The 144,179-nt window shown below is 36.8% G+C and overlaps 1 protein-coding gene, 1 long non-coding RNA gene and 1 pseudogene across 5 annotated transcripts; 1 reads left to right on the forward strand and 2 right to left on the reverse strand.

The window, feature by feature from the left end:
• Positions 1 to 6,660: 6,660 nt before the first annotated feature.
• Positions 6,661 to 27,116, reverse strand: LOC141490968 (peroxisomal trans-2-enoyl-CoA reductase-like). 3 transcript variants are annotated; one of them, XM_074191422.1, is made up of 8 exons: positions 26,889 to 27,116; positions 23,936 to 24,069; positions 21,940 to 22,105; positions 20,632 to 20,713; positions 18,717 to 18,813; positions 18,036 to 18,143; positions 16,470 to 16,544; positions 6,661 to 13,254 (listed from the first exon to the last, which is right to left on the reverse strand). In XM_074191422.1, the coding sequence occupies exons 1-8, from the start codon at positions 27,010 to 27,012 to the stop codon at positions 13,201 to 13,203; spliced, it is 840 nt and encodes a 279-aa protein (XP_074047523.1). In that variant the 5' UTR covers positions 27,013 to 27,116; the 3' UTR covers positions 6,661 to 13,200. The 3 variants fall into 3 exon arrangements, with proteins under 3 accessions (XP_074047523.1, XP_074047522.1, XP_074047521.1); XM_074191421.1 differs by lacking the exon at positions 26,889 to 27,116 and adding an exon at positions 26,213 to 26,625 and having other exon boundaries at positions 6,673 to 13,254; positions 16,470 to 16,581; XM_074191420.1 differs by having other exon boundaries at positions 6,676 to 13,254; positions 16,470 to 16,581; positions 26,889 to 27,115.
• On the forward strand, positions 26,823 to 70,800 carry LOC141490969 (uncharacterized). 2 transcript variants are annotated; one of them, XR_012469410.1, is made up of 9 exons: positions 26,823 to 27,285; positions 44,920 to 44,991; positions 45,411 to 45,491; positions 46,695 to 46,800; positions 50,748 to 50,822; positions 53,757 to 54,018; positions 54,292 to 54,359; positions 65,741 to 65,796; positions 67,844 to 70,800. It is a non-coding gene; the product is annotated as an uncharacterized LOC141490969 (long non-coding RNA). The 2 variants fall into 2 exon arrangements; XR_012469409.1 differs by lacking the exon at positions 45,411 to 45,491.
• A 10,681-nt stretch (positions 70,801 to 81,481) lies between these two features.
• Positions 81,482 to 87,458, reverse strand: LOC141492141 (BRCA2 and CDKN1A-interacting protein pseudogene; annotated as a pseudogene).
• Between the last annotated feature and the right edge of the window lie 56,721 nt (positions 87,459 to 144,179).

Here is a 144,179-nt window from a genome sequence, read left to right on the forward strand (position 1 = left end):
ATAAGCACACACACACACACACACACACACACACACACACACACACACACACACACAGCAACTCAAGCACTTTGAAGGAGGGAAGCAAGTTTAGTGAGGCAATACAAAGTTTGAATGCAATGTAAATATTCTAATTCTCTTTGAATTTTGACTTCTATTTGGTACTTTCTTAAGCTATAGCAAATATGTCTTAATTGGAACAGTCTGAAAATCTTTCCTGGAATTTAATTTTTTGAAAAAAATAGAAATTTTGGCACTATCCACAGTACACTAAAAGTTATATTTTAAAAGAAATTATTTCTATTTAAAGTGATATATATATATTCCTCAAGTGACAGATCACAATGGTAGGAAAAACAAGCATCTTACACAGCATCTTCTTGCCAACATTTTAAAGGAGAATTAACATCATCACAACTGATCACTCTCTGACATGAAATACAGTGGAAAACATTCAGTACTATTTACAAAGAACCATAACCTAAAAGCAATATACAAGTGTTAGCTACTATAATTATCATAATTATAACAAGGATACCCATGTGAGAGAGGATTTCATGGTGTTTCTCAGTGGTAGCTTCCCTGGTATCTCCCTGGGTGTCTCAGAGATACACATAGTCATGAGACCCACAGTGTTTTATCAAGTCTAGAAAATCACAGAGGCTTCCCACAATGGTTTCTTTATAAGTTTAAATTACTCCTCCCCTATATGAATTGATGCTAAATGAAGTCAGCAGAACTAGAACATAGTGCATGGTAACTACAATTTTGAAACAGTGATCAACTGTGAAAAACTTAACTACTCGGATTAATACAATGATTCAAAAAAATTCGAGGTGTGTGTTGAAGATGGCAACAAGAAAGGATCGAGTCTTAGGCACTCTCTGATAAAACTTGAAACTAAGGACTCTAACTAAACTTTCGAGAGACAGAACCCACAGAGGGACCCATTGAGGCAGTTCTCCTACTCAAGGTAACCTGGAAGAGAGCAGAAAGGCTCTGCTCCCTGCATTGGAGAAGTGGCCCGCCAGAGGGGTGGCCCGCCAGAGCGAAAGAACTCCAGCCTCCAGGAGGCAGCCCCAGGATGCTGGGTGCCGTGGTTCACAGCAGCGGGGGAGTCTCCTGAGTTACACCCCGAGGAGCACCAGGCACAAAGTGGGGGAACAGCGGGGGACCTCTGCCCAGCCCTCAGGGCACACAGCCAGTAGGATGGTCTTTCCCCAGCCCAGATCTGGAAACAGAAGCAGGCGGAGCCCATAAGCAGGAGCCCCCAGGGCATGAGCCCATTGAGCTGAGGGAGGGGAGTGAAGAGAGACTGCAGAGCTTCTGCCTCTGGAACAGGACTCTGGGGCTCTGACCACATTCAGATCCTGATCCCAGTCTAGGCCCCCATTGAACAGCAGCCCCCCCCCCCCCCACCTCGGCCCTGTGGCAGAGGGGAGCACATATGGTTATTCACAGACCAGGAGGGAGGACAGAGCCTCACACACTGAGACCCCTGTGGGAGTGCCCCAAAAGCTCAGGAAGCACCCCAAACCAGGCCCAGGCTGGGAAAATGAGCAAGCAGAGAAATAAGAGGAACACCATTGAGAAATATTTTGCAAATGAGCCCAAGAAGGATCAAAATACTCAGTCTGAAGATGAGGAAGCACAAGCTCCTGCATCTAAAGACTCCAAGAAAAACAGAAATTGGGCTCAGGCTATGACAGAACTCAAAAAAAGACTTTGAAAATCAAATGAGGGAGTTAGAAGAAAAACTGGGAAAAGAAAGGAGAGAGATGCAGGAAAAACATGAAAATGAGGTCAGCAGCTTAGTCAAGGAAATCCAAAAAAATGCTGAAGAAAATAGCATGCTAAAAACCAGCTTAGGTCAAATGGATAAAACAGTTCAAAAAGTTATTGAGGAGAAGAATGCTTTAAAAAGCAAAATTGGCCAGATGGAAAAAGAAATAAGAAAACTCTCTGAGGAGAACAAATCCTTCAGACAAAGAATAGAATTCAGAGAGATTGATGAATTTACCAGAAATCAGGAATCAATACTTCAAAACCAAAAAAAAGAAAAATTAGAAGAAAATATGAAATATCTCATTGAAAAAAAACAACTGATAAGGAAAATAGACTAAGGAAAAATAATTTAAAAATTATTGGAATACCTGAAAGTCATGATCAGGAAAAGAGCCTTGACATCATTTTCAAAGAATTACTACAGGAAAATTGCCCTGATATCCTAGAAGCAGAGGGCAAAATAGAAATGGAGAGAATCCACCAGTCCCCCCCGAGAAAGAGATCCCCAAAAACCAACCCCTAGGAATATTATAGCCAAGTTCCAGAACTCCCAAGTCAAAGAGAAAATATTACAAGCAGCCAGAAGGACACAGTTCAGATATCGTGGAGCTGCAGTCAGGATCACACAGGACTTAGCAGCAACTACATTGGAAGCTCATAGGGCTTGGAATATAATATACCGGAAGGCAAAAGAGCTTAGAATGCAACCAAGAATCAACTACCCAGCAAGGCTGAATGTCCTCTTCCAGGGAAAAAGATGGACTTTCAATGAACCAAGGGAATTTCAAATGTTCCTGTTGGAATGGCCAGAGCTGAACAGAAGGTTTGATCTTCAGATACAGGACTCAGGTGAAGCATGGAGATTGGAGGAGAGGGGGGAAATATGAGGCACTTAATGAGGATGAACTGCATGTATTCCTGCATAGAAAAATGACACCGATAATACTCATATGAACCTTCTCAGTTAATAGAGCAGGTAGAGGGAGCTTTTATAGTTGAAGCACAGGGGAAAGTTGAATTAGAAGATAAAATATGGTGTAAAAATGGAGTCAATAGAAAAAAGGGAAATGTAATGGGAGAAAGAACAAGGAGAGGGGGAATAGGCCAAGATATTTCATATAATAAGATTTTTCTTTATTACAATGAGCTATTGCAATGATATGGAAGGGGGATGGCATGGGGGAATGAGGGAAACTTTGCTCTCATCAGAGGTGGCTAGGAGAGGAAACAGCATATATACTCAATGGGGTATAGGAATCTGGATTAAGAAGGAGGGGGGAGCAGGGGGAAGGGGTGGGGATGTGAATAAAGGAGGAGAGGATGGACCATGGGGGGGAGTGGTCAGATATAACACATTTTCTTTTTTACTTCTTGCAAGGGGCTGGGATTAGAAAGCCTGCCCAGTACCATAGGGCCAGGTGGATTCTAGGCCTAAGGGGTGGTATGGGGGCTCAGGGCTTCTTGGCCCCAGGACCAGGGATCTGTCTGCTGCACCACTCAGCGACCCTACAGCAGAGTCAGAGAGAAAGGAAAGAGAGAAAATATAGTACATGGTAGTAGAGAAATAAGAAAGGAGGGAGTTGCGATCAGCAATGGCAACGTTGGAAAAATATGGAAGTAACTTTTGCGATGGACTTACCATAAAGAACGTGATCCACCCATGACAGAGTTGTTGGTGTTGGAACAAAGACTGAAGCACATTTTTTATTATTATTATTTGTGGGGGGTGCAGGGCAAATGGGGCTGGGTGGCCTGCCTGGGGCCACATAGCAGGGTGATCTTTGGGTATCTGAGGCCGGATTTGGACCCGGGTGCTCCTGGCTCAAGGGCCAGTGCTCTGTATGCCACCCAGCCACCCCTACTATTATTACTATTTTATTTTATTTTGGGTCTTTTTTTTCCTTCTTTTTTGGTTTTTTGCACGGCAGTGGGGATCAGGTGGCTTGCATATCATACGGCTGGGTGATTGTTGCATCTATGGGGCTGGATGTGGGCTCGGGTGCTCGTGGCTCCAGGGCTGGTGCTTCGTCCATTGCGTCACCTGGCCATACCCACAATTATTACTATTTTTTTAATTTTATTTTTTTTTCTCTCCCCTTTACTTTATCGTTCAAGCAAGTCTATATTCATGGTGGGGAGGGGGGTATTTCATTTACTCTTAAACAAGAATATTTTATTAATGTAAAAAAAACATTTGTACAAAATGAGAATAAATAAAGAAAAAAAAAGAAAATTCCAAAGGATTCAAGCTGAAAACCTCTAGAGAGAGAACTGATGAACTCTGAATGCAGGTTGAAGCTTGATACCTCTTCACTCCCCCTGTAGTGCAACCTGGTTAATATAGAAGTACATTTTATATGACTTCACATATATAATGGGCAACATGTTGCTTGTCTTTTGAGTGACTGTGGGATGGCTGGAGTGAGAGGAAATTTGGAACTCAAATTTTTTTTAAAAAACTAATTGTTGGGGCTGCTAGGTGGTATAGTGGATAGAGAAAAGACACTGGAGTCAGGAGTACCTGAGTTCAAATTCAGCCTCAGACACTTAATAATTACCTAGCTGTGTGGCCTTGGGCAAGCCACTTAACCTCATTGCCTTGCAAAAAAAAAAAAACTCTAAAAGAAATAGAAACTAATTGTTAAAAAGAAATGTATATATATTTTTAAAAAGTCATGTAAAGGGGCGGCTAGGTGGTGTAGTGGATAAAGCACCGGCCTTGGAGTCAGGAGTACCTGGGTTCAAATCTGGTCTCAGACACTTAATAATTACCTAGCTGTGTGGCCTTGGGCAAGCCACTTAACCCCATTTGCCTTGCAAAAACCTAAAAAAAAAAAAAAAAGTCATGTAAATAAATAATTCATCCACAAACCAAACCTGGGCTAGCTACATTGTTTCAAGATTTGGGCTATTCTGACAAACTTCCTGGAAAACTTAATTACAACAAATGTCAAGCACATAGTATTAATACATAAAACTGCTCTATGACTTCTGGGGCACCTTGTATATTAGGGTCACTCAATAGATATGTCCTGAAGAAGCTCCATACTTGCTTTCTTCTACAGGGAATAACCTTATTCTTCATGAATATCTTTGTTAGCTTATAGAGAAAAGAGTCTTCTTCTTGTTGATTAACTCATTGATCTGCTTTTTCTAAAAAACTTTTTTTCCTGAAAATGAGGACCCCATTTGTTCATCTTACAGCACCTCCCATTCTTCATAAGTTGTCATTTTAACAGAAAAACAAATGTTTTATTTATGCTTTTTCTTTTATATGTCCCTGTCACTTCCCTAATATTCTTCCTACTTTTTGCCTTGCACCCTCCTATAAAATAATTTCAGCTGAGCAAAACGAATCAACATTTTTACAAATGTGATAGACTAAGTCATATTTAGTACACCATTTCCCAGGCAAGATGGGAGAAGTATGCTTCCTTGTCAGTCTTTGTCAATCTTCTGAATTCACAGAATCATAATAGCATAACATTTGAGATTTGAAAGGATCCTCAATAACTATACAATACAAATCATTTAAAAGAAGTACTTATAACATACTTGACAAGCTGTCAACTCTACAAAATGTAAAATGCTCCAAAGATGGGGCACCCACAGTTTCTTAAGGTAAGCCCAGCATCACCTATCTCTTACTGGTAGCTCTCTCTTCTAATGAAGCCCAAGGTTTCATTAATTTGTCCTGACTATTACATTTCACTACTGGACAGTAAAATATTGATCTCCAATCCACTAAAACCCCCAGATTTTTGTCAGGGCAATTGCTTTCTATCCATACTCTCCTTTGCTATATTTATGGAGGTGGCTTTTTGTATCCAAGTGTATGAATTTATTTACATTTATCCCTATTGAATAATGTTATAATAGAGTCAGTCCAATGCTCCAAGCCACCAGTATTCTTTCAGATACTGACTTTGTCATCCAGGATGTTATCTATCCTTCCTAGCTTTGTACCATCTCCAAATTTGATGAGCATATGCCCCAAAAAGTCTTTCTCATGCTTGCTTCTATAGGTTCATCAACTTCTGTAAAGAATTTTTCTGTACTGCTATCCCAACTGAGATTCTTTCCATTGATCATATAGCCAAAACTCATAGTCTCAATAAGGGGGGGGGTACAGCCATCTTTTTTTTCTTTCTGGGGGCATCCAAGTTAGGTTTACATTTCCCTTAGGTCCCAGGGCTCTAAGAAATGGACTTGGGATTGGTCTTGTTTGTCCTCTTCATTTTGTGAAGAAGGGAGTGGAGTCTCCAGATCCTGAAGCTGAAGCCAAGGTAACCCTAGATTCCAGCAGAGATGCTATTGTAACCCTGTAGTAAAACCCTGAGAAACCAGAGTACCTGGATTAAAGCCCTGAGTAGAGGATGCCTTTGGATTAGGAATGTGTTCAGACTAAATTCTAAATAGAAGCTGAGTTAAACTGTGAACCTAATTCCCCAGAGATTAAACAAATGTGGGGGGGGGGGAATTATATCTCCTGTGTTTGGAAGGATTATGCTGCTAAACTGTTGGAGAAAATAATCCTTTGTAAATATGTAGATCTGATTATTACATAGCTAAATGGAATTGGGATACTGAAATAATATTGGGTTGTCAGCTGGTTGAACACAATATGTTGGAGATTGAGTCAAAGGAAAAGACTAGACTCCCTTAAATTCCCTTAAAGCTATTAGAAAAGTTTGATAGAAAACAAATTAGATAATTTTGATTACATTAAATTAAAAAGCTTTTGCACAAACAAAACCACTTTAACCAAGATCAAAAGAAATGTAGTAAACTGGGAAACAATTTTTGCAACTAGTGTTTCTGACAAAGGATTCATTTCTAAAATATATAGAGAGAACTGAGTCAAATTTATTTAAAAAAAGAAAACATTCCCCAAAGGATATGCAAAGGCAATTTGCATACAATGAAATCAAATTTATCTATAGTCATATGAAAAATTGCTCTAAATCATTACTGATTAGAGAAATGCAAATTAAAGTATCTCTGAGGTAACACCTCATGTTGGCCAATATGACCAGAAAGGACAATGATAAATGTTGGAAGGGAAGTGGGAAATCTGGGACATTAATGCACTGTTGATAGAGCTGTGAACTGATCCAACCTTTCTGGAGAGCAATTTGGAATTATGCCCAAAGGACAATAAAAATGTGCATACCTTTTGATCCAAAAATACCATTACTGGGTCTATATCCTGAAAATATCATGAAAAAGAGTAAAAACCTCACTTGTACAAAAATATTCATAGCAGATCTGTTTTTAGTGGCAAAGATTTGGTGTTTGAGAGGATGTACATCAATTGGGGAATAGCTGAACAAATTGTGGTATATGTATGTGGTGGAACACTATTGTTCTAATTAGAAATCAGGAGGAATAGAATTTCAGAAAAGCCTGGAAAGATTTGCATGAACTGATGCTGGGTGGGATGAGCAGAACCAGAAGAACATTATATACCCTAACAGCAACATGAGGGTGATGATCAACTTTAATGGACTTGCTCATTCTATCAGTGCAATAACCAGGGACAATTTTAGGGTATCTGTGATGGAGAATACCGTCTGTATCCAGAGAAAGAATTGTGGAGTTTAAACAAAGACCAAAAATTATTATCTTCAATTTTTAAAAAAGTTGTTTTATGTACTATATAATTTTTCTATCTCTAATATTTTATTTCTTGCTCAAGGATATGTTTTTTCTCTCAACACATTCAGTTTTGATCAATGCATATCATAGAAACAATGTAAAGATGATCAGATTGCCTTCTATTGGGGAGGAGGGGAGGGAATTGTAAAATCCAAAATCTTACAAAAATGATTGGTAGAAACTACTATTGTATATAATTGGAAAACAAATAAAATATTCATATATTAAAAAAAGAAAGCTTTGATAGAACAATGAAATGTGACAAACCTAGTCTTTAAGCAGTGGGGACCAGAGTAATCATTTTTATAAAAATGCAGTGCACAAGAATTCAGATGATGAGCAATAGCATAGAGATAACAGATGACAAACATTAACACTCACAAAGAGAGGAGAAAAAAAGATGCCAACAAGGAACAGTCCTGATCTTTGATCCCCTTTGTTCTAGACAGCACACAGTGACTTCTGTATATGGAAGCATGTGACAGTTTTTCTATTCCTTTTGATGATCCAAAGGCCCACAGAATTAAAATTTATATAGTATTTTAGAAAAAAACAATTGCTGACACCAATAGGAGATTGTCCTGTCAGTCATAGTCAGGAATATAGTAAGGTTAGTGAAATAAGGTAATCTTCTAACCTATTAAATCAGAATTAAGGGATAGGGACACAAGAATATTAAAGCTAACCACATCATCAAGCAAAAAAAAAACTAGGGTAGTATGTAGGGTAATATGTAACATCTTGATTTATTAATCTTAGCATATCTTCATTTTGGGGGTTTGGGGGCTATATCAGTCAACTGATTCACATAAGATCAGGAGTGATGCATTGACCTGACTAAATAATCCATACATCAATCTTTGGGCAAAAAATGATGAAAGCAATATCACATACAAAAACAGGTAAAGTAACAGTGCTCTGAGCCAAAGAGAACTTAGCAGTTGTCCTGGAGCATCTTTTGATGATACATGATGTATGTAAATGAGGAATAAACATTTAAGTACGCTACATATGTCCCCTTGCATTATCAAAATGATAGGAACATGAAAGAGCCAGCTCTAAAAGGTTTGCAAGTGTAAGAGAGCAGATCTGCCTTGATTATGGCACACAAACACACTTGTATTCATTTATTATGGTTTTTAAGCTGATTGAGGAGTACTGAACAGAATGGATTCCCATACCCATCCTTGGGTTAGACGAGGCATTTTATATATAGAAACAGAACAAATAAGGCATGATGCCAGAGATGACTCATGGTCATGTGTAAGTTTTTCAATGGAATAGTTATGCTTTTGTTGTTTACATTCATTCAAGGTAGTTTAAAGCAACTGTGAAATCATACTCTCAAACTTTGGTTCCCACTTAAATCTAGAGTTCATTGTTAAATTTTCAATGTCATCATTTATACCTCAGAAATCACAATTGCTATAAATCAGGGCTTGACATTATTTTTGATTGTTCAGATTTAAAAGAATATTCAAAAAGTGCATATGCATTTTTTTAATGTAGAGCTCAGTTGTTAAACCTATATCAGCATGCCTTCATATTGCTCTATAAACATTGTTTGAACTAAGGAATACCATAAAAGGTTGGAGACCTAGTGATGGTAATAATTTAATAATAACTAGCTTTTACATGTAATTTAAGATTTATAAAATCGTTTAGATTCATTATTTCATCCCCTTTGAACCTTACGGCTACCCTGTAAATAGACTTGTCTCATAAGTTACAAAGACAGATATGCCTTGAATCAAGCCCATTCAGCTCCAGAAAAGACTGCAATTTCTGCTTTGAGAGGAGCAGAAAGGTCATGACTGGTCATTTCCTCCTTTCTCACTTGTCTCCAAAAGGGTACCCATTTAGATTTATATTTATCTAGTCCCTCAAATATTTGTAATTTTGTTTTTTTAATTATTCACTCATGACTGACTCTTTGTGACCCCAGGGACCAAAGCCTTTCTATCCTCCACCACCTCCTGAAATCTGTCCAAATATATGTTTATTGCTTCCATGATACTATTCATTTCATTTTCTGCAGTCCTTTTTATCCTTTTTGCTGTAAATCTTTACCAATAGCAAGGGTCTTTTTCAATGAATCCTGTCTTCTTATTATGTGGCTAAAAAATTTAAACTTCAGTTTCAAGTACTTGTCTTTCCAATAAATAGTCTGAATTAATTTCTTTAACTTCCACTAATTTAATCTCTTTGCTGCCAAAGGAACTCTCAGAGTCTTCTCTCACAATTTGAAAGCATCAATTCTACATCTATCAGCTTTGCTTATGGTCCTACTCTCACAGCCATAAAAACTGAGACATGTAAAAAACTTTAGCTTGAAAAGTCCAAGGCTCCCACTGCATCCAAGGTCATCTATAGTTATGTTGATCTATCTGGCCACTGGATCTAGAGGAGAAAGTTAGGCTGGCAAATTTGTACAACCCTCCCTCATTTAAATTCAGTTAAATTGCATGTCATGCCATTGCCTTCCTGAACTCATGATCCTCCCCAAGAACAAAGGACAACCAACAACAATAGCATTGGCCTTGGAAAAACTATAGCTCAGACTCTATGGACCATTATTAGCAAGGTGATTTCTCTGTTTTTTAGTATGCTGTCTGTCTATATTTGCCATAGCTTTTCTTCTAAGGAGAATCTTTTCATTTCATAGGGGGCAGTTGTTATCTGCAGTGATCGTTGATCCCAAGAATACCATATCTATTGCTGCTTCCACTTTTTTCTCCCTCAGTTGTCCAGGAAGTGATAGGATGAGTTGCCAAAATCTTAGTTTTGTATTTTTTAATGTTATGCTTTAAGCCAGTTTTGTACTCTCTTCATTCACCCTCATCCAGAGGCTTCTCAATTATTCTTCACTTTATGCCATCATAGTGGTCTTATCTGCATATCTGAGATTATTTATATTCAATCTCAATTCTAGATTTTGATTCATTCCAGTCTGGCGTTTTTCATGATGTACTCTGCATATAAGTTAAATAAATAAGGTGACAATATATAGCCTTGTTGTATTCCTTTCCCAATCTTAAAACAATCAGTTGTACCATATCTGACATAACTATTGCTTCTTAACCCACATACAAGTTCCTGAGGAAACAAATAATATGATCTGATACTCCTATCTCTTAGAGGACTTGCCTCATTTTGTTGTGATCAAAGGCTTTATTGTAGTCAATGAAGTAAGTGGATGTTTTTCTGGCATTTTCTTGCTTTTTCCATAATCTAGTGAATGTTGGCAATTTTGTCTCCTGTTCTTTTGCTTCTTTGAAAACTAGCCTGGGATGCGGCTAGGTGGCACAGTGGAGAGAGCACCGGCCCTGGAGTCAGGAGTACCTAAATTCAAATCTGGCCTCAGGCACCTAATAATTACCTAGCTGTGTGGCCTTGGGCAAGCCACTTAACCCCATTGCCTTGCAAAAACAAACAAACAAACAACAACAACCAAAAAAAAAAAACAAAGGAAAACTAGCCTGCACTTCAGATAATTCTCAGTTCACAAACTGCTTCATAACCTTGCTGGTGTGTGAAATGAACACAATAATTTGATAACTGAAACACCCTTTGGTATTGCCCTTCTTTACAGTTGAGACTAAACTAATTTTTGAGTGATATTTTTGATGATATTGATAACAATATCATCTTTTGAAATTTTAAATAGCTCAGATGGAATTCCATCACCTCCTCTAACCTTATTGTTAGCAATGCTTCCTGAGACTCACTTGACTTCATTCTCCAGGATGTATGGTTTGAGATCATACCAACATAGTTATCAATGACAAAATCTTTTGTGTATAGTTATTCTGATTGTTCTTGCCACTTCTTAATCTCTTCTACTTTGTTAAGTCCCTACCGTGTCTTTTATCACAATACATTGCAAAACTTTAATTAGAATATTAGGAATAAATAAGGTTAATAACAAAAAGGTGTTCTAGGTATTACCATTATTCTAAATAGTTTCATCCAACTATATGTTTAGCAAATTAGAACTAGTCAGCAGGAAACTTCTATTTCAAGTTATCATGTCCCAAGCCTCTTTGTTATAAAAAGGCAATGGGGTTAAGTCATTTGCCCTCCCTCGACTCTTCTAATTCTAGATTAGGTCAACTGAGCTTGCTATCATCTTCCTTCTCCCTTCCTCAACCTGAAATAGAGAAATATTTTCCACATGTTTCTAGTTAAACTTCCATTTCTAGTTTTTTATTCAATTGACAACACCTGACCCTTATTTCTGGTTATTGGGTACTAGTTATAATACTCCCTAAAGGCTTCATGGGAAAAGGAATCCAAGAAATAAATTTTAAAGTATGGATATTAAAATTGGCTTAGTAAATCCTCCGGATAGACTTTTTTTTTGAAGATTTTTTTTTCTGTGTGTTGTTTATTTGCTTTTGATGTTCCCTTCTTCTGACCCGAACTTCTGTTTCATTATTTATCTAAATAAATTCATCTACATTTGTAATAAAACTATGTAGCCTTATTTATTACTTTGCTTGGTTATATGCTTACATTTGGATATCTGTTGTATTGCTGTTCTGATTATGATTATGATATAGATAATAAAAAATTGATGAATATAAAATTACTGGAACCCTGGTATAAGACTTTAAAACTGAATGCCTTTGAAGGACTTTTGCTAATTTGAATGTTTTTTGGACCTGAGGACAATGATACAGAATATATCCTTCATGCCATTGTGAAGGGATTCTGTGACCAGTGCCTGATCTATTATAATAACGAGGACCAGATACTATCAATTTTTCATCCTCCACTTTTGGGATACACCATCCATTCTAAGCAAGAGTTAACCTCTATTTTGCAGAGAGCTGGCCATGTTGCTTTACTGATCCCCTCATACAGCATATTGTATAGAATTTAATCAAAACTAATGAGTAAGATAAGTGGCATCTATGCATCCAGGGCAGGTGTATTGCCTTCATTCTATATAATCCCCTTCAGATGAGGTAGAAGACCCCTGCACCACACCCAAACCAGGAAAATCAGTCCTTCAATCAGTTCCTCACATGGGGACCTGGTAAGGCATTTACCCAGGGTTTTCACTCATATTAGTTAGCTCAATCATTGCCTAGGCTATTGAGAAGTGATTCAGGACTTCAGAGAAATCCTGAGACAAAACAAATACCTTGGATAGGCTTTATCTGATGCTGATCTCAAATTCAGTAAGTACCATCTCTGCTCCTTTATTGCAGTACTATTCAGGCACATTACTTAAATTTGTATCTCTGCCCCTTTATCATTGGCAGAAGGTGGCAATTTCCCTCTAAAGGACATGAAAATTTGACAAATCTCATTTTGGGGCTATAAAAGGAATCTAAGAAGGAAAAGAGAACACAACCATACAACATTCTTGAGGTTTTATTTTTATTTGCTTCATTCAACTGATTTATTATAAATGAGCACATTTTATATCTTTTTCATTTAACAGGTAAGGATTAAGGCAAGAGAGGTGATCACTTGAGGTTTACAGTTTTTTAATTTCTTAGTCATCTGTATCAATATTTTAAAAACAATAAAAACATATGGATCAAGACATGTCTTTAAAGTCTTTGAAATCAGATGTTGTGCCAACAACATTATTATTATATATATATATAAAATTTATAATCTTTTTAAAAAGCAGTAAGTAATTTTCCATAAAAAAGTATAAATTCCCAGAAACAGCTGAAATTTAATCTTCAGTTTCTTGCTTTCCTTAGTTCAAGTGTTTGTCTTTAGCTTGAATATAAGCTTTCATTTTTTTGACTTTGGTAATATCCCCAATGCCATCAGGCCAGTTGTCGTGGTCTGTTAAGATTCAATGAGTGATGTAATCCATGAGTTATTATAGGCAAATGTGTGAATTTTTTCCTCTTTCCAGGAAATAAGCACATTCCTGAACCACTCCCCTGTCTAGAACTGTCTCTCCCCAAATTCCCTACAACTCCTGGAGGAAATTTCACCATCATCAGAACATTGGGCACATATACTAATTATGATTCAACTAACATTATCAAGATATTATGTGACATTGGTATGAAGAGTGATCTTACTGTTTAATTAAAATCTGGCCTGGAAAATCTATATACAATTGGGGTTTGGAGATTTTTTGTTTCTTTTTTTGTGACAGTATTTTTGAAAAGATCTCATTTTAGGGAAGTGACTCATATTTTTTTGTTTGTTTGTTTCAACAAATCTAGAAGCTTGACAATGCAGTACTACTTCCTATCCAGGTGCACAGTGGATAGCATACTGAACCTGGTGTCAGGAAGATCTGAGTTCAAATTTAGCCTAAAACATTGCCTAGCTATGTAACCCTGGGCAAGTCATTTAACTTCTCTCAGCCTCAGATTCCTCAACTTTAAAAACATAGATTATAATTATACCTACCCCCCACCCCAGGGTTGTGGGGATTAAAGTGGGATGTTTGTAAAGCACTTAGTCCATGAGAGTCAGGCATATAGAAGGCATTTAATTAACACTTTTTTTCTTTCCTTCCTTTCTACTTTCCTTCCCTCCTTCCTCCTTCCTTCCTAATTTCCAGATTACAAGACACCCACACTTTATGCTGTAGGATTTTTTTTTTTAGGTTTTTGCAAGGCAATGGGGTTAAGTGGCTTGCCCAAGGCCACACAGCTAGGTAATTATTAAGTGTCTGAGGCAGGATTTGAACTCAGGTACTCCTGACTCCAGGGCCAGTGTTCTATCCACTGCGCCACCTAGCTATCCCGATGCAGTAGGATTCTTGTCAAAATCATCTCAAATCTTTCAAAAATGATCTAGTTAAAACATTGCAGGACTTTCTCTTGATTAAGAGCTCTTAACCTGGGGGTCCAGGAACTTAAAAAAATATAATTGTACTTCTATAAAATTGATTTACCTGGAAATTCCATGTATCTTGTTTTATGTATATAAAAACATGACTCTGAGAAAATTGTTTTCACCGCACTGACAAAGGGACTCATGACACTAAATAATTGCTAAGAAACCCTCATCTAGTTCTTTTATCTTTCCATGCTTATAGTGTCACAGTAGTGTGATCTATCTGTCTTTATCACAAGAATTTCAGTTTAACTATTTATTATATGGGTATTTTTATATTATCTTGTATATTACTGTCATAATCAGTAAAATGCATAGATTCATATATATATATATGTGTATATATATATATATATGTAGTATGTGCAGATAGCTAGCTAACTACCTAGATAATCTATTTAAAAGCAAGTATATCTTTCCACTGCCCTCTCAATCAATCACTCAAATTTTGATTCTTAGGAGACTAAGGTAGTCTAGAATTTGTAGCCATCAATAAGAGAATATTAGTGATAAAAAAGATTTGTATGCTCGTTGAAAGCAGGACATAATTGTCTAAATTCAGTCTAGTTCACTTGTTTCTTCCTATTCAATCATATTCAAATCTAAATATGGATATATATTTATGTGTGTGTATGTGAACATTCAAAAGGAATTGTTGGATTAGAATGTTGGGAGGGGAATAATGTTCAAAAAGACTGGAAAGCTAGGTGGGGTCAAGTTGTGAAGGACTTTAAAAGAGAAGTAGAGGGAATTTTTAAATATTTTATAGAGCTGATTTGAGTAACAGAGTCATTGATTCAGTGCTTAAGGAAAACATATTTTGGCAGCAGTATATACGATGGAAAGGGGTGATGAGAGTCTTGAAACAGAAAGTGAAAAGGAGGGTTGCTGTAATAACCTCAGCTAGCAGTGATGACAGACTTAACTAAAGTGGTAAATGTATGAGTGGGGGGGAAGGGATCTGCTATAAAATATGGATCCCTGTGAAGGTAGAAATGTCTAGATCTTACAATGGAGGTAATGTGTAGGGTGAAGAAGAATGAGGAACTGAGAATAATACCAAGGTAAAGAACATAGGAGATTGGGAGGATGGGGGTACCTTCAACAGAAATAAGAAATTTAGAAGAGAGGAGAGTTGGGTGGGGAGGAGATAAGGAGATTAGTTAAAGGCCAGTCAAATTTGAAGTGTTTTCAGGACTTGCTATTTGAAATATCCAATAAACAACTGATGATGTGGGATTGAAGTGTCAAAGAAAGACTGGGATCGATTATATATCTGAGACTCATTCACGCAGAGATAATGTCAAGGGATTTTAAGATGAATAAAGGAATAAATTCATGATGAAAATAATTTGTCATAGAAATACAAATTATTTTTTAGTTGTTCCATTTTTGTTGGTTTGTTGTCTTTCCCCTCTTTGAATTCTCTCAAGATGTCTGACTTAGTTCTCTCATAAAATTTTTTCCAGTCTTGTTTCCCCTCTATTTCTCTGCATTGTTTTGTGAGATAAAATATTCATAATTTTCCACAACCCTCCTCTGTGACATTCTACTAAGCAATTTCTATCCTAAAACTGTATTATCCCTGGATGCTATAATCTCTCTGAGAAATATTTCATGTGTTGTTAACGACTTGCTGAGCTATTCTGGCTTTCTTGTTGTGATTTGTTTTACAATGACAATATCTTTGTGAACATTTTATGAAATGTTGATAATCAATATCAATATCTTTTCCTTTACACATATCCCAATTATCAGCACCAATAGCTTCTTTTATTAGGTTGAGATGGTGTTAACATTGCAGGCAATGTCTTCTCAACCTTTATCTTTCATTTTTACTTAGAATTGACTTGATCATTATTTCAATTAGTCAAACATTGACTACATACAGAATTATTTGAAAGGGCTACATTTCTACTCAGTCAACAAACATTTATTAAATGTTTACTGACTGACTGACCCAGTCCCCCCCCCAAAAAAAGAAAAATACTTTCCTATATTGTGAAATACTGCAGTTTATGTAAAAATGTAATTTCCTTTTCAAATTATTGATCATAGATTTTAAAATTTCCTTTCCTTTAGGGCTCTTTAAAAAGGAGATAGAAAGCTATATTATTACTCAAGGAATAATTTTGATAACTTTAAAATCCTATATTGCAAGTCACAAACTTATTGATCAGTCATTTTTCTTTAAGACTCACCTGGTATGTCCAATGATTTAGCATATAAACTATAACCACCATCCACAACCATTGTATGTCCAGTAATATATGAGGCTGCAGGAGATAACAAGAAACATGCAACAGAAGAGACCTAAGAAATGAAATATGCCTGTATTATATATGTGTATACAACTGTGTAGATATTTATTTGTGTTTTTCTATCTACACCTCCACACACACACACACACACACACACACACACACACACACACACACACATATATGTGTATATATATATATTCATCCATATATGTTATAAAATAACAATGCAGACAGATTCTGAGATATCATTTAGTACAATACGTACCTAAAATTGAATCCTTTCTATGGCATCAGTGAGTGAGTGATCATTTGAACTATTTTAACCAATAATTTTCTGAGCCAATTTTATTTTGAGGAAATCTTCCTTGTTGGGAAGTATTCCCTTTTGTTGAACAGAAATTTGATATGGCATCTAGCCAGTGAACCTAAATATGTATGTGCTTTTTCTTTTGGATATTTGTGAATACCATATCTTTTAGTATATCACCACTAAGCATCTCTTTGTTGATTTTCTTTGAACAGTTATGGAAATTACTAGATAAGAGCGTAAAAGTAGCAAAATGTAAAAGATGATATTTTTAACTTATATTGAATGAATTAAAGGTGAAATATAAGTAGAGATTAGAGATTGTGTGAATAAAATCCGGTTTAAGTATACATTTGATACACAAGAAGGAATCAATAAAATAAAATGTATTTTTATTTGTCATATATATGCACATACACACACATATCCTATGATTTCATATTACTACACATCTCACTATCAGATCTGAATATAGAGGGCTCATGTTTTCTCAGTGTGTCACTAGCATTTTAATCATTTTTTAGAATAAAGAATTTTGCTGTTTTTAAATTCACCTTAAATATAGTCTCTACAGGTATATCTGAAAGGTCTTTCTTTTATTTATTTGAGCAGACATCCTTAAAATTGCTGAATTCATTTTTATCAACATAATTAACTCAGGGAAGCTAGCTGATAGTTGGTATACATAATCAAATGATATGGATTCTGCCTTAGAGCTAATATGAAAGATTATATTAATTGAAAAATAGCAAATATACATTTTCCCAATATGAATGAATTGTGAAAGACATATGGTATTTATAGTTTTTCCCTACTTGCATCTGAAGGCACTAAAGACCAAATGCCTCTTTTCTGTCTATTCACAGAGCCTCAGAAAGATCTTCCCATTATTGATTTCTATCAATTGAGCACTTTGCATCCCAGATGAACTTTAGTAGAACCATTAACTATTTAAAGGGCTTTAAAAAACTGAATGGGATGGTGTTTCTTCAAATATTTTTCTTTGTCCTTTCTCCCAGTCGCAATGTTCTTTGAAGTTATAACATTATATGGCTATATGAAAAGAGAGAAGATATGGCTAGAAAGAGTAAAAGAAGATGAGAGAAGGGGGGGGGAAGAGGATGAGAGACACATATGAGGAGGGAGAGGTAAACAGAGCTAGAGGGACAGAGAAAGACAGTAGAGATTGAGATTACCTCCTCAGGAACACCAAATCTCTTTGCCAAGCAAAATTGATATAATCGTTCCAAGTTCTCTCCAGCTTTTTCATAGTTGCTAAAGGCAGATGGAGAATAAATTATTCCCTAGGTTTGAGGAAAAAAGGGTAAGTTAAAAAAAAGTAATTCAAGGAATAGCTCAGTAATGTCATTAACAGTACAATTATCCCTCCCTAAGTGAAGTACTTACTTACATAGAAATACACAACAATAGTAAGAGCAAACAAGGAAAAGTTTTATTTCTCAGTATCTTTTAGAGTATGTGCCTAAATAAAAAGATCCAATATCTAGAGAAGCTTCACATTGTGAAAGAGCTTTATGTCTGGATCTTTTATTATAATACATCAAATATTTCCCCATTTGTTTTCATCATGCTTTGCAGATTTATTACTCTTCCACCTTTTTTTTTTTACCATTTTGAATTGAAATACATTGTCTTCATTGTCTCTCACGGAGTTATAGCCAAACCAAAAAAAAAAAAAAAAGAAAAAGTGAATGCACTAGCAAAATTCCTTATGAATTTTGTAGCACAACAAAGAACACTTTGACAATAGATAGAATCTCTCTCTAACTTGTCTAAAGTCTAGTTCTTATTTTAGTTACTATTAATATAGAATTTACCTACAACTAATATAGAAAATATAACAAGTATACACTTACAGGGCTGATACAATTGATTCTTATTCCATGACAGGCCCATTCCACTGCCAAAGTTTTGGTCATATTCTCAACACCAGCTCTTGCTGCTCCACTGTGCCTTTTAAAGGGGAAAAAAAAAAGACTTTATTCAGCTTCCACCAGTCATTCAGATTTACATGAAAACTGATTATTAAGTCATAGAAGAAAGTTCAAAAATGAAGTCCTGTTTAGAAATCTTTGGGACTGCACCACTATTGGCTATCTTTTGGAAGATGAGGGAAAACAGTTAAGCATTTCAAACAAGTTCCATGAAGTTATACTAGAAACCAAATGATGTTAAAAGAAAATTCCTTATGTATCCACCTAAATTTATGGAAATTAAGTAGGGCAACCATTCTTTAAAAAAGCATTTTGAAACCTGGAAAGAATTCCATGAACTGATAACAAAGTAAAGTGAGCAGAACCAGAAGAACATGTTACCCAGTAACAACACCAATAATGAAGGACTATGAATGTCTTAATTATTCTCAGTAACACAATGATCCAAGGCAACCCCAAAAGACTCATGATAAAAAATGGCTAACTGTTCTATATAAAGAACTGATGCTGTTTGAATACAGAATGAAGTGCACCATAAGAAGTTCCTTCATTCCTTCTTTCTTTTTCCTGAGCACATATAACCTATATCAGATTGCTTACTGCCTTAGAGAGGGGGAAGGGAAGGTAGGGAGAAAAATAATTGGGAGTTCAAACTTAAAGTTAAGAATTGTTTTTTATAGGTAATTGGGGAAATATTTTTTTCAAGAAGATACTGTGTTAGGAACTGGGAAAACAGTCAAAAAACCATTTTGGTATTACATTTTAAGATGGTATAAATGTTAGGGCTGGATCTTGGAAATCTGGTTATATAAACTTTCCCTCCATATAGATAATACTGGTAAGAAATAAAGTTTGAAAGAAACATAACTTACTGAAAACAAAGAATTTAGAATTCAAACAGTTTAGCATTTCAAACAAATTCCATGTTATACTGGAAATCAAATGATGTTAAAAGAAAACTCCCTATATATTCACGTAAATTTATGGAAATAAGTGGGGTAACCTACTTATTAGAATTCATGTCCTAAAAACAATTACCACTTGCTTAAATTTCTAGTGATTTGTTCTGTCTCATTCTACCCAAAGATTCCAATTCAGCCTAGCACCAAAAAGATCAATACTGCTTTTGCTTTATCTGAAAGATTTCAAGACTAAAAAATCTCTTGTTAGACTATTTCACTAAATTGCTGTTTCAATAAGGAGAGACAAAGACTCTAGTTGGGAAAATAAAGATGAGAAGGTGTTCTTTAAAGAGGGATTAAACAATTAAGAGAGAGTTCTTAGAAAAGATTTCCCCTCCTCCTCCAAAAATTATTTGAAACATGAAAAGGAAGACACAGAAAACTGTCTTATGATGAATGACACATCTTCCAAATATTACCTAAGGATTTCATAGATAATTCAACCTGTCAAGAAAGGTCAATAGCCTGAAAAGTTCTGAAAAGCTGATTTTATCCTAGAATCCTGCACAGATAAATAAAGTAAAGCAGGTTCATGATGGAAGATTTGGACACTGCATCTATTTATGATAAGCACAAATGATCTAATTAATATCACCTATGGCATCCATGACCATTCAGCAGTCCTGTGTTTGAGGGGTAAGTATGTCAATGCTTTATATATCCTTGGGTTGCAGCATTTTACATCTAACCACAGAAACAATTCCAAAACAAAGATGGACTTAGCATTATGCCAAGTGCAAAGGAATACTTTACAAGTGTTTTCTTAAAGCCTCAAAGGAAAAAGAAAGTAGTTTGAAACCAACATTAGAGCCAACAAAACTTCATTTGAAAGAGTTTAAGCAGTATTCCAAGACAAAAGGATATAAAATTCTTACACAGCTCTAGGAAATCCAAGATTTAAGAGAACAATGATATTCACAATAGACCCTCCATGTTCCTTCATCCAGGAATTGTAAACTGTACAAAAGACAAAAGACAATAAAAATAATCATTTTCAGACCACATGGAATAGTAAGGAGTGACTGAAATCTGAACATCTCTATTCAAATCTCTGTTCTGATACATGCTACTCATGTGAATTTGTGCTGTTTACCCAAGGTTCCTTAGAAAACTACTACTCACCAATTATCTTTTCCTGGTTAAAGAATGTCATATCAGTTTATTCATTTCCATCTTTCCTGAGATAAAAATCTCATTTCTACATCAATATAGTTTTACTCTGGTGTCTGAGATGTCACAGTTAGGACCATCATCCCAACATGTAACATACTTAATCAGTGAAGAGACTGAACAGTTACCAGTGCCACAATGGTACGTAACTAGGAGTGTTTTATAAACTGTAGCTGTGGACCCGAAAGTTAGGGCATTACAGAACAATTGAAATGACTGAATACTAGATATAAATAATACAACTATTACTAAGTTCATTATAATAATAATCTAGTAGACCAACTAATAACTATTAATGTAATATTAGATTATTAGTCTATTGTGGTTATTTAGTTTCAGATATGTCCAACTCTTTAAGAGTTTATGGGTTTTTCCTGGCAAAGAAAGTAGAACAATTTTTCCATTTCCTTCTTCAGTCCATATTATAGATGAGGAAATTGAAGTAAAGAGGTTAAGTGACTTACCTAGGATTACACAGATGGTAAGTGTCTCAGATTTGAATTCCAGAGGATGAGTCTTCCTGATTCCCTTAGATTACTATCATATATTAATAAATGTCTTTGGAAGTTTCTCAAAATTCTTTATCAAAAGTATGATTTTCAAAATGAGGACAACATAGAAAAATATAGATATATCAGACACTAACAAAATTCCATCCATAAGTCATAGTCCATGCCATGGAGATAACTGAGATTTCAAAGGCTCTGCCCATAGAGAAAAAGTGTTATTTAGGAAAAAACTTAGTCCAAGTTTGGTTTGGAGAAGGCCTCTAGGTTTGTTGCCTAAGGACCAGCTTCATCCTGTTTGGAGATATTTACCACCAGACAGGTTGCAAGATGGTGAATATTTAACTCCTTATGAAGGTCACCTATTAAAATTACAGAGAGGCTGTAATAATATATTTTAGTGCAGGGAGTTTTCACATTTGCAAAGTCATGACTCCTTTAAGAATCAGGCATCTCAGTGAAAGAAAGATATCTTAGGAGGGTAGTTTTTCCGAGTATAAGCAATACCTGTTTTACAAAGGTTGAAGGTACCAGTCAGGTTGGTTTCAATCACAGCATTCCATCCTTTTGAAGAGATGTGTTCTGCAGAAGCCAAGAATTGACCTCCTCCATTGTTCACCAAGAAATTGATCTTCCCATGGATGTCCAATGTAGATTTAACCAAATTGTTAATCTAAAAACAAGCACAAGAAAATAAATTGGTTAGAGGGCCCCATCTGTTACTGGTGACTTAATAATGAAGATTAGAATGGCAGTAATCCCCCCACAACAGACTCATCTCCACAAAGGGAGCTGTGTCAGCAGTTCACAAAACTGTAATGAAAGATGTAATTATGGAAATCAATTGTGGCTAACCAGGTCTAATCATTCAAGAGATCATAAAGCCAAGGTCTCCCTTCTAGCCACTACATGTCAAGGACTCAGTCAATGTTTATTGATGAAAATGTTACGAACCAGTGGGAAAAGTGCTGAGTCTCAATGACCTTTATACTGTAGCCAATGATACTTAATCTAGAGGTAATGCAGAAAGAAATGTTAGATCTGAAGGAGTTGTTGTTTGTTGTTTTTGAACCATTCAGTCATGTTCAAATCTTTACAATCTCATGGTCCATGGAATGGTTTTCCATTTTCTTTTCCAAATCATTTTTTACAGATGAAGAACTGAGACAAACAGGGAAAAGTGACTGCCTAGAGTCATATAGCTAGAAAGTAACTGAAGGCAGATCTGAACTCATATCTTCTGATTCCAGGCTCCTCAACTCTATTGACTGCACCACTTATTTGCCCCCTTAAAAGCCATAATAGCAATAAAACCAATGCTACTAAAATAAGAAGGAAAATTTCTCAGTCCTTAGGCAACTGGTGGATGAAGTGCCTATCCTGGAATCAGGAATGTTGGGATTCAAATTTGGCCTCAGATACTTCCGGCTGTGTGACAAGTCACTTACTTTCTTTCCCCCTCTATTTTCCCATTTGTAAATTGATGGTGGTAATAATAACACCTACCTTGAAGAGTTGTTGCAAGAATCAAATGAAATAATATTTGTAAAGCACTCAGTCTAGTGTTTGGCAGACTATTATTTTTGACAAGACACTAGAGACTTTATCTGAGAATAAACTCAGAATTGGTTTATTTGTTGATGTGGATAACTCACTACCTTCAACACATTTAGTACTCAGTGACTTTATAGACTTGTTTTCCCTTTTCACTTTAGACTAACACTATTACTAAAACTCTTAGACACAATTTCTAACTATTGTTAAAAAAAACAAAGAAAATCACTAACAGCTAAATGAAGGGAGGAAGAGATTTGAGGCAAGAAGATCAATCAGAAAATTATTGAGCTAGTCTATATAAGAGGTAGAGGATCTGTACTAGGATGTTGATTTTGTGATTGGAGAGAAGATATACAGGAAAGAAAGAGATATAAGAAAAAGAGACTTGACAATGGAAGAGATATATAAGTTGAATGTGAAAGAGGATGACTTGGCAGGTAAGTATGATTGTTTCATTTTTGTCTTTTATCCTCCACACCTAACATAGTTGTATATACTACTCACTTAATATTTATTGGATTTACTTGTTTTGAATATACTATACTTTTTCCTTTTTTAAAACATTTAATTTATTTAAGGCAATGGGGTTAAGTGATTTGCCCAAGGTCACAGAGCTAAGTAATTATTATTAAGTGTCTGAGGCTGGATTTGAACTCAGGTACTCCTGACTCCAGGGATGGTGCTCTAACTACTGCACCACCTAGCTGCCCCTCTAAACTTTTTTTAAAAATCAAGAAAGTGTACATTTGAGAAAAATTTTCATCAGAGATTCAAAGGAAAAAGTGTTTATAGTTACATTGCTCTTAACTAGAAAAAAATTGATGAAAAGAAATAAAGAATTTCTCAAGTATTTTTATGAAGCAATAGTACATTAGGATGAGAAAAATACTCTCCACATCACTTTCATATCTTTTAGAGAAACAAAAATGAGAACATTTAGCTTTACCTCTTCTTCTTTTCGAATATTGCACTGAATAGGAGTAACTATGGCTGTGTTAGAGGGTTGGCGGGCAGCGTTCAACTCTTCTGCTGTAGATTTTAGTATATCTAATTTACGGGAAGCAATAACTACATTGCACTCTGGTAAGAAAACCAAAGAAAAAACACAAAAGTAACTTATTAGGGAATAAAATTGAAGGTACAAATAAATCAAATTTAAAATTTTTTATTAATTGTCAATTTTAGCAATATTCATATATTGTCAAGTGAATTCATAACCTAATAATGAATTTGAATATCCCATTAGCAGACCAAACAGATCAAAGCCCATTTAAAATTTGCATTCTTTTTCCATGCAATTTTGTTTGTTTTTCCATAAGCAGTTGCTATATAGAATCTACCCAACTATCAGCCCTCCTCTGAAGGATGGCCTGCATGAATTCAAAAAAGACATATCTCTAAATCACCAATGATAATGATCTCCCCCAAACCTACTAGGTTCCTGCTGAATGTATAAAACAAGATGTTCTATTCAGTTGGTAAATCTGAGGTATGCTTGACCATGAAGGACATATGTTTTATTTCATATTGCTGGATCCATAATACAGCTTGTTGAAATGTTCAATACGCCTTTATAGTAACAAAGTAGTTTATCTTTTTCTTGAGAATCCTCCTTTGGCAATTTGGTGAGGATTAGGTACCCTCTCAGACTGTCATTTTTAACACATACACAAATATAGGATTACAAATAAAATTAATTATATTAATATTATTTATCATTAATAAGGATATTCATTGTTAATTATATTAACATTCTGTTATCAAATTATATTAATATAAATTATGCTGATATTCATTTATCAAAATTAGTTGGTTTATTAGATTAATGTAATTAATATTTTGTTGTAGTTAATTATTATATTAATATTCACTTATCAAAATATTTAATAGACAAAAAGGACCCTTTGGGATCTGTTCACCTCAGGATAAGGACCCTTGCCATAAAAGAATTCCTTGGGAAGGCAGTCAGGTTTTTGTTTCTAACACTTAGAAGACTGGCCATCACAATGTAGGAGCTTATAAAACTTTATTATTTATTGATTGGTTTAAAATAAGAACATAGCACTTGATCTCACACTGTAGTTTTCAGTCCAAGAATACTCTCTTCTCCTTTTATTAAGTAACTTCTGTTTGTAAGTCAAAAGGAGTGTGTTGCAGTGGATAGAGGTTCAATTTTTGGAATCAGGGAAATAGAAATTGAGATCCCTTCTCTGATACCTTGTTGGCTTTGTGACCATGGGCATCATTTAACCCATCACTGCCACAGTCTACTTTCTGTTGCTCTAAGTTACAGAGGAATTCAATCTTCATTGGTAGAGGGAACTTCCACAACAGAATTTCCAAAACTGAAGAAATCACAGATGAGAGAAAAAAAATGTATAAGACTCTGGGTAACTAAATAAAATAAAAATAATACTTTCTGATTTCAAGGAGTTTGTATTCTAAAAAGAAGGGATATGATCTTTATACATATAATTAATATTACCTGTGATGGGGCAAAAAAAAATTCCAGAGAATGGTTTTTAAGGGATTTGAGGGTCATATCCCTTTCAGTTGAATTGGCTAAATGGAGGTAGTGGCACCTAGACTGACCTTTAAAGATGGGAATTTCAGCAGCTAGAGCTTTGGAGAAAATGCATATCCTATCTGGGAGATAATTTGCAAGAATGAATAAAGACAAGGGAGGCCATGACAAAATTGAGGAATAGCTGACTAACTAGGTTGGTACATAGAGTACCTAAAGGGAATAGAAATAAATAGATTGAAAAGGTAACTTGGGGACATAATACAGAGCTCCTTTATTGCAAGAACGTACATATGTGTGTGTATATATGTACATCTGGTCCCACATAGAAACCACAATCATTTTGCAACATTTTGATGAACAAATAGTATAAGGACACCCCAAGCCTCAATCATCTAGTGACCTAATAATAGAAAGCTGGCAACTGCAATTAAAGAAGAAACATGATATGATGAACACTTCAAGAACTCAGTCAAAGTTGAGAGTCTCTGAGCCACTTTTGTAGGAAATATTTAGGGTCCTTCCCAGCTGAAATCTAGTCCAAAAATGTTCCTCAACTCTGCAGTTGTGTTTAAAGGAGCCACTTTCACAGCTGTGAAATTATTTGGTCACCTCCCCTGGTCTCCTGTCCCTCCACAGGGCAAGTCTTCTCATTCTCAAAACTAGCTCCTTGGCAAAATATTCCCCCAGAAGCCTCACCTTTCGTCTCTTCACGATTGTCTCTTTCTCTACTGCTCTTTCTACTATGAAAGCTGTTACTCATTTATCCTAAATCGTGGGCAGAATGCCGCCCTTTGACTCTGGACTGTAGCCCTGAAATGTTTTTAAAAGCAAGTCTGAACAAGCTGGGAAGTGGATACTCTTCCTCAGCAGTTTTTCCACGGCTGGCTAAAAAATTTAGCTCCTTTCAGTGTGACCTCCTTTTCAGTGTGACATCACTGCCCCGCCCTACCGATGTGTTTCTCCCAGAGGTCCCATTCCTCTCCGTACGCAACATTCCCGACACCAGCCCCCAGGCTTCTCCCCCGTAGCCTCCGGGACCTGGCTCTTGTCTCCAGCTGCCCTTCAACTTGACCCTCTCCAAGCTTCCAGATTCCAGACTTCCTGCCTCTTTAGAGTCAACCCTAACCCTCTCCTCTTATTGACTCGCCGGCCCTAGTGACAGCAGCCCCCTCCCCTCCGCCTTGGCCCCACCAGTGCGTTGTTCTGCCAGGGCAGCCCCAGGTCCTTCTCTCCCCTCCCGTTAGCCCACTTGCTCCCGCCCCCCGGCCCCCCTGCTCTCCCCTTTCCCCCCAAGCGGCCCCGCTGTCTCTCCCCCTCCACCCGACCCCCCAACATCCCCCAGAGGCCTCCCTCCCCGGCCCCCCGGACACACCTAGGGACAGCAGCTCGGTGGCTATAGCCTTGCCAATGCCGGTGCCGCCGCCGGTGACGATCGCCACCTGGTCCCGTAACAAGCCTGGAGCCAGGCAGCTCCGGAGCCTCCCTAGAGACCCCATGCCCCCCTTGCCTCTGAGGATAGTCTGGCCTCCCCAGGGGAGCTTTTATCTAGACCTGGTCAGGATCCTCCACAGCCCCAACAGAAGTGAGCTGAAAACCCAGAAATAGCACCCATTCTCCGCCCTCAGGCCCGCCCACTTGTGCAACACGTGGTCGATCCCTCCACTCCCCTCCCACCCCACCCCAGTTCCTCAAACAGCACCCGGTTTTACAACACACCCTTCAGTTTTCCCGGGCACCCTTTGTTGGGTCTGTGACCCGTAGTAGAAAAGGTAAAGCTGTTTCCGCTATCCTTGCATCCTCTCCCCACATTCAGGGAAGATGCAGCCTCAGATGATAGTCTTAACTCCGTTTTGTTGCTGTTTTTCCTTTTTTTTTAAAAAAAGTTTGATGCCAAATTCGGGGGGGGGGGGGTGCGAAAGAAAAGAAAAAACTCAGGGCAAGAAATAGGCTGCTTGCGTCTAATAGGTTGCATTTTCTTTAGTTAAAAAAAGTGATTTGCATTTGTACTCTTGGAAAAAGATAATCCACACATCCTCTGTGCACGAACTGGGACTAAAATTTAATGGGTTTGGTCCATTTCTCATTCTTTCAATCGATTTCCTTGCTGGTCCTGTGGGCAGCAGAATAGGGGCAGGGGGCAAGATACAGACTGTGCCAAAGAGAGATGTGGCAGGAACAGAGGGCTAATTCCAGGGTCTTCCTTTAATGTACATATATACAAGACCCAAGGCTTGGTTAGATATCTTGATGTTTGTATCTGGATTGTAGTGGTAAAAACTATGAACAATCTTGGTTCTCTTAGATCAGTTTCTTTCTTAGCACCAACGGAAGAGAGGTGGAGGAAGATGGTGAATTTAGCAGCAGTTTCTGAGATGAGCCAGTTTCACCTCTGGCTGCTTTGGATTCTACTTAAAGGGAATCTTGTTGGAAAGTTTCCCTCTCAGCAAGTATGCGATATGGAGACAGAAAGAACTTCCTTAAATTTGTCTGGGTAGTGTAAGAGGGCTACACAAGACAGCAGCTATATTTTCCTGGGTGCTTTAGGTTGAATTGAGTGTTGGATTATTACTGATTCTTCTTATATTGTGTTCATCTGTCTTCATGTGTGTAGCACATTAGTGGTTTGCAAATGAATATGATCTAGTTTTTATGTGAATATTTGACAGGCCTGTGTGATGTGTCTAAGGGATATCCTTTCTCTATTTAGCCAGAAAAGAAAGGTCACTTGTTTTAAGATATGACTCTGAAAGGGGGATGAGTTTGGGAAGTAGAAAAAAGGAGGAAATACAAATGATGGAAAAAGGAAAGAAAGATATTACTACAGACATGTCTAAAGTGAAATTTTTAAAGAAGGCAACTCTCTTCAGGTAAGATAATTACACTTATAAAATTATTATAAAAATCATCCAAGCAAGCCACCCAAACTTTTTTGTTTTATTCTGCAGATGACCTCACAAACCTTTTTCCTATACATTACAGAGCATTATATGGGCTGTGGCAGTAGCTGCTGCAGATCTCCTGTTCTAGGTTCCCAGGGCCTCCTCTATTTGATTCTATAAATTCTTAAGTACTCTTCAGATTTTGCCAGCATGTCAGGATATGGGCCTTGGAGTCTCAAAGCATAAATGCAGCCACTGAAAAATTAAACCTAAAACATTTTAGCTCCTCCTGGTGAACAACTCACTTATATGAAGCAATATTATTTTTTGTTTTAGAAAGGATTATAAGAGGAAGAAAATGTAATTGGAAATGAACAGGAGGAGTGAAGGATAGACATTAATGAGGTCATTCTCCTGGTGACAGTGTTATAATACTAGACTTTGTTGTTAAAGGACACTGGATTAAGTTCTATTAGTTTATTATATCCTTCAATCTGCTGGGTTGCTTCTACTAGTGCTAGAAAGTAGGAGAATGAATTTTTAAATTCATAATCCACTTCTCTTAACCATAATTTCCCTTTGGCTAAAACAAAACAACAAAGTTAGTTTTATAAATGAAATTTAATTCTCTAGGATCTTACCAAAATCCATTGGTGGATGGCAACCTTGACCCAACATTTTGGGGAATTTTTATACAATTTAGATAATGAGCAGTAAAACTTTAGGTGGCCAACCAATGAGATTTCACATAGATGGCATGGTTTTAAAAAATATATTTCTCTCAAATCTTATAATATTTACTGAAAATTCTTATTGACAAGAATTCCGCTTATACTGAAGAGTAAATGTTTACAAACAACAATAGGATTTTCTCTCTGCTCATCCAAGATGTCTCATCTAAAAGTTTGTTGATCACGTACTAACTTTGTGATAACCAGATAGTATTGACACAGGTGTAGTCAACATTGAGGAGACAGGCCTTACATAGCAGACTGCATTTTATAACCTTTAGTTAAAGGTTATGAGACAAACTTCTATAATTGCTCAAGAAATATTAATTCCATCTTAAAGAATATCAGATTAGACAATTGTCATCAATCTTTAAGGCAATGACTTCACAATGGGATTTAAATATTTAATCAAGCAAGCCCCTAGACTTTACTACTTCTAGGAGCCAAGAAGTTTAGATCCCTTTTCTTCTTCTTCTCAAATAAGCACAGTCAATTTTATTTATTACCCTTTGATTTTTAGAGAGGCTTTAATTTTCACAAAAGAACAAATTCTTCAGAAATTTCGAGAACTTGAAGTACTAAGGTAAGGAATAGAACTCTCATGTGAATATAATTTGTCATGAGAACAAATGTACTGCATGCAGCCTATAGTGTTCTCCAGATTCTATTCACATCTGTCCAGGAAGCTTCCATTATAGAATAAGTGTGACTTGGATACACTTGAGATCAATCTTTCCTTGAGTATTTCTTTATTAAATAAAAACATTGAGCCAGGTGCTCTTTAAGGTCCCTTCCAGCCTCAGATCTGTGATCATATGGGTCTTCCCCATCATTAAAAGGGGGAAACTATTTCCAGAGTCTGAGAAAAGGATTGAGGATGGAGCCTTGGAGAATACTAATTGTAAGAGTAAGAAGAAGGGTCACTGGGGAAGACAAGAAAATATCTAAAGAAGAAGGAATATATTTATTCAGAAACACACAGAGAGAGAGAGATAGTCTGAATATATACAAATAACAACATTTCCAACCAAGGAATGATGCAACCTTTTTTGCAGCAAAACAGAATGTGACATATGACCTCAAAAAAGAACATTCTAGTCAACAGAAATATTCTCATCACATTAATGTATGCTCATCATCATAGAATTCTGTGTTTGAACCCACTTTTTCCCTATTGACCTTGGTATACTTATGGCAGAATATGTTCCAGAATTTTTTTGGGGGGGGCAATATTTATATGATCTGTTCTAACTATGCCACTTTAGTGAATGTTCTTTGCTAAAAGTTAATTGATATGTACTAGCTGATTGAAATGGGAAGCATACCAATGCAGGTTCATAAGCAATATCTAGAGAATCCTCAACCACTCAGGGTTGCCCCTGGATTACTAAAAGGAGTATTAAACAGACATCTTTTGGGAACTCTATCAAAACAAGTGGTTGATCAACTTTATCAAAACTAGAAAGGGTCCTGCTCTAAGTTTCAAAGAGTAGTGAGGACCCTGTCTCTGTTCTGTTGGATCATTGACATTCAGTCCTCTCTTCCCTTTCTGGTTCCCTTTTCTCTTTCTTACCTGGGCATTACTTACCATTTATGAAATTCTATCCATGCTTTTCTGAGAACTCTGTGATTTCCTTATACTCCAGATGGTAACATTCAAAAAAAAAGAAAATAAAGTTCTTTCTATGCCTACTTACTTAATTCCCATTGTTTCCTATAGTCATCGATTAACAACTTGGCATTCTGACCTACTTGAAAAATTTCAATTCCTTATATCTGAAAAATGTTGAAAATCTAATCTAAGAAACTGTGAAATGAAACTTTTTAGGATTTGATGGGAGAGGCCTACCTGACAGGTTGCCTTGGGCAGTCAGGCTACTCTCAGATTGAAAATTGATGGGAAAAATGTGTGGGGGCAGAATTTAGAGGCAAAGAATTGTCTGTGGTTTAGAGACAGCGGAAGTCAATCCTATTTCTGTATTACTGATTAGGAGTTACTATACCCCCAAATTCCAGAGTTACTGTCTTTGAAAAAATACATTGTGCCTTTGTTTTCTTTATGACTAAATAAAAACTCAAAGATGATTATCTCAGGAATAACTTCAAGTTCTGGAAAAATCTTACCACATCGGAATAGGAAGTTCAGAATGTCCAATTGTTCAAGCAGATTACATTGGAAGATGTACAGTTGTCACAAGAACCAGATAGCATTCAAACCATATAGCCTCTAGTTTATAGGGACATATCTAAGTTTTTTTCACTGTTAGAACATAGTGTCTAAATGAGGTATGAGATTAGCAAATAGCTTAAAGCTGGAATTATATGAAATACTATCACAAGGTTATATATGTGTTAAAAGTTAATTTGTATTCTAGAGAGATTTCATGAACTGAAGCAGAGTGAATTGATTTCACAATTAATACAAAAATACAACCTTATAAAAATAACTTTGAAAGTCAATAATTGAAGGAAGCCAAGGTCAAGTACAAGGTACACTATCATGGGACAGAAGGACCTTACCTTATCAGGTAAGGAGAGACCATTAGAATTACTTTGAAGTCCCAAATCACTTTTCAACAGCCTGGACAATGATTTAGAGAGGCTTTTTTAATTGAAGGGAAAAATTCTTGATAAATGCCTTGCTGGGTCCCCAGCAAGGAACTAAAGTGAGGGATTGAACTTCCTAGTTTAGGTATGGTTACTGGGGTCTGCTACCTCATATAAGAGGAATTATGTAGAATGAGGGCAGTACACTGCCACAGGATGCAGGGTACCAATTAACTTACTCATGCCTTATATTCTGTTTAAATCCTCTGCAATATGTTACATGAGGGGATCAGTAAAGCAATATAACCAGCTCTCTGAGAAATAGAGGTTGGAGCAGCTAGATGACACAGAGGACGGAACACTGACTCTGGAGTCAGGAGGATATGAGTTCAAATTTGGCTTCAGGCACTTGGTACTATGTCAAGTCAAAGAGAAAATATTACAAGAAGCCAAAAAGAAAGAACTCAAATATTGTGATGTGGCAATCAGGATTCTAACAGGACTTAGTAGAAACTACATTAAGGGCTTGTAGAGATTGGAATATGATATTCCAGATGTCAAAAGAGCTTGGATTATAACCAAGAATCAACTACCCAGCAAAACTAAACATCCTTTTCCAGGGGAAAAAGATGGAAAGTTAATGAAATAAGGGAATTTCACATTTTCCTATTGAAATGGTCAGAGCTGAGCAGAAAGTTTGATCTCCAAGTACAGGAGCCAGCAGAAGCATCAAGGGGGTTGGATAGGAAGGGCTAATTATGAGGAATTATTGATGTTGAATTACTTGGATTTCTGCATGGTAAGATGATACTGATAACTCTTATGAGCCCATCTCAATTAATGGAGCAGTTTAGAAGAAGCATATATAGACAAGGTACAGTAGAGAGCTGAATATGAAGGTATAATGTATTATAAAGATGGAGTCAATGGGTGAAAAAGGAATGTACTGTGAGAAAGGGAAAGGAGAAGTAGAATGGGCTAAGATATTTCATGTAAAAGAGTTAAGAAAAAACTTTTTCAATGGAGTGGAAGGGGGAAGGGGAAAGGGAAATGAGAGAGCCTTTATTCTCATCAGAAATGACTCAGAGAGGAAATAAAATATACACATAATAGGATATAGAAATCTTTTACCCTAGAGGAAAAAGGAGAGAAAGGGGATTGGAGAAAGGGGACAGGGGAAGAGGAGGGGGAGTATAGGTTATAGAGGAGAGGGAAGGTCATGGGACAGGATAGTCAGATACAAAACGCTTTTTTTTTTTTGCAGGGTGGTCAGGTTGAGTGGCTTGCCCAGGGTCACAGGGCTGAGTGGTTGTTGGGTGTCTGAGACCAAATTTGGGCTCAGGTCCTCTTGGCTCCAGGGATTGTGCTCTGTCTGCTGTTCTACTTGGCTGCCCCATAGTATACTTTTGAGGAGGGACAGAGTGAAAGGAGAAAGAATAGAATAAATGGGAGTGGGGAGGAATGAATGGAGGGAACTACAATTAGCAATAACAACTGTGGGAAAAAATGTGGAAGCAACTTCTCTGAAGGACATGATTAAGAATGTGATCCATCCCAGAGACAGAGCTGATGGTATCTGAACACAGACTGAAACACAATTTTTTTTTGCTCTCACTTTATTTTTCGTGAGTCTTTTCTATTTTTGTGGGGGAAGGGGGATTTGTTTACTTTTATAACAAGACTATATTAGTAATGTGTCAATAAATAAATAAAATGAAAAATAAATAAATGAATGAATAAAAGAATCACAAATCCAAAAAAAGCTAGAAACAAGCACAGAAATACAGAATGAAATCAAACTATAATTAATTAATACCATTTTTTGAAAAAGATCATGAATAATGAAAAAATGGACAATTGGAAAACCAATCAATTAAAATGAAAAAGAATTACCAATAGTAATCTTCCTAATTACTAGTTGCTAAATTACTAATTACAAAATTACTCATCAAATTGATATCTTTACCAAAGTTAAGACCCATGTTTTTTAAAAAATCTTTACATTTATAAAGCCACGTAAACATCATCTCTGAAAAGAAAAAAATGAAGATATACAATACAATAGGCCCAAACAATACAAAAAGATCACAAGCATTTTCTTTTACTAAAATGCTATAGGATAAATGACTCATTTGTTCAATAGACTAGACTGTTTTAAAACATAATAAAGATGCTTAAGTCACCCAGTTACTTCCAAGAGGGAAATACTAAATTATTGATAGATATAATTTCTGTTATTAAAGAACTTTATGTTAACAGATTTTTAAATCTGTTTAAGACTTATAGAACACTTTTTGCAGTTTTGGCCCCCTAAACTGAACTCTCACAAAGCTGAAAAAGAAAATTTTTGTTCAATATAATTAATAAACTTATGAAAATGGAAAATAAATACTTCTAAATAGGATATAATAGTACACAAAAATATGCACTAGGATCAAATAGGGTTTAAGAACCATTACAATTTAAGAATGATTTAGTAACAGGAAATATAAATAATAAGCCATATTGAAAAGAAGAAAAGAATAAAGACTAAAATGTCATGCCACTGGCTGAATAGAAATTCTTCAATAAAATGGTACTTATGATAAAACTTTTTTCAAGACAAGAGTATTTCCCTGTTAGGATAAAAATATATATTTGAAACTATTAAGTAAGGTTATATATACTAAAACACTAAAAACATTTCTAGTAAAACTTTTGTTAAACATTGCTATCGATTCTTTTTTTAAATTTATTTATTTTGATTTTACAATTCTCCCCAATCCTCCTTCCCTACCCCCACCCCCCCACATAAGGCAGTCTGTTAGTCTTTATATTATTTCCATGGTATACATTGATCTAAGTTGACTGTGATGAGAGAGAAATCATATCCTTAAGGAAAAAAAATAAAGTATAAGAGATAGAAAAATTATATAAGAGAATGTTTTTTTAAATTAAAGGTAATAGTCTTTGGCCTTTGTTCAAACTCCACAATTCTTTCACTGGATACAGATGGTATTCTCCATCACAGGTACCCCCAAATTGTGCCTGATTGTTGCACTGATGGTATGATCAAGTCCATCAAGGTTGATCATCAACCCCATGTTGCTGTTAGGGTGTACAAGGGTCTCTTGGTTCTGTTCATCTCACTCAGCATCAGTTCATGCAAATCTTTCTAGGTTTCCTTGAATTCCCATCCATACTGATTTCTAATAGTGTTCCATAATGTACCTATACCACAATTTGTTCAGCCATTCCCCAATTGATGGACATTTACTCAATTTCTAGTTCTTTGCCACCACAAACAGGGCTGCTATGAATATTTTTGTACAAGTGATGTTTTTACCCTTTTTCATGATCTCTTCTGGGTATAGACCCAGTAGTGGTATTCCTGAATCAAAGGGTATGCACATTTTTATTGCCCTTTGGGCATAATTCCAAATCGCTGTCCAGAAAGGTTGGATGAGTTCACAGCTCCACGAAAGTTGTATCAGTGTCCTGCATTTCCCACATCCCTTTAAACATTGATCATTGTCCTTTCTGGTCATATAGGCCAGTCTGAGAGATGTAAAGTGGTGCTTTAATTTGCATTTCTCTAATATAGTGATTTAGAGCAGTTTTTCACATGACTATGGATAGCTTTGGTTTCCTCATCTGTAAATTGACTTTGCATATCCTTTGATGATTTGTCTATTAGGGAATATCTAGTTTTTTTTTTTTTTTAAATTTCACTTAGTTCTCTGTATATTTTAGAAATGAGTCCTTTGTCAGAAATATTAGCTGTAAAAATTTTCCCAATTTGCTATATTTCTTTTGATCTTGGTTACAGTGGTTTTGTCTGTGCAAAAGTTTGTAATTTAATGTAATCAAAATTATCTAGTTTATTTTTAATGATGTTCTCCATCTCTTCCCTGGCATAAACTGCTTCCCTTTCCATAGATCTGACAGGACTATTCCTTGATCTCCTAGTTTGCTCATAAAATTGTTTATGTCTAAATCCTGTATCCATTTTGATCACATCTTGGTATAAGGTGTGAGGCATTGGTCTAATCCAAATTTCTGCCATATTAACTTCCAATTTTCCCAGAAGTTTTTTTTACCAAAGAAAGAGTTTTTATCGCAATAGCTCGACTCTTTGGGTTTATCAAACAGCAGATTACTATAATCATTTCCTACTATTGCACCTAGTCTATTCCACTGGTCTATCACTCTATTTCTTAGCCAATACCATACAGTTTTGATGACTGATGCTTTATAATATAATTTTAGATCTGGTAGGTCTAAGCCACCTTCTTTTGCACTTTTTTCATTGAATCCTTGGAAATTCTTGACTATTTCTCCATATGAATTTACTTAAAATTTTTTCTAACTCATCAATATAATTTTTTTGGAATTTTGATTAGTAGGACACTAAATAAGTAGTTTAATTTAGGTGGAATTGTCATTTTTATTATATTTGCTCAGCCTATCCATGAGCAGTTGATATTTGCCCAGTTATTTAATTCTGATTTTATTTGAGTGTTAAGTGTTTTGTAATTGTTTTCAAAAAGTTTCTGAGTCTGCCTTGAGAGGTAGACTCCCAGGTATTTTATATTGTCTGAAGTTACTTTGAATGGAATTTCCCTTTCTAGCTCTTTCTGCTGCATCTTGCTAGTCATATATAGAAATGTTGAAGGTTTATGAGTGCCATGTACTGCAGAAAAAATATCTTCCTTTCTATCCCTATTTAATTTCCTCCATAGCTCTATCATGTCTAGGTTTTTCTAATACTCTATTTACCTCCTTAACTTCCTTCTTGTTTATTTTATGGTTAGATCTGAGAGTGGGAGGTTGAGGTCTCCCACCAGTAGAGTTTTGCTGTCTATGTTTTTCTGTAACTCATTCAACTTCTTCTCTAAGAATTTGGATGCTATATCATTTGGTGCATACATATTTAGTATTGAAATTACTTTATTGTCTATGGAACCTTTTTTGGAGGATATAGTTTCCTTCCTTATTTCTTTTAATGAGATCTATTTTTGCAACTGCTTTGTCTGAGATGAAGATTACTACCCCTGCTTTTTTCATCACTTCAGCTGACTCAAAATATATTTTGCTCCAACCTTTTACCTTTACTCTATATGTATCTTTCTGCTTCATATGAGTTTTTGTAAGCAGCATAGTTTTTAATCCACTATGCTATTCGCTTATATTTTAAGGGAGAGTTCATCTCATTCACATTCAAAGTTATAATTACTTACTCTTTATTGCCTTCCATGCTATCTCCCTCTGTATTATCCCCCTTTTCACTTTATACATATTCTCCAGTATTTTGTTTCTGAATATCACCACCTTCAGTGTGTTTGCCCCCCTATATCCAACCCCTCCCCTTTGTTTCCCCTTTCCCTTTGCCCCTTCTTCCTTCCCTTCCTTCTGTTAGTTCCCCTTTTCCTCCCCCTCCAGTTTTCCCTTTTAATATTTGAAAAGTATGATATGTTTCTTTTTTTGCAGGGCAGTGGTGTTAAGTGACTTGCCCAAAGTCACAGAGCTATGTAATTATTATGTATCTGAGATCAGATTTGAACTCAGGTCCTTCTGACTCCAGGGCCAGTGCTCTATCCATTGTGTTATATAGCTGCCCCTAATATAAGTTCCTTAACTGAGTGTATGTATGTTAACTTTAAGGCAAAACTGATGAGAGTATGATTCAGTCAGTTTTCACCTCCTCCCTTCTTCCCCTCTATTGCAATAGGTCCTTTGTACCTCTTAATGTATTGAGTTTTATTCCATTTAATCTCCTCCATCCTCATCTCTCTTTACTGTACCCCTTTTTAAGGAGATATTATTTTTAAATCATTCGCTCTAAGTCACAGAAAAGTCATGAGTGTCCATCACTTACAGCTGAGTATATTCTCTCTAATGAAGTTACAATTCTCAAAGAGTTATGAGAATCTTTTTTCCCAGGTAGGGATATAGCCAGTTTCATCTTATTGGATAGCAGTTTTTTCCTTTACCACCCCCCCCCTTTTGTTTAACCTTTTTTCATGTGTCTCTTGAGTCTCTTGTTTGAAGTCCAAATTTTCTATTTAGCTCTGGTCTTTTCATCAGGAAAAGTTGAAAGTCTCCTATTTAATTAAATGTCCATCTTTTCCCTTGGCAGAGAGGGTTCAGTTTTGCCAGATAGTGAATTCTTGGCTGCATTCCAAGCTCTCTTGCTCTCCGTCCCTTCAGTCCCTTAATGTTGATGCAGTCAGGTACTATGTAATCCTTACTGTGGCTCTTTGGTGTCTAGATTGTTTCTTTCTGGCTGCTTGCAGGATTTTCTCTTTTATCTGATAATTCTGGAATTTAGCCACACTATTCCTTGGTGCTTTCATTTTGGGATCCCTTTTCAGAGTGGATTGATGTATTCTTTCAATAACTATTTTGCCTTCTGGGCAATTTTCCATCACTAAATCCTGTAATATTAAGTCCAATCTTTTTTCCTCTTCAATATTTTTAGGAAACCCAATAATTCGTAAGTTGTCTTTCTTGGTTCTATTCTCAAGGTAGTGGTTTTGTTGATGAGGTATTTTACATTTTCTTCTATTTTTTTGATTTTTTTTTTTTGTTTTGTTTAACGGACTACATTCTTTTTTTTTTGGAGAAGAATTTTCTTCATTTATCTTTTGCAACTCTTTTTCCAATTGGTCAATTCTATTTTGAAGGAGTTTTCCATTTGATCAATTGTAGTTTTGAGAGAATTATTTCCTGTTTGCATTTGTCCAATTGCCATTTCCAAGGATTTGTTTTCTTGTTGCAAGGTGTTAATTTTCTCTTCCAAATTTTCCAATTGATTTTTTTGTAGGTTTTTGCAAAGCAAACGGGGTCAAGTGGATTGCCTAAGGCCACACAGCTAGGTAATTATTAAGTGTCTGAGGCCAGATTTGAACTCAGGAATTCCTGACTCCAGGGCCGGTGCTCTATCCATTGCATCACCTAACTGCCCTCCAGTTAATTTTCAAACTCTTTCCTGATTTCTTCAAGGAAGTCTTTCTGGGCTAGAGACCAGATCATATTCTCCTGAGAGGTTCTAGATCTCTCTGAGTTAGGGTCTTTACCTTCTAAGAATTTTTCTATGGATTCTCCCCCTTTTACTGGCCTTTCTTCATTTTCCTAAGATCTTGTGTTGGGGGAGGGGTTGGTGCACAGAGGTTTGGTGTTGGAATCTCTAGAGGCTTAGCTCACTGTGTTTAATAACTCCACATGGGTCAGCCAATAAGGGGGCTAGAGACTTTACTTACTGAGTTTTATAATTCTAAGTGGACTGGCCAGTAGAGGGTGCTGGTTGCTTTCTTTGGAGTGTCTGTGACCTTGATTTGAGGCCCTCTCCCTGGGCCTGTTGGGCTGGGCAGGGGCTGTTCAATGTGGGCTGCACCCTGAGGTAAGATAATTACTCTCCTTGATCAGTTGTAGGAGCTCTGCTTCCTGAGCCTGGGGGTGTGGGAGGCCATTACTGTGTTTGTTCTGGGAAGAGGGTTCAGCTGAAATGAAGGTATGGAGCCTGTGGTTCTCCAGACCAGCAGAGCCCAGTGGATCAATGTCTGCAACTCTCTACTCACCATCCAATCCAGCTAGAGCACCCCAGACCATCAGTCTCACAGTCAATGCCTCTGTGCCCTAGTTGGTTCCTGGACCACAGCTCCCACAGTCAACCCTTCCTCAGCTGATCCTAGGCTAGTCTGGTTCTCACCCCTCTGTCCCTGCTGGCTCTTTGCTCACCCCTGCCTTGTCCATGATCCCTGAAGACAAACCTTGAGGTAGATGTTCTTCTCCTAGCTTCTTTTTCTGGGTTTTGTCAATTGGATTTCTGTTAACCCTATTCTATATGAGGGAAGATCAGGAGACCTTAGCACAGTGCCTGGCTTCTTTCCACCATCTTGGCTGGACATCAAAAGCTCCAGAACTGTCCATTCTTGAGATTCCTAGTTAACATAATTTTTAGAAACCATTCTAGCAGCAATAAAACATGAACAGAAAATTAATGAAGAGCCTATAGTAAGTGCTTACCAAGGATTATGCTAAGTACTGAAGATACCAAGAGAAAATCCATTCCTCGCTTTCAAGGAATTAATACTTTATTTGGGGGCAGCAGCACATTTAAAAAAAGAATTCAGATAATGGAAAAGACTGGACATCCTAAGGGCATAGTATTTGGTCAGAAGACTGGGCCCAGGTATAAGTATTAACTAAGAAGAAAGTAAAATATCTCCCATGATATCTCTATAAATCATAGGCAATTTATAAAGTATAGTATGTTGATAGCTTCCCTCCATCTTTTTTTCCTAATGGGCATGAGGTTTTATCTGAAGGTTATTGATTTGCATTTATCTGATCTCCAGGGAATTTAAGCTTCTTCTTGGGTTATTCCCCCTTAGGAAAATATCTGATCATTTTTTTTCTGACAAATTACCCCATTGGAAAGAATGTATTATTAGTCTTAGAGGAATGTATCATATTTGTTTCATTTGTTTTATTTTGATTTTTAAGATTCTGAATGTCAGATTTTATCTTATAGATTTATTGCAAACATTTCACCCATCTCTTTCTAGAAAATATTTGTAAACCATAAGACAATCCACCAAAAATGTATGACCCAATATGAGCTCCTCCTTAGTCTAGGGGTGAGTATCCCCATTTGTTACAAGGGATTTGGAGGTTCGATTATCCCCCAAGGAGTCAGAGCATCTAGGTGTCACATTGGATAAAGTTGATGGCCTTGAAATTAAAAGACTCACTTTCTGAGTTCAAATTTTACCTCAATCATTTTCTAATTGTGTGAATATGGGCAAATCACTTAATCCTGCATACCTCAAAGGAAATGCCAAACCACTACAATACCTTTGCCAAGAAAATCTAAATGGAGTCTTGAAGAGTCAGATGGGATTTGACTTTAATAAAATAGAGAGATATAAGATAAACCTAACAAATATTTGTTTCTATTTACTACCAATAAATACAAAAAGAAACTGATAAAGAAAAAACTATTCCAAAATGTTTTCAGTGGTTGACTAGCAAGTTTACTGTTCAAAATTTACCATAAATATTAAAATGTGTTAGAAATCAGTAATTATAAAAGTTAATACTAGAACTACACAGAGAAGTGAATGAATGGACAGAATGAGGAAACCTAAAATATATGGTGTTTGACAAACCTATACTTTAAGCTTTCTGGTAAATGGAACCATTATCCAAATAAAAATTACTGGGAAAACTGGACAGCTGTATGGCTAAAAATAATAGTTTGATTCCAAATTAAATAGTATCACAATAAATTCTAGTTGAACCCATATCTAAAAATTGAAAAAAAAACTAGAAAAAAAGTACTAATATATTTGTTTCAGCTATTGAAGAGGTTATTTTAGTCAAGCAATAGGAAAAAAGATTTGAGACAAAAATTAATGTACTTCATTTTATACAAAGATAAAATGCTTTTGTATAACAAAAAGCAATATCTATACAATAAATCAATTAGGAAAATGTAGTAAATCTATCATATAGAATCTGATGTAAGATCTATAATAAACTGATTTCTCTAAGATTAATATATTGTCAAATGTAGTAATTGTGAAAAGACATAAATGTAAACATTTGCCAATAAGATGAAAAGATACTTCAATCCACTAATAATCATATAAATGTAAAATAACAACCTAAAGGTATACCTTCATTTCCATTAAAAAGGGAAAATAGGGGCAACTAGGTGGCACAGTGAATAGAGCACCAGCCCTAGAGTCAGGAGTACCTGAGTTCAGATCCACTTTCAGACACTTAATAATTACCTAGCTGTGTGACCTTGGGAAAGTAACTTAACCCCATTGCCTTGCAAAAACCAAATAAAAAAAGAGAAGAAAAATAAACATCAAATGTTGAAGCTGAGGGGAAATTGGTCCTATAAACATAAAGGTGATATTTTAGATAAGTGTGAGATTTTTAGAGAACAATATGGTAATATGAACCATTGCAAAGGCATCACCCAGAAAATGTAATAAAAATTCCTTTAAAAAGTATCTATGTGGATAAAAATGTATACAGCTATTTTAAAATAACCAAAAAAGCTAAATAGCCAACATTCAACAATTGGAAGGATGGCTGAATATTTTCTAATATTATCAATATCTCATTAATATAATGGAATTTTGAAATACCATAAACCTTCAAATATGAAAAACACATAAATATGAAATGATGCAAAGTTAGATCAGCAGAACATGAAAAATAACTGATTTGACTGTTAAAATAAAGGAAAGGAAGAATGTGTAACTAGAAATGACAATCTCAACTAGACTTCCATAGGTACACCGGAAAAAACCCCAATTTTTCATTTGGTTCTACTTTGTTAACTAATAAGAATTTTACGTAAGATTTTGCTTCTAATTTATATTGTTTATGAGACTGAGGGGGGCCAAGGAGGGTTCGAGTTCAGGAAAATACATATAGGTAATAATTTAAAACAAAACATTAAAATAAAAGGCAAGATTGGAAATCATTCACTAAAGAAACTTTATTCATTGTCCTTTCCTCTACCCCTAATTTATATTAAATCATTAAGTTATATTGAGAAGTAAACTGGAGCTTAAACCTCTGCTTGTTAAACTAAAATATCAGTGATGAAAAGGGAGCACCTTAGCTAATAAAGGACTTCAGATGAATGCAAACTCTGGAAGAAGAGATAATCAACTTTGTGCTCAGGAGGAGAAAGCCAGAGAGTGAACACGAGATCAATGGAACCCAGGTAAATCATGAACTTATGAGACTCAGTAGAGGCTTGGTATCATGGTTAACAGTGACAAACATCTCACATCCAAACTACCAGCAGAGAGAGTGTGCCTTGGGAGAGGAGGAGGGGGCAGACCCAATGAAATTGGCTCAAATTACCAGAAGTAGGCTTCAGTTACTTTTCTATAAACATACATACATACATACATGTATATATCCTTGGATACACATGTTTCTCACATATATGAGTATCAATATGAGTTCCTGATTTATACCTTGACCATGGGTTTCTTACATACATGACTATCAACATGCATTCCATATATATATTAGAAATATTATATTTTACGTTATGTTTTATTTATATTTTATATTTATTTTATATTATAGCATATACATACATACGCACATATACACTTTGGCCACGCATGTTTCTTGATGATGTTTGTCCTTTGTTCTTGAAGAGGATCATTACATCAGGGAGAGGATGCCATGACAAGTACATGAAACAAATTTGAGTGAGAGGGAGATTGTGCTATGCCATTAACTTCAATCTCTAGTCTAGAACTATCTGGGGCCAGTGGCCAGATAGGAATCAGGACTGGAGATGGACCTGGATTTGAGGCTGTCAGGGTTAAGTGACCTGCCCAAAGTCACACAGCTAGTAAGAGTCAAGTGTCTGAGGTCAAATTTGAACTCCCGTCCTCCTGACTTCATGGCCAATGCTCTATCCATTGCACCACATAGCTGCTTCACATGTTTCTTACATATATGACTATCAGCATATGTTCCTGAAATGTTTCCATTCTTTAAACTGATGAGTTGCAAAATTCTATGGAGGAGATTATTTTTGTTACTTTTTTTTACAGTGGCATTTCACTTTTCACTGGTCTGGTACCAGTCAGTGCTTTATAAAGGTCTATTGATTGAAATACCTATATTTTGAGTTAATCTTATCTTATGAATTACTATTAAAAGTAAACATCCATGGGAAGAAAGGGTCATTAGTAATGGTTTGATGCAGTTGTGAACCCATGAAATATGTTGGACATGGGGTAGCTTGTCAGGGTGGACCCTTGTTCAAGTTTGAAGGAGGGAGACTCCCTCCAGGTACATCATTAATTTAATTATTTGTTATCTAAATTATTTATCTGTTTCTGTAGATGATTGTAAAATTTATAATATGATTAAAGGTAATGTTAATTTTCATTTTCAAAGAAGACCACAACATCAGGAAAGTGATGCCATGACAAGCACATGAACTAGATTTGAGTGAGGGGGTTTCTGTGCTTTCTCTTCCAAAGTCATATGGGTTCAGTAGCCAGATATGAATCAGGACAATTGGACATGGCCCTGGATGTGAGACAACAAGAGTTAAATGACTTGCCCAAGATCACACAGCTGATAATGTCAAGTGTCTGAGTTCAGATTCTAACTCCCATCCTCCTGACTCCAAGGTCAGTGTTCTATCCACTGTGCCAGCTAAGTCATTGAATGAATAGATGGATGAAAATAGGATAATTTTTCTAATATTTTTAAGTGTTAAATATACACAGAAGTAAGTAAAAGAAGAAAAAGATCTCTTTAAATATATTGGTTATATTCTAGAAGAAATCAAAGGCTGTGGAAATTGTGGAGCTCACATTCATATGGTGCTTAAAGGTACATAGCACTTTTCTCAACATCACCCTGGAAGAATTATTATCTCTATAAGCAATGGGATAAATGACCCTAGTGGGACACATTTTTGCAATTTCCTTTTTTTATGTTTTTGCAAGGCAAATGGGGTTAAGTGGCTTGCCCAAGGCCACACAGCTAGGTAATTATTAAGTGTCTGAGACCGGATTTGAACCCAGGTACTCCTGACTCGAGGGCTGGTACTTTATCCACTGCGCCACCTAGCCACCTCACATTTTGGCAATTTCATCCAACCTTTTAGTACTATGGTCAATTTTCTAAGACCTAATTGTCTAAGCTAAGCTGTAGAGAAAATGCTGATATCTAGTGAAATCACCAGTCCAGTCCTTATCCCTGTGGATGAGATGCTCAAGAAAACTGATTGGCTGCTCATGACTCAAAAATAATCAGCATAAGAACTCTGACTAACATCTACTTCTTTTAACTCTCTTCAGATATAGCACAGTTCTACTTCTCTTAACACTATTCAGTAATTGCACAGTTCTACCAAATTCCAAAATATTTTCTCATAAACTGTCTTCCAATAATAATAACTTTTCTGAAATGATTTAAAAGTTTCAAAGTAGATATTATGCTATATTTTAATGTTGATGAATTACTGAGTAATTGAACTCTATCATGAATCTAAACTCCAATCAAAGCTAAATAAATTTCGGTTCTGGCAAATGTTCTTGCCACACATATACAAAGATCCAAAGGTCTGCTTGAACAAGGCCACTGTTACATGAGTAGTAAGGACAGGTCTTGGCAAACTTTCATCTGAGATATAGCGATTGATGTGATGAAAATTCCATGCTTCTGCCCTTGACTTTTTCCTCTTTTTCTTCTACAGGTTTGTGGAATATGCAGTTGCTGTGTCACATGAACAGGCACTATTAATCAGAAGAAGAAGAAGGGTCAGATGGTAAGGAGCAGAATGATATCTCCACATGTTCTTGGAGGTAGTAGTCTGCCTGCCTATGATTTTTGTCTTTTCTTTTTTATTCTGGTAACAAGTTCTAATTCAGATAAAAATTCCATTAGCTTTTTTGGGCTTCTACATTCTGCTGCTGTCTCCTATTGAGCTTATTGTCCACTCAACACCTCAGATCTTTTTCAAAGCAATTTCTGTCTCACCATGTCTTCTTCATTCTATATTGGGGGGGGGGGCGGTGCTTATCATATCCTATTCGATTCAGTCCAATACTTTAGTATGTCAAAATTCTTTTGGGTCCTGACTTAGTCATTCATGAGATTAGCTATCATTCCTACCTTTACACCATCTACATGTTTGATGAGCCTGTTATTTAGGTCCCAAATGTTCTCTCTCTTATTTCTTTACAGAGATTCATCAGTTCTTGTAAAGGAGGAATACCTTTTCATGCAGTGCTATTCTCCAAGTCAGAAAGAGTTCTTTCTACTATGGTACCATCACTTAGTACAACATTTTCCTGGTATACATTTGAGGAGAGGACCTTTATGCATAAGATCTTCTGTTGCCCCTTCCTCTTATCTTTTATCCGGTCCTCATCCATTAGAGGAGTCTTGGGGAAATGCCTCTTCTTTTGGTCGCTATGCAACTGTAGTCCTGTTCTTGTGGTCCCCGGGGGGGGGGGGGGATGGTGACTGACAGCTCAGGATGTAGAAAAGGCCTTCCATGGCTTGCTCTGTAGCATGTTTGACTTGGTGATTGCCCTACAATAGTGTTGAACTACTTGAGTCTGACAAAATCTCTGTGCAAATGTCTTGCCAGATCCCCATATGAGAAACTGAGAGAGGGATTGAACATCCAGGTTTTGGTACTGTTGCAAGGGATCTGCTACTTCATCTAAGGGGAATTATATAGAATGAAGGATATAAACCTGAAATGGATGTGTGAATGCTTATTTGTGTGCATTATTGGAGGTTAATGAAGCAACATGGCTAGCTTTCTCAGAGACAGAGAGAGAGAGAGTTTAATGGTGATCTCAGAGTGGATGGTTCGTCTGAAAGATGGAGATTAGCAATCAATTGACAGAATTTGTTTCTCCCTACAAAATAAATTGGGTATTAATCACAACATCCCCTTGATAGTGTGGCTAAGGCTATACTCAGTGCCATTGTCCTCAGAAACAGGAAACATTTCAACTAGCAAGAGTCTTTCAAAGGCTTTCAATTAGAAAGCTTTGTCCCAATGCTCCAATGAGTTAACATCCATTATGCATGTTTTTCTTATATAACAATGCAAGAGATATAACAATTAAAGTACCCAATCATAGCAAAATGGAGAACTTCAAATCAGGAGGAACATCAAAATCAAAAACAAACACATAAAAACCCAGAAAAAATTATTCCCCAAATGCCAATCCAAAGGTTGCTCTAAACATTTTTTTCCAGTCACAAATTAAAAATGTCTGTGTGTGTGTGTGTGTGTGTGTGTGTGTGTGTGTGTGTGTGTGTGTATTTCTTTATCCTGGTTCATCTCCCACGTTCAAAGAGTGTTCTGACCAATATCTGACAACCATAAATAAGGAACAGGAAATGTTAACGAAGCATAAGCTGGCTTCCAACCAAGTCTTGTATGTGGAAGATATATGACTCCTAATTACCTAACAGAAGTTTGATTTACTCCTGTGTATTTGTATAAAGGTCAGAAATGGTGGCAAAGATTTCTGAGAAGAGATTTCAGAGGATTTCTTGGAATGACATACAAATTGTGACAGAAATATGAGGGAAAAGCTGCAAGATATGTAAGGTAAGCTGGCACCTCAAAATGTTGTCGATTTCCATTTTGCCTTCCTAGAAACTATAAACTTTTGACTCTGTCCCATAAGAAAAAATCATTCTTTCTTGGATAGTTTCTTTATCAATAGAGCTCCAATTTCTTTTAATTATTGAAAGCCCAACCAGAACAAACATACAAATATTTCTCCCAACACCTGATGGTATAATCCCCCTATATCATTTTAATCTCTGGGTAGAGGAGGGGAATTGGGTTCTTTGATTAACTCTTTTCAGATATAGCACAGTTCTACCAAATTCCAAATCTACAGCCCTCTTGGACGTGGGTCTAGGCACTTTCTTTCTCAGGACTTCCTTTGCAGGGATGTCAGCAACATTCAGTCTAGAATTCTACCTCCCGCATAATCCTTGACTCAAACTTTTGGGTGTAGGGACTCTGTTCCATGTACTAAGAAATGAAGAGGAAGACAAGATGAACCCCAAGCCCATTTCTTTGAGTTATGGGACATAAGAGGGAAACTGCTCCCAGTTTCAGATTGTAGGTAAACAAGCAGCATACCTGTTGATGCCATCAGATAGTCATTACCCCCCACCCCCTGCAGATTTAATGAAGTTGCAAGTTATAGAATTAATAGAAGTAGTCTGTCTGAGTAGTCTGGGGAGCAGCATTGCAAACAAAGTATATCTCCTTTACAAAAACTATGAAAGGGAGTATGAGAGAGAACATTTGGGACATAAATAATAGGCTCATCAAATATATAGACAGCATAAAGGTAGGAGGCATAGCTAGCACCCTGGATGGTACAAAGCAAGGGGTAGGAGGAGTCTTGGGGAAGTGACAAAGATTTATTCAAGAAAAAGCATCAATAAAATATTTTAGTTTTTTCTCTTTAAAAAACAAAATCTTGGGACACCTGGGTGGCACAGAGCACTGGCTCTGGAATTAGGAGGACCTGAGTTCAAATGTGACCTCAGATACTTAATAATTACCCAAGTGTGTCACTTAACCCTATTGCCTTGCAAAAATCAAACAAAAAGAAAAAGAAAAATCAAGAAAACTGAGAGGTGAACACTATGAGATCAACAAATGTATCCTCATTTTCAGAAAAAAATAATTGAATTTCAGAAACAGATCAATTTACTCCACCTTGTTCAACAACAAAGTTACAAAGGCTTATTAGACAGATGGTTTGTAGGCACTTAGAAAAGAAAACAGAGATTTCTTGCTTCTAGCTAGCATGAATATTCATGAAAAAACAACATATGTTGTAGAAGAAGTAGACATGGAGTTACTTCAGGACATATCCACTAATGGATCCTAATATAAAAAAGTATCCCAAAAGTCATCAGACAGTGTCAATATGTTAACAACATCCTCTTACCATTTCTCCTAGTTGTATTTTTACTAGAATCAGTCTAATTTTAAAACAAAATGGTCATCCCTAATAACTGCAGTTTGCAAGAAGGTGATCAAGCTTGACTTGGGGGTGAGTAATTTAAATGGATAAACGACCTATGAGAAGTCTCACTGACTTTCTACACTTGATGAGACCTTGTATCATGAGCAAGCCACCAGTGTACTGGCAATGTATACCTCTGCATGACTCAGGGTCAGAGTCAGATCAGGGAAACTGCTCCTGAAAACTTACCCAGAAATCCTTCCTGTCGTTAGTATTCTTGTTTTAATCGTGTTTCTTACGTTTCCATTTTTTTGTCACCACAAAAAAGAATTGCTATGGATTTTTTTTTTTTGAGATGTTGTTCTTTTCCTTTTTATTTGATCTCTTTGGTGTATCGACCTAGGAGAGGAGTTCTTGGATCAAAGACAATGCAGTTTTTTGTTTTGTTTGGTTTTAGGTTTTTGCAAGGCAATGGGGTTAAGTGGCTTGCCCAAGGCCACACAGCTAGGTAATTATTAAGTGTCTGAGGCTGGATTTGAACTCAGGTACTCCTGACTCCAGGGCTGGTACTTTATTCGCTGTGCCACCTAGCCTCCCCCTGACAATGCAGTTTTAAGGTCCTTCCTGCATAGTTCCAAATTATTCTTCAGAATGGTCAGACTAGGTTCAAAGCTCCACCAACTGCATTAGTGTGCTTCTCCCCTCCCCCCATATCTTCTCCAGCATTTTCCATTTTCCTTTTCTGTTATGCTATCTATTTTGTTGGGTATGAGGTAGTAACTCAGAGTTGTTTTAATTTGCATTTCTATAATTACTGGTGATTTAAAGAATTTTACATGACAATTGATGTTTTGTCTTTTTCAGAAAAATTATGTGATCATATTATTTGACTATCTATTGGCGAATGGCTATTTAAAAACAAATTTGTCTCATTTGTCTACATACTTGAGAAATGAGACATAGCAGAAAAATTTGTTATAAACATTTTCCCCAATTTTCTGCTTTCCTTCTAACTTAGGCTGCATTGTGCTCATGTAAAACTTTTAAAATTTAATATTATCAAAATTATCTATTTTACATCTTATGATCCTCTCTCTCCCTCTCTCTCTCTGTCATGCACTTTCCCCTTATTTATGGGTATGACAGGTAATTTTGTATATACTCCCTTAATTGGCTTATTATATTATCCTTTGTATCTAAATCATATGTCCATTTTGAGCTTATTGTGTTATAGGGTAGTGGTGGTATATGGAATCTAGGTATATGGTATATTGTTTATGTTAGATTACTTTCTACTTCTCCTGGCATTTTTTAAAATCAAATAGTGAGTTCTCGCCCCAGAAGCTTGAAGCTTGGGTTTTCAAAAACTAGGCTACGATGGCAATTTACTTCTCCATATTATATACTTAATCTATTCCATTAATCAATCACTTTACTTCTTATATAGTACTAGATTGTTATGGTGATTACCTTTTGTAGTACAGTTTTGAGATCTGATATTGTTAGACCTCCTTCCTTTACTTTTTTCATTGATTCCCTTGATATTATTGACCTTCTCTTTCTCCAGATGAATTTTGTTATACTTTCCTAACTCTATAAAAGATTTCTTTAGTAGTTTGGTATGACACTAAGTAATTTAATTTAGGTAATATTGTCATATTTATTATATTGTCTATTGTCTATGTTGTGTTCTGTGTTCTAATGTCATTTTCAATTATACCATTCTACATTGAAATTGTGCTTCCAGGTCAATAGAATTTACTCTTTATTCCAGGCCTGTTTTCAGGTCTTAATAGTCTACATTCTATCTCCTAAGGATATTTTAAGGTCTAATTTTCTATATTCTAACATATTGCTTCCAGCTCAAATATTCTATGCTAATATTTTATGTTCTAATATTCTACATGCCAGAGCTTCTTCCAGCTTGAATATTCGGGACTCTAACAGTCTGTCTTTTAAGGACCCTTCCAGTTCTAATACTGTAATATTGTAGTTTCTAAGGATACTCTCAGCTATAACATTCTCTGTTCTTATATCCTATTTTCTAAGGTTGCTCCTTATAGCTCTCACATTTTAATTATGAGATTTGTGTTCTAAAGGGGTTTTAGATTTAAGAACACCATTTTATAGTGTTTGCTAGGGATGCTTCTAGCTCTTACATTTTATTCTCTAACAATCTGCCTTCTAAGGGACCTTCTGGTTCTAATGTAAAGCATTAACACCTTAGAATTGCATTAAGACTTTTTAGAACATCTTGTTCCCCATTTTCTGAGGCTATGTTCACATGTAATGTTTTAAATTTCAATAACCTCTATCCTTTAGTCCCATATAACTCTAATATTCCATTTTCTACTTCCTTTCTATAACTTTTATAATCCTCTTAAGATAATTGTTTTGTCAAGAAAAGAATTGAGGTTTAGAGCAAAGCTAGAAGAAAGGAAATAGGCAGAGGTTCACCATTATTGTATTTATTTTATTCTCCTGCCTCTAGTTGTGTTTTTGTTTAATAGTTTCAGTCTTGTCTGACTCTTCATGACCTTATTTGGATTTTTCTTGGCAGCTTCCTACTCGTGCTTCTTTTACAGATGAGTAAAACTGAGGCAACAGAGTCGAGTGACTTGTCCAGAGTCATACAGTAAGTAACTGATACAAAATATATGTCTTTCTAATATATTCAGGGATAAAGCAAGAAAGTCCATTACTTTACAGTTAAAAATGTTCACTATAGTAGTGAGATAAGAAAAAGAAATCATTCCTCCTAAGAGGTAGGCAATTAATAAAGGTTTGTTGGATTGAATTGGTCTCCCTTCAGTCTCTCCTTTTCAAACCATTCATCACATAATTGCCACAGCCACCCCTCACACCGCCATCAAATCCAGTTCCTATGCTTGTCATGGAATTACCTCCCTGATGTCATGGTCTTCTTCAAAAATAAAGGACAAACATTAGTCACAGAAAGCTAACTTTCCACTGAAGATTCTGCATTCCTGGATACTCTACGTGATATTGGAATTACCTTCTCTGATTCACTGAATATTATATTAAAGGTCACAATTTTCCTATATAGGAATGTATGTATATGTGCCTTCTATTTAGTTTCGTTTTAGAAACAAAACAAAACTAGACCTTGTTAAATATAATATAAATTTATTGATCCAAAGCAGATACATTTACCTCCAATTAATGGAGTTTGTAATAGAGCTTGTAGAAGCAACAATCCCACAACTGTTCAGATTAGCTCTCTCTTTTGGTCTATACAGTAGACCATTATTAATTTTTTTTCTCTTCATTCAAGTGTTTAAAAGGATAAACAAGTACAGTTATTCTCTCTATATATCCTAATTGAAATAGGTAAGGATTAGGCCAGGAGAGATAAACATTTGAGATTTATATTTCTCTAATTTCTTAGTTGTCTTCACCAAGATTTTAAAAACATGCAGCCCAAACGCTTTTAAAATTCTTTCAAGATATAATTTTTAAAAAGCAGTAAACAATTTTCCATAAAAAGGAAGAATTCTGAGAGTACAACAATTCATTCTTCAGCTGGAAGTGGAAAAGATCCCATTTTCTTATTTTCCTCAGTTTAATATTTAGATTTCTCCTTATAGGAAGCTTTTATTCTTTTGATTTCAGAAAGATCCCATGGCCCATCAGGCCAGTTGTGATGATCTATTAGTATTAAATGAGCAAAATAACCCTTGAATTATTTTTGACAAACATGTAAATTTTTTTCCTTTTAGGAAATAAGCATATTTCTAAACCTATCCCAAGCCCAGCACAATCTTTCCAACAAATTCACTAAAATTATTAGAATCCCACCAATATTAGAACATTGAGAACAACTCACTCATTATAATTTAATTAATTTTTTTATTAAAGCCTTATATGGCATTGTTATGAATATAGATTATATTGCAGAATTAAGGTCTGATATAAAAATGTGAATATGGATTATAATTTGTGGGTTGGCTTTTATGTTTCTGACAGTATTTTATTTTAAAAAGGACCTCATTTTAGGGATATGGTTTTTAAGCAAAGACAACCTATATTCAGACTAACATACTTTAGTATTTCAACAGGTCCTGCATCTTGATGGTGCTAGTACTGCTTCCCAGTTAGACTGTATGGTGCATAGAGCACTGGGCCTGCTATAGAGAAGATGAATACAAATATGGCCTTTGACACTTACTGCGTGACCCTGGCTCTGACTCTATGCCTCAATTTCCTTATCTGTAAAATGGGGACAATAGTACCTATCTCCCAGGGGTGTTGTGAGGATCAAAAGAGACATTTATTAAGCTTCTATTGCAGGGTCTGGCACACAATAGATATTTTGTAAATATGAAAATCCATCCTTTGGGTTTTCCTTTGTTCCTCCCTTCTCTGCACTTTAAAACCCATCTACATTTTATTGAGTAGAATTCTTGCCCAACTTAACCCATAAATCCTTTATAAAGGATCTGTTGAATTGGAATTCCCTCTCTTGGTTAAAAGTTAAAGGAGAGGAAATTGAAAAGTGGATTGATATATAATTGTTTTTCTTGGTAATCCTATATATTTTATCTTATGCATTTAAAATATAAAATTCTGAGGTTGGCTCTGTCAGACTGATGAATGGACTAAGGCACACAAGAAGGTTAATAACTTCTGATAGATCTGTTAGCATTCTGTGCTTTATAGTATAGCAGTTGGGAAGTCTCTCTGCCTTTATCACATGAATAGCCTAGCTCTTTCTGATTATACATTTATTGAATAGTATTTTTTATGTAATTTTTTTATATTTAAGTGACATTTGGTATAAACAAGTTCTGTAGTCTATTTATGGCTAAATATATTATGTCTCTTCATTGCTCTATAAGTAACTCAAAAAGTGGGACTCTATAGAGATTGTGGTATGTCAGGATTTAGTGCTGTTTGCTCCAGTTCTCTCATTTGCAAAATTAGTTAGAGAGGAAAATGGCAAACCACTCTAGAATCTTTGCCAAGAAAACCCAGATGAGGCATGAAGAGTTGGATATAACTTAAAAAAAAGACTACATTGAAGATATTGGTATTAAAAAGATGAATATTGTAGAATCATGGAAACAATGTGCAACTTTCTGAAGTTAGCCAATGCACTTGCTATCTCCTACTCAATCTTATTCAATTCTAGGTGAGCGTAAACATTTTGAATGCATCTGGAATCTAATTTGTAGCTGTCCCTCCAAGGATGTAGATTACATCCTTCAAATTTATCCATTCTATGGAACCTGTCTATATTCTCTCAAAAATTTGCCACAGAATATGCTGCAGGCCTTCCTCATTTTCTTTTGATACCAAGAGACATAAGAAAGACTTGTACATTATGTATAATATGCAATAATTCAATGAATTGCCTTAGTCTGAACAATAGGTATTCACCTTTCATAGCTGATTATTAAATTGACTGTTCCAGTGGTCATGGATTTCACTGAAACTTATGATGATAGCATCATACATTTAGAGCTAGAAGTGATCTTAGAAGTCATCTATTTCAACACTTTTTTTCCCTTATGTAAAGAAATGTTTCCTTTTTCTCTTTTCATCAAAGATACCCTTGACTAGGAGGTATGAATATTGTTAAAGAAAGTCATGAAAGCAGAATAACCATCACTTTCACTGAAGGGCAGAGACATCAGAGAAGGCTTGATGGAGGATGTGGCACCAGAGTTGAGCATTTAAAGAACATCAAGTTATGGAAATGATACAGAGGACAGGAATTCATTCTTGGCATGGGGAACAGTGAGCAAAACTAATGAAAGAGGAAAGAAGTTTCAACTGAGAAATGGAAAATAGTATAATGTGGCTAGAAGGTAAAGTATCTGGATGATTACTATAGGGGGTGGCTAGGTGGCGCAGTGGATAGAGCACCAGCCCTGGAGTCAGGAGTACCTGAGTTCAAATGCAGCCTCAGACACTTAATAATTACCTAGCTGTGTGGTCTTGGGCAAGCCACTTAACCCCATTCCTTGCAAAAGCTAAAAAAAATGAATGATTACTATAAGATAAGGATAAACATGACAGTAGAAGCCAAAGCATGGAGCCCTGTGATTAACAAAGTAATGAGTTTTTGCTTTATTTGTCAGGTGATGGGGAGTTAACTGAAGACTTTTTAGTAGAAGACAGTTCGACCTGTGTTACCACTGTGGTATTGGTAAGCTCCAGCTGCTTCTCTGGCTGGCCTCTAAAGTTATCTTTCAGTATTAGATCTCTTGATCTTTCATCCTCTTCAATTTATCTTACCCACTAGTTGTGCATGTTCCACAAGGGCCTGTCTTCAACCTTGTTTTAATCACTTACTCCCTTGAGGAGATCCCCAGTTTCCATGGTTCAATGTTTACTTTTATTCAGAAAATTTTCAAAATTTATATATTCTTTTTGGTTTGGACCCAAATCATTTAAATAGTCTCTCAAGTTTCTCTCCTAAACTTTTGTCTTGCATTGCAAACTACCTTACCTTGCCCATCATATTTATTTGCTGAATTGAACTGATAAATAGATCCATCTCTTAAAGATTTGACAGAGGTGCAAAAGAAAACAAAGCCTTTTAGTTGGCCATAATAATTACTTGGATTTTTAAAAATTGTTTTTCCTTTCTTTATATTATCATATCAATCTTTCAATGATTTATGTTTGGGAGGGAAGGCAATACAAATTGCGATCAATGGAAAGGCTTCCTGCAGAAGAGGGTAGGTGAGCAGAGTCTCAAAGAAAGAAAGAAAGAGACTCTATAAGGTGAAAGTAGGAGGGAGTACATTCAACAAATTTGGACTGGCTAATGCAAAGGTATGACAAAGGGAAGGTAGAATGTTAAGTGTGAGGAGAAGAGAGTTTGACTGAATTAGAGTGTGGGAGTGGAAAAATTTCTAATGAGGTTGAAAAGATAAATTAGTGTCATTTTATGAAGTTTAAAAAGTAAAAAAGGAATTTTATATTTTATTTTAAAAGCAAAGTCAACTGGAGTTGACCAAGTAGCAGAGTTATATGGTCAGATTTATACTTCATGAAAAAAGAATGTCAGCAGCAGCATATAGGATAAAATGAAGTGGTGAGAAATTTGAAATAGAGGAAGATAAAGAGGTTGCTGTAATCTAGGCTAGAAGTGATGAGAAACTGAATTGAAGTGGTAGTTACATGAGTATAGAGAAGGAGTCAAATATGAGAGATGTGAAGCTAAGATTTGGCGACTTACAATTAAAATACAAGGTGAAGAAAAGTGAGGGATTGAGGATAATGCAAAGTTAAGAACCAAGAAGATTGGAAGGATGTGTGTGTGTGTGTGTGTGTGTGTGTGTGTGTGTGTGTGTAAAATTGTATAAATTCTGAATAAAACAAGTGGAATTTGAGATGTATTCAGGACTTCCAGTTTGAAATATCTAGTAGGCTATTGATGATGTGGGATTGAGTTGTGGGAGAGATGTTGGATATATATCTGGGTCATTTGCATAGAGATGATTTCAAAAGCCTCTGAAATGAAGAGAAGAGAGAGCTTATTATAGACTAAATCTGTTATAAAGAACTGTCATAGTTTCATTTTTGCTATTTTCCTAGTTTCATTTCTTAATTAGCTCAGGATAATCTAAGAGCTCAAACAGTTTTCTTCAAGAGTGCTTTTCCCTCCCATCTCTGCACTGATTTGTTAGGAGATAGCACTCATTATTTTCTAACCTCCTCTGTAACATTCCCCTAATAGACTTATATCCTAAAATTGTTTTTATCTTTGGATGCTGGATATCTCTATTTGGCAAAGATCTCAAGTGTTATTAAGAAGTTTTTGAGCTGTTTTGACTTTCTTGCTGTGATTTCTACTTTATGCTGGTTTAACTTGTTTATGCAATAGTGTTCATCAATATTAATGTCTTTTTCTTTACACATGTCCCATTTATCAGCATCAACAGCTTGTTTAATAGGTCATTATGGTGTTATCATTAGAGGCAATGTTCTCAATGTTCTTTATTCTTACTTAGCACTGATTTCAATCTTTGCTCTAAATAGTTAAACATTTAGTTGCATACAGAATTATTTGGGGAGCTCTATTTCTATCCACCCAGTTAGTCAAGACAGTCATCACATATTTAATACATATTGATTAAATGACCCAGACTAAAAAGAGGAAGAAAGCTGATTTTCTATATAGCCAAATTCTACAAAGAGAGTTTTTTTAGGATGAATTTCTTTTCAAATTATTTGACATAAATTTTATGGCTCTCTCTCATTCAATGCCAATTTAAAAGCTCAAACAATAAGACACAAAGTTCTTGATTACTCATTTTTTTCTTTATGCTTACCTGGTATGTCCCAACCTTGAGAATCCAAAATATTACCACCATCCACATTCACTGTTTGTCTTGTAATATATGAATCAGCAGGAGATAATAAAAAACACATGATGGAAGAGGTTAAGAAGTAAAATAGAAATTATTTTATATTCATGTGTTTAACATTATACATAGATGCTTATTGATATATAACTTTCTAACTATATGTAGATATGTAGGTACACATATATACATATTAGACATATCACAGAACCTCAGTTGTAAACCAATTCTTAAATATTAATATGTACAACTCTTAAAACCAATTTTCCTTTATAATATCCATGATCAAGTGGTTATCTGAACTCTGTTTTGGGCAATAGCTTTCTGAACCCCATTTTATTTTTAGCTAGACTTCATGGTTGGGAAATTTTTCCTCCTGCTGAAAATGCATATGATATATCTTTTAGGTGCAAGACTACATACCTATATAGTTAATACTTTAGATACACCCGAGTATGTACCTTAAAACAAAATTCTGTCTACATTTGTGGTTTATGCATCCTAACTTGCATCGCTTTACTGCTTTTGTCTAAATAATTGTGGGAATATCTGAAAAAGTGGGTAAAAGAAAAGACAAAAGTCAATTTCTTTTTTTAAATTCTGCATGGAATGAACTAATGGTGAAAAATGAAGTAGTGCAGAATAGAGACTGACCAAATAAAGTCAGATATGTGTATACATTCAGTATACAAGATGCAATCAAGAAAATGAATTTTTGTCATATATTTATAATTAACTTGTAATATCCACTTTATTAAATACCCTCACTATCAGATCTAAATATGTAAATGTATGTATATATATATATATATATATATATATATGTTTGTATTTAGATATAGATGTAGGTATGGCTCATTTTCTCAATGTAAAATAGTGATTAATTTTGTTCATGTTTTGGGATTAAAAAACTTGATGTTTTTAAATTCAGATACATATGAAAAATAAAGTATTCATGAAAAGTACATCCTTTCCTTTAAACACACACACTCTACAAACTGCTGAATTCATTGTCTCAATATAATTAATGTAGGGAAGCTGGATGATATTTGTTAAACATAATTAAATGAGGGCACAGGTGTGAGTTGAGAAGAGGAAAAGGAGAGCTAGAGTAGAGTAAATTATCTGACCTAAAAGGGGCACAAAAGGGCATTTACAGTGAAGGAGAGGTGCATGTGGGGGTTGTAGCATATGAATCTTATCTCATTAGAATTGACACAAAGAAAGAATAACATACACACTCAGTTATATTTAGAAATCTATCCTACCATACATGAAAATAGGAAGGGTGGGGGAGGGAGGCTGGCAAGTAAGATGGAGGAAAATACAAACAAATATTAACTGAAAAAATTTATAGAAAATTTTATTATGAAGATTTCCTTTCCTCAAACATATAGAGGATTGAGTCAAATTGATGAAATCAAGAGCTATTCCTTAATTGATAAATAGACAGTATATGAACAAGCAGTTTTTAGACAAAGTAATCAAAGCTATTCCTTGTTATCTGAAAAAATCATCTAAATTACTATTGAGTAGAAAAATGCAAATTTAAATAACTCTAAAGTTTCACCCCAGAACTATTGGATTGGCAAATATGATAGAAAAGAAAAATAACAAATGCTGGAGTCCCTATGGAAAAATTAACATACTAATGTATTATTGGTGAAGCTGTACAATAGATGCAAGCATTCCCTAGAGCAATTAAGAACTATGTCCAAATGACAATAAAAATATACATTCTCTTTGACCAAGCAATAGGAAACTGATCTATAATGTACAAAAATATTTAGAATAGTTCAATTAAGAGGTAGCATAGAATTGAAAATTGAGGGTATTTTCATTTACTTAAGAATGATTGAGCAAGTGGTTGTATGTGATTGTAACATCATACTATTGCAATGTAAGAAATGACAAGCAGAATGCTCTCAATAAAACCTGGAAAGACTTACATGAATGGATCCAACATGAAATGAATAGAACTAGGACAATATTGTATACATTAACAGCAATATTGTATGATGATCAACTGTGGATATCTTAACTATTCTCTTCAATACAATGACTAATTCTGAAGGGTATAATAAAAATGCTATTTACCAGAAAAAGCACTAATGGAATCCGAATGCAGATTGAAATCTACTTTTACTTTGCTTTCTTAACTTTTTTGGATATTTTATTTGTGTTTTCTTTCACAACATAACTAACATAGAAATATATTTTGCAAAATTGCATATGAATAATCTATATAAATTTCTATATAAAATCTTTATAAACTATAAAAAATCTATCTAAAATCTAAATAAAAATTCCCCAACTTTTCAAAGGTGGGGAGGAGAGAGAGAAAGGGAAGGAGAGAATTTGGAAGTCAAACAATTTTTAAATGAATATTAAAATTTATTTTTATATTTAATTGGGGGAACAAAAATATTAATTTTTTAAAAATTAAGAGAGTTTTTAGAAAAGTTCTTCCTATTCCACTAAAAAAAGTATATTCAAATCACATTTGAATCATGAAAAGGCAAAAAAGGCAGAAAAGCAACTCAAGAGGAATGACACACATTCCAAGTAGGACCTAAAGATTTCAGATAATCCAACCTGAAGATATTGCCATAAGCATCAAGAAAGGTCAGAAACCTGGAAAAGTCTAAATAACTGGTTTAACCTACAGTTCTGTGTGAGCAGTTAATAAAATAAATTATAGTCAGTAAAAGCAGAGTCATGATGGAGTACTGTCAGATTATGTCTATAGTATGACACACAGAAAGAGTGTAAATGAAATCATCAGAAACAGCTCTGGCATCCATTAATATAGAACATTTAGCAGTCCTGCCTATAAGAAATATTTAAGTGTTTAGCAAATCCTTTGGTTGCATCATCTGCACCTTACTAAAGAAGAAATCCCACAATAAAAATGGTCCCAAATATGGGAACAAGTGTGTAGGAATACTTTAAAAGAATCTTCTTAGAGCCCACAAGTATAAAGAATGCAGTCCAAAATCACAGGGCATTTAAAAAATTCTCCTTCAGCATTAGGAAATCCATTATTCAACATGGTAATGATGTTTACAACAGACCCTTCATGTTCTTTCATCCAAGACTTGTAAACTGTGTAACAGACAAAATATAATTAGATTAAATCATTTCCAGACAACATAGGGTAAGAGTAAGCAGTGACTCTGAAATCAGATCATCTCAGTTTAAAAAGTCATTAGCTTTCATTTGCTCAGTTCTAATTTTCAAAGAGTTATATTCTTCAATGAGTTTGTGCACCTACTTTTCTGTTTCACCAATTCCACATTTTTTTTTTTTAGGTTTTTTGCAAGGCAAATGGGGTTAAGTGATTTGCCCAAAGGCCGCACAGCTAGGTAATTATTAAGTGTCTGAGATGGGATTTGAACCCAGGTACTTCTGACTCCAGGGCTGGTGCTTTATCCACTGCGCCACCTAGCTGCCCCAATTCCACATTTTTTTCTCCTTGTTGGTTTTTTGCACTTCTTTGATCTTTTGAACTAGTCGGTTTTTCAAGGTGTTATTTTCTTCATTATTTTTTGTATCTTCTTTATCAAGCCGTTGACTAGTTTTTCATGATTTTCTTGCATCACTCTCATTTCTCTTCACAATTTTTCCTCTATCTCTTTTGCTTGACATTCAAAATTCATTTTGAATTCTTCCATGACCTGAGACCAATTCATATTTTTCTTGGAGGCTTTAGATGTAGAACTTTGACTTTATTACTTTCTTCTAAATATGTGTTTTGATCTTCCTTTTCACCTTAGTAACTTACTTTTTATGGTCAGATTTGTTTTCTTTTGTTTTCTCATTTCCCCAGCCCTTTAGTTAACCTTTAACTTTTTATTAAAATAGGTCTTTGCTTCCAGAGAGGAAGGCACACTGTCACAAGCTCCAGGTATTTTGTGCAGCTATTTTCAGAAATATTTCTAGTGACCCATAAGTTTTCAGTTCTTACAAGGTGGTATAATCTTACTCGTCTCCTGGCCTGTGCTCTGATCTATAAGTGATCATATGCACAGAGGGTCTCTGCTCCACTGTGGTCACAGACTCTGGTGTGCTAGTGCTCCTCCTAACCCTAGGACTGCCACCCAAGAACTGTGACCTGGATCCAAGTATGGGCAAATCAATAGAGTCCTGCCCTAGTTCTAGCAAAGTAATCCCTATGATCCCCTTCTGACCTGTTGTTCAGTTCCCTTACTATCCTTCTACTGTGGCTGATTCAGTGGCTCCCAAGGCTGGTGGTTTTCTAGGAGCCTGGGCTTGAGTGGGCTTCATAATCACTCAGGTGCTACTGATCTTTCCTGCCCACATTCTAAGTTGTCCTGACCTGAAAAATTCTCCCATTTCATCTTTTTGTGAGTTCTGCTGCCCTAGAATTTGTTTAGATTCATTCTTTAAAGCTATTTGGAAGGGTTTGGAGGAGCACTCAGGTGAGCTACAACCTTCACTCCACCATCTTGACTCTGCTTCCAGATCAGATCAGTCACTTGCTACCTAAGTAAACTTGAACAAGTGACTGCTCTTCAGATTTGTCATTTATAAAATGAAGGATTTGGACAAGAGTACCTCTAACAAGTCTTCCAGCTGTAGATTTTGGATCCTAAGGCCCTTATGCTGCCAGGCATGCCCTTTTTTAGGATATCCAAATATCAAGTCAATATAAATTAATGAAACAGTACTGCTTTCTTCAAAACATCTAGTTAGCAAGTATTTTTTTATACTTTAATTTTGCAAACTATTCAACACGTATTTTCTCATTTGATCCTTATAAGGCATGAGGCAGATGCTATATCCCCAATTTTACAGATGAAGAAATTGAAGTATAAATTTCTTCTTTTAAATATAAATTCCCAGAGTACAAAGATCAGAACCAGAAGTTTCTGATGGCTTAGTTCAGGAGTTGACAAACTAGAGCCTATAGGTCAAATCTAGCTTCAGTCTGCTACCACTAGAACTTTGCTTTTCCCAGTAATTCTTAGCAAACTATTGCTGGGCATAAAGACTTCTTTTCTAATGACTCTTCAATTTGTCTTTTCCAAGTTAAATAATGCCATCCAAGATTATTCTTTTAAATGTTTCCTTAGATTAAAATCTCTTTCTCACAAGCCTGTGGCTTTTTTATGATGTTTGATAGATCACAGTTCAAACCATTAACCTTAAGACAAGTTCACGGTCTGTTGATCAGTCTAGACCTATCTGGAGATATCCACCACCAGGAAGACTACAAGATGATGAATAGTTTAGCTACTCACAAAAACTGGTTACTAAATTGTCAAAAGGTTTCAATGTACATCATTGTAGGAAACATTCACATTTGTAAAGTCACAGATCCTTTAAGAATTAGGCATCTCAGGTTTGCATGAACTGATGCTGAGTGAGATGAGCAGAATCAGAAAAACACTGTACACCCTAACAGCAACACGGGGGTGATGTTCAACCTTGATGGACTTGCTCATTCCATCAGTGCAGCAATCAGGGACAATTTAGGGCTGTCTGCAATGGAGAATACCATCTGTATCCAGAGAAAAAACTGTGGAGTCTCAACAAAGACCAAGGACTATTAACTTTAATTTAGAAAAAAAATTGATATCTTATTGTCTTATCTGGTTATCTCTTATACTTTATATTTCTTCCTTAAGGATATGATTTTTCTCTCATCACATTCAATTTGGATCAATGTATACCATGGAAACAATGTAAAGACTGGAAAATTGCCTTCTGGGGGGGGGAGAAGTAAGATTAGGGGAAAAATTGTAAATCTCAAAATAAATAAAATCTTTAAGAAAAAAAATTGGCACCTCAGTGCCAGTGATACTTTTTTAGGGAGCTTTATGAACTCCAGATGAAGAAAGGTAAATGAGAATTTGTTATTCCTACCTGCTTTGCAAAGGTAAAAGTTTCAATCAGGCTGCTTTCAACCACAGCATTCCATGCCTTTGAAGCTATGAGTTCAGTCAGAGATAAGTATTGGCCTGTTGAATTGTTCACCAGGAAACTGAGCTTGCCATTAACATCTAATGTAGATTTAACCAAATTGTTGACCTAAACAACAAACATAATAAAGGAAATTTGTTAATGAACCCAAAATGTTATTGGTAGACTCAGAAATGAAGATTAGCATGACTGGTATCTTTCCACAATGGATTCTGACACTTGCTGGTTTGTGAGATTACTGTTGAGTTCCCTTTGGGTGGTTGATTTTTAACATGAAATCAGGATAATTTTTAAATTAATAAAAAAGGCAAGTAAACTGCTCTAACCCTTAGAAGAGAAGAATATGTCTAGTACAGACATAGTAATGGAAGGCAAGTCCATTTTAATAATCTGAGGTTTCTTTTTTGAAACTTGAGAAGGGGCAAGTGATCAATTTTCCTGCATGCATGAAAGTCATGCATCTTTGTATACTTCAATATATCATGGAATTGCACTTGTATTTGTCCTCACAGCAATATGTATTTTGGGGAAAAAATGACTGTTGAGGTTGTGCTTCAGAGAAGGCTGCACATATTGAATTGATCCAGTTCAATCTTAAAGCATTTATCACTCCAGCCTTTTTCCTCACTGCACATCAGGTGAGAGTGTCAGAATGACTTTGGCAAAACAGGAATGGTTATTATAAACACAGAAAGGAGTTTTTCACATAAATTTTGGAGGAAAATATAAATGTTTAAATTTGGTGAAGTGAGTGCTGTTTCTCTGTGAAATGATGCTAGAAATCTCACCATAGAAAGCATAGCCCACAATAACTCCAAATTTTTTTGACAGGTGATATATCAGAGACAGAGTCAAGAAGAGCAGACTTGACCTAAGGTCGCTCCTAAGATGACTGAAACCATATTAAAAATCTAACAGGGAAATATTTAGCAAAATCAATAAAAATACAATATAGATGCTAATTTGTGGTTTTCTAAGTTAATATACAGATTACAGACTTTGTGTGTATGTGATTTTGAAACCCCTGCACTCAAGTATCTAGGAAAGTCAATACAAAATGGGAGTCTTGATTCTTGAAACATTTGATCTTCTTTTGGAACAATCCCCTATTTTTATATATGTGAAATATCCTTTGGTATCTGTCATATTACAGGAGTCAGATTTGTCATCTGAAGAAAGAACTCTCTATACATATTTCTTTCCATTATATTTTGATAATGTATTAAATAAGATAGACTTACTGAGTTTTATCTGAAGAAAAATTCAATGATTTTTGGTTGATATGGAAATACACAGATTTCAATGCATAATTAAGAATTACTGTCTTGCATGCTTATTTACAATTTTCACTAAGACTAATGCTAAAAATTCTTAGAAAAACATTCTTAACTATTAAAAAAACTCATATTTGAGTGCAGTATGAATGCACATGGTGCTGGGTGAGATTTGATGGTGGGAAGAAAGAAGGGAGTGAGAGAGAAAGTCCATATTAAAGGCTACTGAATTAGTCTGGTGAGAATTGAAGTGAACCAGTACTGTGGTGGTGTTTGTATAAGTAGAGAGAAGGCATATATGAGAGATGTCATGGTGTCAGCAAAGTCAATATTTAATAATGAATTGGAAGTGTAAGATGTGAGTGATGTGAATGAGGATGATTATAAAGATGGGTAAAAGGACTGTTCTATTTTAATTTTTAGACCCCCAAGCATCCAGCAGTGTACTTTGCCCTAGTAGCCACTTAATGTTTTTTGGATTTTTGTTAAACATGTTATACTTAAAAAGACAAGAAAATGTACATTATAGAAAGATTTTGAAAAAGATTTCAAACAAAACTATTTGTGATTAATCTGCTATAACCAGGAAAAGATTAATGAAGTCCCAAGTATTTTTACTAATTGAGAGTATGTAACCAACAGGAAAAAAAATATCAAAGAAGTACTTAAGGTCATATTGCACTCTCAACATAATTTTCCTGACTTTTAGAGAAACAAAATTAGAGTTATTGGTTTTACCTCTTCTTTTTGAATATTGCACTGGATGGGAGTAACAATGGCTGAGTTGGAGGGCAGGCGGTCAGCATGCAATTCTTCAGCTGTAGATTTTAATCTATCAAATGTATGGGAGGTGATAACTACATTACACTCTGACAAGAAAACAAACAAATGAAAGTCTTAGAAAATTAAATAAATTGACTTGAATCTTATCAGCTGTTCCTAATTTTACCAGTAATAATACATAAAAATATTTCAGTGAATCCCCAATCTTCTAATGAATTTGGATACTTCACAACAGATCAAAGTTTGCATTTTCATTTATGTAATTCTTATTTGTATTTCTATAAACCCTTCATAAAGAAGTTACCTAGTGGACAGTTGAACTTTCTTTGAGGGATGACCTACAAAATTCACGAAGACAGAAAGCACTGGATCATCTCTAATATAGCCATGATAATGCTCTTCCCCAATCTTCAAATCTAATGTATTCCTACAGAGTAGATAATCTTTTCAGCACAATTGTTAAACCTGTGATGTACTTGGCCATGAAGTACAGATTTCTTCAGGTATCTGAAATTTACTTATATCACATGTTTCATTATTATACTGGTATATATATATATATATATATATATATATATATATATGGTATATATATATGGTATATATATACAATACAGCTTGTTGATATATTTATATATCTTTGACATAAAACAATTCTTAAACTTTTTCTCATGGATCCTCCTTTGGCTGTCTGCTGAAGACTACTCAGAATATTTTTAAGGACATGAAATAAATAGGACTACAATGGAAACTAATTATATTAGTATACCATTATCAAAATATTGAAAAGAGAAGTTCATGGATATTCTGAAATCTATCCATGAACCCATTGGGATCTGTTGGCTCCAGGATTAGAAACCCTGCTAAAAAAGAAAATCCTTATGAATGGATTCAAGGTGGATTTGTGCCAGTGCCTGTCATATAGTGGATTCCTAATAAATGTTTATGGATTGATTGTTTTAAAATAAGAAGAGTCCTTGGTCTCATACTATAGTAGTCAGCCCCCAAATATTCTCTTTTCCTTTAATTCAACAAATACTTATTTAGCAGTTACTATTTGTACGACAAAAGTGACAGTGTGGTACTGTGACTAATGGAACCACTTTGGAATCAGGAAGATTAGCTTTAGATTCCTTCTTTGATGTCTTTTAACTGTGTGGCCATGGATAACATTTAACCTCTCACTTACTTTTTGAAACTCTAAATTACAGGGAGAAGAGTTGCAAGTCTTTCCACACCAGAATTTCCCAAATTGAAGAAATCACAGGTTAGTGTGAAGATAAAAAAAATCCAAAATGTATAAGGTATTGGGTAGTTACACACACACACACACACACACACACACACACACACACACACACACACATATCAAAAATCAATGTCTGACTTAGGAAGCAATAAGATCTTTGTACTTGTAATTATCAATGTTGTCTTTGACAAGTACGAAGAAAAAATCCAGACAATGGCGTAGGAAAAAATTTGAAGATGAGATTCCTTTCAGCTGGATTGGTTAAATAGAGAAGGTGGTACATAGACTGGACCCTAAAGAGAGGGATTTCAGCAAATGAATCTATAGAGAAAAAAAGAATGTTTTATTTTGGGGGGTGATTTTCATGAATGAGAAAAGACAGAAAAGGCTAGGACAAATTCCAAGAACAGCTGATTAACTTGGATGATACACAAAGTAAATAAAGGGGAACAGAGATGAATGGGATCAGAAAATATATATTTTATCATAAGTGATATGAGGACCCATTAAACATTTTTGAGCAGAGGAGTGACTTGGTCAAATTTATAGACAAGAATGATGATTTTGGGCAGCTGTTTAAAATGACCAATGGAAAGAATGGAGGCAGAGAGCAGTTGAAAGTTGGGTGGGGATTCTAATGCCTTGAATAAGGTTGGCAAGATAGTAGAGTTGAGGGGATGGGCATGAGAGTGAGTAGTTAGGGCTTGGCAACTAAAAAAGACATTAGGATTAGAGGAAAGAAGGAATTAATACCTGAGGTTTCAAACTTGTGACCAAGTTTTGCCACCCATAGAACTAGGAAAACTGAAAAGAGGGCAGGTTTGGAGAAGTTGAGGATGGGATCAGATTGGGTAGGCCAGAGACTCAGGGGAGAGTGTAGTATATCTAGTTTTGAGAGGTGTTTTGCAAAGAGGTCATAATTGAATATATATGATGGCTGTTGATCAAATCACAAGGAAAAGAAGGTAGAGATAGAAGAGAAGCCCAGTGTAGAATCCTATAGGATACCCACTGGGGGAAAGAAAATGAACCAGTAGAGAAGAGGAGTAGTTAGACATCTCACTTATTTTTGTATATACCCCAGTTCTTCTCACAGTGCAAAACTGATAATACTGAGGTAGTTATAGGTATTGGAATACACATCTTACAAATGAGGAAATTGAGGTTCACCTAGAATAACTTATTCACGGTCCCATAGCTAGTATGCTTTAAGATCTACTTTTCTAAAAGTGTGCAATACATTTTTTTTTGTAATTGAACTAAACTTTCTCATTTTTCATGATCAAGATACAAGGTTGAGTGACCAGCTTTTACTGAATCCTGTTTCTCACTGGTTAAATGAAGGGGATGTACTGATCTCTAAGGTCCAAATCCAGAACCCTGTCCATTGAGCCATCTAGCAACTATGATTTCCCTAGAGCTGGATATGAAAAATGAAAATAAGAGAAGGAATATAATTCATACTGGGGGTATAATTGTAGCAAAAAGGGTGACACCTTCATGCCATCTTCTTTGCTACACTTAGAATCTTAGTCCTGAACTCCACACACACACACACATATACATACACACACACACATATGTCCTCACCCACTTCCTATTTTCCTTCCAGTCCTTTCTGTCTCTTCTAAAATAAGAAAGCAAATATGTGGGACTTAAAGTTTGAAAAGTATTAAATATATGTATATGTATACATATATATACACATGTAAATATATTTATGTATGTGTCTCGATCTTCATAACAACTTTGGCACATAGAAGTTAAAACAATTTTCTACATGTTCCAGGAGAGAAATCTGAAGGTAAAGTTAAGGGGCATGTCCACAGTTACAGTATTGCTATTTGTTGGGAACCATTGTGTATTGGGAATACTGTAAATTATCATCATCTGGTGCCTTGAGCATCAGAACCTTGTTTGGCTAAGTACCAAGGGAGTGGGAGTAGGAGTGGATTAGAGACTGGAAAGGTATTTAAGAACTTTTATTCTGGTAAATAAATGGAGTACTTGGAGATCTTTATGGAGTACTTGTCTCCTTTGTAATCCTTGTCTCCCACTGGTCCAGTGCTCACCTGGGGAAGATTGAAAGAGTCCAAAAACTGGGACTCGACATATGGCATCCAACAGGGACTAAACATATGGCACAAAGGCATGTGATCTGCGTAAAGTCCAGAAAAAGGACATAGCAGATACAAGAGAACCAGGGCGACATCCCAGAGTGGAAGACTCTAGAGAAAGTAACAAGTTGATTTTTCACTTATGGGGCTGATTTTAAACAAAAAGGAACCAGCAAAACAAGTAATTAAGAGGAGGAGTCTCTGAGGCAGTGTCCCAGGGGATGAAGCTTCTAGCTCAGCAGGAGTGGTTCCAGTCCCAGGAACAGGATGTGGAGATCTGCTTGCTGTTCTTTTTGGCCCTGGCTGCCTGCCTGACCCTCTGGGTGCGCCCTGGGCCCCTGGACTTGCTACTGACTGAAGAAACCTCTTTTCGCTGATACAAACCCTAATGCCTGTGCCTATGACTTATATTTCTGTTGACTAGTTGTAATTGGTTATGTGCGTATGTGTGTATTTGAACATCTATAGGACATTTCACATCTCTCTACTGGCCTGGAGAGGTGGGAGAATGTTTCTGTATTCTGAGCTCTGGTACTGACCAAGGGTTATCAATCTCAGCTTGATAAATATGATACAAGAGAATTGTTTTCTGTGTTTGTGTTAGTGTTTAAACTCATGTGTGTATGTAATTCAGAGCTGAAATGGTTAAATGTTACCTGAGTTAAAAGTTGCTCCTTTGGGCTTGAATTTGATTGCTTTGAAAGGTTTTTTTTTGTTGGCAAAAGAAAATTTTGTAATTTTCGTAAATTGGGGGAAAATGTATTTCAAGGAATTTGGAAATATTGGTTTTACTATTGTTTAATTAACATCTGTTGGTGCTATTTTTTTAAGGCTTTTTTGCAAGGCAAATGGAGTTAAGTGACTTGCCTAAGGCCGCACAGCTAGGTAATTATTAAGTGTCTGAGACCAGATTTGAACCCAGGTACTCCTGACTCCAGGGCCGGTGCTCTATCCACTGTGTCACCTAGCCACCCCTGTTTGTACTATATTTGAACTTTTGTTTACAACTTGTGCAGCATTCATTATGTAATTTTATTTCAAAAACAAGAAGGGAGGAGTGGCCCCCTCTGGAACCACAGTTTATCCTAGGTCAGGGTTGGATCCATACAGCTATTAAGTGTAATAATGGTTTTCCTTCATTCTAGAAGAAGACCATGACATTAGGGAAGTCATACCATGACAAGCACACGTGAATTGGATTTTGAGTGTGTGCTAAATCCCCAGCCTCACTTTCCCCTTTGGAGCCATCTGGGTCCAGTGGCCAGATAGGAATCAGGAAGACTGGAGATGACCCTGGATGTGAGGCAATTAGGATTAAGTGACTTGGCCAAGATCCCACACCTAATAAATGTCTGAGACTGCATTCAAACTCCTGACTACAAGGCCAGTGCTTTATCCACTGTGGCATATAACTGCCCTAATATAAAGTATGATTCAAAGCCAAGTCATAGTTGACTCCAAGCCTGACTCCTCAGGTCCCATAAAGGAGTCACAAACATTTCACAGCATTGAGATGAAGAAGTAATATAAGGATCTCTTCCACCGTAAACCATTTGATCTATTAATGGATAGTCCCCATTGTTGTTTGTCCTTCCTTCTTTGACATTAAGAAGGTGGTGTCTTGACTTGCAAATGAATTGGATTTAAGTGCAAAGTTATCAGCCTCACTCTCTTCCAGAGCTTTTTAGGTCCAACTGCAAGACAAATATCTGGACAACTGGAGATGGTCCCAATTAGCCTTTTAAACTAAGATATTTTCCAGTTTTCATTTTATTTGAGGCAACCTGAATTCAATTATTAATGTTAGTTAAGAACTGAGGCAAAAGAAAAATGGTCACTCTAAAACCAGTGGGGGAAAAATTCACTGGGTGGGGAAGACCCTCAGTTATTCCAACCAAAAAGAAATAAATATTTAAATTCACTCAAAGCCAGCAAAACAATTACAATTGGCCATCTTTGGGGGTTTGCAGACTCAGAAAGACTGCTATTAAAGAAATATCGCCTGCAATAGCTCTGGTGTGGGTCTGGACATGAATTGCTGAGAGTCAGGGTGGGTAGAAAAACATACCCAAACACTAAAGGTTGGGAAGTGAAACTGTGCCAACTTTATTTTTGTAAACTCAGACTTTTTATAGCAAAAACTTATCTCAGGAATGACCAGTTAAAGGAGACCCAGTTTCGAAATTTCCTGGGTAAATTTACAATATTTGTTCTTACTAATTTGCATACTTCTCTATCAAAGAAACTTTTTACACCCCCCTCTGGAACCACAGTTTATCCTAGGTCAGGGTTGGATCCATACAATTGAAGTACAATATCAATGTTTGTGAAATACCTGTATAGAAAGGGGTCCCTGGTATCCTTCTGGGCCCTGAGAAATTCCTTAGAAATATAACTTTGGCCAGGCGCCTTTGTGTGTGAAAATAGTCTGAATAGGACCCAAGGGGTCACGGATATACCACAAATTTGGCTAAGATTCAAAATGCCCCCGTGTTAGCCTAATTATCTTGCTGTATCCGTAAAATTCTTGCTTCCTCCCAGGACTGCCTCCCTTTCCTCAGATGTGACTGGAACCATTAGAAATTAAATTCCACTCTCTCAAAGTTGTGGGAACCCCATGAATATGTGATTCCCTCTGTCTCAGGAAATATGTTCAGACATAACACAGAGACCCTGACCCTTTTCCTACTCTGTCTAGCCTCCTGTCTATACTGAGCCATATGTTTACATATACTTATAGTAGTATGACAAGACAATATATCTAACTGCTCTCTTTGCTTCTGTATCCTGCTTGTTCTCAGTACCCCTCCCCTCAAAACAGTATAAAAACCCTATCCCCTGAACACTCAGGTACTGTCTGATTTAGGTACTCATCATCCCCAGGCAGTCCCTGGGAACATTAAAGATCTCCAAACTTATCAAATTCTGGTCTCTGTCTTGCTCTTTGGGTTCAACACAACGAACAATAATCTATACATATCTTTGATGAAGAAGATCACCAAGGATAAGTGAATACCACTCCCAGGGGCTGGCCCTCTTCAAGGGTAAGATGAACACTGCAAGAAATCAGTTAACAAATGAGGGTCTGATCCACTGCTAGATAGGACATACCTGAAGTCTGCAATTGTCTCTAAAGGGATCACTCACAATTGTGATCACTCACAATCCCCTGGTCTCCTGCCCTCCTCCCCCTGAAAGTTTTCTCTTTCCACTAACAAACTAGCCAGCTCCTTGGCAAATATTCCCCCTGAAGCCTTCCCTTGCCTTCTTTCAATGGTTTTCCTTTTCTCTACAGCTCTTTTTATTGAGAAAGTTGTTGCCCAAGTTTTCTTGCCTTCCCTCCTGAAATAGCTCAGTTCAGGATGCAATCATGTGTTTTTATTGACTGACTTAAATGAAGTTTAATTTTATCTTTACATATGGATGTTTACCTAGAAACACACAGAATGAGTATCACTGTTTAAGCTGAGAAAGGGGGGAGGAGCATGGTCAGCATGTACATGAAGCTCAGCTGAAGAGATTTCCCCACTTGGAAGGTCTCTCTAGGCCATATGTTTGGTTGGATTTGCTGAAGTGTTGGACTGAAGCCTTGATTTCAGATGTCTTGGTGTTTGCATCTGCTTACATGTTGAACCATAATGGAAGAGTCCCAGTAAAAATGATGAGAGTATTTCTCTCCCACTCCCCACCCCCCATTCTTTTAGGCCAGCGACTTAAAATTTTGAAATTTTGTCTGGAATGTCTCAACCTTCTTTGATATACCTGCTCACCATCTGCTTGGGATAGCAGTACAATGAAATTAGATCTTCATTCAGGGTACATCAACCCTAATTTTGGTGCTCAGCTCCACTCTGAAGGAAGACTGGACTATGAGGAGGATTTAGGTTTTTTTTTTTAAATTTTAACTTTAGCTGGACATTTCTCAAGAGCAAGGATGTAAATCACTGGTGCCTTTTGTGTTTTTGAAGAATTTGGTACTTGTATAATAGAGACAAAGAAAATTTTTAAAAATACATAATTTTAACATTTGTGTTTTCAGTGCTAAGAGACTAGGTCTTAGATTCTGAAGTAAAAAAAATGAAAGATGCTATCAATACATGTCTTTATTAAACATATCAGATTTATTCATGGTCCTTTCCTGTTGCCAGTGACTTGCTAGAATCAGTCTGAAAGAATTTTTTTCTCTGTTCATGTACTTTCCTTTCAATCTTTCTGCTTCAATAATAGTTTTAAATTAATTAACTTGTGAAATTAAGCATGGGAATAGCAATGTCTGGGATTATTCATAAAAGTTAACATTTGAAGATCAGACTTGCAAAGGAAACAGTTAATTATGATGGGAGTAGAATATGAAGGGAAAAGATTGAATGACATAGAAGGAAAACTTAAACTCAGGACACAACCTATGTTCCAAAGAAGAGAGTGCAACTTACTTTCCTCTTTTCAGTGGAGAAGTGAAAGATTTCAATTGTGTACTGTTGATTTCTGATGCAGTTAATGGTGGTATCCTGTCTAACTTTTTTCTTTAGTGATACAAAGCAGAGTTTGTTTTGGGGGACAGAGTGGTGAAATGAATTTGGAAATGACTGGTATCATTTCCATTAACTGTGCATTTGGGACTGAGATGGTATAATCCATTTGTAGTATTCTGGCTATCATTACTGATGAGAATTGATTGCCATAAATCCAACCAAACATATGGCCTAGAGAGACCTTCCTAGTATGTTATAGCTATCCATTAATATTGTCTTACTCTGAATCCTACTTCACAAAGACAAACATTTCTGGTCGCCAGCACAAAGCAAAGTGTTTGTTCTTTAATCAGAGGATGTGCTTGTGTTTTTCCAAAAGGGAACAGAGCACAAACAAAAGTACTTAATTCATTTTTCTTGACTTCCCTCCTGAAATAGCTCAGTTCAGGATGCAATCATGTGTTTTTATTGACTGACTTAAATGAAGTTTAATTTTTATCTTTACATATGGAAGTTTACCTAGAAATACACAGAATGAGTATCACTGTTTAAGCTGGGAAAGGGGGGAGCATGGTCAGCATGTACGTGAAGCTAAGCTGAACAGATTTCCCCACTTGGAAGAAGCTAGGGAGCTTCCAAAATGACATGATGACCTGAAACAGAAAGGTTCTGCTCCCCGACATGGAACATGTTTTGACATTTTCTAATTAATTCTTGCCTGCTAACCTCACATTTGGGGGAACAGAGTGGTGATTGACTGTTCAGATGGAATTGGGGCAAATTTTACAGAATCAAACAAAACAAGTTCTTTGATTGGAAAATGAACAATAGAATGACTTCAGTTGCCTAAAAATACAGCTTCAAATGCATTGGAATTCTGCTTAAGTTTCTTTTTCTACTTGATTACCATCTCAATAATCATTGCACCTGATGGGACAGCAGAAGGAAAGCTTGTAGTGCCAGAGAGAAAGCAGCAGGAGAATGTTTGAAGGGAACAGATAAGTGAGAAATTGGCATACTAAGAGTCTAGCATCCATCACCATTGTCTGCCTATGAAGGATTTTGTCAATATTTCATGTACTATAATGGAAAATCCCCACCCTTTCCAGGGAGAAAGGAACAGAAGCACAAATTAAGAGTGTATTTGAATAGTGTTTGGATGAAATGGTAAGGATGATATATAACTGGATCTGAATTCAACAGATAGAACCTGCCCCAGGAGCCTGTGCTGCCCAAGGTCAGGAGAGACCAACAGAATTCTTATGAGATCCTGAATCATCTCTCAAAAGACTGCATCTTGGTTGACAGTTTGTCAACCCAGTAAATGCCATGCTAGATCTCCAAATGAGAAACTGAGAAAAGGATTTAACTTTCAAGTTTTTGGCATGACTGGAAGGAGTCTGCTATCTCATCTAGGAGAATTATACAGGATGAGCTGGATATGTAGATGCTTATATATGGATCTTATTTGTTCCTCTGAAGAAATGTTATACAATATGCTGCATAAGAAGGCAATGAGGCTAATTGGCCAGTTCTCTGAGAACCAGAGAGAGAGAGAAATGGTTACTTCAGAGTGGATGATCTGTCTTATAGGTGGGGATGAGCAATCAATTTACAGACTCTGTTCCTCTCTAGTAAATAATTCAGGTACTAATCACAGCATCCCATTGATATTAGGGCTAAGAATAAACTCAGTGTCATTTTTTCCAAGAAACAGGAAAAATTCCAACCAGGAGAAGTCCTTCAAAGGCATTCAATTCTAAAGCTTATCACCAGTGCACTAATGAATTAACATCCATTCTGAATGCTTTTCTTGCACAACAGTGCAAGAGATATTACAATTTAAGTAGCAAAATGTAGCTATTCTGATCAGGGGGAACACCAAAAGCAAAAATAAATAGAAAAAAAACAAAAAATATTTCCACAAAGTCAATTCAGAGAGTCCTATAAGCCAATTTTAGTAGTCACACTTCAAAATACGTATATGTGTGTCTGTGTGTGTGTCTTTTTCTGGATTCATTTTTCCACATTTAATCATTAAAGGATGCTCTAACTAGTACCAGATGATCATTAATAAGGAACAGGTGAAAGAAAAGCTGACTTCTAACCAAATCTGAGGCATTTCATATGTGGAAGGAGGATATACAACTCTTAATTACCTTACAGGAGAAAGATATACTTCTGAGACAAAAACCTTAGAAAGATACATATGGCGACAGATGTAAGGAGGGAAAAGGTACCCATATTTAGGGAAAACTAGCTCCTCAAAGTGTAGCTGATTTATGGTTTGCTACCTAGAAACTACAAAATTTTACCTTTCTCCTAGAAGAAGAATTCATTGATTTCTGGATAATTTCTGATATGTTCTAATCAGTAGAACTCCATTTTCTTTTGACCTCTTATACTTAGATGAAAGTATTTCTTGACTATTCTTTATTTGTAATGGATTTTTAGGTAATCAACTATTGGATGAGATGTTTTGTAACCATCAATTGGATGAGAAGTTGTTAAAACAGGTGAGTTTTAATCTAGGGGCTATCTGGAGTCCCTAAAGAGCAGCCAGAAAAGCATTTTTCATTCTGAACTGCTTAAAAATAACCCAGACTATACCTGTAGACTACAAATATTTGAGGGGTGAGGTAAATATAAATCTAGTTTGATACCCTCTTTGGAGATAAGTGAGAAAAAGAACAAATGCCTAGCTGTGGCGTTTCTCCTGCCTTTTTGTTTTTAAGTTTTTCAAGGCAATGAGGTTAAGTAGCTTGCCCAAGGCCACATAGCTTGGCAATTATAAAGTGTCTGAGGCTGGATTTGAACTCAGGTACCCCTGATTCCAGGGCTGGTGTTCTATCCATTGTTCCACCTAGCCGTCCACCCTGCTTTATATTTAGATAAATCATGGCGGCATAAGTGTTCATTCCCACTTATGATATATACTAGTCAACATCAAAAGGATCCTCTGATACAACTATTAAACTTTCTTTGACTAAAAGAGCAGCTTGTCTACCTCCTTTAGCCCTTTGGTCTGTGTATCTTCTTTGCTTAAAACTTGATGTGTGTTTTATTCAGTCAGATCAATGCATTATCCTTCATCCTGTGTAAACCAATTTAACTAGTGTAGCCCCAGTCTTTCAAGATGAATACTAAAATTAATAGATTCCAAGATTGGGTATTACTGTGTGCTACTCCCCTAGCTTTTTGCTGGATGATACAGTTGGATTACATTTCCCTGGTATCATTCCTCCTTACTAGGCACTTTAGAAAATTGCATCATTTCATTAATCCTGACTATTTTCCTGATTATGGATGACAACTTGGTTTTCTATTGGTGCCAACTTGTTTCTTGTCTAAAATACTATATAAGTTTGAATCCTGAGAGACTCTGATTGTCTAATACAATACAAAACCTTCTGCATGAAGTCTCCCACCTGTGTACTGTTCTCAGTTAAAGGCAGCCACAGACTAAGATTATTCCCTATTGACATCTTTTCTCTCCCTCCTCTTGGGAGATGTAATAAAATTTCTCTATCTGATATCTGCTCTTCATCAGAATTCTCTTGCTCTATATTTTTGAGTGAAAGTATCTGATCACAATTTATAAAAGAACTCATTGTCATTGTCTGAGAAGAATTTGGAAGGGAGAAAAACTTGCAATGAAGCAGAAAGGAAGGGAGTTCTCAGTTGCTTTAAGGAGAATGAAAAAGGATGAGAAATTTTGATTTCTAGAAGATTTTGAGCAGGGAGCAAAGTTTAGGGGAGAATATATGTGTAGATACAATAAGCCAGAGAGCAGGATATTAGGAAGCAAGTTGGGTCTTTAATCTGCATCTGCTACTTAAGGCTACCCTTGAAGAAGTCAAGGCTGAATCTGTGGCTTCTGGCAGCAAAAGCAGCAGGTATCTCCAAACTTGATTAGAGTTCACTCAAAAAGTATCATTGGTATGGGGAGCAATCCTGGGCTTCAGAAATCCTTATGACTAATTAATTATTATTATCAGCAAAATCACCAAGAAAACTCAATAATAAATACCGTGAAACAAAAGACCAAAGTATTACAATAATGATTGAATAACAATAAAAACCAGTAATCCATTCCCAGTGTTTAGTTGATAAGCATTTTTCATCTTGGATCTTGGGGTTTCTTGCATTTGTCTGTTCCTTGGAAGCATCTTTTCTTGGGGGAATCTAGGAAAAAAATGTGTACCACTTCATTGGATTTCCTTTCTGGTTCCAGGTTACTTGTAAAGATTCTTTAAACATGTCTGCTAACATCTTTTACAAAACAGACCTCAGTACAATTTGGTACAGCATCTCAAATTTTACTTTTCCAATACTAGTTCATGTTGTGAAAACCATTCAAAATCTTATAATTCACATCTTATTAACAACAGAATTATAAGGGGAACATCAAATTAAAAACCCATAGTTCATCTGAATCTTTAGAGAATTTAGGTTATTAATACCCGTGGTCTTCCTATAGTAATCTAAACTCAGTACCTAATATAAACATTGTTAACAACAAACTTAAAAGGTTACCGTTACATTGCTATATGTAAGATATTCAAATACAAACTAAATATTTTAAATACCACAGAAGGTAGAGCCCTAAAAATGAATCTGAAGTACACACATATACACACACACACACATTTGATCTTGTTTTCTCAAGATTGTTACTTAATTTTTTCACTTTATAATTTTTAAATTAACTGTTAATTATTGAAGAACTCCACATTTAAATACTATTTAATCTACATTTAATCAAATTCACTTCAATTTTTCAATTTCCTCCTTAGGAGGGAGTTATAATCCCTGATACTATTTCATTCTCTGGAGCTTTATAGATTAACATAGTTCATATATAGCATAGATCAACAGTATTCCAAATTTAAAGCCCTCTTGGGCTTCGTTCCTTAGTTTCTCAGGACTTCCCTCTAGGGATGACGTCAACATCCAATCAATAAATCCATCTTCAGGGACACCATGCCTCAAGTTCCTGGTCTAGAGACTCCACTCCATACACCTACAAATGGAGAAGATAAACAAGATGAACACCACTTTTATTTCTTTGAGTCTTGGGAAGTAAGCTCCCAGTTCAGTGAACAGTGCTCATATGTCACAGGTAAACAAGCAACCCTGGAATATGGAAGCTGGAAGCTGCCAGAAAAAGAGATGGTGACCAATTCTTCTTTCAGGTATATTTAATGAAACTACAAGTTCCAGCTATAGAACCAATGGAAGTAATCTGTCTGAGTTGGGGAGCAGCATTGAATACAAAGAAGGAATTCTTTCTTTACAGAAACTGATGAATCTATGGAAGGAAGTATGAGGGAGAATATTTGGGAAATAGCATAGCCATCAAATATGTAGATGGCACAAAGAGAGACAGCCAACATCCTGAATAACCAAGTTAGGATCCAAAACAATTTTAACATTCGTTAGGCTGAATCTAATAGGATATAATTCAATAAGGATAAATATAAAGTCTTACACTTGGAGTCAAAAACCTCCCACCTTTATAAATATTATACAAAGTAGGCAAGGAGAGACAGAAATTGCTCTGAGGGCTAAATGAACCATAAGCTTAATAGAAGTCAGCAGTGGAATGTGAAAGCTCAAAAAAGCTAATGGAATCTTGATCTGAGTTGGAAGAGATAGCTACCAGTATTGGGGAACTAATGGGAGGTTTGCTTCAAGAGATAGTGGGCTTTCCCTGCTGGGGACTCTTCACATACTGGTCAGATTTGCCTAACTTCACTTGTCTGGTACGTTATAACAGATAAGCTCTGTATAAAGTTTATAGCCACTGAAGTCACTATGAAATCTCAAATTCTCTGCTTCCATGAGTCTGTGAATTCAAAAGACTGACAAAGAAAAAGATTTTGCCTATCCTGGCAGAGAGGTGGCATATGAGAGATGCAAAATGGGACAAATTCTGTCAGATATGTCAAAATGTAGGAATAAGTTCCTTCCCACCTTTACTATTCTATATTTAAATAATGCTTCCAGATCAATATAATCCACTCTTGCATTCTATATTCTTTGTCCTATATTCTAATATCTTTTGTTACAAGTTCATTTTCTGCTCTCATATTCCACATTCTAATATTCTATCTAGTAAGGATAATTTGAGGTCTAATAGTTTGTGTTCCACCAATTCTGCTACCAGTTCAAATATTCTTTCCTAGTATAGTTCTTTCCAGCTTGAATATTCTGGATTCTAACAGTCTGCACTTTAAGGTCCTTTCAGTTCTGTTCTAATACTATAATAATCTATTTTTCTAAGGGTATACCCAGTTATAACATCTTCTATTCTAATAGTCTATTTCCTAAAACTTCTTTTTCTATCTTACATTCCAAATTCTAAGAATTTGTGTTTTAAAGGGGCTCCCAGCTCTCAGAGCAACTTTCCCTCCTATTCTCTGATTTGATTTAAAAAAAAGAAAGAAAAGCAAATTACCAGGATCATAAATAAAAATTGGAATTATTTTGCCCAACTCTATGCCAATAAATTTGACAATCTAAGTGAAATGGATGAATATTTACAAAAATATAAGCTGCCCAGGTTAAATGAAGAGGAAATTAAATGCCTAAATAACTGTATCTCAGAAAAAGTAATTTAACAAGCCATTATTGAGCTCCCTTAGAAAAAATCTCCAGGACCAGATGGAGTCACAAGTGAATTCTATCAAACATTTAAGGAACAATTGGTTTCAATTCTATATAAACTCTTTGACAAAATAGATGAGAACAGAACTCTTCTTAACCCTTTCTATGACACCAATATGGTGCTGATACCTAAACCAGAAAGAGTCAAAACAGAGAAATAAAATTACAGACCTATCTCCCTAATGAATATAGATGCAAAAAATCTTAAATAAAATCTTAGCAAAGAGATTACAACAAGTTACCACTAGGATAATACAATATGACCAAGTAGGATTTATCCCAGGAATGCAAGGTTGGTTCAAGATTAAGAAAACTATTAGTTTAATTAACTATATCAATAACAGACCTATCAGAAATCATGTCATTATATCAATAGATGCTGAAAAAGCCTTGGACAGAAAACTCCCATTCCTACTAAAAACATTAGACAGCATAGGAATAAATGAGTTGTTCCTTAGAATGACAAGCAGTATCTGAGACCATCAACAAGCATTATATGCAGTGGGGATAAGCTAAAGGCATTCCCAATAAGATCAGGGTTGAAACGAGGATGCCCATTATTACCACTATTAAGATTGTGTTAGAAATGTTAGATTCAGCAATAAGAAGAGAAAGAAATTGAAGGAATTAGAATTGGGAATGAAGAAACGAAACTCTCCCTCTTTGCAGATAACATGATGGTTTACCTAGAGAATCCCAAAAAATCATCTAAAAACTACTAGAAACAATTAGCAACTTTAGCAAAGTCACAGGATATAAAATAAACCATCATAAAGTCTCATCATTTCTATATATGACTAGCAAGATACAGCAAAAAGAGGTAGAAAGAGAAATCCCATTCAAAGTAACTTCAGACAATATAAAATATTTGGGAACCTACCAGCCAAGGCAGACTAAGAAACTATGAACGCAACTACAAAACACTTCTCTCACAAATAAAATCAGATTAAAAAACTGGACAAATATTAACTGCTAATGGATAAATTGAGCTAATTATAATAAAAATGGCAATTCTATCTAAATTAAACTACTTATTTAGTGCCCTACAAATCAAAATCACAAAAAAAACTACTCTAAGGAGTTAAAAAAAATTATAAGTAAATTCATAAGAAGAAATAAAGTCAGGAATCTCCAGGGATTTAATGAAAAAAAGTGCAAAAGAAGGTGCATGACCTTTGATCCAGCGATATCACTACTGAGTCTATACCCTGAAGAGATCATGAAAAAGGGTAAAAACATCACTTGTACAAAAATATTCATAGCAGCTCTATTTGTGGTAGCAAAGAATTGGACATTGAGTGAATATCCATCAACTGGGGAATGGCTGAACAAATTGTGGTATAGCTATGTCATGGAACACTATTGTTCTATTACAAATGAGGAGGGATGGGTATTCAGTGAAACCTGGAAGGATATGCATGAACTGATGATGAGAGAGAGATGAGCAGAACCAGAAGATCACTATATACCATAATAGCAACATTGGGCTTTCTTTATCTGGGTCGATGAATGGGATTTTTATTAAAATTTTTTGATAACAATTTTAATATCATTGGTTTTAAATGATATTTTTATCATTTTAAATAGCTGTAGTTTGTTCTTTGCTCCACCAGATATATGCAGTTGGTGCCCCCATATTATTTTAGTAATCTGCCTCCTAGTGAAAGTAAGGATATTCTGCAGCAAGTAATTAATCACTTCTCACCCATTTCAACAAAGAAAAAGGAACAGAAGACAAGCAAAGATAAACTATGTGAAGCTTCTGCTGAACCAAGATGTGTGATTTAGTGACTTTCAAGTCTTCATTCTATTATTCAGTCCACACTGAAATATATCTATGTGCAATAAACACCCCAAACTTAATCAGTGTAATGGTTCGTCCATAGAAGATGTACAGAGATTTAACTGGACAAATTGCCAGCCCACATAATTTTGTACAAATAGGACATTTTGTACATCATGAAAGCAACCATAATAAAGAGTTGTTCGATTTTTAAATTCCTAATCCATGTGTGTGTGAATTCCATTTTCTTTTGAAGTAGTGAGCTTTTGTCTCCAGGGCTCCAGTGCTCCATCCATTGCGCCACCTGGCCATACCTACAATTATTACTATTATTTTTTTAATTTTAATTTTTTTTCTCTCCCCTTTATCGCTCAAGTGAGTCTATATTTTTGGGGTGAGGGGGTATTTCGTTTACTCTTAAACAAGAATATTTTATTAATGTATAAAAACATTATTTGTACAAAATGAGAATAAATATTAATTTGAAGTAATGAGCTTTTAATGAATGATTCACGAGTCCAAGGGACATTGAACCAAATGAAAAAAAAAAAAGGAGATTTTTAACCCCCTGCTAAGGCCTTGGTGACTTGAGCCATCCATTATAGAGGGTGTCTTCGATGAGTCTATCCCCAAAGCCTTCTCCAAACGAGCCACTGTCTGTGTTAGCTGGAGAGGTGCTCCTTCAGCATCTTGCTGGCTGGAATTAGCATCACTGTGCGCAAGGGTTTCATAGGTAAGTCTTCCAATGACCACCGGCCTCCCAGGGCCAGGTCGCTCTCTTCTTGCACCGAGAAGCTGAATTTCGGAAGTGCTTTCTCATCGTAAAATTCCTCCCCTGCATTGGCAAACACGAGTTCTTCTTTCTGGGGCGCTTGGCCTCGATGGCTGGAATTCTTGGCCACCTCTTGCAACGTCTTGCTGGTCATGAGGTAGTAGTGGCCTCCCGCACAAGGTTGATTGGCCTGATGAGCCTCCACGAGTCCCTTTTGAAGCTGCTGGTGCATGGGCACAACAATCTGGGGCGGGACCTTAATGAATCTCTCCCTTAAACCCGCAGGCTTAGTGGGATCATTTAAAAGCGTCTCCAGCTGTTCAGCCATTCTCACAGTGCCTCAGAATCAGCTCTTTAATTTGCTCGGCACACTCGGTACTCTTTCTTTGGGTTAAATTCAAGAGGCTGATGAAACCAAAAATCTCCCCTTCTTCGCCATCCTCCTCATCACCTTCCTCTGGAACATCTGTTGGCTGATGCCGCTGCCCAGGCGGCTCCGGGCGGGAGGAGGCGGCCCAGCTCGGCCGCGTTCCCGGCCGTGAGGAAGGGCTGCGGCAGCAGCTCCTTTATCCCAAGTTGCTCCCCGAGATGCGGTGCACCTCCAATTCCACGCCACTACCTGAGAGGGCGGAGGAGGGGGCCGCGGGGGCACCGGGCGCCCCCCCCGAGGCTCGGGGGCCGCTCCCCGGGCTCCTCCCGGCTAATCCCCTCCTCTGGGGTCTCAGCCCCCGCCCCCACCCCTCCCTAGGGTACTTTAGCAAGCTGTAGTTTCCTTGCTTACCTCTTCAGATTTAGTCTAGTTTTGCTTTTGCTTTGTTAAAGATCAGAATTGCAACCCCGGCTTTGTTTTTACTTCAATTGAAGCAGAATAGATTCTTCTTCAGACCCTTCACACCCTTCAGACCCTTCCCTTTATTCTGAATGTCTCTACTTCAAGTGTGTTTCCTGTAAAGAACATATGGTAGAATTCTGGCTTTCAATCCACTTTGCTAACCCCTTCTCTTTTAAAATGAGAGAGCCCCTCCCATTCACTTTAACATTTATGATTACTAACTGTATTTCCTTCCAATTTATTTTTTCCCTTTCTCTTCTTTCTCACCACAATATCTATTTCTACCCTCTCCCCTGCTTTGCCCTCTGTTCTTTCCGTCCCTTTCCTTTACTTAATCTTCTCCCCGTCTACTTTTCTGCAGCCTAAAATAGATTACTATATTTGACTGATAATGTATATTATTCCTTCTTTGAGCCAATACTGATGAGAGTAAGATTCAAGTGATTGCCATCACCCACCCTAACATTTTCCCCTTTATTCTATTAGTTATTTCATGCCTCTTCATCTGAAATATTTCAACCCATTCTCTTTTCTTTCCTTTTGTATTCAATTTACTTCTCTTCCTCATCCCTTAATTACTTTTTATGTTATTCCCTCCAATCCACCTTATACCTGAACTCTCTTTATTTATATTCGTTCTAGCTATAATATTAATGGTACAATTTTAAAGAATTACAAGTATCATCTTTCATAGGTAAATAGTTCTGCTTCATTGAATCCTTCATGTTTTCTTTTCCCTTTCTCCCCTTTTCAGCTTTTATTGGAGATAAAATTTTTTGTTCACTTCTGGTCTTCTTATGAAAACTTGAAATCCTTCTATTTCATTGAATGACCATTTTTGTCCTTGAGTATTATGCTTAATTTTGCCAGGTGTGTGTTTTTTGGTTATAGTCTTAGTTCATTTGCCTTCTGGAATATAATGCTCCATGATGTCTGATCCTTTCATGTTGAAGTGGTTAAGGCCTGTGTATCCTGATTTATGCTCCCTAATATTTGGATTGTTTCTTTTTTGGCCATTTGCAGTAATTTTTCCCCTTGACTTGATATTCTAAAATTTGCTAATCATATTTCTTGAAGTCTTTATTTTGGCATCCCTTTTCTGAGGTGATCAGTGAATTCTTTGAATGTCTATTTTACCTTCTGGTTCCTAGATATCCAGGCAGTTTTCCTTGACAATTTTTTAATAGATGCTGTTCAGGTCTTTTTTTTTTTCCCTGTGGCTTTCAGGTAGTCCAATTCTTAACTTATCTCCTCTGGATCTATTTATTCAACCCTCTTGTGCCAGGGGTTTCAGTTACTGAATATTTACTGGGTACAACTCTTTTGTTGCCCTGAGGCCTGAGGGGGATCATCTGGGTGTCTGGTTCTGCTTGGAGGGGGTTGTGTGTAGGTGGCTGGTGCTGCTGGTGACCTTGGGGATTTGATGTAGAGCCAGGATCTTTATACTTTTGTGTGCCAAGGTCTATGGAGTGTTTGTATTCTTAGAACTACACTGGAACATATGGTTCTCTGGCTGCTGGCTGCTGCCTGTTTGCCTGGAGTTACACTGATGAGTATGACAATTTGGCTGCTGGAGAATGCCCTAGGTTGTGCTGAACATGTGGCATCTTTCCAGGTTTAAGTCTACCCTTCTCCTCTCTTTGCTAAAGCATGTGTGTGTGGGGAGGTGTCCTGGTATTGGTTTTGCCTATCTTAACACACTAGGGCTCTGGATCTTTGGTTGGTTCGTTGAGGTGGGGCTTGCTGTTGGCTTACAGGGATCCTTCCTATCCTGGACTGCTCTCCCCTTTTACCCAAGTGAGACAGACCTTCCTTACTAATCTTTCAAGATTGTTTCCTCCTCATCTTTTTGTTGATTCTGTTGTTCCAGGATTTCTTTTGAGGTGCTATTTTGCAGGTGTTTGGAGATGAATATGGAAGCTTCTTGCAATTTACTGTTTATTTCTGCCATCTTCCAGAAATTTTTTTTATTATATTTATTTTTATTTTTGTACAAATGATGTTTTTTATACATTACTAAAATCTTCTTGTTTATTTACTTTTTAAAGTTTTTTTTGCAAGGCAATGGGGTTAAGTGACCTGCCCAAGGCCACACAGCTAGGTAATTATTAAGTGTCCGAGGCCAAATTTGAACTCAGGTACTCCTGACTCCAGAGCCAGATCCACTGTGCCATCTAGCCGCCCCCAATATATTCTTGTTTAAGAGTAAACATAATACCCCCTCCTCCCAAAAATATCGACCTTTGTGAGAAATAAAGTAAAGGAAAGAGGAAAAAAATTAAAATTAAAACAAAAAAAATAATAGGGGCAGCTAGATGGCTCAGTGGACAGTGTACTGGTACTGGATTCAGGAGCACCTGAGCTCAAATCCATTCCCAGACACACAATAATCACCCAGCTTTGTGACCCTGGGCAAGCCACCCCAACCCCATTACCCTGCAAAAAGCAAAATAATAATAATAAAATAAAATATGCTTCAGTCTGTGTTCCAACACTTCCAGCTCTGTTGCAGGTGGATCACATTCTTTGTTTGTTTGTTTGTTTGTTTTTTGTTTTTTTTAGGTTTTTGCAAGGCAAATGGGATTAAGTGGCTTACCCAAGGCCACACAGCTAGGTAATTATTAAGTGTCTGAGACCAGATTTGAACCTGGGTACTCCTGACTCCAGGGCCAGTGCTTTATCCACTGCGCCACCTAGCCGCCGACTGTGCCACCTAGCCGTCTGGATCACATTCTTTATGATGTCTATCACAAAAGCTACTTCCATATTTTTCCACTGTTGCCATTGCTGATCGCAACTCCCTCCATTCGTGCTTCCCCACTACCATACACTATATTTTCTCTCTCCTTTTACTCTGTCCCTCTTCTTAAATGTGCTGTAAGGTAGCTGAGTAGCACAGCAGATGGATCACTGGCCCTGGGGCCAAGAGGCCCCGAACCCACCTACCACCCCTAAGACCCAGGAACCACCTGGCCCTGTGATCCCACACAGGCCATCCAATCCTAGCCCCTGGCAAGAAGTAAAAAAGAAAATGTGTTATATTTGACCACTCTCCCCCATGGTCCACCCTCTCCTCCATCACTCACATCACCCCCTTCCCCCTGTCCCCCTTCTCTCCTTCTTACTCTAGCTGTCCATACCCATTGAGTATATATGCTGTTTCTTCTCTGATGAGAGCGAAGGTTCCCTCATTCCCCTCTCGCTTTCCCCCTTCCATATCTTAGTCTATTCCACCTCTCCTTTCTCTTACTCCCATTACATTTCCCTTTTAGCCATTGACTCCATTTTTACGATATATTATATCTTCAAATTCATCTCTTTCCTGTGCTTCATCTATAAAAGCTCCTTCTACCTGTTCTTTTAAATGAGAAGTTTCTTATGAGTATTATCAGTATCATTTTTCTATGAAGGAATACAGGAAGTTCATCATCATTAAATCCCTCATATTTTACCCTTCTCCTCCACTCTCTATGCTTCACCTGAGTCCTGTATTTGAAGATCAAACTTTCTGTTCAGCTCTGGTCATTTTAACAGAAACATTTGAAATTCCCCTGGTTCATTGACAATCCATCTTTTTCCTTGGCAGAGGATGTTCGATTTTGCTGGATAGTTGATTCTTGGTTGAATTCTGAGCTCTTTTGTCTTCCAGAATATTATATTTCAAGCCCTATGAGCCCTTAATATAGTTGCTGCTAAGTCCTGTGTGATCCTGACTGTGGCTCCATGGTGTTTGTATTGTGTCCTTCTGGCTGCTTATAACATTTTCTCTTTGACTTGGGAGTTCTGGAACTTGGCTATAATATTCCTGGGGGTTGGATTTTTTTTGGATCTCTTTCCCAGGGAGATCAGTGGATTATCTCAATTTTTATTTTGGCCTCTGCTTCTAGGATATCTGGGCAATTTTCCTGTAGGAATTCTTTAAAAATGAGGTCAAAGCTCTTTTCCTGATCATGACTTTCAGGTATCCGACTAATTTTTAAATTATCTTTTCTGAATCTATTTTCCAGATCAGTTGTTTTCTCAATGAGATGTTTCATATTTTCTTCTAATTTTTCATTCTTTTGGTTTTGGAGTATTGTGTGTTGACTTCTCATAAAATCATCAGCTTTCTGTAGCTCCATTCTAGATCTGAAGGATTTGTTTTCCTCAGAGAGCTTTCTTATCTCCTTTTCCATTTGACTAATTCTGCTTTGTAAAGCATTCTTCTCCTCAATAAGTTTTTAACTGTTTTGTCCATTTGACCTATGCTGATTTTTAACATGTTATTTTCTTTAGAATTTTTTTGGATCTCCTTGTCTAAGCTGCTGACTTCTTTTTCATGTTTTTCCTGCATCCCTCTCATTTCTTTTCATAATTTTTCTTCTATCTCCCTTACTTGATTTTCAAAATCTTTTTGGAGCTCCATTTTTCTTGGAGACTTTAGATTCAGAAGTTTGTACTTACTCATCTTCAGATTGAGTATTTTGATCCTTCTTGGGATCATAGACAATGTATTTCTCAATGGTGTTCCTCTTTTTTCTCTGTTTACTCATTTCCCCAGACTGTGCCTGGTTTTGGGGTGCTTTCTGAGCTTTTGAATATTATTGGGACACCCCCACAATGATCTCCATGTGTGAAGCTCTGTCTTCCCTCCTGGTCTCTGAATGACCACAAAAAACCCCTCTGCCATGGGACTGAGTTGGGGGACCCCTGTTGTTCTATGGGGGGGGGCCTAGATTGTGATCAAGATCTGAATGTGGTCAGAGTCTCAGAGTCCTATTCCAGGTACAGAGGCAGACCTCAAAATTCTCTCTCCTCTCCCCTACCTTTGGTAGGCTGAGCACTCAAGACTCAGTTGCCTGGGAACTCCTGCTTACCAACTCCACCTGCTTCCATTTCCTGGATCTGGGCTGCTGGCCACTGGGGTTCACTGAGTGTCCTGAGGGCTGGGCTTCACAAGCTTGCTCTGGCAGATATCACCCCAGTGTTCTTCATAGTTGTGCCCGGTGCTCCCCAGGGTGTAGGTCAGGACACTGCCCCTGCTACGGTGAGCCATGGCTCCCAGGTGCCCTGGTGCTGCCTCCTAGAGGCTGAAGTTCCTTCACTCTGGTGGGCCACCCCTCTAACCCCGTGGAGCGAGTCTTTCCACTATTTTACAGGTTATCTTAGGCTGGAGAACTGCCTCACTGGATCTTTCTGTGGGTTCTGTCTCTCAAAATTTAGACTATTTTATAAGTTTTGAAATTATATATATATAGAGAGAGAGAGAGAGCACCTAAGAGAGGCTTTTCTCCTGTCACCATCTTAGCTCCGCCCAGAAATTTTTCTAAAGGAAAGATTTTTGAGGCAATTTTTTAAAATTCAGAGAGCATTAGCCAGAGATTCACAAAAAAATCAGGATAGGTTTTAAAGCTATAGATTGAATTTATAGCTATTATACTTTAAAAAAAGTAAAATGTACAAAATAGAAATATATAGTTTTTTGTAAACCTTTCTTTGTATTCTATATCATACATATAATTTTTTTTGGTATTAAATTTTTAAAATTCACAGGAAAAGAAATGGGGAAAGGAGTGATGTAACAGGCCTGGAAAACAGCAAATATTGTTTTAATTTTTAAGAAGAAAAAGAAAGTAGAATAAGGATTATAAAAATGAATGAAAATTCATTTTTTGAAAAGATTGATAATGTATTTTTTAATGTATTTTTTTTATTTAAGGAAATGGGGTTAATGATTTGTGCCCAGGGTTACACAGCTAGGTAATTATTAAGTGTCTGAGGTCGACTTTGAACTCCCTGACTAGAATGCCGGTGCTCTATCTACTGTGCCACCTAGTTGCCCCAATAATATATTCTTAAAGAAATTGTGAATATTTAATGTTAAAGTACAAACACAGCTTCCCCCTCCCCTATTTTTAACCAATGACCCTTCATTCCAGCTCTGTTCCTCTCATACTCTTCCTATCTCTCTGCAGTTATAGAAATCTGACTCTCCACTGAAGATTCTATGTTCTTGGATAGTTAATATGATATTGGAAGAATCTTCTCTCATGAACATCCACAAAATTACTAAAGAGGTAGTTGTTTTTTTATGTGTGAGTGTATGTATAGCTAATGGAATTTTTATTTAGTTTGGTTTTAAGAACAAAAATCAGACATTGTTAAACAGAATTTAAGTTTATTGATCCAAAAAAAAAGGAGACATCTTCACCTCCAATTAATGGAGTTATTTACTAGTGCTTGCAGAAGCAACAACCCCACCCTCCTTACCTGTTTCTAATGATCTGTGCCTTCCCACTGACTTTCAGTTCACTGCCTCCAGTCTCTAAAGTCAAATAAGCATAACATATGAATGCATTAGAAAAATTATTGATGAATTTTGTGGCAGATCAAATAATACTTTGCTGATGAAATTTCTAACCTGTGTTTTACCTAATGTCCTACTTTGTAATTAATAGTAACAGATTGTGCCTATGACTAACATGGAAAATGCAACAAGTACCCAAATTGTATACTCATAACTGGGTATCTACAGGTCTGATATAATTGATTCTTATTGCATGGCATTCATTGCCAGTGTTTTGCTCATATTCCCAGTACCAGCTCTTGCTGCTGCACTGTGTCTTTTAAAGAAAAAAAAAAGTTAAGATTTTATCTAACTTCCACTAGACATTCATATTTACATTTAAACTTAATGGTACATTAAGTTCAAATAAGATACTGCTGTTTAGAAATATTTGGGAAACCACACTACTGGCTATTTTTTGAATGATGAGAGGAAAATGTTTAGCATTTCAAACAAATTCCCGGAATTTCATATGGGAAACCAAATGATGTTAAAAGAAAACTCCCTGTGTATTCACTCAAACTTATGAGAATAAGTAAGGAAACCATTGTAAAAAGATATTGTGTTAGGTACTGGAAATATAGTCAAAAATTTAAATAAAAACAAAAACAACTTTGATATATTTAGAAGTGATGCACAGCCTATGCAGTTTAGAAGCCTGGTGGTTTAATCTAAAAATACTCCCTTCCATATCTTTCTTTGAGGTAGAAAATACTAGTAAGAAATAAAACTCAACTGTGAGTTTAAGAGAAACACAACTTGTTATTGAAAGATAAAGAATTTAAGATTGATGGTCTGAAAAGAACACTTCCAAATGCTTCAGTTTCCAGTGATTTGTGCCATCCCATTCTACTCAAAGACTCCAATTCAGTCTGTGACTTGGCACCAAAAAAGAACTATCTTGTGCTTATCTGAAATATTTCATGACTGAAAAGTCTCTTGTTAGACTCTTTTGCCAAATTTCTTTTTTCTAAGAAAAGATAATTTGAGGATAGAAGTAATTACTCTACTTGAGAAAATGAAAGATGAAAACCTTAAAAAAAAAAAGAAAGAAAAGAGGGGCAGCTAGGTGGTACAGTGGATAGAGCACCAGCCCTGGAGTCAGGAGTACCTGAGTTCAAATCCAGTCTCAGACACTTAATAATTACCTAGCTGTGTGGTCTTGGGAAAGTCACTTAACCCCATTTGCCTTGCAAAAAACCTAAAAAAAAAAAGAAAATGAAAGCTGAAAAGGTATTCTTTAAAGAGTGAATAAAAAGTGGGGGCAGCTAGGATGGTACAGTGGATAAAGCACCGGCACTGGAGTTGGGGGGCCTCCGTTCAAATTTGACCTCAGACAATTAATAATTGCTTAGCTGTATGACCTTTGGGAAGTTACTTAACTCCATTGCCTTGCAAAAACAACAAAAAAATAAGCGAATGAAAAATTAAGAGACTTTTTAGAAGAGACCTTATTGCTATCCCCCAAAAGTCTTTTCAAAAGCTTGAGTGGATACATAGGGAGTTTTCTTTTAACATCATTTGGTTTCCCATATTAATTTCCTGGAATTTGTTTGAAATGCTAAACATTTTCCTCTCATCATTCAAAAAATAGCCAGTAAAACATCTTAAGATGAGTGATGCCCAGTCCAAACATTACCTGAGGATTCAACCTGCAGGTTTTGCAACAAACATGAAGAAATATCTAAATTTGAAAAAGTCTAAAAAACTGGATTTATCCTTGAGTCCTCTATAACTAGCTAACAAAGTAAAGCTTGGTAAGAAAGGTAGGATCATGATGGAGGACATGTACACTATTTCTGAGATATGACACAGAGAAAGTATATAAATGAAAATAGAAATATCTCTGGCCTCCATGAATAAGGAATATTTAGCAGTTCTGACTATAAGGAGTATGCCAATGTTTGGCATATCCTTTGGTTGTATATCTTATTCCTTACTAAAGGAGCAATCACATAACAAAGATGAATCAAAGTGTTTAGAAATACTTTAAAAGTATCTTCTTAAAGCCCAGAAGGAAAAACAAAAGATTCTGCCAACATTCTCATTAGTTATTCTTGGATGTCATTCAATTATTTTTGGTTATTTCTGTTATCCGTGAAGATCAAATAGTATGTGTTCTGAAAATCCTGGTGCCATGGAGTTGGAGCTTATATTGGCTACATATAGTAAAGTTAGGGTTTTCTTTGTATTCTGTTGGGTCATTGTTGTTGTTTACTATTTGAATTTATAATTATATAAAATATTGCAAATGATCCCAACCTAATGAAAATATGCAGTTTGGATAGGACCACTTATTGAAACTAATTAGGATCTAGCTGTAGCCGTGACTATTTTCTCCAGGTTCAGTTTGTACAGAACAATTGTTTTTACTTCAGTATTCAAATCGAACATTAGAAAATGATCATTTCTTTGACTTTTGCCAAAGAAATGATCACTTTCTAATGTTCGATTTGAATACTGATGTTACAGATGTTACAGAAAAAATATCCATCCTTTTCCACCCCATTGAATTTGTATGCTAGGTGAATACTTCTGAATAAATCTATCACAACATAGAAATTATAGAGATAAAAACCTAAGGTTTTTTTTTTTTGCTTAAGTATAGGCTTAAGATTCAGAAAAATAAACTCAAAAAAGATTGGAGTTTCACTATTCCCAAAGAGCAATTATACTATGCATGATCTTTGATGAAGTTATAACACTACAAAGTCTGTATCCCAAAGAAAGCATGAAAAAGGTAAACAGATCCTTATATACAAAAATATTTTTAGCAGTTCTTTTTGTGGTACTGTAGATTATAATCTATCAAATGTATGGGAAGCAATAGCTATATTACACTCTGGCAAAAAAAAAAAAACCCAAAGATATAAATGAAACACTCTAGTAACCATAATTTCACTTTGGCTAAAACAAAGCAACAAAGTTAGTTTTATAAATGAAGTTTAATTCTCTAGGATCTTACCAAAACCCATGGGTGGATGACATAGTAGAGAATACCAACAGCCAACCAACTGAATAACCCATTTTTATAGAATTTCAAAAAAGGAACATAAAATTTTGGCAGCCAGCCAATCGGGTTACATATTTGTTCATATAGGTGTCATTGATTACTTTATGATTCTCTAACCTGTCCATGAAGTCTGTCCCATGTCAGAACTGACAAAGATTCAATTAGTCTAGGACTACTGTCTCCTTCTGACATGATATTTCATGTTGTTATTAGATATGATATAGACATATAATTCTAATTTAAAGATTATCAGATTTGACAACTCTCATTAGAAAATAAAATTCATTTTTTTAAAAAAGCAAAATTATTGTTTCTAATTTTGCCAATAATGATATGCATATGTTTCAATGAATCTATTATACAACATGTTTAGATTCTCCATTAACAGATCAAAGTCAACCCAAAGTTTGTATTCATATTCTATGTAATTCCTATCTGTCTTTTCATAAGGCCTTCATAAAGAAGTTACTCAGTATGCTGTTGGTCTACCTCTGAGGGATGACTTGCATGAATTCACAAAGGCAAGAAAGGCCTCAACTTCTCTGATACAATGATAATGCTCCTCCCTATTCCCCAAATCTAATGTGATCCTGCAGAATAGATAATGCAAGATTTAAACAACTTTTTCTGCTCAATTATTTTAAACCTGTGTTAGGTCTATCCATGAAATATAGATTTCTTCAGATAACTGAAACTTACCTATTTCATTTGTTCCATTATTATATTACAATTTCCATAATACAATTTGTTGACATGTTGTTATGTCTTTGTAATAATGCAGGAGCTCTTAAGCTTTTTCTAATAAGTCCTTCTTTGGCAGTCTGTGAAGTTTAGGGGTACTTTCTCAGAATAACATTATTAAGGACAAAATAATTCACAGAATTCATTATAAAGGAAACTATATTAGTATGCAGTTATCAATGTTTAATCAATACCATTATCGACACTCTCTTCATGAATCCTTTGGGATCTGTTGGTTCCAGGTTAAGCATCCCTGTCATAGAGAAAATACTTGTGAATGACTGCAGGGTTCCTTTCATATAGGGAGCTTAATAAATATTTATTGGTTGATTGATTTAAAACTAGAAGTAGTTTTCTGCCAACAAATGTTCTCTTTTTATTTTGTTCAAAAAACATTTATTAAGGGGCAGCTAGGTGGCATAGTGGATAAATCACCTGTCCTTCAGTCAGGAGTAACTAGGTTCAAATCTGGTCTCAGACACTTAATAATTACCTAGCTGTGTGGCCTTGGGCAAGCCGCTTAACCCCATTTGCCTTGCAAAAACTTAAAAAAAAATTATTAAGTAGTTGCTATTTGCAAGACAAAAGAGGCAGGGGATAGAGGAAGAATTTTAATTGGGAAGAGTAGAATTAAGATCCCTTCTCTGTCACCTACTACCTCTCACAAATCTCTGAAATACTACAGGGAGAAGATTTCAATGGTAGAAGGAATTTGCACACCAGCATTTCACAAACTGAAGAAATTACAGGTCAGAGTAAAAAACCAAACAAACAAAAATACAAACAAAACAAAAACGTAAAAGGCACTGGTTTGGTACACAAATAAAAATGAAAGTTTAATTTCCAAAAACTTCCATGCTAAAAGGAAGGAGTAAGATCTTTGCACATATATTTGTTAATACTGTCTATTGCAATTAGAAAGAAAGCATTCAAATAATGGGTTGTAGGAAATTTGAGGCTAGGATCTGTTTCATCACTATTGCCTAAAAGAGGGCTTCATGGAGGAGGTGGCATCTAGACTGGACCTTGAAGAGAGAATTTCAGCAGAAGGAGCTATGGAAAAAATCCATGTCCTGTCTAGGGGATGATCTGCATGAATGAGAAAAGCAGGAGAGGCCAGGATAAGGTTGGAGAACAGCTGAGTAACTTGCATAGAGATAAATGGGATCAAATGGTAATTTGGAGACAGAATGTAGAGGAACTTGGATACAGGATTTTAAAAAATCACATTTTATCATTAATACAATGAGAAACCAATAAAGAGTTTTTTTTTTAGGTTTTTGCAAGGCTTGTGGCTTGCCCAAGGCCACACAGCTAGGTAATTATTAAGTGTCTGAGGCCGCATTTGAACTCAGGTACTCACGACTGCAAGGCCAGTGCTTTATCCACTACCCGCCTAGCCGCCCTCCAATAAAGAGTTTTGAGCAGAAGAGTAACACGGTCTGATCTAGGAACTAGAAAGATGATATTGGCAACTGTTTAAAAGAATGAAATGGGGGTGGCTAGGTGGCACAGTGGATAGAGCACCAACCCTAGAGTCAGGAGTATCTTGATTCAAATCCAGTCTCAGACACTTAATAATTACCTAGCTGTGTGGCCTTGGGCAAGCCACTTAACCCCACTGCCTTGCAAAAAAGCCTAAAAAAATAAAATAAAATAAAAGAATGAAATGTCCAAAGAAAAGACTGGAGGTAGTTAGGAGTCTAGGGGAAAAAACATCCTAAGGCCTTGATAAGAGTGGCAGGATAGTATAGATGGGTGGACATGAGATATATTTCATAAGGGAATAGGTAGGACTAAATAAATATTAAGAATAAAGGAGGGGGACGGCTAGATGGCGCAGTGGATAAAGCACTGGCCCTGGAGTCAGGAGTACCTGGGTTCAAATCCGGTCTCAGACACTTAATAATTACCTAGCTGTGTGGCCTTGGGCAAGCCACTTAACCCCATTTGCCTTGCAAAAACCTAAAAAAAAAGTAAAGGAGGGCAGGTTTAGAGAAGTTGAGTTCAGATTTGGTTGCATTGAGTTAGAGATACTAGTGAGACCTGAATGAAAAAAATGGAAAGGCAGGCCAGGGACTCAAGGGAGAGAGAGCAGCATATCTAGTTTTGAGTCATCCACAAAAAGATGATAATTGAATACAGGAGATAGCTGCAGATCAAATCACAAAGGGAGAAATGTAGAGATAAAAGAGAAGCCCAAGATAGAGCCTTATAGGGTAACCACACTGTGGGATGGGGAAAAAAGGGAATGAATCAGCAGACTATAGGATTGATAAACCAGGTTTATTTATCTTTGTATATACCCCAGTTCTTTTCAGAGTGCAGTGTTACTGAGTTGATTGTCTGAATGGAAATAGATGATTTTTAAAATTTACATAAATGTCCTAAAGTTCACACTTTGCCTTTGTTATTTAACTTGAAGTTCACAATATAGAGATAACTATTATCACTATTGTTATTCTCATTTTATAGAAGAAGAAACTGAGGTGCAGCTGGGGTAATTGACTCTTCCATGGTCATAAGGCTAGTATGCTTTGAGGTCTCCTTTTCTAAGAGTTTTCTAATTGAACTAAACCTCATCTTTCATGGTGAAGATCTTGAATCCTTTGTTTCTCATTCATTAAATGAAGGGGTTGTACAGATAGTCTCAAAGGTGTTTTCCAACTCCAGTTGTATGAGCCCCTGATCCTTCAGTCAATTAATTAGAAATAAAATAGCTAAATATGTTGTTGTTGTGTTGGACTCTTCATGCTCCCATTTGTGGTTTTCTTGGCAAAGATATCAGTTTGCCATTTCCTTCTCCTATAGCTCATTTTTGTAGATGAGGAAACTAAGGCAAGAAGATTAAGTGATTTGCCCAGTGTCTCACATAGTAAGAGTCATTTTTGAGCTCAGGCCTACCTAATTCTAGGCCTAGAGCTCTATCCACTGTACCACCACATGGTATTCCTAAAGCTGGTGATAAAAAATGGAAATAAGTGAATGAATACAATATCAGATACATTTAGGGGTGATATCATACCAAGAAAGGGTAATACCTCAAACCATTTTCTTTATGCCTAGGTCACTGTTCTCTCAGTCCTATATTTCTCTCCTATGTCCTGACCCTCTTCCAATTTTCCTGTAGACCTTTCTGTCTCTTCTAAAGTGATAAAAAATAAAGACATAGTTCTAAAAGTTTGTAAAGCATTTTAAATCAAGTGATAGAATATATATTATAAATCTATATTATATAAATGTTCACAACAACTTTATTAGACATGAGTGCAAAGATTTTTCTGCATGTTCTAGAGAAGAAATTTGAAGGTAAAGTTAAGGGACTTGTCCCTAGTTACAAGTATACCAATTAAATTCAAAACCAGGTCATATTTGACTCCAAGTCAAACCTGAGTCTCCCCTGCAGAAAAAAGTCACAATTATTTTGTAACATTTTGATTAATGAATATGACCTTCCCCACCCTAACCCATCTGATAACCTAATAATGAAATTCTCATTGTTGTGGTTTCTTCTTTATTGAGGAGGACAGGACCTCAGCAAGGTGATGTATTGACTTGTAAGTGAATTAGATTTAAGTGAGGTTGTATAGTCATCAGCCTCACTTTCTGCTCCAGAATCATCTGGATCCAGTAGCAAGATATAGATCAAGACAACTGGAGATGGCTCCCGAAGCAGTGGAAGATCTTAATTTTAGGTCTTTCCCAGGTTTCAGATTGTCTGAGGCAACCTTCATTCAGTGATTAAGGCTAGGTAAAAACTGAGGCAAAAAAATGACCTCTTATAGTTAGTCAAAAAAAAAATTACTTTGGGAAGAGAAGAACCTCAGAGATTTGGACCAAAATGGACATATATTTTATTTACACTCACTCCATAAAAACCATTAAAATTGACCAATGACTGGTCACAGTCCAAGCCTCATTTGGTCCTTGTTGAGGTTTTTTGGTGGCTCAGAGAAAGACCTCAACTACTATTAAAGAAGAAATATGATATGACAAACATAGTAAGAACTCAGGTTTGATCCACTGATGTAGTAAATACCTATTGTCCTTAGATAGGAGATAGCTGAAGTCTGGTCTAAAAGGATCACTTTCACAATTGTTAGAAATATGTGGTCACCTCCCCTTGTCTCCTGCACCTCGACAGGGAAAGTCTTCTCATTCCAATACCAACTAGCCACCTCCTTGGCAAATATTCCCTCAGAAACCTCCCCTTTCCTCCTTTCTGTGATTCTCTTTCTCTGCTGCTCTTTCTGCTGTGAAAGTTGTTACTAATTTATGCTAAATTGTGGGTGGAATGCTGCCATTTGACTTTGGACTATAGCCTTCAAATGTTATAAAAATTAAGTTTTATAATCTGGGAGTTGATGCTCCCCTCGGTAGTGTTTCTTTGGCAGGCTAAAACAATTGTCTGCTTTCGGTGTGACCTTTTTTTCAGTCCGACACACAATCATTGGACCCCCCTACCAGTGTGCCTCTCCCAGAGGTCCCATTCCTCTCAGTAGAGAAAACTCCTTGACACCTGCCACCACTCACCCACAGCCTTCTCCCCAGCACCCCCTCCAGGACCTGACCCTTCTCCCCAGCCTGCCCTCCAACTTGTTCCTCTCTCTGTTTCCAGATTCTAGAGTTTCTGTCCCTTTTGAGTAAACCCTAGACAGATTGCAAATTTTCAATTTTACACTGGAAGCAGAATTTAACACAAGGAAAAGAACTATCTTATGATAGTTCTATGAAGTCTGCAGTTTCTACTCACAACATCTGGCCAGGGAGCTTCCATTCTAGAATAATTTTGACATAGGCATCATTTGAAACCAATTTTTCCCTGAGTATTTTCTTTATCTAATGAGAGAGCTGAGCTAAGTACTTTTCAAAGTCCCTTCTAGCTCCAGATATATGATCCTATCAATCTTTCCCATTTTTAAAATAGGAAAATTGGCTCCAGAGTGTTGAGAAAAGGGTTGAGGATAGAACCTAGAGAACACTGGCTAAGTCTAAGAGTTAGAAAAAGAGTCACTGAGGAAAAAAAGAAAGTATCTTTTTTTAAAATGACCAAATACATTTTAAAAAATGTATTACAATAGTCTTTTGGTAAAAGTAAACATAACCCCCCTCCATCTACAAAGATAGAGAAACCTCATGAAAAATAAAGTGAGAGAAAAAAAAGAAAAAAATTGTATTTCAGTCTGTGTTCAGATACTATCAGTTCTGTCTCTGGGATGGATTGCATTCTTTATCATAATTCCATTAGAGAATTTGCTTCAATATTTTCCCCCCACAATTGCTGTTGCTAACTGTATTTTCCTTCATCCATTCCTCTGCACTCCTATTTATTCTATTCTCTCTTTCTTTCACTTTCTCCCTCCTCAAAAGTGTGTTGTGGAGCAGCCAGGTGGCACAGTGGACAGACCACCAGACCTGGAACCAGGAAGACCTGAGCCCAAATCTGACACTCAACAACCATCCAGCCCTGTGACCCCAGGCAAGTCACCCAAACCCACTGCCTTGCAAACAAGTGTTGTACCTGACTACCCTCTTCCATGATCTTCCCTTTCCTCTATCACTTACATCCCCCTCCCTTCCCACTGTCTCCTTTCTCCCATTCCCTTCCTCTCCTTTTCCCACTAGAGGAAGGTAGATTTCTATACCCTATTGAGGGTGCATGCTGTTTCCTTTCTGAGGAGAATGAAGGCTCGCTCATACCTCCCTCACCTTCCCCTCTTCCACTATATTCCAAAACTTTTTCTTGAATCTTAGTGTGAAATCAATAGCCCATTCTATCTCTCCTTTCCCTTTCTCCCAGTACATTGCCTTTGTCATCCATTGCCTCCAACTTTATAATATATTATACCTTCATATTCAACTCTTTCAACAAGGAAGTATCTAAAGAAAGAGGAACTCATTCATTAAGAAGTAGAGGACAAAGATGGGCATAGATGAATAGCAAGATTGCCAACCAAAGAATGCTTCAGCTTCAAGAAATGTGACCTCTTGTATCAAAAAGGAGTGTCAACTGTGAACTCAAGGAAGGACTTCAAGTAACCAGGAGGTGTAAGTTACTTTTTTTGCTATAAATATAGCCTATGTGTATGCTCATCAGCAGAGTACTCTATGTTTAAACATACTTTTTCCATTGACCCATGTGTATTTGTGAAGGAATGTGCCCCAGACCTTGATGGGCAATAATTTACTTAAACTTTTCTTACTTTGTCACTTTAATAAATGTTCTTTGTTCAAAGTTAATGAATACCTACTAGCTGGGAAGCATAAAAGTGGGGGTTCATGAGCATTAACTAGAAAACCCTGCTTCTTAAGGCTACCTCTGGATTTCTAAGGGGAATATTAATCAGCTATCTTCTAGGAATCTAGTCTATCAAAACAAGTGGAAGTTCATCAAATACTCCTAGGGAAGCTTCTCTACTGTTTATTTTTGTTTTCTTTAATTTTTTTCTAAATTACATGCTAAAACAATTTTTACATTTTTTTCAAATTTTGAGTTCCGAACTCTATCTCCCCCCAGAGATAACACATGTGTAGTCATGAAAGACACATTTTTGTGTAAGTCATGCTGTGAAAGAAAACACAGATAAAAAAGCTCTAGAGAAAATAAAGAAGAGTATCTGCATTCAGATTCCATCAGTTCTTTCTCTGGAGATAGATGGAACATTTCAACATAAGAAATTTTCTTGGATCATTATATTGCTGAGAATAGCAGTAGATCATTTTACAATATTTCTGTTCTTATCTACAATACTCTCCTGGTTCTACTCATTTCACTTTGCATTAGTTCATGTTAAGTCTTTTCATGTTTTTTTCTTTTCTTTTACATTTTTTCTAATTGGATACACAGTTTTCAAAATTCATTCTTTTGCAAGAATTTGAGTTTGAAATAGAAAGCTTTATAGTTTTTACCTATCAATCAAACAGGATTCAAGTAGCTTCAGTTGAGAAACATCAGGCTGGGGAACCCTGCTTTTCAAACAACTCCTGTTCACAGTCCTGATCAGAAGGGTTCCAGGCAGAGCATCCACTTCAAGGGTGAGATTCCAAAGGGATCCAAGCAAGGCTTATGTAATGATAGGATTCTAAACAAAGAAAAATGGTGCCAAATATATACATGACTCTGGACTCAAGATTCAACTTAAAACTGGCTAAGTTTCAGGAGGGATGTTTCTTCTCCAGATAATTGGGGAAGGGGGGTGCATTTACAGGATTGACCAAGTTCTCAGTAAACACTCCCCCTCCTTAGGTTCCCAATTATATGAGTGTTTTACTACAAGGTCACCATGTCCCTGACTTGTTTTACTATTTTTGTTCAGGTTATATAGGGACATGGAAGAGCTTCAATGATTAATCATTCACCCCTCTAGATATACACATTGTTTCCTCTTCAACCCAGATCAGGTGAAAGTAATGTTCTAATATTCCTACCCCTCCACTCCACCTACTTACTCTGCATTCGTTCTTCTTTTCATGTCCCATTTTTATGAGATGATTGTTCCTTTTAACTTTTCTACCCAATTTTGTGTTTTAGAATCACTCCATCATTTACAACTCACATCTAACCTTTCTTTCAAATTACCTCCATAATGATAAGAGTTTTAAGAATACTAACATTTTCATATATAATAAACAGTTTGACCTTAATGAGTGCCTTATAATTAGTTTTTAATTTTTTAAAAATATTTCTTCTGGTTCTTTTACATAAAATTTTCCATTAAAGTACTGGAATTTTGTTACAAATACCTGAAAGTCTTTCAATTCATCAAATATATATATTCATTATTAAATTCAAGATTATTATCAACTTTACTGAGTAAGTTATTCCTAGGTACAACCTCAGCTCTTTTGCTTTTTAAAATATAATGTTCATAGACCTGTGGTCTTTTAGTGTCAAAGTTGATAAGTTTCATGAACTCCTGATTAGATTTCCATAGTATTTAAACTTTGAAATTTAGTTGTGATATTCCTATAAATTTTCCTCTTGGTATCTCTTTTAGGAGGTGAATGATAGATTTTTTTCTATTTCTCCTTTACCTTTTTGTTCTAAAACTTTAGAGCAATTTTCCATACTAATTTCTTGTAAAACTGTACCCAGATTCATAACTTTCAGGTAGTCTGATCATTCTTAATTGTCTTTCCTCTATTTGTTCTCCAGATCAGTTGCTTTTATAATGAGATGTTTCAGATTCTTTTTATTGTGCTAGTTTTATTATTTCTTAATTTCTTATAACATCATTAAATTCCAATCACCCAATTTTAGTTTTCAAGGAGTTATTTTTCTTCCTTAAGATTTTTGTACTTCTTTTAATAATTTTTCTGGATTGTTTTTATTATTTTCCCTTAATCTTATTTGATTTTCAGTTCTTTTAAGAGCTTTTGTTAGCATTGTGAACATTTGACATTACTCATTTTTATTTTGTTTTATTTTATTTTTAGCAGTTTATTATAATAATCAAGTTATGGGGAATGTTGCCCTAGACTTTGGGTCCTCCTTACTTACTTCTGGGACTCCTCTCCTTACAATGTCCTTGCACTCTGCATTATTTCCTCCATTCACTCAGTGTGTAGTACTCCTACAGTATTTAGTTGCTCCTCCCCAGGCATAATCACAAATGTACTTTCCTCCTATCTGTAAGGAAGTTATGAATATTAATGTCTAATAAACTGTGGTCTTTTTGTTAGGCATCTATGCTGCTATACTCCAGTTCTCACGGTCAGGGAAGCACATTGGCTGGCTGCCTAGAACATGAAGAAGTCATTCCATGGCTGACTCTGTAGCAAGCTTGGCCTGGAGGACAGTTCATTCTGTACTGTTGAACAGCCTGAGAGTAACAAGATCTCTACCTCTCCCACACAGGGAGGATCCCACACAAGGAAGTGACCTCTGCTGTCTAACTGCCCCATTTCCCCCTAGACCCTTGTTACCTTCCAGAGTGGGTCAGTAATATTACTCTTTATGTGCCATTTCAAAGGATCAAATAGGAACAATACCTTGACCAGTGATAACCACTTTGTTCTTCTGAGTAATCTGAGCTTTCCCTAGACATTCCTTCTAGTATCTGACTACCATCCTATTTTGGTGGATCAGTCTGTAGTTCCATGTTAGCAAGCAGAAAAGGAGATGAGAGTGAATGAGTGGGTGGGGAAATAGTGTACCAAAGTAATTTTTCTTCCCTGCCCCAAAGTGATAACATCTGGAGTAGTGAGAAAGAAGATGATGATGATGGGATGAACTCACCCATAAAAATGGAAATAATAGCAGAATGGACTATAAATCAGAATCTAACAAGATGTTGCTTACAAAGAACACATTTAAGAATGAGAAATACAGGGACGGCTAGGTGGTGCAGTAGATAAAGCACCAGCCTTGGAGTCAGGAGTACCTGGGTTCAAATCCGGTCTCAGACACTTAATAATTACCTAGCTGCATGGCCTTGAGCAAGCCACTTAACCCCATTTGCCTTGCAAAAAAAAAAACTAAAAAAAAAGAATGAGAAATACACACAGAGTTAAAATGGAGGTTTGGAGAAGAATTAATTATGCTTCAGCTATTGCAAAAAGATGTCAAAAGTTATGATTTTTATATTGATTATTATAATATGTGTAATTGTGTGGGATAATCACCACAGGAATCAAGAGTTCAGAGTCTGAATCAGAGAGCAGGGAAGATCTTTATTTCTTCTCATGTGACTGGGACCTAACCCTTTGTTGCTAAAGCAGTATTAGCCAGGGAGTGTCTAAGACAGAAGCTCACAGGTCTCCTTTGAGTGTGTGTGTGTGTGTGTGTGTGTGTGTGTGTGTGTGTGTGTGTGTGTGTTTTCTTTCTTTTTTTTAAATTTATTTTTTATTCTCATTTTGTACAAATGTTTTTCTTTACATTAATAAAATATACTTGTTTACAAGTAAACAAAATACCCCTCCCCACATGAATATAAATAGACTTGCTTGGGCAAAAAAGTAAAGGGGGAGAAAAAATTAAAATTAAAAAAATAATAGTAATAATTGTAGGTATGGCCAGGTGGTGCAATGGACGAAGCACCAGCCCTGGAGACACGAGCATCCAAGCCCATATCCAGCCTCGTAAACCCAATAATCACCCAGCCATGTGACATGCAAGCCACCCGAACCCCACTGCCCTGCAAAAACCAAAAAGAAGAAGAAAAAAAGACCCCAAATAAAATAAAATAGTAATAATAGCAGGGGTGGCTGGGTGGCAGACAGAGCATTGGCCCTTGAGCCAGGAGCACCTGCGTCCGAATCCGGCCCCAGACACCCAATGATCACCCTGCTATGTGGCCCCAGGCAGGCCACCCAGCCCCACTTGCCCTGCACCCTCCCCCAAATAATAATAACAAAAAATGTGTTTCAGTCTTTGTTCCAACACCATCAACTCTGTCATGAGTGGATCACATTCTTTATGATAAGTCCATCACAAAAGTTAATTCCATATTTTTCCAATGTTGCCATTGCTGATCTCAACTCCTTTCTTATTTCTCCACTACCATGTACTATATTTTCTCTCTCCTTTCACTCTGACTCTGCTGTAGGGTAGCTGAGTGGCACAGCAGACAGATCCCTGGTCCTGGGGCCAAGAAGCCCTGAGCCCCCATACCACCCCTTAGGCCCAGAATCCACCTGGCACTATGGTCCTGGGCAGGCCATCCAATCCCAGCCCCTTGCAAGAAGTAAAAAAATAAAATGTGTAATATCTGACCACTGTCCCGCCATGGTCCATCCTCTCCTCCTTTATTCACATCCCCACCCCTTCCCCCTGCTCCCCCCTCCTTCTTACTCCAGTTGTCTATACCCCATTGAGTATATTTGCTGTTTCCTCTCCTAGCCATCTCTGATGAGAGCAAAGGTTCCCTCATTCCCCCTTGCCTCCCCCCTTCCATATCATTGCAATAGCTCATTGTAATAAAAAAAAATCTTATTATATGAAATAGCTTGGACTATTCCCCTTCTCCTTTTTCTTTCTCCCATTCCATTTCCCTTTTTTTCTTATTGACTCCATTTTTACACCATATTTTATCTTTGAATTCAGCTTTCTCCTGTGCTTCAACTATAAAAGCTCCCTCTACCTGCTCTATTAACTAAGATGGTTCATATGAATATTATCAGTATCATTTTTTTATACGTGCAGTTCATCCTCATTAAGTCCCTCATATTTCCCCCCCTCCTCCAATCTCCATGCTTCACCTGAGTCCTGTATCTGAAGATCAAACCTTCCGTTCAGCAATGGCCATTCCAAAAGGAACCTTTGAAATTCCCCTGGTTCATTGAAAGTCCATCTTTTTCCCTGGAAGAGGACATTCAGTCTTGCTGGGTAGTTCATTCTTGGCTGCATTCTAACCTCTTTTGCCTTCCGGTATATTGTATTCCAAGCCCTACGAGCTTCCAATGTAGCGGCTGCTAAGTCCTGTGTGATCCTGACTGCAGCTCCACGATATTTGAACTGTGTCCTTCTGGCTGCTTGTAATATTTTCTCTTTGACTTGGGAGTTCTGGAACTTGGCTATAATATTCCTAGGGGTTGGTTTTTTGGGATCTCTTTCTCGGGGGGGGGGGGATTGGTGGATTCTCTGCATTTCTATTTTGCCCTCTGCTTCTAGAATATCAGGGCAATTTTCCTGTAGTAATTCTTTGAAAATGATGTCAAGGCTCTTTTCCTGATCATGACTTTCAGGTATTCCAATAATTTTCAAATTATCTTTCCTAAGTCTGTTTTCCATATCAGTTGTTTTTTCAATGAGATATTTCACATTTTCTTCTAATTTTTCATTTTTTTGGTTTTGAAGTATTGGTTCCTGATTTCTGGTAAATTCATCAATCTCCCTGAATTCTGTTCTTTGTCTGAAGGATTTATTCTCCTCAGAGTTTTCTTATCTCTTTTTCCATCTGGCCAATTTTGCTTTTTAAAGCATTCTTCTCCTCCATAACTTTTTGAACTGTTTTACCCATTTGACCTAAGCTGGTTTTTAGCATGCTATTTTCTTCAGCATTTTTTTGGATTTCCTTGACTAAGCTGCTGACTTCATTTTCATGTTTTTTCCTGCATCTCTCTCCTTTCTTTTCCCAGCTTTTCTTCTAACTCCCTCATTTGATTTTCAAAGTCCTTTTTGAGCTCTATCATAGCCTGAGCCCAATTTCTGTTTTTCTTGGAGTCTTTAGATGTAGGAGCTTGTGCTTCCTCATCTTCAGACTCAGTATTTTGATCCTTCTTGGGCTCATGTGCAAAATATTTCTCAATGGTCTTCATCTTGTTTCTTTGTTTGTTCATTTTCCCAGCCTAAGCCTGTTTTTTGGGGTGCTTCCTGAGCTTTTGGGACACTCCCACAAGGGTCTCAGTGTGTGAGGTTCTGTCCTCCCTCCTGGTCTGTGAATGACCATAAGCTCCCCCCTCTGCCATGGGGCTGAGGTGGGGGGGGCCCTGCTGTTCTATGGGGGGGCCTAGACTGCGATCAGGATCTGAATGTGGTCAGAGCTCCAGAGTCCTGTTCCAGGGGCAGAGGACAGAGCTCTGCAGTCTCTCTTCACTCCCCTCCCTCAGCTCAATGGGCTCATGCCCTGGGGGCTCCTGCTTAGTTGCTCCACCTGCTTCTGTTTCCTGGTCTAGGCTGCCAAAAGACCAGGCTGCTGGCTGTGTGCCCTGAGGGCTGGGCTCCACATGCTCACTCTGGCAGAGGTCCCCAGCTGTTCCCCCACTTTGTGCCGGTGCTCCCCGGGGTGCAGCTCAGGAGACTCCCCTGCTGCTGTGAGCCTCGGCTCCCAGTTCTTTGGCTGAAGTTCTTTGGCTCTGGTGGGCCACCCCTCTGGTGGGCTGCCCCTCTGCCCCGGGGGAGCAGGGCCCTTCTGCTCTTCTCCAGGTTACCTTGAGTAGGAGAACTGCCTCACTGGGTCCCTTTGTGGGTTCTGTCTCTCGAAAGTTTAGTTAGAGTCCTTAGTTTATGAGTTTTTATCAGAGAGCTCCTAAGATTCGATCCCTTCATGTCGCCATCTTGGCTCCGCCCCTCCCAGGTTTCCTTTTATAATATTAATCCTACCTCTGAATTCTGTCTTATCCCACCATTGGCTGGTGAGACAAGCTCACAATCTTTTACTAATACTATACAACTAGCACAAAGCAAATTCAATCTTCATTATTCTAATTATTCATAACTAATCTCTATCCAACTGGAAAGTTATAGATTTCAATTCTTTATTACAATAATTATTCATAGCTAACCTATACTCTATTAAAAGTGATGTTTTACAAAAATTCATTATGCCTTTCCTCTGACCAAATTTGGAGATATCCAATCCAAAAGAGTGCCATGTATTCATGAGGAATTTTACTGAAGGTCATTCTAACCATTTGTGTATAAAAATATTTTTATGAGGAAATTTCACAGTAGGCCATCCCTCACATAAAAAATGATTACTTAGTTTCTAGAGATCCTTTTCACAGGCAGGCTCTTAACTTGGGAAAACACTGTGCAGAAGTTTTCCATCGATCATGACAGATCCTGTCTGGAATTGTGCTTGCCTTTAAGTGAAGTATATCGGTATAATTTGTATTGTCCTATAACCCAAAATTATATAATCAACCTAGCTGTTGCAATAGGACTCCTACTTGACTGGTTACAAGTGATATAATTGTTGTATTGTCCCACAGGGTGGGCTTGACCTAGGAAGATCACTCAAACCTCAACTCTGATTGTTCAATCATCTACCTGCCCCCTTATGATCATCTATAAATTATCTGGCTTGAAGGCAGAAATGGAGTAATCCCATGATTTGCAAATCAGTTCCTTACAAAGAAAGTAATTAATAAACCACTATCTGATTTACTGGTACTCTGTCTCTGCTCTGCTTTGTCATGACCAGGTTAGAGATGGCTCAGTAAAAGCTTAGTTATCAAAGGTAGGGGCAGCAAATGTAATCATAGACAAAGTTCTGGCTAAAATAGATTTAGTTAAAGGAGATAAAGATCAAAAGAAGGATGGAAAAGATCAGAAGAAAAATCAGGAGATCCATTGGAGTGAAGTATAAACAACAACTAGTTCCTTGAAAAGGCAAGAGTCGAATTCTAGGGGCAGTGAGATTGGGAGGTAACCTCTGCCTCAGTCATAGTAACTTACCTCCTGGATTGAATGAGGAGTCAGGCATCTCATGGGGGAATACAGGGAAACTCTGTTGATAAGGGATGCTAGGTCCAGATGTATGGAAGAGATATGGCCTGGGAAAGAAGGAATCAGCACACTCTAGGACAATTCAGAAACAGTGGTATAGGGATGCTTCTTTCTGTGGACACCTACAGGAGAATTGAATTTTCAGCTCTGGTTTCAGAGCTGGAGGGTTCTCAGTAAATAAAGTCATTTTTAACAGACAGACACTATCCCTCACACTGCAGGATTAGAAATGAATAAGCTCCTAAATTGTTTCTAAAAATGACAAGGAAAGGAAACCACAGACAGTTATTATGGGAATAGAGAAGACTGGGGTTCATCTTCAGAGGAAGATACAGAAGCAAAAAAATAGCCTCTCCTACTCCAAAGAAAAATATCAAATGACTACCTGCTAAAAAAATTCATAGAAGAACTCAAAAAATCCTTTAAAAATCAAATAAGAGAGATTGTAGAAAAACTGAAAAAGAAAATAACAATCCAAGAAAAACAAGTAGATTATGAAAAAAAAAGTAAACCAACTGGAAAAGGAGATCTAAAACAAATTAGAATTCTGCGAGGGGAAATCAGTGAAGTTATAAGAGATCAAGAAGTAATAAATCAAAATATAAAGAATGAAAAAAGAAGAGAATATGAAATACCTCATAAGAAAAATAAGCACTCTAGAGAACAGATCAAGAAGAGAGAGCATAAGAGTAATTGAACTACTTGAAAACTATGATCTTGATATAATAATACAAGTAATAATTATAGAAAATTGTCCTGAATTGTTTTAACAAGAAAGGAAAGTAGAAATATTGGTGAAGTGATTCTAAGAAAAAAACTGACAGGAATATTATAGCTCAATTCCCAAACCCCAGATTAAGGAGAAAATATTAAGAACAACAAGAAAGAAACTATTCAAATATGGTGGAGCCACAATTAGATTTACATGTAAATTAGTAGTGGTTACTTTAAGACTACAGGTTCTGGAATACGACTGTCTGAAGAGTGAAAAAAATGGTGTAGTGGCAAAAAAAATTCTCAGCAAATTTAAGCATAATCTGGAAAGAAAGAAATGTATTTTCAATGAATTGATTTTCAGGATTTTGTTGCAAAAAGACACAGACAAGAACCAAGAAAAATATAAGGTAAACATGAAAGATTAACTACAAGAGACTCAAGATGGACAAATTATTAACTATCTATATGGGAATGTAAACCACATATACAAGGTTGTTATTAATAAATGGTTAGTTACAAGGAAAGATTGGGTTAAAGTTGAGTAGGATGGGATCCTTAAAAGTAAGATGGCACAAGAAAAAAGCACCTAAAACTAGATGTTATACAAATGAAGTCTATCAAATATTTAAAAATCAACTAAATCCAATGTAAAATAATTTTTTTTAATTCTAGGTAAAAGAATCCTATCAAGTTTCTTTTGTGTAACAAATATGATACTGATATTTAAACTAGGAAGAGTAAAAACAGGGAAAGAAAATTGTAGACCAATTTCATTAATGAATATGAATACAAAAATGCTAAATAAAAATAGTAGCTAAAAATTATAACAATATATTATGAAGCTTATACATTATGATCAAGTGGGATGACTAGCAGGAATGTGGTGATGCTTTAATATACAGAAAACTATTAACATAATTAATTACATCAATAATAAAAGTTTAAAAATCATATGATTATATAATATAGAAAAAACTTGATAAAATTCAACTCTTATTTCAATTAAAAAGCTTGAAAATATTGATAAAAATGAATTTTCCTTTAAAATGATTAAAAGGAAGGGCGGAGCCAAGATGGCAACAAGAACGGATTGTGTCTTAGCTGCTCTCTCATAAATCTTCGAAACTAAGGACTCTAACTAAATTTTTGAGAGACAGAACCCACAGAGGGACCCAATGAGGCAGTTCTCCTACTCAAGGTAACCTGGAAAAAAGCAGAAAGGCTCTGCTCACCGTGGTCAGAGGAGTGGCCAACCAGAGGGGTGGCCCACCAGAGCTAAAGAACATCAGCCTTCCGGAGGCAGCCCCAGGGCACTGGGAGCCGTGGCTCACAGCAGTGGGGGGTTTCCTCACCTAAGCTCCGGGAGCACTGGGCACAAATTGGGGGAACAGCAGGGGACCTCTGCCAGAGTGAGCATGTGGAGCCCAGCCCACAGGGCACATAGCAAGCAGTGTGGCCACCACAGCCCAGATCCAGGAAACAGAAGCAGGCAGAGCCAGTAATCAGGAGCCCCCAGAGCATGAGCCCATTGAACCTAGGGAGGGGAGTGAAGAGAGAGAGAGAGACTCTAGAGCTCTGCTCCATGAACAGGACTCTGGGGCTCTGACCACATTGAGATCCTGATTGCAGTCTAGGTCCCCCCATAGAACAGCAGCGCCCCCCCCCCCCCAGCCCTGGGGCAGAGGTGGGGTGCATATGGTCATTCACAGATCAGGAGGGAGGACAGAGCCTCACACACTGAGATCCCTGTGGGAGTGTTCCAAAAGCTCAGGAAGCACCCCTAAAACAGGCTTAGGCTGGGAAAATGGGCAAGCAGAGAAAAAAGAAGAACACCATTGAGAAATATTTTGCATATGAGCCCAAGAAGGATCAAAACACATTGTCTGAAGATGAGGAAGCACAAGCTCCTGCATCTAAAGACTCCAAGAAAAACAGAAATTGGGCTCAGGCTATGACAGAGCTCAAAAAAGACTTTGAAAATCAAATGAGGGAGTTGGAAGAAAAACTGGGAAAAGAAATAAGAGAGATGCAGGAAAAAACATGAAAATGAAGTCAGCAGCCTAGTCAAGGAAATCCAAAAAAATGCTGAAGAAAATAGCATGCTAAAAACCAGCTTAGGTCAAATGGATAAAACAGTTCAAAAAAGTTATTGAAGAGAAGAATGCTTTAAAAAGCAAAATTATCCAGATAGAAAAAGAGGTAAGAAAACTCTCTGAGGAAAACAAGTCCTTCAGACAAAGAATAGAACTCAGGGAGATTGATGAATTTACCAGAAATCAGGACTCAATACTTCAAAACCAAAAAAATGAAAAATTAGAAGAAAATGTGAAACATCTCATTGAAAAAACAACTGATATGGAAAACAGATTCAGAAAATATAACTTAAAAATTATTGAAATACCTGAAAGTCATGATCAGGAAAAGAGCCTTGACATCATTTTGAAAGAATTACTACAGGAAAATTGCCCTGATATCCTAGAAGCAGAGGGCAGAATAGAAATGGAGAGAATCCACCGATCCCCCCAAGAAAGAGATCCCAAAAAACCAACCCCTAGGAATATTATAGCCAAGTTCCAGAACTCCCAAGTCAAAGAGAAAATAATACAAGCAGCCAGAAGGACACAATTCAAATACCGTGGAGCTGCAATCAGGATCTCACAGGACTTAGCAGCAACTACATTAAAAGCTCATAGGGCCTGGAATATAATATACAGGAAGGCAAAAGAGCTTAGAATGCAACCAAGAATCAATTACCCAGCAAAACTGAATGTCCTTTTCCAGGGAAAAAGATGGACTTTCAATGAACCAGGGCAATTTCAAATATTCCTGTTAGAATGGCCAGAGCTGAACAGAAGGTTTGATCTTCAAATACAAGACTCAGGTAAAGCACAGAAATTGGAGAAGGGGAAAATATGAGGGACTTAATGAGGATGAACTGCATGTATTCCTGCATAGAAAAATGACACTGATAATACTCATATGAACCTTTTCAGTTAATAGAGCAGGTAGAAGGAGCTTTTATAGTTGAAGCACAGGAGAAAGCTGAATTTGAAGATAAATATGGTGTAAAAATGGAGTCAATAGAAAAAAGGGAAATGTAATGGGAGAAAGAAAGAGGAGAGGGGGGAATAGGCCAGGATATTTCATATAATAAGATTTTTCTTTATTATAGTGAGCTATTGCAATGATATGGAAGGGGGGAAGGCAAGGTGGAATGAGGGACTCTTCACTCTCATCAGAGGTGGCTAGGAGAAGAAACAGCATATATACTCAATGGGGTATAGACATCTGGAGTAAGAAGGAGAGAAGGGGGATGGGGGAAGGGGGGGATATGAGTGATAGAGGAAAGGATGGACCATGGGGGGAGAGTGCTCAGATATAACACATTTTCTTTTTTTACTTCTTGCAAGGGGCTGGAATTGGAAGGCCTGTCTGGGAACACAGGGCTGGGTGGATGTTGGGTCTAAGGGGTGGTAGGGGGGCTCGGGGCCTCTTGGCTCCAGGACCAGGGATCTGTCTGCTGCACCACTCAGCTACCCTGCAGCAGAGTCAGAGTGAAAGGAGAGAGAAAATATAGTATATGGTAGTGGAGAAATATGAAGGGAGGGAGTTGCGATCAGCAATGACAATGGTGGAAAAATATGGAAGTAACTTTTGAGATGGAATTACCATAAAGCGCGGCAGATTTGTTGGTGTTTGAACAAAGACTCAAGCACATTTTTATTATTATTATTTTTTTGGGGGGTGTGCAGGGCAAATGGGACTGGGTGGCCTGCCCGGGGCCGCATAGCAGGATGATCGTTGGGTTTCTGAGGCTGGATTTGGACCTGGGGACAATGCTCTGTTTGCCACACAGCCACCCCCACTATTATTACTATTTTATTTTATTTTGGGTCTTTTTTCTTTTTTTTGGTTTTTGCAGAGCAGTGGGTTTGGGGTGGCTTGCATGTCACAGGGCTGGGTGATTGTTGGGTGTATGGGGCTGGATGTGGGCTTGGATGCTCATGGCTCCAGGGCTGGGGCTCTGTCCATTGCACCACCTGGCCATACCTACAATTATTACTATTATTTTTTTATTTAAATTTTTTTTCCTCTCCCCTTTACTTTATCTCTCAAGCGAGTCCATTTTTTTGGGGGGAGGGGGTATTTTGTTTACTCTTAAACAAGAATATTTTATTAATGTATAAAACTTTATTTGTACAAAATGAGAATCAATAAACAAATAATAAATAGAAACAATAAAATGATTAAAAGCATTGATCTTAAACCATCAGCAAGCATTGTTTGTAATGGGGTTAAGTTCCCAGTAAAATAAATGTGAAACAAGGATTCCTACTGCCACAAATAATTGGTTGTTTAGAAACCCGAGAAATAAGAAAAAAAAAAGAAATAGAAGGAATCAGAAGAGGGAATGAGGTAATAAAACTATCTCTTAGAAAATTCCAAAGATCTCAGTTAAATAGTTTTAGTAAAGTAAATCAACAGAATTCATCAGCATTCCTATATAACAGAAAGAAAATCCTGCAAGAAAAGATGGTAAAAGACACCCAATTTAAAATAACCATAGGTAGTATAAAATACTTGGGAGTTCAATTTCCAAAACAAATGTAGGAAGAATATAATAAAATTATAAAATACCTTTTTTTACAAATTAATTCAGATTTAAATAATTGGAGAAATATTAATAAACATGGATAGGCAGGCCTTCTTCCTCTCTGGTGCCAAATTATTTATTAATTCTTTGGACTCCCTCAATTCCTGCAGCTCCTTTTCTTTTAAAGTAACATGGATAAGAGGCAGCTAGGTGGTACAATGAATAGAGCACAGCTCCTGGAGTCAGGAGAACCTGAATTCAAATCGGATCTCAGACACTTAATAATTACCTAGCTATGTAACCTTAGGCAAGTTACTTAAACCCATTGCCTTGCCAAAAAAAAAAAATAAAGTAACACAGACATCTACCATCTGAATCTTTTTCTTTCCCCTAATGATGGTGCCAGTTACTATATCATAGCAGCTGACTTGAGGCACTTTCCACAGACTCTCAGAAGTAAGAAGAAAACATCAAGGTCAAAAGTATGGAATTTTTATCACATCATTGCTGTATCTGAGATGGAAATTTCTCAAACCTGCTATTGCATTGCAATCAATGAAATAGGTTCCTTGCACAAGCAGATCTTTGGATTTTTGTATATGTGTGCCAAAACTGAAATTCAGTTACTTCAGTAAGAGCTTAGATTCATGAAAGAGTTGATTTATTTTTTTGTTCTATTACTCAGGAATTTCATCATCATAAAATATAACAGGGTATGCTCTCTACTTTGTAAATTTTTAAAAGCATTATAGAAAAATGAGTTATTATTTTTGGGAGGCAGTGTGGGAAAAACATATTCCTAGAATTAGAATAATATCTGACAATGACTAATTGTAGACCATGAGAAGACAAACAGTTTTCTTGAACCTCAGATAAGTCATCTACAGGGATAAGGATTGGACCTGTGATTTCACTAGTATATGAAAATCCTGGTTGAGCACAAACTATCTTTTAATTAAGGTCAGTATTTTCTTGGTAACTTAGTCTTAGAGAGTTTGGTCTTAAGAAGTTGTCTGATAATACAATGAACAAAGATTCTAAAAGACTTATAATAGAAGATGCCATCCATATCCAGAAAAAAAACAAAACAAAACTATGGCATCTAAATGGAGACCAAAGTAAACTATTTTTCACTTTTTTTTTAGGATTTTGCAAGGCAAATGGGGTTAAGTGGCTTGCCCAAGGCCACACATCTAGGTAATTATTAAGTGTCTGAGACCGGATTTGAACCCAGGTACTCCTGACTCCAGGGTCGGTGCTTTATCCACTGCACCACCTAGCCTCCCCAAGGATATTTTTCACTTTTTAAAAATTTGCTTTATGCTTTTTTTTTCTTTTTCATATTTTTCCTATTTTGTTCTGATTCTTCTTTTTATAACATGACTACTATGGCAATGTGTGAAACATGGTTGTACACATATAACTTATATCAGATTAGTCACTGTTAAGAGAAGGGGGGAAGAGAAGAAAATGTGGAACTCAAAATCTTACCAAAAAAATCAGTGTTGAAAACTATGCTTATTTATTTGAAAAAATTAAATAAATTTTTAAAAATTACAAAAAAAAAGGAGTTGCCTACAGCATTGTGAAGTTAGAAAACAATGCCCAGTATATGTTCTAATGGAATCACATGTCCCACTGCTGTGTAGAATAAGGATAATGACTCTTCCAGAGCAAGTTTGAGAAAAGTACCATGTATACCTTTAAGCACTATGGGGATGTGAGCTTCAGAATTTCCAGTCTTTGACTTTTTCCTTCTAGAGTAAAAGTGACATATTTTTTTTTTTAGGATTTTGCAAGGCAAATGTGGTTAAGTGGCTTGCCCAAGGCCACACATCTAGGTAATTATTAAGTGTCTGAGGCCAGATTTGAACTCAGGTACTCCTGACTCCAGGGCCAGTGCTCTATCCACTGTGCCACCTAGCCATGCCCAGAAGTGACATATTAAAGAGCCATGTTTCTGCTTTCACTTACTTCTGTGTGTATATTTAACACATCTAATAACAGTCAAAAATCATCCTATTTTCATCTATTCATTTAATAACTTTTTTATAATCATATAATAAATTTAACAATCATCTATAGAAAGAGAGAGATAAAAATTTAGACAACAAATAAATGTGGCACCTGAAGGGATTCTTTCTTCTTCAAATGTGTACAACAATCCATTCTGACAAACTATTCCAGATCCAACATACTTTGTAGGTCCATAACTTTTTGAAATCATCACTAAAGGCTACTCCCCCCATATTTGTTTACTTTTAATAGCAATCACAAGAGAAGATTAACTGAAAACAAAGATTATCAATCAGCAAACCTTGGGGCAGCTAGGTGGTGTACTGGATAAAGCAATGGCCCTGGAGTCAGGAGCACCTGGGTTAAAATCCAGTCTCTTACCTAGCTGTGTGGCCTTGGGCAAGCTACTTAACCCCATTTGCCTTGCAAAAACCTGAAAAAAAATCAACAAACCTTTATAAAATGCTTATTAATGCTTGACACCATGCTAAGCGGTGAAAATTGAATGTACAGTAAAAAAAAGTAATGATAAACCATCTCCTCCATAGAATTGTAGCACATTATTTCACAAATAAACACATCAGTTGAAAGCATGAAAATACCTAAGAAACACATGTTGATATTATATATACATATATATATATATAATATCAACATATATATATATATATATATATATATATACAACAAACATGTGTGGCAAAGGAATATATAAATATATATATTATACACACACAGATACACACACACACAGACACACACACACACACACACACGCACACACATGCGCGCGCTCGCACACACACACCCCTGCAAGCCTACTTCTGGTGATGTTGTGGAGCTGATCTCACTGAATCTGCTCTCTCTTCCTCTCCTAAACCCTGTACTGGTATTATGGATGTGAAATGTTGTCACTGCTGAGTCTCAGGTCATGATTTATGACTTTTCTTCCCTGGGCACAAAGTTGATTCTCTCTTCTTCCAGAAGAAGCCAAGTTCACTTGAAATCTTTCATTAGCTCTTTTTTTTGCATTCATAGTTTATTTTAACAAGTAAAAGTTTAAGCTCCAAATTAACTGATTGATTTCATGAAAATGAGTGGGAGAGGTTAGAAGGAAAGATTTCAGGTATTGCTTTTTACCTTAATGTTTTATTTTAAATAATTGCCTTGATGAAATTTCTTGCATTTACACCATAAATAACAAAAAAGAAGAAAAATCTTACCTAAACTTATTAGCAGTTAACCAAATAGACCTAAATGAGAAACTCAAATAGTCAGTATAGCAGGACAACCCCTCTTCCTTTCCAAACTTGATGACATATAGCATCGCAAATATGAATCTTGATTATTGGTAGGGGGTGTACTCTTAGGAGAGCTAGATGTTAATCACTGCTTTGGCCTTAGTTGTGGACCTTAGACAGATCAACTAACCTGCCAGAACCTAATAAACTGGTATTCAGAAATCCAGGATAAGTAAACACCACCTAGTAATGGAGGTAGGTACTTTATTTCAAACTTACAGCTTTGGAAAGTTGGATCTTAGAAATTTTCCTTTCTAAGGAAAATTCCTAAGTAACTACATTTTATTGCCCTACCTGTTTTCAACTCCAAGGACCAAGTTTTGCCCCCCCCCCAATAATCTAATCACTGCTATTTTCATCCTCATTTTACTAACTCAAGTCTTTATTGATACCACCTCTCTCAGTCTTCTCTCCAATTTAATTGGCAAACTGCAGAGTGAAGTATTTCATTCCTCTCCAAATCTTCCTCAATAAAAAGGAGAAACTGGACTTGGCTCACTCCACTTTGTATCTACTGCTTTCCCTGGTTTCAACCCTTGAAAACAATATATTCCCTGATCTCCCTCTCTCTACCCCAGATTCCCTGTCTTACCATTTGTGTGTTGTTTATTCCCTTTAGATTGTAATTTCCTTAAGGGCAAGGACTGCCTTTCTTTTCATTAATTGTATCCCTAGAGTTTAGCAAAGTGACTAGCATATAGAAGGAGTTTAATAAATATTTACTGGTTATTAGAAAGTTGACTAGAGAATTGAGAAGTTAGCCAGTATAATTCTTAGTGGGGTCACTATTATAGAGTAAGGATTAGTGACCCTTCCAGGAGGCTTTTGATAGAGAATGGGGTTTGTACAGATATGGCTTATAAAATCACTATGACAGTAGGATTATACATATCTTTGAAGTTCTGAGAGACTTAAGAATCAATGGTAACACTATATGGTCAAAGTGAAAGAATAGATCTTTTCTTGCATTGTTATAAACATGAACAATAAAATCCCAAGGTAGAAAGTGACTTGCTCTCAGACACAAAAACTCTATTAGCTGGTTTAAGGATCATAGATCATGTGATCAGAGGCTGGAGCTAGAAGGGACTTCAGAAACCAACTTGACCAGTTCTCTCATTTTTCAAATGAAGAAACCCATCCTTGAAGGTTAAATGACTTGACAAGATCATACAGATGAGTATCAGAGTCAGGATTTGAATTCAAGTTCTCTAATTTCAGAGTTGCTGAGTTTTTAGCAATGCATTGCAGCTTCCCTTAAGTGTTTTCTGGAAATAAACTTTGTAAAGGAAGCCCATTTGGGTATTTGCTGGAAAGTATCTGTTTTATCAAATGCATGATGTATTTCTCTCTCTCACTCTCTCTCTCTCTGTTGATGGTTCAATGAGTAGCTCTAAATCACATAAGCTATGAAAAAACTATATTTATAAGAAAACTATCATCTGTTTCAACATAAAATAATCCCATGCCTATAGAAACTCCACAATATACACTTCATAGTTCAAACTACTGTAGTTAAATTTCACCACACACGTGGGATCTATGAACTGAATCAAACATTGTTGTGCAAGAAATGACAAATTAAGATTTATTCAATTATTTTTTAAGTTGTATCTGAACTAAGTCTTGGGAACAAATAGTGAAATGCAAAAGCAATAAAGTATCAATAAACCTTAGAAACGTTTATACACACATACACACACACACACACACACACACACACTCTTCTATATACATTTATATAAGTGTATTTAAAATGAATCAATGTGGAAGCAGCCATCCCTAATTTTCCAAGCAGAACTCAGAAAGAATATTAATTCATTTATGCTCCTAAAAGAATTGACCCATGGGGCGGCTAGGTGGTGTAGTGGATAAAGCACTGGCCCTGTAGTCAGGAGTACCTGGGTTCAAATCTGGTCTCAGACACTTAATAATTACCTAGCTGTGTGGCCTTGGGCAAGCCACTTGACCCCATTTGCCTTGCAAAAACCTAAAAAAAAAGAATTGACCCATCAAAAATGGTTGATTAGTTAAATACTGTGAATGTTTTACATAAGTCAGTCTTTGAGTAGTTATAGTGAAATTTTTAGACTAAGGTCATACTACAAACTAGCCTTTATGTTAAGAAAATTATTCTAAACTTAATATCAAATAAAATATTTAGTATATAGTATGGAAAATGTACACAGTATGGAAAAAGATAGAACATTAAACTAAAAGTTGCTATGATTTACAGCTTGCTTTTTAAAAATATATATAATAAATTCAACATGCTCTTTTCAAAGTTGTTCTACTTGTTTGTGATTCCTTCTGTTCTTTTCAATGAATTAAAAATGTTTCAATGAACTTTCAAAAATTTTACATTTTTGTTCACCCTATCCCAACTGCCTTACCCTTGGGAAAAAAGAAAAACTCTTGTAACAATATGAATAGTTGAGAAAAAAACAAGCTCCATATTTATTGTGTCCAAAAGATGAAGCTTTTATTGTTCATCTTGAGTCCATCGACCTCTTTCACTTAGGAGGTTGACTGTATCTTTCATCATCAATCCTTTGGCATCATGATTGGTCATTGCACTGATTAGAGTTCTTGTCTTTCAAATTTGTTTTTATTTTTTTAATTTTATTTTTTAATTCTCATTTTGTACAAATTTTTTTTACATTAATAAAATATTCTTGTTTAAGAGTAAACAAAATACCCCTCCCCCCATGAATTTAGACTTGTTTGGGTGATAAAGTAAAGGGGACAGAAAAAAATTAAAATTAAAAAAAGAATAATAGTAATAATTGTAGGTATGGCCAGGTGGTGCAATAGACAGAGCACCAGCCCTGGAACCACGAGCATCCAAGCCCACATCCAGCCCTGTAGACCCAACAATCACCCAGCTGTGTGACATGCAAGCCACTCGATCCCCACTGCCATGCAAAAACCCAAAAGAAGGGAAAAAAAAAAGACCCCCAAAAAAATAAAATAGTAATCATAGTAGGGGTGGCTGGGTGGCAGACAGATCATTGGCCCTTGAGCCAGGAGCACCCAGGTCCAAATCTGGCCTCAGATACCCAAAGATCACCCTGCTATGTGGCCCCAGGCAGGCCACCCAGCCCCACTTGCCCTGCACCCTCCCCCAAACAATAATAATAAAAAATATGCTTCAGTCTTTGTTCCAACACCAACAACTCTGTCATGGGTGGATCGCATTCTTTATGGTAAGTCCATCGCAAAAGTTACTTCCATATTTTTCCAACATTGCCATTGCTGATCACAACTCCCTCCTTTCTTATTTCTCTACTACCATGTACTATATTTTTTCTCTCCTTTCACTCTGACTCTGTTGTAGGGTTGTTGAGTGCGCCAGCAGACAGATCCCTGGTCCTGGGGCCAGGAGGCCCTGAGCCCCCACACCACCCCTTAGGCCCAGAATCCACCTGGCCCTATGGTTCTGGACAGGCCTTCCAATCCCAGCCCCTTGCAAGAAGTAAAAAAGAAAATGTGTTATATCTGATCACTCTCCCACCATGGTCCATCCTCTCCTCCTTTATTCACATCCCCTCCCCTTCCCCCTGTCTCCCCATCTCTCCTTCTTACTCCAGATGTCTATACCCCATTGAGTATATTTGCTGTTTCCTCTCGTAGCCACCTCTGATGAGAGCAAAGTTTCCCTCATTCCCCCTTGCCTCCCCGCTTCCATATCATTGAAATAGCTCATTGTAATAAAAAAAATCTTTTTATATGAAATAGCTTGGAGTATTCCCCCTCTCCTTTTTCTTTCTCCCATTACATTTCCCTTTTTTTCTATTGACTCCATTTTTGCACCATATTTTATCTTTGAATTCAGCTTTCTCCTGTGCTTCAACTATAAAAGCTCCTTCTACCTGCTCTATTAACTGAGAAGGTTCATATGAGTATTATCAGTGTCATTTTTCTATGCAGGAATGCATGCAGTTCATCATCATTAAGTCCCTCATATTTTCCCCTTCTCCTCCAATCTCCATGCTTCACCTGAGTCCTGTATCTGAAGATCAAACCTTCTGTTCAGCTCTGGCCATTCCAAAAGGAACATTTGAAAGTCCCCTGGTTCATTGAAAGTCCATCTTTTTCCCTGGAAGAGGACATTCAGCCTTGCTGGGTAGTTGATTCTTGGTTGCATTCTAAGCTCTTTTGCCTTCCAGTATATTATATTCCAGGCCCTATGAGCTTTTAATGTAGTTGCTGATAAGTCCTGTGAGATCCTGATTGCAGCTCCACGGTATTTGAATTGTGTCCTTCTGGCTGCTTGTAATATTTTCTCTTTGACTTGGGAGTTCTGGAACTTGGCTATAATATTCCTGGAGGTTGGTTTTTAGGGATCTCTTTCTCAGGGGATTGATGGATTCTCTCCATTTCTATTTTGCCCTCTGCTTCTAGAATATCAGGGCAATTTTCCTGTAGTAATTCTTTGAAAATGATGTCAAGGCTCTTTTCCTGATCATGACTTTCAGGTATTCCAATAATTTTTAAATTATCTTTCCTAAGTCTGTTTTCCATATCAGTTGTTTTTTCAATGAGATATTTCACATTTTCTTCTAATTTTTCATTTTTTTTTGTTTTGAAGTATAGATTCCTGATTTCTGGTAAATTTATCAATCTCCCTGAATTCTATTCTTTGTCTGAAGGATTTGTTCTCCTCAGAGAGTTTTCTTATCTCTTTTTCCATCTGGCCAATTTTGCTTTTTAAAGCATTCTTCTCCTCAATAACTTTTTGAACTGTTTTATCCATTTGACCTAAGCTGGTTTTTAGCATGCTATTTTCTTCAGCATTTTTTTGGATTTCCTTGACTAAGCTGCTGACCTCATTTTCATGTTTTTTCCTGCATCTCTCTCCTTTCTTTTCCCAGTTTTTCTTCTAACTCCCTCATTTGATTTTCAAAGTCTTTTTTTGAGCTCTGTCATAGCCTGAGCCCAATTTCTGTTTTTCTTGGAGTCTTTAGATGCAGGAGCTTGTGCTTCCTCATCTTCAGACTGAGTATTTTGATCCTTCTTGGGCTCATGTGCAAAATATTTCTCAATGGTCTTCCTCTTATTTTTCTGCTTGCTCATTTTCCCAGTCTTGGCCTGGTTTTGGGGTGCTTCCTGAACTTTTGGGACACTCCCACAAGGGTCTCAGTGTGTGAGGCTCTGTCCTGCCTACTGGTCTGTGAATGACCATAAGCACCCCCCTCTGCCACGGGGCTGAGGTGGGGGGGGGGGCCCTGCTGTTCTATTGGGGGGCCTAGACTGCGATCAGGATCTGAATGTGGTCAGAGCCCCAGATTCCTGTTCCAGAGGCAGAGGACAGAGCTCAGCAGTCTCTCTGTCTTCACTCCCCTCCCTCAGCTCAATGGGCTCATGCCCTGGGGGCTCCTGCTTACTGGCTCCATCTGCTTCTGTTCCTGGATCTGGGCTGAAGCAAGAGGATGCTGCTGGCTGTGTGCCCTGAGGGCTGGGCTCCACGTGCTCACTCTGGCAGAGGTCCCCTGCTGTTCCCCCACTTTGTGCCCAGTGCTCCCCGGTGTGTAGCTCAGGAGACTCCGCTGCTGCTGTGAGCTGGGGCTCCCAGTGCCCTGGGGCTGCCTCCGGGAGGCTGAAGTTCTTTGGCTCTGGCGGGCCACCCCTCTGGCTGGCTGCCCCTCTGACCCCGGGGAGCAGAGCCTTTCTGCTCTTTTCCAGGTTACTTTGAGTAGGAGAACTGCCTTACTGGGTCCCTTTGTGAGTTCTGTCTCTCGAAAGTTTAGTTAGAGTCCTTAGTTTCACATTTTATCAGAGAGCGCCTAAGACTTGTTCCCCTCTTGTCGCCATCTCTGTTTTTATAATTTTTAGAAAGATTTTATTCATTTTGAATTTTATAATTTTTCCCCTAATCTTGCTTCCCTCCCTCCACCCCCCACAGAAGGCAGTCTTGTTTCCATGGTATGCATTGATCTAAGTTGAATGTGATGAGAGAGAAATCATATCCTTGAGGATAAATACATAAAGTATGAGATATAGCAAAATTATATAATGAGATAACTTTTTCTAAAAAATTAAAGGTAATAGTCTGGTTTTTGTTCAACCTACACAATTCTTTCTCTGGATACAGATGGTATTCTTCATCACAGATACCCCAAAATTGTGCCTGATTGTTGCACTATTGGAAAGAGCAAGTCCATTAAGGTTGGCCATCACCCCATGTTGCTGTTAGAGTGTACAAGATTCTCCTGGTTCTGCTCATCTCACTCAGGATCAGTTCATACAAAAACTTCCAGGCTTCCCTGAATTCCCATCCCTCCTGGTTTCTAATAGAACAATAGTGTTCCATCACATACATACATACACCACAGTTTATTAAGCCATTCCTCAACTGATGGACATTTACTCAATTTCCAATTCTTTGCCACCACAAACAAGGCTGCTATGAATATTTTTGTACAAATGATTTTTTTTACCACTTTTTAATAATCTCTTCAGGGTATAGACCCAGTAATAGTATTGCTAGATCAAAGGGGATGCACATTTTTGTTGCCTTGGGGCATAATTCCAAACTGCTCTCCAGAAAGGTTGGATGAGTTCACAACTCCACAATGTATTAGTGTCCCAGATTTCCCACATCCCTTCCAACATTGATCATTGTCCTTTCTGGTCATATTGGCCAGTTTGAGGAGTACCAGGTGGTACCTCAGAAATGCTTTAATTTGCATTTTTCTAATAAGTAGTGATTTAGAGAAATTTTTCTTATGACTATGGATTGCTTTGATTTCCTTATCTGTAAATTGCCTTTGCATGTCCTTTGACCATTTGTCAGTTGGGGAATGGCTTATCTTTTTTTTTAAATTTGACTCAGTTCTCTGTGTATTTTAGAGTACTTTGTCAGAAATACTAATTGTAAAAATTATTTCCCAATTTACTCCATTTCTTTTGATCTTGGTTACAGTGGTTTAGAATATAATTTTATTGTATAATATTTTATTGTATAATTGTATTAAAAACATTTTACTTGATATCAGTTCATGAACTAACTACAAATTGCATATTTCAAACTTGTGGTACTATTTTATATAATTCAAGTTTGAATTATTTGCCTCTCTGAATTCCCATTTGGATAATATGATCTAATGTGAATAAACCAGGGCCCATCCTTATAAAGCTGGATATTTTCTGAATGTAATGTAATCTGCTGAATCAGCTGGCCATTCTCAGCTTCAGATTTCAATAATAAAGTCTTTTCTGGAACTTGGAGTTATCCTTGAGACAATCATCCTTGAGCCCTTAATTACACACTTTGCTTAGGTATGAATAAAACAAAGGGCGGCTAGGTGGTGCAGTGGATAAAGCACTGGCCTTGGAATCAGGAATACCTGAGTTCAAATCTGGTCTCAGACACTTAATAATTACCTAGCTGTGTGGCCTTGGGCAAGCCATTTAACCCCATCTGCTTTGCAAAAAAAACCCCAAAAAACTAAAACTAAAAAAAAAGAAAACAAAGGCAAAAAGTATTTCTCCACAGTCAACAAATCTGGAATATATGGGCATAGTAACTCCTAATCACTGGTTTCTGCTCTGTTGAAACCATGGGCAATTTCTTGCCATCAAATTCTCCCCACATTTCTATCCTTAACACTTTTCAACATCCCAGAGTAGTCTTTCTTTCCAAAAAGAGGTAGCTAGGTGGTACAGTGGATACAGCATTGCCCTTGGAATCGGGAGGATGGAAAATCGAATTCAGACAATTGTCATTTACTGGCTGCGTGACCTTGGGCAAGTCACTTAACCCTGATTGCCTTGCATCCAGGGCCATCTCCAGTCTTCCTGATTTCTATCTGACCCCTGGACCCAGATGGCTCTGAAGGAGAAGGTAAGGCTGGTGACTTAGCCCAGCCCCTTCACTCAAATCCAATTCATATGTTGTCATGGTATCACCTCCATGATGTTGTGGCCTTCTTCAAGACTGAACAGCAAACATTATTATCATTATCTTTCCAGAGCAGGCTACTGGTGGAAGGTCTCCCATATTAAATCTTGGAAAGTGTCACAGATTCTTAGATCAAATTTTCAACCTTTCTCAAATAAAGGGGTTGAAACTTTCAGGTAGGCCAGAGTGGGTGATATAAAGGTAATAGAAACCACAGTTTCTGGTGATGATGACAGGAAACCTTCTCTCTCTCTATTTCTGAATGAATGTGTTCCTCCTTCTTTAGGTGCTCCCTGGTTTTCCTCAGTGACCTTTTTCTTAGCCAGTGTTCTCTCAACTGCAACTGTTTTCTCAAATTCTGGAGACAATTTTCCTGTTTTAAAAAATGGCAAAGATTAATAGGATCATAGATCCAGAGCTAGAAGGGATCTGGAAAACCACCTAATTCAAGTCTGTCATTAGATAAAGAAAATAAGTCAGGGAAACTGATGTCCATGTCAAAATTGTTTTAGAGTGGAAGCTTCCCAGCCAGACGTTGTGGGTGGAAACTGAGCAAAACTGTAGAATGCAGTACATTTTCCCCCTCAGATTCATGATTCACATATGATAGGTTTTTTTCCCTCGTGTTAACACTTCAAGTTTTCAAAAGTCCTGAAGAATCTGTTGTTCTGTGAAAATTGAAGCCTCTCTAAAATTCAGGGTTAACAATTATGATGACTCTCACTTGAGAAGAGGAAGAAAACATATCTAAACTTGTAAGTTCAGATGGGCTCTCATGCCAAAAGGAATAACCAGCCTTTATTCCTCTCCATGTCTAAGGAGGGGAGAACAGGGAGCCTTTGACTGCATATAAAGGAAAGTCTCTTTGACAGTGAGAGTACTTAGTCTTAAAAAAGGGACAACTGAGGGAAGCTGCAGCCATCTTCCATTGAAGGAGTCTAAGAACAAAACTCTTCTGGTTTGTCTTGTGATTCTGCTTAACTATAGGGGGATAACCTGGATGTTTCCTCTGCATTGCTGTCAGCCTTCAGATTCTGGTATTCTAAATGTGGAATCTTCTACCATCAGTTGGCAGAGTATGTTCTACTGTGGGGGAAATGCATGGGGGTTGTGAGACAGATGGGAGAGTAAGCAGCAATGATATCTTGGGAAATGAAGTACAAGTTTTCCTGTTTCATAGGACTCACTGGTAACTGGGTGTCTGAAGGAGAGTCACTGAAAATATAGCAGCGGCTTTGCCCTTTCCACTGAATCATGAAGGCAGATTGGAAATCTTGTTGTTAAGTCAACATAAGCATATTTATTGGTCAAACACTCTATCAAACATTACAGATACAAAGAAGGGCATAGAACAATCCCTGCACTAAAGGTGTCTATAGATTAATGGACGAGACAACATGCAAATGATGATGTATAAACAACATATATGTGCACATATAAGCATACTTATATATATACATACATGTACCAATGCAGATTGGGCAGCTAGGTGGCATAGTGAATAGAGTACTGGGTCTGGAGTCAGAAAGAACCATCTTCCTGAGTTCAAATTGGATGCAGAAACTTGATAGTTGTGTGATCCCAGGACAGTTGCTTAAACATTTCTACCTCAGCTTCTCATATGTAAAATGAACTGGAAAAGAAAATGGCAAACCACTCTAGTATCTGCTAAGAAAACGAGGTCACAAAGAGTCAGATTTGACTGAAAATGATGAATAAAAATATATTCATATATGTTATATGGGTATATATATATATATATATACACTTAAATTTTTGTTTATATGTATCTGTGTGTGTGTGTGTATAAAGAGAGAGAAAAGAGACAGGGTGACAGAGACAGAATCAACAAAGGGAAAGTCTTAAATTAAGGAAGATTGGGAAAGGCTTATTATAGAAGATGGGACTTTAGGTGAATCTTGAAGGAAGCCAGGGAAGTAGGGAAAGAGTTTACAGGAAGTAGATATGGGAAGGAGAAAAAAATAAGCAGTGGAGATAGTCTGGAACTAGGAAAATCAAGGGATTTGTTTGATTAAGCATTTAAATTCCATTATGAAATTGTTGCCCTGAGGAGTGATGATAATACATGACAAATTGATTGAGTTTAAAACAATTAGTCCTCTTGCTTTCTAGCACAAATAGAGGAAACTCAATAAATTGACCTGGATAATAACAGGATAAGAGATCATCCCTTCCTATTCTTAATCCATAGACCCTCAATGACAAAGTGTAGTATTATATCACTCTCATCAGTTCATTGATGTCTATCATTCACTCCTCCTGTTTTGCTTTCAATTATTCCCCCCGTTTTAGAATCCTTTCTCATAAAAATATTGGATTAATATGAGTGTATTAATCACCAGGAGGAGCAGCTAGGTGGCACAGTGGATAAAGCATTGGCTGGAGTCAGGAATAACTGAATTCAAATGTGACCTCAGACAAGTACTTAATACTTAACTGCAAGCCACTTAACCCCATTGACTTGCAGAAAACAAAAAAAAAAGAAATTATGCAACTTAAAAATATGCATATGCATATGGATGAATGTTGAAAATCTTTAAAAATGTGTAATTGGAAAAATAAAATATCAATTGTAATCCCCCCCCCAATTCTTTTCTGTGTTGTTTAATTTTTCAATGGCTACATTTAGGTTTTGGGGTGCTGAGGTCCACAATCCAACAAGCTGGCAAAGTCTAAGGAGTACTCAGGGATTTAGGGAACCAAATGTGGGAGGTCTGAGGGCCTAGAACAAAGGAATCTGTAGTAGTTTAGGTAATAGACCTTCTCTAATGTTCTGTGATTTATAGTGAAAGGAATTTACTGTCAATTTGCAGAATTAATTTAGGAATCAAAGAAAAGTAAGATTGTGCTTTGATGGTAAGAAAGATAAGCATCATCTCTGGTAGTTAATGTCTTAATCATTGTGACATAATATTAGAAAGGAGTAGGAATTTATGGGTTGCAAAGGATATGGAATAGTTTTTATTGCAATACCGTAATCTATTTAAATTCTACTTGCAAAGTAGAATCTTTCTACATTAAAATGCCAATCAGCATCTTGGATCTAAACACAGTCTTGCCCTTTCTATTCTAGGTCCCAACCTCACCCTCTTACAGAGCTATATCTTATAACAAGATGTTCAAAAGAAGCATGCTCCCTTTCCTGGTTAGATACAGAAAGGACATCCTTAGATACATCACACAGCCCTGTCAAATTTTCCAGTAAAGAGAGGTTGTTTCATCAGTTCAGATCATGACTACTCTGTTGCATGTTTGAAGCAAGATAAACAATAGAAGGAGAAGAATCAATATAAGCTGACACTCAATTAGAACCAAAACACAAAGGAAAAAAATCGAACTGCAGCCCCCTGTAGTGTACTTGTCTTACCCAAGCATAGGGAAGGAAGTGGCTATTGTCTTCATCCCACAAGTTTGAAAAGATAAAAACTCTACAGCAAGATCCCTCTCCAAGAAGAAACTGTTATCAGATAGAGGTGAAACCGGCTCATTTCTACTGCTACTGTGTCCATCATCCCTTACCTGCTTTCTTCCCAGTCGGTGCAAAGAGGAAGACACTGGCCTAAGGGTACTGTGTGTGTGTGTGTGTGTGTGTGTGTGTGTGTGTGTGTGTGTGTGTGTGTGTGTGTGTGTGTGTGTGTGTGTGTGTGTGTGTGACATTCCATTGGCAAATGGGAATAAACTGGGAGAAGACCTGGGAATTTACCCTTCCCCTGAGCACACCAAAGGTTGGTTTTTGTCCCCTGCCCTGCTGTGTGCTGGTTCCATCGGGGGCAAGGGAAGGGAAGCGGATCACAGGGAATCAATTCAAGTTGCAGTTTGTGCATCCAAGGCAGTGTGGATTGTCTTTACCCAAGAGTATAAATGGAAGGGGATTATTTTTAATTGAGTAAATTAAAATCCAGCCCCCAGCCCTTCATGCTGCCCATTCCGTGCTCAGGTTTTTTTTTTTTTCAATTTTTTTTTTTTTTGTCGCTTGTCCTCAGAGTTTAAATAGCAGTTGCGCCTGAGTCGAGGGTGGCTCGACGATTCAGGGATTGAGAAAACCACTTCGCCTTTTCCCTAGAAGAGAATGCTTCATTCTAGTAAAGCCTAAGCAAAGAAAGCAAGGGGGAGCGCGATCTGGATCTCTTCCCCACAGGGCAGCCCGTGATGGCCGGCCGGCTGGCCCCGCGGGCTCCGCCCGCCCCCAAGCTATTAGGGAGCCGGGCAAGGTGAGGATGAAAAGGTCCGGGGCTGGGCGGCGGCCGGACTGTCCGGCTCCGGTGTGCCCTGTGCGTCAGTGTCTCTGTCTGTCCGTCCCGGGCCTGGGCTCCTGGGCTCCGTGGGCCAGAGACAACGAGGTCTTGGGGTCTCTAGGGAGGCTCCAGGCTTGTTACGGGACCAGGTGGCGATCGTCGCCCCAGGTGTGTCCGGGGGGCAGGGGAGGGGGCAGAGCTGGGGCGGAGGACTCTGGGAGATGTTGGGGCAGCCGGAGGGTCGGGGAAGGGGCAGAAAGCCGGGCGGCTGAGGGCGAAAGGGGCAGAGCAGAGGGACCGACACTGTAGGAGCAGGTGGGATAACGGGAGGGGAGAGAGAATAGAGAAGGACCCGGGGGTGATGGGGAGAGCAACCCAGGCATCTCCCCGATGGCACCTCTGGAAGCAGAAAGCAGGGAGAGGGGCAAGTTAGAGGGGTCACTGGGGAGAAGGCGGTGGGCGACAGCGGGTGTCAGGGGTTTCATCTACTAAGAGGGCTGGGACCTCTGCGCGAGGCACACTGGCCGGGGGTCCAATGATGGTGGGGCAAAGTGCAAAGGAGCATTGTGTTAGCCTGCCAAGAAAACACGGCTGAGTGAAGCAGCAGTCCCCACGTTCTAAGGCTTACTTTTTAGCACATTTCAAAGCTATAGTCCAGAGCCAAATGGCAGCATTCCACCCACAATTGAGCATAAATGAGTAACAACTTTCACAGTAGAAAGAGCAGCAGAGAAAGAATCATTGAAGGGAGGAAAGTTGATACTGGAATGAGAAGACTTTCCTATGAGGGGCAGGAGACTTGGAAAAGTGACCAAATTATCTAAAAATTGTAAAAATGGTCCCTTTAGACAAAACTACAGGGTCTAAATGGTAACCCTTTAGACCAGATTTCCACTACAACAGTGGATCAGCTTTTATTGATTCCTCAAGTGTTCATCATATCATATTTATTCTTTAATAGCTGTTGGGGCCTTTCTCTGAGCCATCAAAACCCCAACATTAACCAAGATTCGGGTTGGGATCTATTGTTGGCCAGTTTAATGGGTTTTGATAGTTCAGAGTTGAGCACAAGTAGAGTTTTTTGTTTTGTTTTGGTCAAAATCCCTGAGAGCCCTCCTATCCTAGATTGAGTTTTTTTTAACTGGCTAGAAAAGAACATTTTTTTTATTGACCTCAATTTTTACCTAGCCTCAATCACTGAATGGGCTTTGCCTTAGATAAACTGAAATGGAGAAAAGCCCTTAGCTTAAAAAGGCTGCATCTGCATCTGGACCATCTCCAGTGGTCCTGATCTTTATCTTGTCACCAGACACAGATAGTTCTGGAGGAGAGAATGAGGCTGTTGACATTGCACAACCCTATCTCACTTAAATCCAATTCACTTGCAAGTCAAGGCTTCACCTTACTGATGCTATTGATCCTTTTCAAGAGAGGGCAAACAACAAATTTTGGAATCTCTCAGATAGTTTAGGATCAGTGAGATCCTAATATTGTTCATTCAACACAATGTTGCAAAATGATTTTTGGCTCCTATCCGGGACTAGAGAGTCAGGCTTGACTTGGGGTCAACTGTGGCTTGATCTTGAACTATGGTTTGCGTGTAACTTGGCAAACCTGCAACTATTCTTTCAGATTTCTCCTCTAAATCATGCAGAAAATTCTTGTAGCCCTTACCTGTCAAAGTTGTGGAGATCAAATGATAGAATATAATTCTCTAAATATACACATATGTATATGTATATACATATATGTTCTAAACTATTCCCTTAGTCCTATGTTCTTCACTTACATCCTAACCCTTTTTTCCTTTCTCTTTTCCCTTTTTCCTTTTTTTCTCTTTTCCTTTTTTTTTCTTGAGAGAAGAGAAAAAACAAATTGTATTTCAGTCTGCGTTCAGATAACATCAGTTGTGTCTCTGGGATGGATCTCATTCTTTATCATAAGTCCATCAGAGAAGTTGCTTCAATATTTTTTTCACTAGAGTTGCTGTCATTAACTGTATTTCGCTCCATCTCCTCTCCACTTCTATCTATTCTATTCTCTTTCTCCTTTCTCTTTGTCCCTCCTCAAAAGTGTGTTATGACGCAGCCAAGTGGTGCAGAGAGATCAGCTCTGGAGCCAGGAGGACCAGAGCCCAAATCCAGCCTCACACACCCAACAATCACCCAGCTCTGTGATCCCGTCAAGCCACCCAACCTCACCACCCTGCAAAAAAGAAGAAATAGTGTATTGTATCTGACTATCCCCATCTCTGAGTTATTATATCCCCCATGATCTTCCCTCTCTTCTATCATCTACACTCCCTCTCTTCCCCCCATCCCTTTTTCCCATCCCTTTCCTTTCCTTTTTCCTTTACAGTAAGATAGATTTCTATACCCTATTGAGTGTACATGTTGTTTTATCTCTGAGCCAATTCTTTTTTTTTTTTTTTTGGTAAGGCAATGGGATTAAGTGACTTTCCCAAGGTCACACAGCCAGGAAATTATTAAATGTCTGAGGTCATATTTGAACTCAGGTCCTCCTGACTCCAGGGCCAGTGCTCTATCCACTGCACAACCTAGTTGCCCCCTCTGAGCCATTTCTGATGAGAATAAAGGCTTACTCATTCCCCCCTCACCTCACCCCCCCTCCACTCCATTGCAAAAGCTTTTTCTTGACTCTTTTATGTGAAATATCTTAATCCATTCTACTTCTCCTTTCCCTTTCTCCCAGTACATTCCTTTTTCACTCATTGACTCCATCTTTATAATATATTATATTTTCATATTCACCTCTGGCCTATGCCTTATCTGTATAAGCTCCTTCTGACTGCTCTAATAGATGAAAATGTTCATATAAGCTATCAGTATCATCTTCCCATGTAGAATTACAAACATCATTAAATTTCTCATAATTTTCCCTTTCCATTCACCCTCTCTATTCTTTGCAAATTTTATGTTCAGCTCTGGTCATTTCAACAGGAAAGTTTGAAATTCCCCTATTTCCCCATCTTTTCCCCAAAAGAGGATGCTCAGTTTTTCTGGGTAGATCAGAAATCTTTTGGTTTCAAAGAGCTTAAAAGTGTTAGCCTTTAAAAGTTTTTATAGGAAATGGAGCTAAGAGTGACTTGTTTCATTATAGCAATATGTAATTTTGCTATTTCTTATACTTTATTTATTTTTCTTCCTTAAGGATATGATTTCTCTCTCATCACAGTCAACTTGGACCAATGTATATACCATGGAAACAATGTAAAGACTAACAGACTACCTGCTGTGGAGGGTGGGAGGAGGGAAGCAAGAATGGGGGAAAAATTGTAAAACTCAAAATAAATAAAATCTTTTTAAAAAAAAGAGTGACTTGTCCAAGGTCACACAGCTAAGCAATTATTATTATTATTATTATTATTTATTATTATTATTATTATTTATTATTATTATTATTATTATTATTCTGAAGTCACTTTTGAACTCATGTCTTCCTGCCTCCAGGGCCGGTGCTCTATCCACTGCACCACCTAGCTGCCCCAACAGTGTTAGTCTTAATTAAAACTGAAAATAAGCATCTAAGATAGTTGATTCCTATTTATACATTGAAATAAAAAAAAGACACTAAATTTTTCTCCAGGTAAAGCTCAATAGCTCCACATTCTTTAGGGTCTTATCAAAACAAAGAAGGAAAGAAATGTGTGTAGAGAGGTCTTTTTTTCAGATAAGGAATCTGACTCCTTTGGTACCAAAAGATATTTCACATATATAAAGATAGGGAATTGTTCCAAAATAGGACCAAATGCTTCAGTATTCAAAAGACTTCCCTTTATATTGACTTTCAAATCTTAGCTATTGTAGAGTAGGAATATCAAATTCAAATACAAATGAATCAATGTAACCTCTATACTAACTTGGAAAATCTCAAATTAATATTAACATGTTATTTTTTTTATTTTGTTAAATATTTCCCAATTACATTTTAATTTGGTTCCAGTTATACTGAACCAACTGGTTAACATCTCTGCTTTAGAGAAATATTTTCCCCCTTGACTGTGGCTTTGTCATCTGTCAACCAAGTTTGGGGTTAATGTGGGCAATGCTTTCTGGGGTGAAGATACATCATTTCAAAAAGAAATTAAAATACCAAGATGGCTAGGTGGTGCAGTGGATAGAGCACTGGCCCTGGAGTCAGGAGAACTTGAGTTCAAATCTGACCTCAGGCACTTAATAATTACCTAGTTGTGTGGCCTTGGGCAAGACACTTAACCCCATTGCCTTGCAAGAAAAAAAAAACCAAACAAACAAACCCTAAAAAAAAAAAGAAATTAAAATACCAACTTTAAACATCTGTGCAAACTTCAAAATTTATGTGAAAAATTTCTCTCTGTGTTTATAATAACCATCTCTGTGTCCTGGCTAAGTCATTCAGGTGTTGAGAATTGATGAAAGTCTGAAATTCAGGAAGGCGAAAGACTGGAGTCATTAAATGGTTTATGATTGAACTTATTCAGCTGTCTGTGTGCAGTCTTCTCTGAACTACAGCCTCAAAGTTCATTTCCTCCCCAAAATAAGTATTTCTGTGAGCACAAATGCAAGTGCAGCTCTCTGAAATATGGAAATACACAGACAGATTGCTCTCAGTTTTAACTAGGAAAAATTGATCACTTGCTTAATTTTTATTGCTCCTTCTCAGATTTCAAAAAAAGGAACCTGTCAATTAAAGTGAACATATTCAAATTGTTAGTGCAAAGTCTGCACTAAACATAATCTTTCTTTTTTTTTCTCCTTCTATTGAACAGTCCTTTGGCTGACTGGTGAAGATTGGGCGCCCCTCCTCAGAATGACATTTTTAAGGAAAAAAATAAAGTATTTTACTTGTCTTTTTTAATAAATTTAAAAATTAGCCTGATTCATGTTAAAAGCTAACCATCCAAAAGGATTTCAACATAGATCAAATCAGCAGGAATCAAAATCCATTGTGAAAGAATATCAGTCTTGCTAATCTTCATTACTGGGTAAGAGTTTGGGTTCACTGACCAATTTACTTTCTTATGGTTGTTTTAGGTCAACAATTTGGTAAAGATCAGTTTTCTAGTGAACAGTGCAGGAGGTCAATTCTCCTACTGAACACATCTCTTCAAAGAGATGGAATGCTGTGGTTGAAACCAACCTGGACTGGCACCTTCTACCTTTGCAAAGCAGGTAGTGATGTAAATACTTAAAGATATTATGTTTTTGTGGATCATAAGACCTCCTAAAAATATTACTTGCACAGGGATTATGACTTTGCAAATGTGAATGTTTCCTACATTGATATATATAGAAACCTTTCTACAATTTAGTAGCTGAACTTTGTGAGTAACTAAAATATTCATTTTGCAGCCTTTCTAGGGGTGAATATCTCCAGACAGACCTAGGCTGGTCTTTGGGGTCTTCCTTAAGGAAGGTGATGATTTGCACTTTGACCTGTCAGACATCACAATAAAGTCACACATGTAAGGAAAAAAGCTTTTATCTAAGGAAAGATTTAAAAGAGTAAACTTCAATGGCATTATTCAGCTTAGAGGAGATAAATTGAAGGGTTAGCAGATCAGCAGTTTTTTGCCCATCAAGGGCTAAGGATTTTTGCTAAGGATTACAGGGACCAGTTATTTGTCATCTACATTGAGGTCAGAAATAGAACAAATGAGGAAAAAGGGGAGAGTGGGAAAAGTAAAATTTGAGTAGTAGCAGACTGGGGCTAAATTTGGCCCATAGACTCTATCTAGCTTCCTAACTCCTGAATTAGACTTTCAGAAATTCTTTTTGTGACCTGCCAGAGTTTATATTTAAATAGAATAGATTTATAACTAATTTATTCTTCTGTAAAATGGAATATTTTGTAAAATGGGAAGCACCTGCCTCATAGCATTGTAAGAATCAAATTAGAAGACACAAATGTGATGATAAAATTGCAGAATTAGGGGCGGCTAGGTGGCGTAGTGGATAAAGCACCGGTCCTGGAGTCAGGAGTACCTGGGTTCAAATCCGATCTCAGACACTTAATAATTACCTAGCTGTGTGGCCTTGGGCAAGCCACTTAACCCCATTTGCCTTGCAAAAAACCTAAAAAAAAAATTGCAGAATTAAAGCACAGGATAAATGCTAGTTAGTTGGCTATTATGAAGAAAAGTAGCAGTTTTTCCTTATTTTGTTTGGATGTGCTAAGGAGAGCATACTTGGCAACATAAGTCTTTGGATCCAAGATCTATAGCTGGAAGGCTTTTAGGGGTTGTCTCATCCAACTTCTTCCTTTCATAAATGGCCAATCTGAAGGTCAGAGCTGTCATTTGTCCAAGGTTATTTAGCGAGTAGCAGCGCAAGGATTTGAACTGAGATGATCTGATTTCAAAGCTACCACATATTCTATCACCCCATGTTGAAAATGACTTAATTCGATTATCTTTTGACCTTCCATTGTCTTAGAATCCTGTTTAAAGTCTTTTAAATGGAGTTTCAATGCCTTTAATGCCTCTTGGGATCAGACTGCCTTCTTTTTCCTTATGAGCTTTAAGAAGATACTTTTAAAGTATTCCTATACACCTGACATCATCTCTATGGGATTACTTCTTTGGTAAAGTGTAATATCATGCAACCAAAGTATGTGTCAGGCATTGAGAGATTCCTCATAGTCAAGGCTGCTAAATGCTCTTTACTCATAGATGCCTTAGATATTTCTGATGAATTCATTTATACCCTTTCTGTGGGTGTCATACTATAAATACTTATCCTACATCACAACCCTAACTTTCCTCATCATGCTTTAACTTTTTAACTCTCTACAGAGGACCTTAGGATAAAGTCAGGTTTTTAGATTTTTTTCAGATTTTAGACCTTTCCTGATGCATGTTTCAATACCTGAAGGCTGAATTATCTGTGAAATCCTTAGGTCCTACTTAACATGTCTGTCATTTCTCTTGAGATGTTTTTCTGACTTTTTGCCATTTCATATTTCAGATATAAGTTAATTTTTTTTGGCAGAGATTGGCTCTTCTAAGACTTTCTCTTAATTTAAAAAGTTAATATTTTATTTTTCCTCAGCTACATGTAAAATAATTTTTAGCATTTTAATAATTTTGAAAACATTTTGAGTTCCAAATTTCTTTTCTCTCTCCCTCTTCTTACCATATTGAAAAGGCAAGCAGATTTTGTGCATTCATGCAAAACAAACTTCCATGTTAGTTATGAATGAAAACAAAAATAAATAATCCAAGAAAATTATGGAAAGTAAAGTATGCTTTGATCTAATTTCAGAGTCTATTATTTCTTTCTCTGGAGGTAAAGTGTTTTTTATCATAGTTCATTAGAATTCTCTTGATTATTGTATTGCTGAGAATAGTTAAGTGATTCACAATTGATCATTATATAGATTTTTTTAGGTTTTACTGAGAAAACTTGCTTGTCATTTTTGGGGGTAAAGACAATGGGGTTAAATGAGTTCCCCAAGACCACACAGTTAGGTAATCATTAAATATCTGAGATTAGATTTGAACTCAGGTCCTCCTGACTCCAGGGCCAGTGCTCTAGCCACTGTGCCACCTAGCTGCTGTTTGTCATTTCTTATTTCACAATAGCATTCCACCATAATCATGTACAACCACTTAGTCAGTCATTCCTTAATAGATGAACATCCTCTCAATTTCCAATCCTTTGCTACCTCTAAATGAACTATTGTAAAATTTTTGTACATATAGATTCTTTTGCTATTTATTTCTTTTATAAATCAAGTAGTAGTATTGGTTGGAATGTAGACTTAGTAGTAGCATATGTGATTTTATAGCCATTTGGACATAATTCCAAATTGCTCTACAGAATGGTTGAATCATTTATACAAATTAACCAACAATGCATTGGTGTTTTATTTTTCCCATATTGCTTCGACACTTGCCATTTTCCTTTTCTATTACATTAGCCAAACTGCTAGTTCTTGAGTAGTAGATCAGAGATCTTTAAATTTGCAACTCTTCTCGGTAATGATTTATATATCATTTTTCATATGGCAATTTGATTAATTTTATCTAAAAATTGCTTCTTCATAACCTTTCATCTTTTATCAATCAAGGAATGGCTCTTATTTCTATAAATTTGAAATGAGGTGTTTATCAGAAAACTTGCTATAAAATTTTTTTGGTGAATACTCTGTTTTTCCTTCTCTCCTACCTCCCCCTTTTCTCCTACTTTGTCTTTCCTTTTACCCAGTCTATTCTCAAAAGTGTTTTGCTCCTGACTTTTATCTCTCCTAATATGCCCTATGTTTTACCTCCCCTGCTCTACCTCCTTATCCCTTACATTTCCTACTTTCCAGTATGGCAAGATAGATTTACAAATATAACTGAGAAGGTATGTTATTCCCTCTTTGAGTAAATTCTGATGAAATAAAGCTCATGCACTCCATCACCTCCCAACACACACACACACACACACACACACACACACACACACACACACACACACACACACACCCCTTTTCCACCTCCACTGTTAAACCTCTTTGGTGCCTCTTTTATATCAGATAATTTACCCTATTCTAATTCTCTCTTAACATTTCTCCTGGTATATTTCTTTTTCATATCCTTTAATTTTATTTTTTAGATATCCCTCATTATTCAACTTACCCCTGTGCCCTCTCTTTATATATACTCCTCTATAATTGTCCCAATAATAAGAAAGATTTTAGGAATTGCAAGTATCATTTTCCCATGTTGGAAAGTAAACAATTTAACCTTTTTGAATTCCTTATCATTTCTCTTTCCTGTTTAACTTTTTATGCTTCTCTTGATTTTTGTATTTGAATGCCATTTTCTATTTAACTAGGGTTTTCTTTTCTTAATCAGGAATGCTTGAAATTACTCTATTTCATTGAATGTTCAGTTTTTCACCTATAGGATTACACTCAGTTTTCCTAGGAAGGTGATTCTTTGTTGTAATCCTAATTCCTTTCCCTCTAGAATATTATATTCTAAATTCTCTTATTCTGAAATGCTTAATTTTATGTTATACTGTCTGTGGTTCCATCATATTTCAGTTGATTATTTCTTTGGCTGCTTTCAATGTTTTCTCCTTCCTTTGGGAACTCTGGAATTTGTCTAGAATATTCTTATGAGTTTTTATTATGGGATCTATTTGAGGAGGTGATCAGTAGATTTTCCAATTTCTATTTTACCCTTTCTAGACAATCTGGGCATTATTCCTTTATGATATCTTAAAAATTATTTCTAAGCTCTTTTTTTTAAATCATGACTTTCAGATAGTTCAATAATTCTTGAATGAGCTTCCCTGGACCTATTTTTTAAATGAGATATTTCATATTTTCTTCTTTTTTTCCGTCTTTTGAATTGGTTTGATTTTTCCTGATGTTTCATAGTCATTAGCTTCTACTTGCACAATTCTATTTTTTAGGAATTATTCTGCAAGTTATTTTAACCTCCTTTTCCATTTGGCCAATTCTACTTTTTAAGGTGTTGTTTTCTTCAGTGAATTTTTGTCACTTTGTTTTTCATTTAGTAAATTCCTTTTCTTAGGAAGTTCTTCTCTTCAATGATTTTTTGTGTTTCTTTCACCATTCAATCTATTTTTAGGTGCTATTTTCTTTAGTGTTTTTTGTGCCTCCTTTACCAGCAGTTGACCTATTTTTCATGATTTTCTTCCATCAATCTTATTTCTTTCTCCCATTTTCTGACCACTTCTCTTACTTGATTTTTAAAATCCTTTTTAATTTCTTCTGTTGCCTGAGGACAATACATATTTTTCTTCAATACATTAGATATAAAAATTTTGACTTTGTTGTCTTCTGAGTTTCTGTTTTTGACCTTCTGTCACCATAGTAATATTCTGTGGTCGTGCTCTTTTTTCTGCTCATTTTTCCAACCTATTTCTTGGCTTTTAATTCTATACCAAACTGAAATTCTGCCTATAAAATGAAGGGGACATTGTCCCAAAATTCAATTTATTTGTTCAGCTTTTTTCAAGATAATTCTGAGGTCTTGTAAGTTTTTGGATCTGTGTGAGGTGTGTTTCCTACTCTTCTGACCATTGCTCATGTCTCTGAGAAACCACAATCACTCTCTTCTGCTTGGAACTGTGAACACTGTTCCAATTTCCCTGTGTACTTAAGCTCTGGTGAACTAATGTTCCTCTTTGCCCTGGAACTGAGACATAAAACTGTGAACCACATTTAAGTATAGACAATGCAACAGAGCCCTGCCTTTGATGCCAAGACAAGGATTCCCTATAATCTCCTGAAGTCTCTCACAATCTGTAAACTGAAAAGTCCAGAACCCATCATTTCTGCCACTAATTTTGTACCCACCAGGGCTTAGTGCCAGTTTGCTGAGGCCCTTCCTGTGGTAGAACTGTGCTCTACTCTCAACCCTGTGCAACGAACTATTCCTCTGAACTTTTAAGTTGTCTTGGGAAGAAAAATTGTTTCACCCCCATTCTTTTGTGTATTTTCTCACTTCTCATTATTTAAAGTTTTTTGGAGGGGTTTTTTTGGAAGAACTCTAGCAAATCCCTGCTTTTTCTTTACCATCTTGGCTCCTACTGTTATCTCTGAATTGTTCTTTCCCTTTTAAAGAAATATCTCTTCATCTTTATTTTCTCAGAGTTTTTACTTCTATTCTCAAAATCTCTTTCCTTGCGTCAAAAGCATTTTAATGAAGTAGTCTAACTTGAGAGACTTTTTAGTCATGAAATTTTTCAGAAAAAGGAAAATTAGCACAATGTTGGACCTTTAATGTCAGCTTGCAAACTGCATTGAGAGCCTGGGTAGAATGAGAAGAACAAATCACTAGAACTTGGACCATCTAGTAAATTGTTTTATGATATCAACCCCCAATTTTTTATTTTTTAATAAAAACAATTGTGTTACTCTTAACTCAAAATTGGTTTCTATTCCTTACCATCATTTTCTACCTGGAAGGAGGATACAGAGGGCAGTGTGCTGAGATCAAAGAAATTGTATAATCAGATTTCCAAGCTCCAACCTTGGCCTAGACACAACTCCCAAGGTAATATCAAAGTTGCTTTAGTTTTAATTTTTGAGTCTGTGTCCCCAGGACACAAGATACAACACTCTCTAAAGAGTAGGTTCCTTCCATGTATTCATGAGTTTCATCAGGATAAACATCGACTTTTCTTTTAATACCACTTGGTTTCCAGGCTGACTTTCTGGAACTTGCTTGAAATGCTAAACTATTTCCTCTCATTAGCCAAAAGACAGCCAGTACTGGTGTAATCCCAGGTATTTCTAAAAAGGGGTGTTCTATTTGAACTATTTTTCTGTGATTTACTGTACCAGTTAATTTTCATGTAAATATGAATGAGTAGTAGGAATTGAAATATTAATTTTTTTTCTTTGAAAGGCACAGTGGAGCAGCAAGAGCTGGTGTTGAAAATATGACCAGAACTTTGTCAATGGAATGGGCCTGCCACCAAGTAAGAATCAATTGTATCAGTCCTGTAAGTAACTGATTATGTCTAAACAATTTGTATGTTTGCTATATCCTTGTTAATCTTAGGTATATTCTAGGTTAATATTAGCTACAAAATTCAACACTAGGCTATAGAAAAGTTAGAAATTTCATCTGTTGTCAAAATATTCTTTGATGTGCAACATAATTCATCAGGAATTTTTCTAAAGGTGGAGCCAAGATGGTGAACTGAAAGCAGGAATTCCCTGGAGTTCTCCCCAGATCCAAATACCTTTAAATAATGACTCTAGACAAATTCAAGAGTGGTAGAACCAACAAAAAGACTGAGTGAAACACTTTTCCAGCCCAAGACAACTTGGGAGATCAGTGGAAAGTTCTGTTATACTGGGCTGCTGCACTACCTGTCCACACTGCAGTGAACTGGTTCCAGGAATTGATAATAGGGTACCTGAGTTTTTAGGAATGTCTGGGTCCATGGCAGCAAGGGTGGTTTCCAGACCTCCCAGCCAAAGGATTGTCAACTTGGAAGGTTGGCAGGAAACTCACTGCACCAGTGTGTGTGGAACCCAGTCCAGCACAGGCCTCAGTACAGATTGGCCAGGAACTAGGAGCAGGTCTGGAAAGCCAGCTGGCAGCCTCTTCCAGAGTTCTCAGCCCACAGGTGGTAGAGGCATCAGGGAAGATTGCAGAGGTCTCTTTGCTATCTATCCCTGAGGCTCCTTAGGACTCTGTGGCTTTGTCCATACTCAGATTCATGTCAAAGTCTGGGGCCCCAGTCTCAGGAAAAGAAACTTTACTGCTCTAGCACAGTACGGACTCTCCACTTTGTTCCAGGGCAGAGGGGAATGCCTGTGGTCAGCCACAGACCAGAGCACAGCCCAGGAGAGGTCAGAGCCTCTCCTAGAAGAAGAAGAAGGTAAAATAGAAATTGAGGGAATCTACCAATCACATTCTGAAAGAGATTCCAAAATTACCTGGAATATTATAACCAAATTCCAGAACTTCCAAGTCAAGGAGAAAATATTACAAGCATCCAGAAAGAAACAATTCAAATATTGTAGAACTGCAGTCAGGATAACACAGGATTTAGCAACATCTACATTCAGGACCCATAGAAATTGGAATATGAAAATTCCAAGGCAAAAGAGCTTGGATTACAACTGAGAATCAGCTTCCCAGCAAAACCGAATATACTATTTCAGGGGAAAAGATGGACTTTCAATGAAATGAAGACTATCAAACTTTCCTGATGAAATGACCAGAGCAGAACCAAAAGTTTGATCTTCAAGTACAGGACTCCAGTGAAATAGGGTGGATGGGAAGGGCAAATTATGAGCAATTTAATGATGTTGAACTGTATTCCTGCATGGGAAGATAATATTGATAAATCATATGAACTTTCCATTTATTAAGGCAGTGAGAAGAAGCATATTTAGACAAGGCTCAGGAAGGAGTTGAATTTGAAGGTATAATATATTAAAAAGATGGACTTAATGGGCAAGAAAGGCTTGTACTGGGAGAAAGGGAAAGGTGAGTTGGAATGGGCTGTTATTTCACATGAAAGAGGCAAGAAAAAGTTTTTGTAAAGGAGTAGAAAGGGGGGAGGTGAGAAGTGGCTTAGAGAGGAAATAACATATATAAGCATTGGGTATAGAAATCCATCTTACCCTGAAGGAAACTAGGAGAGGAAAGGGTGGGAGAAAGGGGACAGGGGGAGGGGAAGGGGGGTAGGTGAGAGAAGAGAAGGAAGATCACTGGAGAGCATAGTCAGAGACAATACACTTCTGAGGAGGGACAGGATGAAAGGAGAGAGAATAGAATAAATGGGGTTGGGGGGAATAGGATGGAAGGAAATATAGCTAACAATAGCAACTGAGAAAAAATATTGAAGCAATTTCTCTGAGGGACTTATGATAAAGAATGCTATCTATCCTGAAGACATAGCTGATGGTGTCTAAACACAGCTTGAAGCACACTTTTTTCCTCTCATTTTATTTCTCTTGAGGTTTTTCTTTCTTTGGGGAGGGGTTATGTTTACTTTTACACCATGACTATTTTAGCAATGTGTTTCATGGCTGCATGTTTTTAACTACACCAAGTAACTTGCTTTCACTGTGGGACTGGGAGTAGGGTGGGAGGAAGGGAGAGAATTTGGAAATCAAGAATTTGGATCTGTAAACAAGAAAATATTCAATGTCTTTCAAATCTCTTTCAAAACTGAAGGGTAGGGGCAGCTAGGTGGCACAGTGGATAGAGCACTGGCCCTGCAGTCAGGAGTACTGAATTCAAATCCAGCCTCAGATACTTAATAATTACCTAGCTGTGTGGCCTTGGGCAAGCCACTTAACCCCATTGCCTTGCAAAAACTAAAAAAAAAAAAACGTGAAGGGTATGGGCAACTAGGTGATGCAGTAGCTAGGTCACTGGCCCTGGAGTCAGGAGTACCTGAATTCAAATCCAGCCTCAGATACTTAATAAGTACCTAGCTGTGAGGTCTTGGGCAGGCCACTTAACCCTATTTGCCTTGCAAAAACCTAAAAAAAAAGTGAAGGGTATTTGGAGATTGGATTTTTTTTTTTTAATTTAGAATGTGCATTCTTACAGATACTGAGAAACAGTCTTTTCCCTGTTTGTCCTTACTATTGGCTGACTGTGCCACTAGGTGAGAGACCCCTGTTGGTCTGTATTTTTATTCTAATGTGTAATCTACTTGGGAGAGGATAAAATGTACATGATATTACTGGAAAGCATAATTCGTAGTTCTGTGGACCCGTATCTCTAATCTTTTCTGTTGTTTAAATTCTTCTGCTGGTAGTATTGTTTGACTTATTTAATTTCTTTCTTTCTTTCTTTCTTTCTTTCTTTCTTTCTTTCTTTCTTTCTTTCTTTCTTTCTTTCTTTCTTTCTTTCTTTCTTTCTTTCTTTCTTTCTTTCTTTCTTTCTATATTTTAGGTTTTTGCAAGGCAAATGGCATTAAGTGGCTTGCCCAAGGCCACACAGCTAGGTAATTATTAAGTGTCTGAGACCGGATTTGAACTCAGATACTCCTGACTCCAAGGCCGGTGCTTTATCCACTATGCCACCTAGCCACCCCTTGACTTATTTAATTTAAAACATTTTCCCTTTTTGTCCCTCAATCTAGGGAGTCATTTATTCTACATCTGCCATTAGCAAGTATGGAAGCTCTGGAAAGGCCATAATGAAATGATACTTTGAACCTTGTACAGCTGAAAGAGATGGTAATCTCTCTTTGTCTGTCTGTCTGTGTCTGTCTTTCCTCCCCTCTTCTTCTCCCTCTCTTTGCCCTGCTTATCACTCATCCTCCTTTCTTTCTTCCTCTCATCCTTCTTTCCTCTCTCTATCCAGTTTTTTTTCATCTCAGTATAGAAAATAAGTCTTCAAGGAATACTGGAGAGGAGAGGAGAGAAAGGAAGAATTCATGGATCATCTTCCCATTCAGTTTTCAAAAGAACTCTAAATATTTAATGGATCCACAATAGTCTTTGGTTGATAAGGTCTTCAGGGATGCGAAGTGTTTATTTCATAGAAGTCAATTGTGGGAAAATACTCACACAAATCTATATGAATTGACAGGAAAGAGTCACTTGGTCTTCAGTGCCTTCAGATGCAGTTGGGGAAAAACTTTCAAACCATATGCATTTTACTACTCAGTTAATTTGGGGAAAATGCTATTTCTTAGTTAATATTATCTTTCAAATTAGTGATCTCCAAGGCTGGGTCTAAGCCATTTAATTATGTTTACCAACTAGCCTCCATCTTCTTTAAGTTATCTTGACATAATGGACTGGGAATTTGGAACCTGTGGATTTAAATGAATATATAAAAGACTTTTCATATTTACTGAGAGGGACAGTACCTAAGGTGAATTAAAAACTTCAACATTTTTTTATTCCCAAATATAAAAAATTCCATCTCTAAATAGAAAAAAATGAGATATTTCATACACCTATACTCACTTATATATGTACACATATATACATATATACACAAATATTACTCAGATCTGATAGTGAGAGTATATAATAATATAGATAGTATAGGTTAATCATATATGACAAATGAGAATTAATTTTATTGATTTTATCTTGTGTACTGAATGTATATAACATATCTGATTTTATTCAGATGTTCTTCAAGCTTTAGTACTTCATATATCACCATCAATTCATTCTATACAGAATAAAAGTGAATGATTGATTTGCTTTTGCTTTTTTGATTTTTGATTTGATTTTTCTACTTTTACCTTCTTTTCAGTAATTTCCACAATTATCTAAATAAAAACAATAAAGCAATGTATTACTAGGACACATAAAGCTATTTGTATTCAGAATTTTGATTTAAGTTATGGTATTCAGGAATATATAAAGAAGGAACCATATACATATGTGGAGCCACAGCCTACATGTTTTTTTTCATTAGAAGGAAAAATTTCTCAACTATGAGTGTGTCTAAAAAAAATAACATTAAGAAGACTCTTGCTTTCAGATAACCATTTTATCATAGATGTTAAAGAGGAGTTTAATTTTAGGTAGTTCTTGCACTAAATGATACCTAAGAATTTATTCACAATTGTGATTCTGTTAGATATCTACAAATGTGTGCATGTGTACACATACACACCTATAATTATAAAGCTATATATCAATTATATATCATGTTATATACATGAATATTAAATTGTTCTGTTTTATTTCATAGATCTCTTCTATTGTATGTTTTTTGTTATCTCCTGCTGCCTCATATATTCCAGGGCAAACATAAATGTGGATGGTGGCAATACTTTATTTCCCCAAAGCTGGGACATACCAGGTGAGTCATAAAGAAAGATCAATGTAGTCAACAACTTTGTGCCTTCCTCTTTGGACTTTTAAATCTCTCTCTCTCTCTCTCTTTCTCTCTCTCTCTCTCTCTCTCTCTCTCTCTCTCTCTCTCTGTCTGTCTGTCTCTCTGTCTCTCTCAGCACTGAAAGACAAGAAGGAAAATAACCTAATAAAGTTTCTTTATAGAATTTGACTGTATAGAAAATCAGTTTTCTTTCTCTTTTTATATTAGGTAAGTTAGTCAACATATACTAAATATGTCTTGACTGACTGAGTGGATAGGAATAGAGTTCCCAAAATAATTCTGTAAAGCAGCTAAATATTTGACTAGCTAGACATCTCATATTATACTATTGAACTTAATATTTTCTACCCCAAATATTTTCTTTTTTAATTTCTTATTTTTTTCAAGACATCACCATCTCTCCCTTCTTCTAAG

The sequence above is a fragment of the Macrotis lagotis genome, chromosome 6 (genome assembly GCF_037893015.1).
Source record: "Macrotis lagotis isolate mMagLag1 chromosome 6, bilby.v1.9.chrom.fasta, whole genome shotgun sequence".
NCBI lineage: Eukaryota > Metazoa > Chordata > Mammalia > Peramelemorphia > Peramelidae > Macrotis > Macrotis lagotis.

Excerpts from the sequence above, each read along its gene's own strand:
- LOC141490968 (XM_074191420.1), bottom strand. The coding sequence starts at position 27,012 with ATGGGGTCTCTAGGGAGGCTCCGGAGCTGCCTGGCTCCAGGCTTGTTA. Across the intron at positions 22,106-23,935 it reads ATATTCGAAAAGAAGAAGAG|ATTAACAATTTGGTTAAATC; the intron begins GTAAAGCTAAAT and ends GCTTGTTTTTAG. Across the intron at positions 16,582-18,035 it reads GATTTGGTGTTCCTGAGGAG|GTCTCTTCTGTTGCATGTTT; the intron begins GTAATCTCAATC and ends TTCATTTCTTAG.